Source organism: Ischnura elegans, chromosome X, assembly GCF_921293095.1.
Source record: "Ischnura elegans chromosome X, ioIscEleg1.1, whole genome shotgun sequence".
NCBI classification, from domain to species: domain Eukaryota; kingdom Metazoa; phylum Arthropoda; class Insecta; order Odonata; family Coenagrionidae; genus Ischnura; species Ischnura elegans.
The window spans coordinates 65,470,231-65,614,409 of NC_060259.1; the positions used below are offsets into that span (position 1 = coordinate 65,470,231).

At 38.7% G+C, this 144,179-nt stretch overlaps 1 protein-coding gene across 2 annotated transcripts; it reads left to right on the plus strand.

Moving 5' to 3' along the window:
* The first annotated feature begins 7,940 nt into the window (after positions 1 to 7,940).
* On the plus strand, positions 7,941 to 100,860 carry LOC124171648 (Krueppel-like factor 2). 2 transcript variants are annotated; one of them, XM_046550871.1, is made up of 3 exons: positions 8,489 to 8,570; positions 93,946 to 94,040; positions 97,615 to 100,860. In XM_046550871.1, the coding sequence occupies exon 3, from the start codon at positions 97,615 to 97,617 to the stop codon at positions 99,076 to 99,078; it is 1,464 nt and encodes a 487-aa protein (XP_046406827.1). In that variant the 5' UTR covers positions 8,489 to 8,570; positions 93,946 to 94,040; the 3' UTR covers positions 99,079 to 100,860. The 2 variants fall into 2 exon arrangements, with proteins under 2 accessions (XP_046406826.1, XP_046406827.1); XM_046550870.1 differs by lacking the exon at positions 93,946 to 94,040 and having other exon boundaries at positions 7,941 to 8,570.
* Positions 100,861 to 144,179: the final 43,319 nt, after the last annotated feature.

The following is a 144,179-nucleotide window of genomic DNA, read 5'->3' on the forward strand; positions in this document are numbered from 1 at the left end:
TGCTTGAATGTTGTGTGGGGGACATTTCAAGCGCAACACTCCGTCCGTCGGATGGGACGTAAAGCCGTAGTCCCCTTGGCGCCTTTCGTTAGGAGCAGGCTAATGCCGACGCCGAGTCTCTCTCCACCCTTCCTTACCTACCCTTCCCTCATGGCGCAGATAACCTAAGCTGTCGGTCGCCTCCTCCAAATACCATACCATTAGTGCGTTAATACTGCATGCATATGAAAACCATCGATAGAACCAGAGTATATTGAAGGGAACGGATTATTCCGGAAGCTTTTCTCTAAAAACACATAGTATGTGAATTTTTCCTCCAGCTTGAGCATCTTGGTTACCAGCCTACCTTGTGACTCCCAAAGTGTGGGGAAAGAGAATTACTTAATGTGACAAGTCTGCAGGTTCATTTTGGTGAAGTTTGAAATAATAACTTTGAGTATGCTATCGTAACCAATATAATTTAAAATGACATTGATTTCAACGAAGAGCTAAATAAGGGTTAAGTCAAAGTCCATCGGTAAAAACTGTACCATTTGAATGGTGGAGAAGAGATTATATTATTATTCAAAAATATATACACATGTACCATTGAAAGTGCCTCGTGAACATGAGGTATTAAAGCAATTTCATTTCCACGAGATCGTTTCGCGAGTCCTTACAGATTCTCAAGAGCGCCGACTTATAAAAAATATTGGGGGGCCTTGCCCCGGGAAATTTTCTAAGTTTAAAATGAAAAATAGTGAATTTTAATTTTTTTTTAACATTTCAGAAGAGTCATAGAGTCAGCATTTGAATCCTGAATACTCGACTCTCAATAACTCGACAAGCCTGACACATTTTTTGGCTTTAAAAAATAAACAAAATACAAACAAGCATGGTATTTTCCTAAAAAGCTAATTTTATGAGCGGTAAAAATTATGCTAATGGACTGTTACAGAGCAGAGAATTTGTAGCTCTGAAAAGATTGAAATTATATTTGACTAAATTCTCAACTATCATTAAAAGAATAAAATGCTATAGAAGATTCAAGTTATTTAGTTGTCTTTAATTATTAGGGTTCCGCCCCCAAATCGAGTTTTTGAGGGGTCTCGGGCCCCATCAGGCTCCATGGAGTCGGTGCCACAGCACATTCTATAGACTGTCTCTGGTAAACTTTGCAGCCTGAAATGATCACCTGCTGCTACCATTTCGAAATTATAATCAGTGATTTAATTTGCTGCGAGGAGAAAAAGAGATTAATAACTGTAATATACATAAGAAATAACTAGAAACCTCAAAGATCCTCCAATTAAAGGGAACTATAAAATCCTCCAAGATGGCGGAAGTATGAAATAATATATTGTAAATTGTGGCCATAACGCACCTATTGCTCTGAAAAATTTTAATGTGCAGAAATTTACCTCCCCTTCTGTCACCCCTTCGTGTCCTTTACAGCTATATCTTCTCTTTCTCCGATTTCATGTAAGTAGACATCTCATGAGCTGTTCCGTAAATGCACCCATCCTCATGATAATAAAAATCCGTCAGTAAGCAGTGAGGATATACCAAACTGCTTACTATTCATTTGCTGTGCTACGAGAATCACGGAGCGTAATAATTTGATTTCCCTCTTCATATCTGTGATTTGCCAAGCTCAAATCTGCTGATATGTAACAAGACCGAACTGTTCCCCCTGTCTACGAGGATGTCCCTGAAAATATTAGCGAGGCGTTGAAACACATCGATATAAAATGAGATTGTGAGCTGTGCAAAAGGTTTTTGTAATTATTTCATCAGTGCGCAACATAATATAAGCATCCTCCGATTGTAGATTCTACCGCAAGATATTCGTGAAAATATGTAAAATTGAGGAATTATACATCAATTCCAGATCGCTAACGACCAACTAGTCATGAATTCCAACGCAAATCGCTAAAAATCATTGTACATACGCAGAGTAAATTATTGTTCACCTGTCCAATCACATGTGAATAATGCCAAAATGTGCTCAAACATCTTCCTAAAATCAATAATAGTTTTCTTTAGTCGAGAAGCAATAAGGTTAGGAGATATTAGACCTAATATTGTCAAACCGAGCAATTATTTCAGTCGCCACGCTTTTGAAACGAAGTCGTTATTAATAAATGGCAGAATCTGTTAAGCGATTCTATATAAACCAATTTGATGAATCGATTGGTTTATAATCAATCAACTTCAGGAGATGAGTCTTTGCTTGAATAATGCTATATTATAAACGCAGATAATACTGGGGTAGTTTCCTTCACCAAAGAAAAAGATAGGCACTGATTGCGATTCGTTACCCACCATTAGTGTATTCATAATATACAAATTATCACTGATTGCAATTCGTTACCCACCATTAGTGTATTCATAATATACAAATTATTTTGTTTTAGATATTCCAGTTTACATGAATGTTAATGGTCAATTTTAACCTCATTTGAAAAAGGCCACATTGGCGCCCATGTGATGCCACTCCACGCGAGGTCACAGGGACCAGTTAAATCGACGTATTTTAAAAAATTGTAAAAATATTTTATGATTAACTGAATGTAAGAGTATTCTACTGAAAATTTAAAAAATATTGTTTCGTAACCGAGATTCGAGGAAATAAATTCCAGTAAAAAATCCATTAGAAGTTGATTAGTTAAGGTCCTATTGATCACTATAAAATTAAACAATTGGAAATCATTGAATACTCTTTAATCATTTATGTTGTGGAAGTTTCTTCGCCTTTGATGCTCTACAACTTTTATGCATCAGAATAAGAGTAAACCTAACATTACTAAAATAAATTCACTTCATGTTATGGAATATATAATAATTGTTAAAGTTTTTGCATATCAAATTATTTTTTACCGATGCAATGCTGAAATAAGTAATGTAACCGAAGTTGCTTGATAGTTAAGTGAGTTGTGTATACTGAAATAAAATACTAAGGTTTTCAAGTTTAAGGAAGCAAAATTATTTTATAAAAAGGTAGCAAAAAAAGTATTACACGTCGTTGCAAAGTTGAACTTCATCTTGATGCACAAAGGGATCGTTCAATCAGACCCAGAATCTTGATTTATTAAAATAATTTCTTAGATGTGTGAAAACGAGAAGTTATGACGAAAATATTCTTTTTCATTCAGCCATCTTCTCGTATCTTGAAAATATAGAAACACAAAAGTCGGTGCCCTCTTTCCATGAATTAAGGACGTCATTACAGCTCTGGTTCATTCAGTCGTTCATTTGACGGAAAAAATCGCTCATTTGAGTTTTTATGACATAGACCCAGGTGAGACGGTTGCACGAGGACAAGAAGGAGTGGAGAACCGACGAGCAGCTAGGCGAGAGTCTGTGACGTCATAAACTTTTTCTTCGGAAGGTTATGTTGATATTTCACCGCGAATAACTCGAGAAGTAGCTGACGGATCGAAAAAACGGAAAAATACAACTCTTTTTTTTCAAAGTCTATTATAATAGTTAATAATTTAAAAAAAGTGAACCAGCCAATTCTGAGAAAATCCCAACCGCCATGCAGTATTTGCAAGTTAAAAATGCACATGCTGGTGCAGTTCTTACTAAAAGCATTTTGATAAATTTTCCCGAAAAATAATGGTATTATCGAATCAAATAATTCAAATTTCTATCGATGGTTAAGGTGACTTTTTCCGTTTTCCAATCAAGTTATTCCATTCCTTCAGTTCGTTTACAGTATGCATGTAAAATGCAGACAGTTGGCAAATCAAAAATATTCGAGGATAACACTGGTTCATATCCAATAGCCTTAGCGAAAACTTGTAGATCTGATATCTGCTTCGAGTTTGCGATTCGCGGAGAAAGATGTGGCGTAAAGCGATGAAGATTCATTTTGATATGCGGTAACCATTGACTCTTCATGACTCTGCCAAAACACCAGGGGATAAGTTATGTGTTCTATATTCCTCTGCATCCACCACTGCCCCACCCAGGAGCGTGGCAAGGCCGTCTCTTCAGGAAATGCTCGTTCCATCGAGGCCTTTCGAAATTAGTTGTCAATGGAAAGGGGTGTTACTTATACTTTTCCGAAGTTCCTCTCTCCACACTGAGTAGATTTTTTTGTCTCTCGTAGTTGCAGATAGGGGAAAATAGACGAAATTACCATAAAAGTACCCCATCGATAGTGGCGTAGCGAGGGGGGGGGGGTTCGGACCCCCCGAAATATAAAAGCACACTTACTTGGGATCACAAAAGAAAACCAAAATGAATTTACAAAATATTTCAATAAAAAGTTTTTTATAATGAAAAGTGTTCAAATTAGTATAGAACCCTAAACTTATTACCCTGTTTTTCAAAAATTATCCCTCCTGGTTTTGGGCCACCCTCAACAAAATTCCTGGCTACGCCACTGTCCACCGTTAAAGGTGGGATTGCTTGCTTTCATTTCAGGTAAAATTCCTATTTTCTTCCTTTCTCTCCCTCGTTTACTCAACAGTCTTCTCTCTAACACTGCTTTCAACATCCCCTCCCCACTCAGCACTCGCTCCATCCATAAAATCTGTCTCCTCCATATCTCATCTAGAAGCTGCCTCTCCTCACCGACCACGTCCGGCACTTCGTCATTCTTCCACCTCTCCCTCCACTTTAACCTCCTCCATTGCATTTCATACCTGCATCTCGAACGCCTCCAGTCTTTTTTCATTCTCTTCCCTAAGTTTCCATGTTTCCGCACCGCAAAGCGCTACACTTCAGGCCAGACTCTTCAGTAATCTTTTCTTTGAACTCTTACATGGCGATCCATTCATACGCCCTTCCCTTTCCATGAATAACTCCTTTCCTAACTCATTTCACTTCCTGATATCCTTAATGTCGTACCAGTTTTCTTCTAATGCTCAGATAAAACAGTAAGGATACCAGGAAGAGAATTACGTTAGCAAAAGAGTTGTTCATGAACAGGAAGGAGCTTATGAGATGATAATTATGTCAGAGTTTAAACAAAAAGTTAGTGAAGAGTGTGATCTTCAATGTAACACTTTACGGTGCGTTGTTACCTTAAAATCGTAATTCGATCTCTACGATTCACCCTTGTATACATCCCTACCTCTCAAGGAAGATGGCACATGGCGCAGCATTCGCACGAAACCTAATTGCCACCTCCACCACTCACCCATCCTAGTTCGTGCCCCTAAAACCATACACACCCACAAATTATTTGGACAACACAGCTATATAATATGCCTTGCAGTTCTGGGCACCGCTGGTTTTAATCATGCTCAATACCGCCTGATGTCGATCAGTGGTGCAGCGAGGGGGGGGGGGGGTTTGGGGGATAACCCCCCCCCCCAGAGCTTGGAGAAATTTTTAAGTTTCATCCATTTCACTTAATTGGATTAATATTACTAATAGAATAGTGTAAATATTAATAAAATATCCCTCAAAAGGCCTTAAAACTCACCATTTTGAATCATTTATCTCAAGATTTTTCTAGTGGAGGACCCCCGCACCCACCCTGGCGGGTATTCCACACCCTCAGACACCCCAGTGTTTTGCGTCTGAAACCCCCCTAGCCTTAATACCTAGCTGCGCCTCTGATGTCGATAATAGGCATCGAAATGGTCCGCAATAGTGGGCTATGAACCCAGCCCTTATCGCTCATTTCAGTTGTAATAAGGGAAACATGTCAGAAGGAAACATTTTTTGCTGACGCTAATAATTTAACAGATTGAACTCAAGCTTCAGCCGTGGATGAAAAGTGGGTTTTGCCCAGACCTTAGCGTCTTGAATTGAGCCACATACCATTGGTAACACCCGATTCACACGCTAAGGTATCAACGTTAATTTGTGTTAAATAAAGCATTTTTATGGGCATGTGTCTGGTGTGGTAGTGGTAAACATCGAATTTTTTACCGGCTATTTAGAGATTATATAAGCTCAATGGATGATATCACTACCTTCCCCCTAATTTGTCTGGATCCGCTTCTGTTAGTGGCATTTACAGCATTATGTTAAAGTCCTTCGATATTGTAACAATTGGCAGCGAACCCATAATAAGTATTCCAATATTTCAAGAAGAATCACGATAAATTATTCAAATATTCCATATGCATCGGTGAGAAACTAATGCATGGGAAAATATACGTAAAACATGCCCCAATAGGGTGGTTTCCTATTATTTTTTTATTGCCGAAATCAAAAGATTATTACACCTGGAGTACGTATTTCACGCATTTAGATTTTTAAATGACGATATCTATTTTTCGCGATTAAATGAAAAGTGAGAAAGTATGAATGCCGGGAAATCTCTCCGTGAGACTTATTTCTGGTTCCCGCTGCCCCCCTGTGAGGTGACCTTGAGGCGAGGCTTAGCGCTGATACCACGCAGGCTGCTAGTGGGTAGCTGATTACCCTGCTGGCTGGTAGCGCTTGTCTTAAATAAGGATTATTAATACCTTATCAAATGAAGAAAACTTTCCGACCTTAGCCAGTTTTAATAAGTGATTATTAAGACATGTTTCCCTGAGCTCTACGCCTCATGCATGCATTGGTAACCTCAGACGATGTATAACTCCTATCTACTCGTATAGAAACTAGGTCCCTGTGACGTCACGTGGAGTGGCATCGCATGGGCGCCAATCTGGCCCTTTTCAAATGAGGATAAAAATGGACCATTGCCATTCGTCTAAACCGCTATTTCTAAAACGAAATAATTTGTATATTTTGAATACACTAATTGTGGGTAACGAATCACAATCAATGCTTTTCGTTGTCTTTGATGAAGGAAACTACCCTATTGAGGTTGTAAGTGACCTCAACACAAGAGAGTTTTTCCAAAACTTTAAGGATAATATTGGAAAAAAGAATGGAGTCAATGTATGAGCATTCTTAAGATATGAAGCAAAAAGTGTGACTGTCAAAAAGTTATTCAAATTTTTCTAAGCGCTGGGGTCATAAGGTCCCTAAGAGGAAGGTAGGATCAGAGGTGGTCTAGCCAAGTCGGTTGGTCGGCGATCGCTGAGGGCCCCCCACAGCGCTCCCGTGTGGAGCCATCGGGGACCGTATTAGAAAGGTGTAATAAAAAGGCTCCAACTTGTTGAACCAAAGTTTTTTGCAGTTATGCCATCTACATTTTCATTAGTTGCTTTATTTACAACACACTCAGTGTAAAAAGGACATGTAAAAAATAAATAAATTAAAGGCGTCAGAAGAATAATAAGAACCTGATGCTTTTATGAAAGATCTATTCGGAGAGGCTATTTTAGAATTTTTTTTTACATTTCAGTGCAGTTTCTAGGAACATATTAACTAAATAAATAATATTATGCAACCATAATGCATTATTAAATCCTATAAACTATGAAATGCTCACCTTTTACAGTATTTTTTCCTACGAAATTGCTATTTTCTTGCTGACTTTTAACTGGTTTTTAAGAGCCAGAATAGCGTCAAAATCCATTTCCGGACAACCTATTTCCTAATATTTTCCGGGGGGAGGACCCCCGAATCTTCCGGTAAGGAGGGCACCGTAATGAGCCCCAGCTTAGGGCCCCCAATCATCCCTGACCGACCCTGGGCAGGACTAAATTAATGCGCCGTAAATTATCGGCAAGTCATGGCCAAAAATCACCTTCAACTGTCAATAACCTCAGATTTTCTGTGTACTGATGCAAATTGATAGACAAACAGGTATCAGGACTTCATCAGGAATCGGTAAAACACCGACAAACAGTCAAGCAACGAAAGAATCGATACCTGCCATCCGTATCGTGGGTCGGAACAATCGGAAAAATCGAGACAAGAGGCATCGATAGCTCCGGCCGCGCGGGACGAAGTGTGGGCGGGGCCGCGAGGGGGAGGGGCGAGCGCAGCCATTGGCCGCCCGCCCCGCTCCCAGCGGCCTCTGCGAGTGGGAGGCGGCGCCCCGCTCCGCGCCCCCGACCGTCCCCGCGTCCGCGCACAACCGTGGCAGCGAGGGGGCCAGTGCGAGAACCGTGATCGGCCGCCGATCCTGCTGTTGCTGCCGGCGAGGGGACTAGCGGGGGGACGTCCGCGGCACACGCCGCTGTTGGCACGGGGATCGGCCGGAAGAGGCCCTTGGAGGTACCGTCAGGATTGTGCCGACGAAACCACGGACAGAGGCCGGTGGTGGCGGTAGGATTTAACGGGTGAAGGCCCCGGCAGCGGCCGGTGGTGGCAATAGGATAGTGGGGGCGTGGCTGTGGACAGAGGCCCATGGTAGCAACAGGATTTTCCGGTCGAGTCTCAAGACAGTGACCGTAGTTAGGGAGAGGATCCACGGGGTTGCTTCCTCGCCAGCGGCCGGTAGTGGCGAAAGGATTTTCCGGGTGATTGGTGAGAAGTGGCCGGTTGTGGAGAGTGGATTAGCCGCACGAGCTCCTCGCCTGACGCCGGAGGTGGCCGGAGGATTGGCCGGTCGAGGTCATCGGAAGAGGCCCGTGGTGGCGGAGGGATTTGCCGGTCGAGGCCGTGGGTAGAAGCCCGTCGTGGCGGGAGGATTTGCCGGTCGTGTGCGAGGGCGGATGCCGGTGGTGGCGGGTGGAAAGCCAAGGTGTCATCGGCCGCCGCTGCGCGAGAACATGACGGACGCGGTGAGTTTTACGGTGTGTTACTGCCACCGCAAGTACCATTGCGCGAACTTGAAAAATTTACAAGGTCTTCATAAATGATTGGCAAAGTAGCATGGTACGTTTTCTGAGAATTTTCTCAGTAAATGCTGGTACCTGTCTTGCTCCTTATTATCATTAAGTTGGAAGGCAGTACGAGTAAACATACTGGCATTTTTATTATCGTTTACCTATATCATGTAGATTCCCGCTAATTCTCCTAGCAATATTATTGATGCAAATATCACTTGTTTTCCTGTCTTGTCGATGAGCCATGTGTCCTACGCTATGAGTCTCACGCTATGCAGCGCTATATACTAATATAGCTGGGGTCGTAGTTTCTCTCACCCTATAGTGAATGTTTACCACTTTCTTCTCTTTATGCACCAACAGTTAAATCTCAACAATATTTGGACGCAATTGTAGTAGCTTAATATGCTCCTGAATTAAATTGAAGGCCACGTCGCTAAATTTTTATTAATTGCGCGAACTGCTAATGTTATAATAATACTCGACAAATAGAAGTCAGTGAAATGAGCATCCTTCTGTTTCACTAAAATATGAATGCTTTCTATAAATTTTTGGAAAATCCAAAATTTTCCGTGGTATATATGTAACTTAAGACTAAAGATGAATGTATGTTAATGAAGCAGACCGAGATTTTGTGTCTTTTTCGCCGTAAGGAGTTTCAGACCGCCATGTCTAATTGGATGTCACCACGAATTCATAAAAAGTTTTGAACTGGAATTCTTGTTAAAGTTTTTCATATTTCCTATCGAGAATTCCCTCATTGACACAAATATTCCGCCAAGAACACTTTCCGCACTACCAAATGTTTAAATACGGCTTTAGTTCAGTTAAGGGTTATCACAAATGTTTTACATCATCTGGATGAGATGAATGGTGTTCCAAATACATTTAATTACAGACTTTGTCATTAATTACCACCCATTGCATACTCCTTATACCTGCTCATGACTAAGGGCTGCCGGTTTATAAAAAATATTGGGCGGGCCCATACTAGTGTTTCGCCCCGGGAAATTTTATGAATAGCGAGTTTTAAAGTTTTTTAAGCATTTTAGAAGTCATAAGATCAACATTTAAAACTCGACTCTCGATAACTTAACACCCCGGGGAAAATCGGCAAGCCTGACACTTCTTTTCCTCCCCCACATAACGAATTTTGAGAGGGGGCTCGGGCCCCCTCAGGCCCCATGGAGTTGGCGTCACTGTCATGACTTGATAGGAAAGTTTCTATTAGTCATTTTTTGAATGGTTCTTTCACATTTTTAAGGACATATATTTGCTTATGCAAGGTGGCGTAACTAGGGATATGTTTTGGGGGGGATGGGATGGCCTTGGATAGCGACCCCCCTCCCAGGTAATGGGGGGTCCGGGAAAATTTTTTAAAAATGGCATGCCCGGAAATACAATTTAAGCAGATACAGTTATTAGATGTCAACACTAAGCAATAGTTTTAAATATATTTTTTTTAATTCTCCGATGCTTTGGGATACCTACCCCCTCATCCCCCCATAGTTACGCCACTGCTGATGCACATTGACAACTTATTTTGGCTCCTTCATTTTAGATCCAAACAATGCCATGGAGAAGTTTACTTCACGCAATATGTATTATAGTTGCAATCGTTTTAGTTTTTCTGCTTTGATACTGTCATATGTTTATCTTTCCTTCAATCTGTAAGTTTTATTGCCACCAAATCTACCTGAGAATAACTGCAGTAGAAATTGCATACATCCCACTTTCCTCACATTTTCATGCAATTAGATGCACTCCCTTTCCAAAAAAAAGAGTGACTCGAATTTTATTTTCGATAAGTTAAGTTAAAGGTAAAATCTACTATAAATTATGAATTGAAGCGTTGACATGGCAAAGGTAGAAAGTTACTAAATTTGATTTTTTCAGGAGACGAAAGAAAGAGGTTTGCCAACATTATGAAGCATATCTTAGTGTACAAACCGCTTCAATCGCAGCAACTGATATATTGTGCCAATTGACTTTTTACCTTGTCCAATGCCATTCGCATGTAAGTGTGCTACCTTCTCCATGAAAAGAATTTTTTTAATTTTGTTACTTATTACCTTTCCCATGTCAGCGCTTCAATTATTGCTCAGGATGAAAATTTATTGGTGTTGCCCGCTTAGTAAGGATATCGATATTGCGGAGAAAAATAAGGAACGTACTTGGTAATGGAAGGAGTCTCTGCATTTTGACAGTTACATGAACCCATGAAAAATGTCTATCAAAGTTTCAACGATGATTTGCAATTTTTCTACTCAGCGTCAGTACACATGTACTATTGACATTTCGGGTAATCAGATGAGCCTGGGGATAGCAATCAGATTCCTTTGGCTCATTCTTTATGGTACATGTTCTCTTTTGGCATAGAAAGAACTCATGCCATAGAAAAATGTTTTTAAACACGGGATAGGTTATCCAGAAAAATATAAACGTCAAAATCACACGACACATGCTACATAAAAATCAAAAATATTGGATATTTCTTTTGCATACGACACATACGTGAATCAATCTGTGTAAATAAATTTGCAATTACACATACGACTGTGTATTCAGTAAAATTGTTCCTCCCTATGAATCAAACGAAATATTGATGCAGGAATTTAGTGGTATAGTATTCTTCTCAGATGTGATAAAAGGTGATTGTTGTTCAATTTCATCCTGCACAGCTAACATTGGGCCTTCAATCTTTTGACATCGTTGGAGTAGGATGAAAAGAATTAATTTTACCATTGTAATTTTTGTTTTTAGATTTCCTATAGAGAAAAGAGCTGACGTTGATAAATACAATTCAAGAAAAATATGATAACAGAATAATTGAATGATATATTCATAATTAATAATAATTATTGCATAAAACAGAGATTTTCCGGATGGAAAAAATCTTATCTTGAAACATGTTTTTATATTCAAAATTGAGTGCATGGAAATAAGCTGAGAATCTCATTATTTTTTTAGGCGGTTACTTAATAGTGTGCATAATTCTCTACGTGAATTCATTACTTCCGCGCAAAATATTACATAACGTTATTCAAATTCCTTTTAAGTATAAGACACGGTCTCAGGTGTTACTTTGTGGAATTGCTTCATGTTAAATGAAATAAAATCACTATGTTTTATTCCACACTTTATTTTAAATCGTACGACCCGGGTTTCAACATCTAGTGTTATCATCAGGTGATAACACTAGATGTTGAAACCCGGGTCGTACGATTTAAAATAAAGTGTGGAATAAAACATAGTGATTTTATTTCATTTTATTTTATTTCATTTCCTTTTAAGTTTTTGAAATTTAAAAATTACCCTATCTTAACGTTGAGCTTCATTAATGTCTAACGCGTCAGTAAACTGAAGCCTAGTTCTTCTGAAATAGCACTTACTTTCCGCTTTCCCCGTAGAAATGAATGCTATGATAGAGCCAAATTGGAAAAAGAGCATAGGCGGATCTAGGGGGTGCAAGGGGACACGAGCCCCCTTCAGACCCGTAAAAAATTGTTAAATACAGTCCCATTGTCATTCCGTTCGTTTTGTATTACAATGTATCCTTCTATGAGAGGATCCTTGCGTAAGTACCTACTTCAAGAAAAGATTAACAAGAAGTAAGAAATGGAGCGTTACTACTTACGGTTCAGAAACCTGGACGTTGAAAAAAGAAGTTGAAAATTAGCAGAAGGAATGCAAGCTATTCAAAATTTTTTACTTACATCTTTTTTAAGGTGAATTCTAATTAGCTACTACGCATATGGACGTGTAGCGTAATTTTCAGGTCAACTAAATAATAATATCCACCTTAATATTGATAATATCTTGTTATCTAATTGACTTAACGATGGCACAATCCGTCGAACCGCGTTGTAGCCAGCTAATTTTCATCATTATGAAGTGGGCAGTACAAATAGTAGTTTTTACTCATCACGTTGTACCACCTTACCTTACCTAATACAGTTGGGTTTAGCAGACGTTGCAGGGACTGGAAGGTAGAAGTAGAAAAAAGGAGGTAATGTGGACGGAAAAAGGCAGCGAGAAAGATCCAAAACTGGTGAAAAATGAGAGAAAGCTGCTGGAGAGGATAGGGGAAAGACAAAGAGTGAGGATGAAGTTAGCTCTGAGGGTAACAGTGGCTGCTCAAGTCTGCAGTGATAGGAATGGTGTTCAGTTGGCGGGTATGGGAGGGTAATAGAATAGTGTTCATGGGTAAATTGAAGCGTTGTTTTTATTAGGAACTTTAGAATTTTATCGTTCTAGGAAGCTGCCTTTCATAATAATTGCAATGCAAAAGGAGAAATTAGGGTTTGATAAGTGAAATGTCCCATGAATAGCAAATTAATCGGCAGACTTTTTTCTTGCTGATTCCTTTCCTATCTGTATAAGCTAAATTATTATATTTCTCCGGTAAACTGCTTGGACTGCATAAAATAACTTAATTTAGATGTCTGTTAAAATTTGGAATGATACAAAAGTGTAAACGATCTAACAAATTGGGAAAGGTTTTACATACTTGAACTGAAAGTATAATATTTTTTATCACTCACATAAACACAATTGTATCCGTTAAACTTTGTGTATCAATGATAAAATAGCACAACTGGTAATTTCCACACTTTTATGCTATTTATCTCATTCATCTCTCTCTATTTTATGCATTTAACTCAACAACCGACCATGGTTTTACAACATTGTTTTATTTTTCATTTCACAATGTGTTGAATCGGTTGTTGAGTTTTGTATTGAAAGTGTGTAAATTACCATTTGTGTTCTTTTATCATGGATATGTCGAACTTCCACAAAATCGAGCCTGTAACGATTTTATACGTTTGTGTATCAAGACCTTGTGCTCATCATCTACTGTTATTTAACATTTTTCCTTCATAATATGACATTTTGCAGTAGACGATAATGGATGGATAGTTTCGTTCATTCGAAGGGTTTAGAGAAACATCATCCAAAATTCGTAGAAATTCGGCATATCCCACAACGGCTTTGATACAGCCTGCTTTCATTGAGATACTTAATCCAGTTTTGATGGTAAAGAAAGATTTCGGCTTCTGCTCATGCTGCCAAAATGGTGATGGATAAATCCCAGGTCACGTGATCCGAGACCTGCCCCTTATCGACCTTTCCGCGTCTGGGATGATGTGTTGATTCCAAAGGAGGCGTGTTTGCTTTTAGCGGTGACTTTGTTTACATAGGGATTTGAACAAATGCAGGCCGCATTTTTTTTGTTTAACCGCTCCGTAGTTGTATTTAACGCAACAGTTCCTCCATCATTCCAGCAGATATCTTCAGGGAACTTTGACCAGAGAAAACCTATAGGAATGTAGAAAAACTGTTCTCTTTTTGCCTACAACTACATACCCCGCAAACCGCCCCAATAGGACATCAGGCGGTCCCAGAAAAAAGAAATGCTCGTAAGTTTCGCCAAGCATTTATTAAAGTCCTTTATTTCTTTGGGAAAAAATGAATTCCTACACCGATTCGTTCGGCAAAATATCTTCATTAATTTATCGTTTCGGTCGGACATGTAAACATAGTGGAGCTCTAAGATAATATTCTACGAATCGCTCTGAAAGATATCGATTCTAAATCGTGCAAGCAGTTTAATCCTATCACACAGCATCCGAGCCTCCAGCGGCTACTGGGCTCGATCGTTTAGCATCCATGTATCCACATCACCATGGTTTATTTCCATTGAAACTTTCATTCACATTTTTACATTTAGCCTGAATATCAAGAAGGATAGGAGATATATGAATTGGAATAAATTCTACGTTTGGGTATGAATTCATTTTACCAACTTTTTCCTACTCTGTGGCAATAAAACTCAAGTTGGGTATTTCAATTTTAGCCTTACCATTGCCTCAAAATTGGTCTCAGCCTAGACTCTTTATAATTTTACTCTTTTGGTGGCATCAGGGAGGGTAATACCCTAACGGGCTGAGCGTTTGGACTCTGACCGATCGGTCCCGGTTTTGAATACCCATTGAAGCCCTCGAAAACCCCTAGTCAAAATCTTCCAAATGTAATGTGGCCCAGGGAAAGGAAACAGCCAACCCTACTCTGAATGTGTGAAATTTCCATGCCTCTCGATTCGTTCTGAATGAGCTCTACCCTCTCCTATTTCAAAAACCCGATTTTTTAATGTTAGAAATATGCTTATGTTGGTATCCAAATTTTTCCCTAGAAACACATCTATTATTTACATGATCCTAGCTTGTAACCAGACCGGGAGTGACTTAGTAGAAGTAACTCGGTTAGCGCAACGACTACAATTCAGGTAATTTTTACTGGTAATCGCTAAATTTGAAAAATGTAAATATTACTTTTAATATACTCATTGAATTTTGAAAATAATCGTTACTTTCCCATTATGACTGTACCGACTGGCGTATGATAAGAACTTTATGTGAACTGGCATATTCCTACGTGAACCACCATTCCATACCCTTCAGCCCAACCATTCTGATCATTTTTGCCATTAGGCATGATTTTCTGTTTGATTTTAGTTGACTTTTCAGTACTTGGCTAGTAAGTTTATGTCGTATATAGAACATTCAATGCCTGTTCCTCACCGACCCCACCCCTACCCTAGACTTTTCTTTCCCCCACTCCAACTGACATATAAATGTAAGCACACCGGTACTTTGCTGGTATTTGGCAGCTTGAAAATTATGGCCTCCCTTTGAAACCTAGATCGGTGTTTGAACAGCAAAAATCGTGAAGAAATGCTAAAAAAAAGGGTTTCTTCCATGGTCATGCAAATAAAAAGTTTAAAATCGAGTAAAAAAGCGAAGGATTGAACATTATATCGAGAGAGCAATAGGACACTCCAAAACGATCACCTACAGTGTATTTCCATTACCATTCACGAGTTTACAGTGGCAGTAGAAGAACTCACCCTCTTTTTTTACGGCTAAGACTGATTTCTCCAATTCCAGTCTCTTCTGCGCTCTCGGGGTTGAAGTAAGTTCAAGAAACGGATGGAGAGAGATAAATTTTCCTGAGGTGCAAGTTTAATTTCCGCCCTTGCACAATTCAGTAGTTTGCCTATTGTTTCCACCGTTTTCTATGCTCTCACATTCTATTTTCTATGTTTTCACATGCTACACGTTGACTTTTGCCCTCGCTGCAATTAATTACCCCATGACCTTTACTCAGGTATCTATCGATTGCCGTGATAGAAACAATGAATGCTTGGTGACGATTCCAATACATTTCATTTGAAGCCGTAGCTAAAACTTCTAAACTGCTACGTGTCACCCTTCACAGTAGGAAAGCCCTGACATTATCACGTATTCCGCAATTTCTAGCTTTAAACTTTCATACGTGCATTTATTTGACGTGGCCACAAACATTATCGCCTTAAAGCAAATAAAAACACCTACCTTGTCATAGAATTTCTCCGAAAAAAATGAAGGTTTGAATGCTTACATAAGATATGCATGTTTTTTCACAATTTCAGCGAGTTCGATGAGGCATGATTTGGTGTATTTCCCAGAGTTATCACAACGTTTAGGATTTACACTTATCTTTCAGTGTCATAATTTCAATCGCTGCTTTAAGAAGGTACAAAAATAAGAAGTGGGATTTGTCTCTTCACCAGTGGCGTAACTAGGAATATGCTTTGAGGGGGGGAGAGGGAGCCTGGAGTGTAACCCCTCTTCAGGCGATGGGGGTCACATCCTAGGCTCGGCAAAATTTTTGAAAAATGCCATGCCTGGAAATAAATTTTACATCATTTTAGTAACGAGGAAGTCCTAAGAAGGGTAGGAGAGAAGAGAAGCCTCATGAAAACCTTAATAAGAAGACGGAACAACCTTATAGGCCACATCTTGAGACATGATGGCCTGATGAAGACAATCGTCGAAGGACAAGTGGAAGGCAAGAATGGAAAAGGAAGACCTCGAACAAAATATATGGAACAAGTAAAGAGAGATGTGAAAGAGAAGAAATGCGTAGGTGTGAAAAGATTAGCTGATAGGAGAACTGAGTGGAGAGCTGCGTCAAACCAATCCTAGGATTGTTGACCAGTGATGATGATGATGATGATGATCATTTTGGCACTTCAAATGTAATTTTAAGCTGATGCAGTAATTATATGCCAAAACTAGACAATAGTTTCAAATATGTTTTTTAAACCTATGAGGCTTTGGGGGGGTATCTATCCCCTCATAGTTACGCCACTGCTCTTCACCATGCATTTATCCCTCACTCTTTCAATTGTTTTGCTATACAGTGTTTCCGGTCCACTGTACGAACTGTTTGAAGATTTCTAGTCTTCGTAATGGGCCATAAATCATGCATACTATTCAAAGTTAACTTATTTGCTCTAAAATACTCCCACCACTTGACACGCCGATTTTTGATTGAATAGGAACCTTTGGTTTCCAATAATATGTCACAGCGCCAAGTTCAGATCACTACTACCCTGTATATACACTCCGGGAGTATTTATACGTTCAGGGGTTATTATTCAATTTCACTTACTCAAAGTTGGACACGTATCTCACCAATATTTGAGTACTCTTCAGTCACTCAGGTATTCCCCCTGGCTGTGCTATCCAGTTACACCGATGAACTCTGAAATTCCGATGATTTTAATGTATACTATTCAAGGTTTTAATTTTTATCCCGAAAAATTACTGGCCTTTGTTTTATTTTTTTATTTCAATGGCTATATGTTGATGATTGTTTTCTATGGGCAGACTTAATCGATATGAGACTGGTAATTACGTAGTTACGAAAATTGATCCTCAAAATTCATTAAATTGAAGCTAATGGCAGTCATCATCGGTCTAGGTTTCTCACAAATATTCTAATTCGTTCGATTTAAAATGAGTATTTGACACCATGTCTGTGATTTGAGATATAGTTGAGAACGCTCGGAGGAGCTAAAGGCATGCTGAAACCTTTAATATATAGGAGATATTTTGTTCGCAATCAATTCCTGGCATGAGCGCATCAACTAGCTTACCTACGTTTACACTTTCATCTTCATCGTCATGGTATTCTACTACTGTTTTTGGTGTGCGGTATGTCCTAACCTGTGTAAAGCTATACATATTTTTCATTCTTTGGGGAAGGGACATTAGAAGGGATTATCTTTTACTCTGCTTTAACTTAGCAAGTATTTTTCACTATTATTCTTAGTAATCGTGCCTAGGTGTCTCCTAGACAAAGTCTATTGCTAACAGCCTATATAAAACATTTTATAAATATAAGGAATAGAAACGAGAAAATGAGCCTTCCCTACTATACACGCTATACAAGCGAATAGGATCTTAAAACTTGCTTATAGAAATGAAGGATGGTCTTATTAGTTCTTCATCCATCACGTACTTCCGAAATACTTTATATCTTGCCTGCTGCTTATCTTCAAGAATATTTCCCTGAAACATCGAAGAGCCAACTATCATCGCTTACTTTGAAGTCCAATAATCTATCTCATAGCTTTTATTAGGTGAGTAATAGTCAGAGATCGAATGGTAGTCCTTAAAAGATCTCTCCTGTGAAGAATTTCTGTCCCTCGAACTGTACTCTCAATACTTCAGTTTCTATTTTCTAGGAAATTAGTTTTTCTGACCCTCGGTATGCCGGTACTTTTAATACAGCTATTTTAATTTGCCCCTGTATCCCGATACCCTGAATTGATATCAGCTACGCCAACCATTATTGGATTGAAATAAAAGCCAGTTCCACTTTTCCACAATAATATAACGAGTACTTCGCGTTTCGGCTCACATAGCCATCATCTGGTACTAGACTTCTTGCACCAGGAGATGGCTCTCTGAGCCGAAACGCGCTCTAAGCATTAAAATATTATGGACTAGTGTAACTACCTTTCATATTATTATGTAAAAATTCTACTGTATCACGCCTGAATCAGTTGGACACATTATTACATTAGCAAAGAATAATTTCGTCAAAGGATTGTGTTTCACTCACATCATTTACCCACCAACATATCATTATTTAGAAGTGTGAGGTATTTTACTTAAGGTTTGCTGCACTTTCAATTAAGCCACCAACAGGCAGCTGCGCAGCTAAGAATTAAGGCAAGTGGGGTTTTAGGCGCAATTAATACTTCGGGGTGAGGGGGTATTGCATACCCTCCAGGGTAAGTGGGAGTTGGGGGGCCCTGCACCAGAAAAAATTTTAAGATTAATGATTCAAAATGGCGAGTTTTACGGCTATCTGAGGGATATTTGATTAATCCTAACACTATCCTTAAAGTAATACTAATCCATTCAGTAAAATGGATTAAACTTTAAAATTTCTCTGAGCTCTGGGGGAGGGGGTGGGTTTATCGCTGCGCCACTGCCAACAGGTGATCATAAAAAAGTGATTGCACGTCGAATTTTTCAGTGTTAGTCACAGGTGAAGCAATGTCGCTTACATTTCTCGCTTTTTCGTTGAATATCATTGACTGGTACAGTTTACCAAAATAGCCAACAATAATTATTATTTGCCACTGCTGATGACAGAATGAAAGTAAGAAAAGTGAATCAAACTTCCGAAAAAGCATTTTCCTGGAAGTTATAAGTGAAAAAGAAACAATGAGTATCGCCCGTGAGCATATCAAACTCTTCCTACATCGGAGAGAATCCGCAATTTGAGGAATTACGTGAAATAATATTATGTCAAGAGTCATCTATAAAACCGTGGGTAACTTTAATTTCTCTGAACCTTTTTACACACTCAGTGATTCAACTCGAAGATTTGTTTGGATAGGTAAGGGTAGAGCTCACCCCGAAATTTAAGCCACGGGTGTGTGAAATTAAGACATTAGGTGTAGGGTGGCCAGTTCCTTTCCTTGATCTACCTCGCATTTCATGGGTTCTTAGTACCCTGGACGAGGCGATAATCATGAACTACTGAACGTACTCAATTGAAAGAAGCCTATTATTCCTATCGCTGAAAACTATTCGTAATGATAATTAGCTAGAGATTTGGTGCGGATTCACGTGCTTCCGAGGAGTATATGAATTGCTAACTGCAGAAAGGCACCATGTCCAAGTTGGACGATTTTTTGACGGTTGGACGAAAATCTCCAGCCAACTCCCTTAAAAAACTTTACTTCCTTTGTTAGTATATACACAAGTTCCAAATTCCCAGTCATATAAAACAAAAACATTTAAAAAATATATACATGTGGTGCATATGGATTTTTTTTATTTTTCTCTCCTATTAAGTTTGCCAAATTGGACATGATGCTAGCGGTTATGACGAAGAAAAAGTGATTTGTAAGGTAAAACAATGTTTTTAAATTTTATCCCTATTAAAGGTAGAATAGTATATTCGTCGGAAAGTGTTTTGAAAACCCTGAAAATATTACGGCACAGCTTCACTGGCGATATCATAAGACCTGACGTCCTGAAGTCAATGATAATTGAAGAACAATTGGAAGGAAAGGGCGGCAAAGAAAGGCCTTTCATGAGACATACTGTTCAAGTGATTAGCGGTGTAAATGAAATGAAACATATATGCGTGAAAGCATAGCAGATAGTAAAGTTGAGTGGAGAGCTTTATCAGCCTAATCTCAAGATTACCAACCAATTCTGATGAGTCAGCATCCTTTTCTCAATGGTAAAACAAAACACAATTCAGACCTTTTCCAAACCCATATATTTCTTCAGTACTCCATTGCATATTTCTTTTCACAATATATTCCATTTCTTGCATGGAAAATCAACTTATTGAATGAGATTTTCGACAAAAAGTAAGACCCCACAATCGCTTCGGAAATTATTCCGCTCATAAGGTTTATATAGAGCTCTGAGTCTAATAGGGCGTTCGGTCCACTCGTAATCCGATATTATTTGGAAATTATTGGTTTAATAGATTATAATAAGCTTATATAAGGATTGATGAAATGGTTAAAGCCAAATTTTATCTCAAAGATACCGTTAATGTAAGTCATTGGGGTAACTTTTTCCGAGAAAACTATTTTCAGGATATTATGCTCAGAGATCAAAAAATAACCAAAACTGGTTCACCACAGGTTAAATTCAGGTACTGCTTTGGCACTATAATCGTTATTTATGAAATGATTCCTGCCAATCAGGTTACACCTGACCATGGATGAGGTGCATACATACGTGTCAAATATTGAGATACGGCATTCATAAGATCCCCTGAGGTTGAACAGCAAGTCGCTGCTCGAAACGCCGGGAGACATGGAGAGCATTAATCGGTGGAAAACCCGAGAAACTTATCTGCACCTGATGCGCCGGGAAAACATAAGGTCATAAATTACTGTCAATCTTTCCTTCGTGCTGGCTTCTATCCTCGCTCACTCGTCTATAACATTGCCTAAATTTAATCATCATCATAAGTTAATAATCCTAAAATAGGCTTGACGCAGTTCTCTATTCCCCTCTCCTACCCGCTAGCCTTTTCATAATGACGAATTTTTTCTTCTCTTTTACATCCTTAATAACCTGTCGTACATAAGTAATTTAGTATGACAATTGAGCGGGAAATACTCTTATATAGTTTTAGGTACATGGCAACAAAGTTTCTTTTAATGGTAACAGCGGGTCATTTTTTGTTATTGCCATTGAAGAGGTTTTTTCATTTCTACTTTATTTTTCTGTTTATTTCTCTGTTGCTGTCTAGGTCCAAGCTTCGCTCACATACAGAAACATGCTACACATGCAGTATCTGATGAATTGTTTCCTCATTTTTATACCTGTACCCTCAACTGTAAGAAGATTCTTCTTTGTGCAGAAAGCCCTCTTTGTCTGTGCTATTCCACTTAAGATTTCTTTCTTACTTTGTCCATCGCTGGTTAATCGGCTTCCTAGGCAGCAGACCTGCTTCACCTCATTATGCTTATGTTTTCCTTGTTTAATGTTAGTCCCAATCTTCTATCTTTTGCTGAAAAATTATATCTGAGTTATCTTTTTGCTGGCATTCAGCTGATACCTCGCCATCGGACTGAATACTTAAGTTATACGCAGGTAATACTACCACTGCATGTTTAATGCTATTACTTCTATGCTAGTATTCTCAGCTGTAACAAGATTCTTCTTTTTGTAGAAAGCCCTCTCCGCTTGCGCTACTCTACTATTTCTTTCTTGCTTCGTCGATCGTTAGCAATTTGGTTTCCTCGGTAACAAAACTCTTTCACCTCTTTAAGCTTTTTCTTTCCTAGGTTAATGTTTGTCCTAGCCTACTTAATTCTGCTGCATACCATACCATTGCTCATTCCCTATTTTACAAAGTAAATTATATGAGTAACATTTTAAATTACCAACGTGATTGAGGAAGAACGTGATATCCTACATCTTATGCAACGCGCTTAGCTGAGAGGTGGGACTTTCTAGATAGAGATTTCAATTAAGGAGTAGATACGCTCGCTGCGGAAGTCAATGGAGACTGTGTAGGGTGGATATGAACACAACCGTGTTCTGTAGACAAGCACTGATTTTCAATCTTATTCAAAGGAGATGTGTGCACACTCCAACATAGAGTAACAAGCAAAGATTACATGCCAGCCTGTGAACTACATTTTTTTATTTTGATTCCTGTCAGTAGTTTGTCAGCGAATGAAGCTTACGATCAGTGCAAATATTTTACAGCAATGAGTTTCGGTCCCCAAATAGTTCAAGACAAACATCCACAATTCATACTTAAAAGCCCAAACGGATACTTGAATATGTTGATCGGTGGTAAAAATATCTATTTTAAATCTAAATCCGTATAAATGCGTTCAGGCAACAGTAGAATTAAAGTGATATAAAACATGCATGGCATACCAATTTTAATTTGGCGGTGAAACGGTGGTAGTACTCGTGAAAAATGAATTAACCTGGTTTAGGTCCTAAAAAAAGCTGTGGGAGTAACTGTGAAGTTCTACAACATTACGGCATAGGAATTCCGTGAATAGGGTAAATAAAAGAAAATAATTATTCATTCATAGGATGACGGATATTTAAACTTCTTCACACGTTCTTTCCCAATGGAGTATCATATTCCTACGGTAAACTATGAATAGCTGTGTAATTCTTAAACATTAGGAAAATTTTCAGCTACTATTTGAGGGGAAAATTAGAGGGAGAGAGTCAAATTTTAATGTCTTGTAACAAAATAAGAAAGAATTTCAAAATTCACAAAAAAAATACACAAAATATTTTTTTAATCGTTAAAAAACATAAAAACTTACTAAGAGCAAAAAATATGGCAAAAATCAATGTGCAAAAAAGTTCTTCCATGGTGTTTTTTAATTACATATATTTTTTGTGCTCCCTCCGAAGGATGCTCTTTGGCGTTACTTCGTGACATAATTTTTACTTCTTCCTAAATTCAGTGCGTAATCCACGGGCTCATTTATATTATAAATTGTCGTATTCACTTACAATGGAAAGGTAACACTGCTCCTTCACACTTCTATCGCCATGTTTCTCTAGATTTCGCAAAGTCATTACCGCACAAGACGTCGAGTAATTCCCACCGTAGCAACGACAAGGTACGGATTGAAAAATATGACTATAGAAGTGACCAGTCAGTCATTCCGTCATTTTTTTCAAGGATTTGAAAACGATGACGGAATTCGAGGTCATTTGAAGCTTGGCTTCCTAAATTCTCACCCAGATGTCATTCTGTGACGACTTCATTTTGTCTTCTGGGTAAGCGCTGGAGCCGAATAACGCAATGAACCAATACTATCACATACAGTGAATTAAAATATTACACGAATGCTACAATTTTAGAGGAAGAGTGTTTTTTAATAATAACATAATAATTTATTATCCAATGAAGTAACATTTGTCCAAATGAAGTTGTAAGTCAGATGAGGAAACGTTTATTTTAACTATACCGGGACTAGCCAGGGTGAACTTTCGTTAAATGAAAACTTTTTTAAACATAAACTCTATTTAGTATTACAACTGAGCGGGAAATACTCTTACAGAGTTTTAGGTACATGGCAACAAAATTCTTTTAATGGCAACGGCGGGTCATTTTTTGTTACTGCCATGGAAGAGGTTTTTTTCATTTCTACTTTCCTTTGGGGCAGTGCCAAAGACGCCAGCTCTTCACTTATTTCACTACCAAAACATGAAGTTATGCTCGGCAGTGGAAGCCGGCTTCTTTGCCAAGGAATTATATCGGTGGAGAGTCTTGGTATTGATTTCAAGGTCTCTGACATAGACGTACTTCTGGTAGTTTTTTCAAGAAACCAAAATGTGTCTTGAATAAGGCTGCGGTTATGTCTTCTGCAGACATTCGCTATAAAAAATAGTGCTTTTTAGGCATCAATGTCAAGAAATATCTGCCTGGGTCAGTACATTACTTATGGCAGATTTTCATCTAAATTTACATACTACCCCGCAAGTAACCTAAATAGGCGGGTGGCAGGCAGTGTTAGGATGCCTGCAATAAAAAATAAAAAAGGAATTGCTCTAACGAAATTATGCCTAGCATGTATTAAAGTCAAATATTGTTCGGGGAAAAAACGAATTCCCTGATCGAATATCTATGTTTGGCAAAATATATGTCGTATATCGCTTTCGTCGGACCTGGAAATGAAGTGGGGTCCTAATATGATGTTCTCCGTGTCGCTCTTAAAGATATCTATTCTCAGGTGCTCCAGCAATGTAAGGCTAACTCGCAGTTTCCGAGTCTCTTGTGGCTCCCAGCCTAATTTGCTTAAAATTAGTGTAAAGCTTTTTGTACGCTCGAAATATTTAGCTTATATTTTAAGTTTTATCAAATGCAAAGGGTATGGTCAAGCTTAAGCTGGGAAACTAATCATTTTGACCGACTGTCGCTAAATACAATTGATAAATGAAAAAATTTTCCGGAGGCAAGCGATGCTAAAATAATCGTGATTTTCATATCCGAGGGGCGTTTCTTGAAGATACGGTAATTCGATTTTTGAGCTTTTGTTATTTCATCTTGTTGTTACCGCTTTATGCCATCTTGTTGACCAAATTTCTCCAACTTTGGACCCATACGTGTAATTAGATTATGACGCAAACATTTTTGTTTGCAATGCCAGCGATAAATTGGAAGTTTTACAGGCACAATTAGACACCAGTAAATTTTTTTACCTCGTTTTCTTTCCATTTACACACAAGAATAGGTAAAACAATTGCTAAAAGATGTTTAACCTGTTGATAATATTTTTTCGGATGTACTCCGTGCAATTATTGTTTTTTTCCCGGCGTTCACAGAAAAACTAACTATTCTTACACCCTCAGAAAAGTTGACCAGCAACGGTCGAGAAACGTCGGGCCAAAAACCAAGTATGTACGCGGAGTAAACTCGAAAAAAACATCATCAACCGCTGCAATGACTTTCAAAAGCTTTAACGAAGATATTTAACATTTTACAGGGTATTTATATTAGGTAGAAATGGTTAGTGGCATACTGGGTATTTATAATGGGTAAAAAATGGTATTGGTGACTTCTTTACTTTGTGGTACCACAAAAAGCTTTTTCTCCATTTCATTGTCTGCGAAGGGATTACCGCCGACTGAACCTGACATAAAAGGAAATAAGACGGTTTTTTCTTAGCTCAAGCTAGTCGCGGCATGAGTCACCTGAATGGATAGCACCCATAATCAACAAGAAGGAGAAACGCGGCGATAGCGACGGAAAGGGGAAGACAAACCTTTGGCACAATAAAGCTAAAGGCCCTATCTTATCGGCGCTCGCGTATTCTGAGGTACGACATGACATCATGTAGACGAGGATGATAAAATTTCTGCTCAATAAGCAACTCACACGACACTTTAAATGTGAAATTATATTCTTCGGGATTATCTTTGCAGTAATGACTAGAGATTACCTATAAAATAACTAAGCCTCATAAATGTGCGAAAAAAAAACTTTTTTATATCCTCTCCCAAGGAATGGGAAAAAAGTTTTTTTTTTCAATCACTTGAAAGATGAGTAATTTCATAGTATATCGTATTAATTTGTTTCATTTAGTACTCCGAATCAAATAACCATGTTTTTAATACTTTTTGCATGTAATTAGGTCTTTCCGTCAGTTTCTACTTTAATTTCTTAAAACGAGTCTACAAGATATGCATGTTAAATTCCACTGACCAAGAATGTTGGCATGTGACTTTACCAACTATCTCATTGATAGTACCTTCCGTAATATTGTCCAATATTATACTTCAATACTTCTTGGTAATAACTATTCCTTGGAAATGACAGTACATCAGTGCACATTTGTCAAAAATAATGCAAACGAGTGCTCAAAGGACATGCCTTCCCAGGTAAAAATTTAATAATACCTGAAGGTAAAAGTAGAAAAATACGTTTTATATTGAAAAAACGTTTTCTCTGGAACGGTTTAAAACATCAACCGAAAAATACTCTTTTTCCCCATCACTGGTAATAACGCTTCATGGTATTTTGGATTGCCTTGTCAAGATCCATGATTAAAGCGCAAATGGTAATATCCACACTATTTTATTTATCACTTAACCGACCATGTTTTCGACATTTGGTGTCATTTTCAAGGTAACAAGTGTCGAAACCATGGTCGGTTAATTGATAAATAAAATAGTGTGGATATTACAATTTGTGCTTAAATCATGGATATAGCATTATTCCACAAAATTAAGCCTGAAACTATTTTATGCCTTGTCAAGATTGTCCAGCCCTTGGCGACTCAGGGACAGTCAATTAATGCGCTGAAAGATTTAATCCATGAACTAAACAAAATACTAATGAAAGCGGCGCAACTCGTCAAAAACTGCTACGAAAGAAAAGAGCAGCTTTTATGGCAAGGTACGGAGCTTAATCACGAATGAGGCTAGAAGCCGCTGGAGGCTCGGAGGTAATGTGCTAATCTTACATTGCTTGAGCAATTAAGAACATACATATTTCAGGTTGTCGCGGAGAGCATCATCTTAGAACTGCTTTATATTTCGTAGTCCGACAAAAAATATTTAATAATAGAGATATTTTGCCAAACAAATAGCAAAGTTAAATATTTTTCCCGACCAATTAAGGACTTTTATATTAAGTAAATGCTAGGTCACATTCAGAGAGTCGTCTCTGCTACAACTTGCAGATGATATTTTTGCATCCTCGTATATGTAACGGCTGCTGTACTAGCACCTCACACCACATGCCTTGCAAGGTGGCCTGCGGGGTAGTATTAAGATGCACAATACTTCGCCGAAAAGGCGTGTGGTAGGAGGTGTTAAGCACCACCCATTAACCTTTAACAGATTCAAATAAAGAATGGTGCACCTAGTGCGTGATTTGACTACCTGAGGTCGACCTTGTATTCAGTGTTGTCATGCTGCCGTTCCGGCACTGGTTAACAAAAGACATGATATCAAATAACACTTTTATCAATATTGTTGCCTCAATATTTCTAATACATACATTCGTAACCAAGACAAAAAATGTTGCAGTGAAATTTAAATGATAACTTGCAATAAAAGAACACACAGAGTAATATTTCACTTCTAAAAAAAAGTTTAGGGAAGTGCGTTTCGGCACTGCTAATTTTGCCATGACGTCACTGCTTGTATTCATTAAAGAGAAGGAGCCGAAGAGGGAGACATTATTTCTGCTTAATGAAGTTACTGAAAAAATCCTTAATGTTTAATAACGTACTCTTAAGCATCACGTATGATCACGGTGTGCCGCTGTGTGGTAGACAGAGCTTAGATGGTTGAGCGCTTGAAAACCAAAGGACTGGCGTCTTAAACTCATGTAGAATAGAGCAATAAAACTTTCGTTCAATGAAATGGCTTGTATTATCTTTTATATGTGAATGCGTATTTGCAGGTATCGTCTAAAATGCAATAAGACTGTGCGACATATCGTTCCAAGGGGACCAGGCGCTTGAAAACGAGTAGACAGGCGTCATAATCGCAAATGTTCACTCAATAAAGAGACTAGTATTATTCTTTATAGGTGATTTGGCATCACCTATGGGCCAGGCACTTCATAACTTAAGAATACAGCGTCGCATACGCATGTATAATGGGATGATCACATTTTTGCCCAATGTCTTGCCTGGTATTTATTGTAATACGTTTGAACGTATTATTAGGCATCTCCTACGATTCAATCAAACTTTGTTCTACACCGTGCCAAGAAGGTAAGTCGCGAGGTAAGGCGATTGAAAACGAGAGGACGGGAGTAATAAGCGTACGTATCTTCGACGATAGTATTTTCGCTGAGTGAAATGAATGGGGTTATACTTTATACGTAACAAGGCATTTTAGGCACCCGTCTCTGGTGTAATGGTGGTGTGTGGTAGGCCGTGCCAAGGACGCCAGGTGCTTAACATCGTATAGACAGGCGTCACAAACTCATGGAGGATGGCACGATAAAATAGTTACTCAATGAAGGAGCTGGTATTATCTTTTATATGCTATAATGCATTCTTCATCTACATCTACACAATACCCCGCAAGCAAGGCGCTTGAAAACGAGAATACAGGCGTTATAATCGCAAGTAGAATGGAACGATAGCATGTTCACTCAATAAAGAGACTGGTATTATTCTTTATAGTCTTAGGAATCGTCTACGATGCATTTGAACTGTGTGCTAGACCGTGCCAAGAGGGTCAGGCGGTTAAAAACGAAATGTGATGTATTAAAACGCATGTTGATTAGAGCGTTAACATTTTGACTTAACAAAGTGGCCTGTATTATCTTGTGCATGTTATAACGTATTCTTAGGCATCATCTACGATACAATAGTAGGTTTGTGCTAGACCGTGGCAAGAAGGGCTAAAGGTAGCATTTTTGCTAAATGAAATGACACGATTATTCAATATGTGTAACATGGCATTCTTAGACATCTTCCATGATGTAATGTTGGTGTGCGTGTGGTAGGCCGTGCCAAGGGGGCCAGGCGCTTGGCGACGCCGTGGAGGCCCCAGGTGTTCCCGCTCGTCTCGGCCCAGCATCCACCACTCCTCCCGCCCACGCGCTCTGCCTCTCCTGCCGTGGAATCACAATGCCCGCCACTCCCACGCCACTGATGCGGCCGAAGGCCTTTTCCTTCATCCGTCCCACAGTGACTTCCATTCACGCGTGATCTTCGCTCCAAGAGAACAAACCCAGGGCTGAGGAAAAGCACGCATACTCCACGGTTGAATCGACGGTTGTATGTACCTACAACCAGTTTCAAAAGGCAGAAATACTCCTCCTCCCTCTGTCATTGACTTTGTAAAATTGTACATCGCATTTGTTCCACATGAGGCGGTGGTTTAAACTAAAATATTAAATGGCTTTAAAAGTATCTCAATTTCAATAAATATATAAGTTTTAAAATTAAGAATACGGGTATTGGTTTTAATAAGTAATAAAATTATGGGTAATTGTAAAATTCCTTTGAACCTTTTTCGTGTTTAAAATCGCAGGCATCCAAAATAGAATGTTTTCGATCCAGTTGCAATGGGGCCCGTGAATTACAAAACGATAATTTGACTGCTAAAAATTTTCTCAGACACACAATCGGTACTTCATCCAGGTATTATATTTGACGACTCCAAAAAAATGGATTGAATGATACCTATGCTGATTGAAAAATAGTTTAACCCCATTGGTGGACATTTTAATGCTTCTCGGGTGGCTGGATGCATTTAATCTGGAATCCAGTCGGGTGAATAAGTCCATCTTTTGCGACGAGTCGAAGTTAAAATGGATTTTGGGAGTAAAAACAATCAACCAACTCACCTAGTTGCAATCGTGACAGATTTGTATAAAATAATTTTTAGTGTTTTCAAAATATTAACTAAACAATGAATGGAATGGGAATGAGAAGCGTGCATAGGATAGAAAACTTTAGTTTTAATGGATGAGGGTCGTGAAGGTTTCAGCGTGGCAACTTGATTTCACGCGTTGGAGGTTGAATTTCAAAATGGAGGGTACGAAGAAGAGATCAAAGAGTCTGGTTGCGAGGTCATTGGATGCCAAATATTTGGAGAGACGATAAAAAAACGCTAGCATTTGGCTACTCTGAGTCACCTCTATGGTGTTAGTCCCACACTCTATAAGTATATTATGTAATTCAGCGTTCAAAGTGCAGTATATGACGAACGTTCGATCTCTGGTCACCATTAACTCGGCAAATATATTATGTAAAATACCACTCTATCCGTATTTATTTGACAAATGTACCCAACCCAATAATCCTTCACCTTTTTTTAGATTTAAAGGGCCATATTATTGGCAACCAATGGGAAAAATATAAACCAGATAGCCATGCTATCTTTCAAACAGAGGTTTGTGAAATTACCTTCGCATAAATTTTCCTCTTGAATACCCATAAGCCATGGATATTTTTATCGAAATTGGGTATCCATCGGAGCATCGACCACTCTTTTAAAAACGTTATCGTATTCAAGAAGTAGGGACTGTTATTTCGCTTTCTAACTTGAATTCATCATGAAGTTTTAATCCATAAATCAGTTTTCTACATCAGAAATAATTGTAGTCCCTATGTCCGCATTCGAAATCTTTGTCATTGCAGAAATCAACCTCTTTTAATAGACAGATTTTTGATTTGAAAATCTCTCTATTTTCTGTCAATACAATGAGAATCAAGTCATTTTCCATGCTTCCCTTTTTAACGTCTCTTTTGGACTGTCATAGCGCCGTGATAGATATGCACTTGCGGTTTTGTCTAGCTGTACTATATCAAGAACCATTCTTGCGTTTCGGTGTTCGAAAAAGGCTATAGGGGGAAGGGGTGACCCATGTAGTACAATTTATGGCCATCTACTTCCACTCGGCATGATGCCGGCGCCCTCATAGTCGCGAGAATTATGGACTCGATCTGAGGTATAGTCATCCGTCTCTTCCATAACAAGACTTTCATGCGAAGTATATTCCGCATTGAATTTCTATCATGAACTGTTGAAGCTGCTTCGATACAAGTAAAATTATGATATGATTCAGTGTTTTAAAATCATGACGTTTCGATGGCATAAAATTTTCTGAACAAAATAATATTTCTCGGCATGAATTATTGATCTCTTGTAAAATGCCTCCATTTTTCAACATGGTGTAGCATTCTTTATTTTTGAACTATGATGTAGTCGTTTACTCAGACGTAGAATCGCGGGTACAGACGCGAAAATGTGCTGAAGGTGATGTGAATGAGTTTGCTCCAAAAATATCACTATTACTTTCCGAGATTCTTGATCTACTAAAAGTGTGCCATATAGAGAGAAAAAATAATAATCACAAAAATAAAGACAGTATTATTTGCTTTGATTCAACGCAAATCATAAGAAATTCATAGGGTTATGAATAAGTGGCGTAGGCACTGTTTTGGTGGGGAAGACAAGAGACCAGAGACTAAAGTGATTGGCAGTTAATAGGGCAGGAAGGAAGGAATGAAATCAATCACCAAAATCTTTTGGAATGGACAAGGGCAGATAACTTAAAGAGGACGCATGAGTTCCACTATCCTCATCTTAATTTTTAAACTGGCTATTTTAAATCTTCAGCAATCACGTTTAAATAATAAAGGTGCTTAGAAAAATTCCACTAGACTCTTCAGAGTTTTTTAAACTTGCCTTTTTTAATATCTAGGTATTACCTTTAAATTATCATGGTGTTTAAAGTACGTAACATTTTCCTATGATTCAAACGTTATAATATGGTGGTTTCCTATTATTTTTTATTGCCTAAATCTAAAGGTTATTACTCCTGGAGTGCGTATTTCACGCTTTTAGATTGCTTATAGATTGACGATATCTATTTTTCGCGATGAAATGAAGAGTGAAAATTTTAATTTTTCTTAAGCTACAACGCGTAAATGATATTCTTCTAATTTTGTGTCAGGGAATATCACGATGCAGGTGTGGGCATGACAATACCTACCTTGTCAAGTACCGCGTAGAATTATTTCACATCCGGAAACTACCACAAATTTTAACAGCCATTTGATTTTAAAATAACAGAGTTACTAGAAATGGAAAAACCGTATTCTTTGAATTTCGCCCAAAGCCTAAAAAGGAAACTCGATCCCGCTGAGTTTCAGGCATTACAAACTTAGACCTTTTAGGAATTATTTTGCATGACTGCACGCTATGAAAGTATCACGGTGAATATTTTTCGGCTCATTTATTGCCGCAACATTATATCACAGCCCTGCGTTGTGGGATCTTGAGATTTTAAAAGTAAATAATCCTCAAAATTTTATTTATTCTAAGAGTAAATTTTTTTTATGTTCCGACACCGTAAGTAAACACATTTTCTTGCTACTTCCATCAATATTAGCATGTTATATTTTTGCATTTATCATTACAGATTGTCCTTATTTTTCTTTATATTACTGAATTTTTTGCACTTCAATTCACTGAAAATAATATAAATTTTGCATTCTTCACAAATTATGCTTTCTTTGAGCTTCTTTTTCTCCATTACTTCTTCTGATTGCTGTGGGAGACAATGTTTTCATCCTCAAAGTACAATTCTACATCTTTTATTTTTTTATTTTTACGCAGTAATTCTCGGTAATAGGCCAAGTCGGTGGTCACAGTGATGCCAATCACCGTTCGTCATTCAATCATAAGTGGTCAATCGTCGACCACCGTAGTGCTTGACACGACCGATGTTGATCATGGCCGATGTCAATTACTATCGACATTATTCGTGGCGCCTAATAACGCTGCATCTTGGAGCTTCTGAAGAATAACAAATATAAACTCAGGCCTTATATTATTTGAACATTTTACGTAACTATGTTTGCTGGAAAGCTTGTGAGTTGGAAAAACATCATCTGAGTTTTGAGCTTTGTATTTTTAACGAAATTTATTAGTGGTGGCAAATTTTAAAAAAATTAATGCAGAAATTATAATTAATTAATTTTTTTATATTAAATATGGTTATAAATACCATCAAATGATAGAAAATTATTTCCCATGAAAATATATAATTCAACATTCATGTAAACATAAATTATAAAATTTGAGCTAGTTCACTCGTCACAAGTAAAAAAAGTAAGGCTGTGAAAGCGCTCTCGAATCCGTCGATGGTTAATGTAGGGAACGGCGTATTAAACCGTTTATTGCTGATACGCTAACCACTTCCAACTCATACGATTTCTTATTTTCGACTGCCTCGGCGTACCTCGTAATCGCAGGTTGCCGTCCACTCAACCTCAGACGGATGTTGACGACGCTGTTTTCCACCCCCTGTCCACAGCTGAAGTTTCAAACTCACATGACAAACCTTTCGACAGATTCATGTAGCGATCACCTCAATCTCAGGGCCGAGTATGTTATTTGATAAGTAGAGAAAACGTATGGAGGCCTTATGGAGACATTATGGGTTGTTCCGCTAGCTGCAATTAAGCTTGAGAAAAAGTCTCTACTTGTATCCTTCCAGATGAAGCCCGAAACGGTCGAAAATTCGAAACCTTATTGCTCTTTTATTTGTGTTTAAGTTTTTTGTGGCCTCTCTTGGCATTTACTTTCATTATGAGAAGATAAAGATGTTCTTTGTTTTTCTTGTTCATAAATTGCAGTCGCAGCTAAATATTTACTCATATTTTTGACAGGTGTCAGTAGCCCTATTTGTCACCAAAAGGCTCTACTTGAATTTAAACAAAAAATTAGTTATTTCACACAGAATTGTGAATATGATACCTGAGGCTCTAATTTATGGCCTGAATTAATGTTGAAAGAACTTATAAAATGTCAACGTCTTCATAACCTTAATTAGTATGGCGTTATTTTCACGATTTGATGATTTTTATTGGAAATACACACTAAATTATCATCCGCAACCACAAAACTCGACATATTACGTTCCTTTTTTTTAATCGAAACAGAAGGAATGAACGAATTTCCATTTTTGTGTTTATGGCACCAAATTATGAACATAAGCAAATTATAAAGATATGAATATTATGTATGATATTAAAATAGATTGCAACTCAAATTAGACGGCTCCTATGTTATTGTCTGCGTAACACTCATTATCCAGTTACTGGATCCTATGATTGGATAAACCACAATTAATGAAAGCATTGCATTTTGCGGCAGAACTTCATTCGCGAGGGACCGTCTTTGATTGAGAAGAACTGGAAACCTTTCCTCGATCACGAACGATCGGCGACCGACTTGGGTGGCGAATGATGGACGAGAAAAATCGGTCGCGAACGGCAAAAAAGATTGGGTCGTTCGTCGGAATGTTACCGTTCATCAACCGATCACACTATAGATTTCAATGCACATGTCAGTCACTCGCTACGGATTCTTCACCATCCATCTCGGTCTTTCGGCTCCTCAATTTTTAGTGAATGAACTTAAACTTCTCAAGTCTACGGCCAGTCAACTCAGCTGTATTCCATGCAGGTTGTTACATTTTATCAAGTATGATAGCTTGCCAAAACATTTATCTGGAAGCAAAATTATTACACGCATCGAAAAAAACTCTCCTAGCTTTTACTCCTTTAAAAGTTTTTTATATTAAACTTTTTTGCTGCCCAATCACCCTCTCGGCGAACGGGCTCTGGGGAAGCAACTTCTAGTATAAATACGTACTGAATATTCATGAATCAAGCTAAGAGACTGTTAGTCAGTTCATTTTGCTGATACGAACAACTAACTGAAGGCAGATATGGTACAGCTTTCTTAGGACAATCTCAGGGTATCCGTATGTTTTAATGCTGCAAAAATAGCTTTTACATATCCTGCTTCGAGTGGGGATATATGATAGTTGTATATATACTCAAACTTAATTCTATTGAATTAAGTTACATTTGGCTATTCAAAGCATTTCTTCCTTCCGGCTTAAACATCCACCGCTAATCCCTTAATTACCTCAACCCACTTCTTTCCCCCCCTCTTTGGACCCTACCTCCCCTCTATTTCCCCTTCCCTCAGCTATCCTTTACCCTCTACCTACAGTCTTTTACCTAACTCCGAGGAAGGTGGTAATGCCACCGAAAATTTAGTGAGTGTGAGTTTATAATCTTTTTCGTGTGTGTTCTGATACTGATCTTAGGGTTTTTTATGTTTTTCTAATATTTCGATATTTATAATTCAGAAAAAAACATGCTTCTTTTCTTCAGGAGTAAAATTTTCCAAACAAAACTTAATGCGCGCTGTCATGCATCGTGCGGAAATGCACACTAACTCAAGCAAGCTTTTAGGTCCGAATTTAACGTATATTATTTTAATTCACCAATGTATAATTGACTCGTGGGACAGTTATCTGTGTTTATAAAGCTATAATTGCCATTCCATTAATTGAATTGAGCGCTAGATAGGCCATATGAGTCAAACTGATTACTATGAAAATACCTCCAAGTACTAGGGTTTTACCACTTTGAATATCATCGACAATAAGTTTCATATGACATGTCAATATTAGAATGCAAGAAAGTAAGCTTGTCGAAACTTGGTCTCTTAGCTTCTCTCCCGCTTTATTAGGTTGGCAATGACAGCTAAATGCACCTGGAGCAGTCCACGCGATAAAGTTTACTAAAAAAGTTTCTAATTATTTCGATAATTTACTTTAATTTTTATTCGTTAATACTTTAATTTAAATGATTCGATAGTAAATTTCGTAACTCAATTAAATTTGGCTACAAACTATCAAATTTATCTAAAACAGTCTCCCACAAGAGAAGGAAAAACAGCGTATCAAAAAGAGCTAATTTTTACCCAAAACAGGCCGTGCATATTAAGAGACCAAATAGTTTTCTAAGCACCTCGGCTTGAAGAAGGAAGCTAGAACGATTCCGGAACACATCATTATTGACCGAACGACGAACTAAAGAAATTTTTGGCCGTATAATATCGTTTCAGGCTTGATTTTGTGGAAGAGATTGTGGATTTCAGGCTATCTCCATGATAAAAACACACTATTTAATACAACACTCAACGACCAACCATGGTTTCAACACTTTATGTCATTTTTTAGTTTTAAGGTTTTCGCAGCGATTAGATGCACTATTATAATATTATTATTTATATTATTATTTATATTATTTTTTTTTATATTAGATGTTTTAAAGAAGTTGGCTTTTATTTTATTTTTATTTTTATTTACTTTTTTAAATACCTTAACAACAATGGACCAGTTTTTCCAACGGTATGATAGGTGTTTATATTTTCATTCTCCTGACGACGTTCCCAGTAAGTGGAACGAAACGTTGAGTTAAATATTAATAGCACGCAGACGTATTCCCGAAAATGAATTATAATAGTGCACTTTATGTCATTTTCAAGGTCGCTTTTATGTCATTTTTTATCAGGGATTTTTATTGCCACTAGCTATTCATATATGTAACCTACCCTATGTAATATATTCTAGGTCCCCTTCAGCCTTCTTCCGATTCACTTGCTCTATTAAGTTTGTCTTAATCAGGCCACCAAGGTCATTATGTGGTCGATTAAATATACCTAGGGTTATCAAGATGCTTCTCTCCTCTCACGACATTTTAGTTTACGCTGCCAGTGGATAGATTCTGATTTGACCACGCAATTGAAAAACCATTGTGTTATTCGACGTCAATACCGGATTCACGATTCAACGCGTTTTAAAGCAAAGAAACTTCACAATGGTTGGTGATGTAATCAGGTTTTACCGACGAGTACATTAACTCAGACAATTTATTGAAATTTAATGCCTACCGTTTTACTTACACCTTCAAAAAATAGCAGCATTTACGTTTAAAAAATACATTGCTAAAATGTATCGAAAGCCTTATATTAAAATTCATAATATTACTTCCAATAAAAAACATATATAAACGGCTTTGATGTAATGATAAAGAAGAAAATTTGGCGGTCGATAGATCATGTCGTATGAAATAGAAATTACGGGAGGAATATTATTTAGGCAAAAATTAAAGAATAAAAAGTTAAAGGTCTCCCGAATAAGACCCAGAGATAGAGACAGATAAAGGAGGACTTGGGAGAAGGCTTGGGACAGATGGAGAAGAACTGGAGGAAAAGTATCATGAGGGAACTGAAGGTACACACTTTTGGAGGAGAGAAATATAGGTCTGCGGTATACTTATCTTATAATTGAAGTACAAAGAACCTGGCCGGCAAAAAAGAGATTTGCGCATGAATCCCAGCGAAGCTATCTATATTTTTTTCTTTATGGCGATTCTCAGACTTCGTGTGAAATAACTTAACATCCGTATGGATGACTGCAAACAAAGTTACTAGTACCATGGAGTATTTTCTGCATTGTTTTGAGGTTGAATAAACAAGAAAATAGACCCCTTACCTCGGTGAATTCCTCGACAACGGCTTATTATACTTGCAACGATTAATGTCAGTTTTCTGTAATAAATTGCTTGCATTCCTCTGTTTTCTGATCCCAATCAGAAAGACATATTACTCCACTGAAGTGGTTTATTAGTCTCTAAGTTTGTAACGAAAGTTTTGGCCTAGCCTCTCTATTTATTCGTAATTTTCTTGTGTAGTACGGAGTACAGCTAAAATAAAATATGCATCCATCTCGTCCAAAGTTTATTATGAACTATTTGATAAGCAATTGAAATAAAAGTGCGGTAAAAACATTCTCCCATCGTCCATCAAGAAACTCTGGTCACACTGATCCAAAGAAACCATTTGCGTAAGGTAAAGAGCTATCGCATGCTAAAGCCTTTGTTACAAAAATATGTGCTCACAAATCAATTCCAAAGAGTAATTTCTCCCTCTCATTTCTAATCCGTGCACTGAACGTTAGCATTTTGATGAATGGAACATATCGATTTTTGATTGATTCCATTATGGATAACCTTTTTGGTTCAGATGGTGAGGACTGCCTGATGAAATATCGACCAATGATTAAAAATTTGCAATTTTCTTAGGAAGTAATCTGAACTGGCCCATTCATATTAGTTAGCGATTAATATAATGGACTCTAATAACGCCAGAAATATTTAAGCCTTTTTAATTTCAATCCTAGCTCTTATGCTCTGAGGCACCATGATATAAGTTGAAGCCTCTGGTATCGTAAAATACTGTCCTCAGTAAATACTATTGGTACCAATTGGTGCTCATTAATAGTCAATAGTTAAAGTGTAAATCATGTATAAAACCAAAAAGGTCGATACTTCAGACTCAAAATTCAGTCTTTGAACAAAATTCGAGCGTCACAACTTTCACATCATTTATCTCAAAGGTTTCAATGCAATTTTTATTCATGCCTCATCATTGCGTACGGCAATACTTCAATCGACCAATTTCTTTTCTTATAGCCCTCCTCCCGATAATTTATGTGGAACTCCATTTAATATTACTAACAATTCTGTAAAATCGGTTAAAAGTTATCCGTTTACCCAAGCGTAGGTCTCTAAGTTAGTCAAGGTCGACACTAGATCCAGGACTAAGTGCACATATTCGTATCCTCTGTGTGTGTAAATTCCCCAAAATCTCCGCGTTCCGTCTCAAATATGACCGCTGCCCAAATATTTAACCTCTCTCTCCATGGATCAAGAATTATCCATGGTTAATTCTCTCTTCATAAAGAGGAAAGCAGATACAGCAGTAAAGACATCGAAATAAAACAGCATTAGCTACGGAGGCATCAATAAGCTGGAAAGAGCTATAGCAGCTTCTAGATCAGATACGGAGGAGACAGAAAATATGGATGGAGGGAGTACTTAGCGGGAAGGGGATGTTGAAAATGGTATTAGAGGGTAGAATTTTAGGTAAACGAGGGAGGGGAAGGAAGAGAGGGGCCAATAGGTATGGAATGAGCGAGTAATGAGTGGGCAGAGAATGTTAAAAACAGCGTTGAGAGGGGAAACAGTTAGTTAAGCGAGGGAGAAAAGGTAAGAGAATAGCATCTATAGATATAATGAAAGGGAGGAGGCCTTATTGTGAATCTAAGAGTGAAGTCCAAGCTAAGAGGAGAGGCATGCCGGGTAACCTGCACAATGTTCCATGTAAACATACCTTAACCAATGTAATAAATTCTCTGAAATACTATACATCCCTCATCTATTTATATTACCTCTGAACAGTCGAATTCTTTTAGCTTCGGTTACGTTTGTAAGCAGCCGCTCGTACGTTATAAAATTTCTCCCTTAAAGTTTCATTTTCTGTCACACTACGAAATTTTAACGCGAACTGGTGGTGATATTTGAGTGCCTTCCCTTGTGAGATTAAAAAAAACAAAGTTTAAGAGTGGCAAAAGTTGAATGAAAAGACATTACTCGTGGTCGCGTTCCGCGGGAATGCAAATAAATGGCCACATCGGTGTCAGGGCAAATGATGTTAAAACTTTGATTCTTATAGTCAACTCTAAAAAATTCTTTAAAAGAGTGAATACCATTTTTTCGCGCATCAAACTTTATTTATTGGTGAAAAAGTAAAATGGAGACTAGAATGTTGAGCAAATTGTAACATCGTCGATCAATTAAATAGTGGGTTTTCTGAAAGGCTCAATGAACCATAATTGCAATGACGACCCTTACTAATGAAATGTGGGCGGCAACTTTAGCATATTTGCGTTTTTAAGCCCTCAAAGCCGTACCTTAATGAAGTAGGGAAAAAGTTAACAACATGCTGAGCTATAATCTAATACTTAATCTATATCGCTTTCGGAGTTATTGGGTCCAATTATTGCTATTATCATTCGCATTTCTGGGGATAAATCCTGATCCCAAAAATCATTAAAATGCACACGAGGGAATTTTTAAACCTAAAAAACCAAAACTGGCGCGTGGCCTCTAATACGGAAGAATTTCACATTTTTGTCCAATGGTATTTCTATGCAAAATTTTTCTTTGATTACTTTTAAAGATTGCTATTTAAGAAATTTGGCTAGTTTTGACTTAAAGGTAAAAGAATTTCGCAGGTAAAATAAAGAAATTGGTTTAATAGTTACAATTAATTACAAATGGATATGCTTTTGTGGTAAACAGTCTTTTTACCAAGCAAAATTCGATATCAATCTTCATGCTCCATTGCCACAATTCTATTTGGTATTTACTCCTCGAGTTTCAAGATTCATATTTAGCTTATGTAACTCCTTCCATATAATATAGTGAAAGTATTCTTAGTCAATATTATTAAAAACATATAATTGCACCATCGAAAAACTGTCTCATTCCAAACGCATACTCTCTACATGTAGGTAGATGCTTATCCGATAGATTTTGGGGTGCCCTCGACACACTTTGGGCAGGAACGCATATCCAGGTAACTGGAAGATAATCCGGTCAATACATATGAATAATAATAATGAATAAAAAGATTATATTCAATGTGAATAACTTTTTGACTAATTATGTCCAATTTTGTGCCATTATCATTCGCATTTCTGGAGATTGACGATGCCCGATGACTGTCCCATTCCATTAGTAATTTCTCTTTGATCAAAATCGGTTGTTCCCATCAATGCGAGAGAGTACATTTCCTCATGGGCTGGAGTAATAGCGTTCGGCGTCGGAAAATCCCATTCCCCTGCTCACCCTTGGCGGGCAATTGCCGCGCCTCGGGTGCAGGGCGAGACCGCGCCAACGCTCCGCATCGGCCCGCAAAGCACGCTCTCGCACGCACCCCCCCCCCACCTCCCTGCGAAAGATTCCTTTTGCCCGGTCAATGGTAGGCGGATCCAGGGGGGGGCACGTGCCCCCCCAGACCCTTAAAAAATATGCAAGATTTTTAATACGGTCTCATTATCATTTCGTTTGTTTTGTATTACGAGGTATCCTTGTGCCCCCCCAGAACAAAATTCCGGATACGGCCTTGCTTGTGCCCCCCCCCCCAGAAAGAAGTCCTAGATCCGTCCCTGGAGATCCCAGTCAGTAGAGCCGTCTGAGAACATGGAATACCAACAGAGTCACCCCCTATAATCCTTACCAGGGTGCATGGTAATGCGCTGGTTCACTTAGACCCAAAATCTCAATTTAGTGAAAGGATTCGGTAAACATAATGAAAAGATAAGTTACTACGAAAAAGACTTCCACATTCAGCCATTCTGTCATTATTTTAAATCAAGAAACGGGAGAGTTACCGCCCACATTTCATGAGTTGGTGAGGTCATTAGAGTTTCAGCTCAAAGAGGACCATTCAAGGATTCACTCAAAACAATGTTAGCAACAAGGAACCAAATGTGGCCCATACAAAAGGCTGAGGAGTGGCAGAAAAACGGCGAACTGCTGGGCATGAGCTGGTGATATCATCAACTTTTCCACGATAGGATTGGTACTTTCAATTTTTTCAGTAATGCCTCAAGAAGTAGGCAGAGGGGCGAGAGTGGTAAAAATGTTGCTCTATTTATTTTTCAAACTCTATAACAATCGACAGTAAAATGTAATACAAAATTCAATAATAATGGACAATTAAATTGGTAAACCACACCTTTGTATTACGAGTTTAGTATTTGACATCCCAAAAGACGCAATACTTGAACCGCTGAGTTCAGGTTACATTTGTCTGCTAAACAAAAATCAGAAAAAAACGCCGATAATTTCTCATGTATATTAATATTTAAGGTAATTTGCATCAATGTTAGAGCTATATTTTCCTGCTACGATGTCCTAAGTGTCTGGTATCGATTCATTTGAATATATTTAAGATGACATCGTGTGATCTAGCATTCTGTATGAATGTGCCAAATAGAATCATATACAGAAAATATTTATCATAGAAAATATTTATCATTAACACTCAATTTAGTATTGCATGTGATTTGCGCAAGGTGTTTTGGACATTTATGAAACTTAGTCAGATCATCATCAACAAGAGTCATCAATATTAAGATTGGTTTGAAGAAGCTCTTCACTTCATTCTCATATCAGATAATATTCTAACACTTACATAATTCTTCTGATAAACGCCTTTCATCACCTGTTCTATGCATTTCATCCTAGGCCTACCTCTACAGTCCTTCTCGCCCACCTAACGTTCAATTTTCATCAGACCATTACGTCACATGAGTACGATTAAATTATCTCGTCTTCCGCTCAAGGTTTTTAAAAGACTTGTCTTTTCCTCTACAGTCTAAATTTGATAAAATTAAGTTTCATGTATTTATACTGAAAATCCCTATCTTCGAAGTTCGAGGCGGGTTCGAGTTCAAGAAGCTTTTCTGAATCAAAATTTAACTTTCAGTCGTGAGGTTCGAAACGAAAGTAAAAGCAGAAGTAGCTGGACAAGAGTAAAAATAAAGAGCTGCTAACAAAGCTACGAGACCATGTTGTTTTTAGAATGGAATACATCAGAAACTTTCAGGCTATACCTGTCAGGTATGCAGCGTCTGGCAGCGGGTGCATTAGCTGGGGAGAAGTAGTGATTAGAAACATTTCATTAGAACTGAATCAATAAAAAAAATTTTCCGTCCACTTTTAACTGAAAAAAAATTGTTATTCACGACACATTTCGACGTATAGTGCCATCATCGGGTCAATTATTTAATAATAATTGGTGCAGTGGATACTTGCATTCAATTGTTTTTAAACGCTGCCTTTAGGTTAATCGCCATATCAGAATAAGAGGGGATGAAATAAAGGAAGGAAAAGGGACAGGGTCGGGAAAGAAATGATAGGAATAATCTGAGGTCGATGAGGGAATATATGTTTATGTTCGAGCTGGAAGGAAATGGGTGGGGTGGGTTGATTAGTCATGTAGAAACGTAAAAGTTGGGAGACAGGCGATTAAATGGACAAAGTTTTACGCATGAATCATTTCCTTCTTTCTTTAAGCTATTTTTCCAATCTCTCCAAGGCACCCATTCTGCGTCTTTTCGTCCACAACTATATAATCTTCGAACAGAAGTCGTATTTGCTTCCATGTTAGATGTTTTGTTATGAACGATTTGGAGTTATGGATTAAAAAGCACTTTTTTGCGTTTTGATTTCATCTTTTGTGGATATTTCTCCCAGTTTGCTCTAAATAATCTTCGCTTCTTGGGAAGGAACATTAGCTGAATTACAGAAGTAGAAACAAGTCAGAGGGTCGCCCTTCAGTCATACATGACTTTAGAAGAGGCAATTAATGATGGAATCGAATAAAAGATTTTTACGTGACATCATCATGAGAGTAACAATTGGGACACATATCATTTGTCGATTCACTTTGCGCTATAATAGATAAAAATGAAGCGCCCAAAGGTGTTTTTAAAAAATAATATCACCAAATCATTCAGAGCAAAGTATATAATCAGCAGCACCGGTGTGACAATCATTCGAGGCTTCTACGGTTAAAATACGTCATACGTTCAAAAATTCGTATTCTTTCTGTTTCATAGATTTATATTACGAACTCTGTTCTTAGAATTTATTTTGAAACCATTGACGTCTCTCATAAAAGAGATGTTGTTTACGTCATGAACTTAAAAGTTATTCCTAGTTCTTTGAATCCATAAATCTGTGCTGTTTGAATCGATTGAGAGAGAAGGATGCAAATAATACATTTGAAGATGAAATGCTTTATTAAGCTGCCGATTACTCTGTTATTAGCCTTTCAGTGAGTCCAGATGAATCCTTGATTCTTTCAGGGATTTCCACAAGGTAAAGTCTTTATTCAGAGCCGACGTATCAATGGCTAACTCTGGCAGAGTTATCCATTGAAGCCTCGTCCAACGTGCACAACTCTGAGGATGATGGCAGAGATAGTCACTGAAACGTCGGCTCTGACTGAACAGCTCACCTTGTGGGGAACCCGAGGAGAATTCATCCACGTTGTGTGACAGAAAAGCACCAAGTCTAACGTATTTCAGTGAGTCATTTTTATATGCGACTGTAAATATATATCTATAAGTCTCTCCATTCAGGAAAGCCATTATTTTAAAGTCATATTTTAGCGCAGACAATGGGCTCATTCACCATTCTTAAAATGTTAACTGTGGCGATAAAGTTTGAAATATAAAAACACTCGTATTTTTCCGTTTTTTTATCCGTTGCTTATTTCTCGAGCTATTTTCGGCGAAATATCGACGACCTAACTCCTTTCACTGGAAAATTCATGACGTAGCTGACTTCGGTCGAGCGGCACACCGCTACTCAGCTACTTCCGACCTCTCGCATGTCACACGTGAATTATTTGCCAATAGGTACCACTCAAATGCGCGACTTTTACCGTCAAAGATTGGATCTTGCTGAACGACTTTATGAACCAGAGCTTTCATGACGTCACTAACTCGTGAAAAGTGGGTGGAAACTTATAAAATTATTCATTTTTAACCCTTAAACATCTAGTATGGGTCTCACAGACCTTGACAATACTGTGTTTTCTTATTATTTTTTTATTGCCTAAATCGAAAGATTATTACTCCTGGAGTACAATTTCACGCTTTTAGATTTTTGAATGACGATATCTATTTTTCGCGATTAAATGAAAAGTGAAAATTTTCAAGCGCGCGAAAACGCGATAGGCTAAGTACCAATGCTGGGAAAACCCCATGTGACGTCATTCTAGTTCCCGCTGTCGGCGTGTGAGGTGACCTTGGGGCGAGGCTTTGAGCGCTTATACGACGCAGGATGCTAGCAGGTAGCCGAGTACCCTGCTAGCAGGTAGCACTTGGTTTAAATAAGGATTATTAATACCTTAGTACCCCAAACGAAGGAAACTTTCTGACCTTAGGCAGTTTTAGTAGGTGATTATTCAGACATGTTTCACTGAGCTCTGTGCCTCATGCATGCATTGGTAATCTCAGACGATGTAAAACTCCTATAAACCAGCCTATTCTTCACGGGATTTCCACCAGGTGAGGTATTTATTCAGAGCCGACGTTTATATGGCCAACTCTGGCAGAGTTATCCATTGAAGCCTCGTCCAACGTGCACAGCTCTGAGGATGATGGCAGAGATAGTCACTGAAACGTCGGCTCTGACTGAACAGCTCACCTTATGGGGAACCCGAGGAGAATTCATCCACGTTGTGCGTCAGAAAAGCACCAGGTCTTACATATTTCAGTGAGTCATTTTTATATGCGACTGTAAATATATATCTATAAGTCTCTCCATTCAGGAAAGCCATTATTTTAAAGTCATATTTTAGCGCAGACAATGGGCTCATTCACCATTCTTAAAATGTTAACTGTGGCGATAAAGTTTGAAATATAAAAACACTCGTATTTTTCCGTTTTTTTTTATTCGTTGCTTATTTCTCGAGCTATTTTCGGCGAAATATCGACGACCTAACTCCTTTCACTGGAAAGTACATGACGTAGCTGACTTCGGTCGAGCGGCACACCGCTACTCAGCTACTTCCGACCTCTCGCATGTCACACGTGAATTATTTGCCAATATTTTCCAATAATAAATATTTGCCAGACCCATGATACGTGGTTGCGTGACAAAATTATATATGCTCGGTGGTCAATGGTTAATATAGGTTTAACCCTGGCTCTACCTGATCCTCAGTTCTTTTGCCCATTACCTTAATTTCTCATTGCCCATCCTCTTTCCCACTCGCCTCCGCAGTCTGCAGTAAAAAATGCTCCACGTGGAAATGGATGTAAACGCCGCATTGTCTTCGCTGAATGCGGCCACGACCATTTTCATTTCAGTCTCCTTGAGTTTGTGCACCCATTACATTTAATGAGTGCTCTTTACGGCCGTCGTTCACGGAATCGTATCGAAGCGAACCTTGGCAGCTTCCTTTTCTCGCCGCGCCCGGAATGTGGCGCGCGTGTAGCTCAAGCGTTTGAATGGAGCATCGGAGCGGCAGCTGGTTGCCGCAGGCCAGACCATCTCAAAGATCTCTCCCAACCACTGAACTCCATAATATGCAAAGACGATAACCCATTCCCGAACGAAGCCAAGAATGTACGCATTTGGCTGTCTCTGGGAGCACCCGCGAGAATCGGGCCTCATAAGATACCTTCGGAAACGCACGAACATTCGGTCATATTTTTAAGAACACTTGCATAAGAAGAAGACCAAAACATATGGTTTTGTCAAGTATCACCAATCAAGGAATGTGATTGGATATATTATTATAAAATAAACTTTGTTTCATTCCACACAGAACAGTTTTGTTACCTCTAGATAATGGTAAAACAGTTCTGCTACCTCTTGATAGTGACAGGACTGTTATATTACCAATGTATAATGACCTGGAAAGGTCGGAATTGGTAGCTCTTTTTAAAAATACATCTACATAATACCCCGCAAGCCGCCTAAAAGAAGTGTGGCAGGGGGTGTTAGGACACCAGCCGTTTACAGCTAAAAAAATGAAGTGCTCTAACGAGGTTGGGACGTTTATTAAAGTCCTTTATGGTTCGGAGGAAAAACGAATTCCCATATCTATCCGTTCGACAAAACATCTCTCTTAATTTATCGCTTCTTTCGGACCTGGAGACATAGTTTGGCTCTAATATTATGTTCTCGGTGTCGCTCTTAAAGATATCCATTCTTCATTGTTCAAGCAATCTAAGCCTAGCGCGCAGCCTCGGAGTCTCCAGCGGCTCCCAGCCTAATTCGCTTAACATCTGGGTAACACTGTCTGTACGCCCGTAGCAGTTTTTGACGAAACGCGCAGCCTTAACGCGCGCCTAAATACGGTGTGGAATAAAAGTAAGTTCACTTTTTAAATCTATTCTTTCACATTCCTTGCTGGCGATGCTTTACACAACCATATGTTGTGGTTCAGTTTCACAACAGAACAGTTCAGTTACCTCTTAATAATGACCTGAAAAGGTCGAAACTGGTGAAGTTTTTAATAAATAATGAATGACATAAAACAAAGATAATTTTTTAATCTATCAAGCCACAATTCCACGAAGTGAGCTCGCGGACCATTTATTTGAACGGAATGTGAAGTGTAACATAAAATTAGGAGGGAAAAAAATTAGAGCAGATTGAGAGTTCAACTTTTTTGACAGCTTACTGGAGGAAAACGGACGCAACATTATGGATATCAGATGGTGAAATACGTTTGCAAAAGAGTCGTTTGTGAGTTGGAAAGAACAAATGCAAGGATCGCTGTGTTAAAAAGGATTTCGAAGAGTCTGTGACCTGCAGTTCAGCGCTTAACGGTCGGGTAAGTTGGACGCTGAGGGAAGAGGATGCGAAAACACTGGAGGATCCTCTATTGTAATAATCATGTCCGCATTTCAGACGGGGGATGAAAGGAAATGAAAAGGTTAGGACCCCAACGACGACGCCTCCGTAGTACGGAGAAGGGCATAGAGAAAAAATAGAAGAGTTCCGTGCCATCATTGGGGTGACGCGAGCTAGCAATAACGAAATCAGGAATACTATTTATAGAGAAAAGGAAGATCATTCTGTGAAAATAAATATGATTGAGAGATTTTCTCTAGATAATCGTCTCGTGAAAATTACCCCTTACTTCTATATTTGTAAAATGATTATTATGCATCATGAAATCCCCAGTCTTTCAAGAGGAGTAAAGTCATGAAGTGGCCTTGCATGTTTTGGTCTACTTCTACTTTGGATTCACATTATCCCCAAATGATTTATGACAGTAGATTTGAACTGTTAACTGCATTTGACATTAGCGACACTATTTATTTTACGTCCCGGCTCTACCATTCACATATGGTAAGTCTATAAATCTTCAAATTTACGATTCAATCTTTTGAATTAAAGTAGTGACATAAAGATAAATATAAAGTACTCAATTATATGAATAGAAAACCGAGTTATTCTTGCTATTTTATTTTCAAAATTACCACTAGGAGGTGTGGAAATATGCAAAAAAGAAGACTCTGCTAATCTTAGGGAGGTTGCTTTTGAATTACTGGGAGAGATAGATCAAAGCTGTAATTTTTAAACACGAATAGAATGGTTAATTCAATAAAATTGTCTAAAATTGTACTCGTATTGTTGTATCATATGTTTCGTTTATGTATAAGTAATTTGTTATCAATAACTTATGTTGTCGAAGCTGCATATTCACACAACGGGGTGAAAAATAAAACTCACTACGCATATAATTGGAAGAAAAATGGTACAAAAACTACACAAGTACAACCAAAATATGAAGACACTATATATAAGAAGTTGATTAGTTTGAATAGTATAGAAAGATGAGCATGAAACTGTTTTTGAGTTACCGGATATCTACACCAAAAAACTAGAGGATTGAAGGATACTTTTAATAAAAGCAGCTAGGGTTATATTCAAACGAGGAAGAGGACTCAACGTAGTTAGGCACGAGAGGATTTCAACTAAGAGGTTCATACTTTGAGCTAGTTAGACTCTCTCATGATCAAGAATTGATTATCCAGTTGGCAAAATAATTTTAGATATCATAGATGAGTATTGCGTGCTATAAATCATCAATATTTATGGCTAAGAGACTAAAACCATGATTATTTTTCATAGTCATAAAGCAAGGAATGTGAGACTTGGCTTAGCAGCAGAGGGCAAGCAAATATAGCATTTTGTTGTTGAGCAATATAACTTCTTGGGTGGTCCAATACAAAAATCAGCGAGAATAGTTAAGGCAACGGGAAGAGATTATCCTTGTGAAATGAGGAGTTTATGGACAAAATAGAAAGGATAGATAGTAGATGGAATGAAGAAAAATATAGGGTAGTCAATCAAAGAAATAGGTAATAATCAAAGAAAACGTTGGATATTGATTGCGATTCGTTACCCACCAATACTGTATTCATAATATACAAATTTAATAATAATCACCTATTAAAATTGCCTATGGTCGGAAAGTTTCCTTCGTTTGAAAGGATATTAATAATCCTCATTAAAGCCAAGCGCTACCTGCTAGCAGGGTACTATGATACGTGCTAGCAGCCTGCATCGTAGCGGCGCACATAGCCTGGCACCAAGGTGGCCTCACACGGCGGCAGCCGGAACCAGAGCGACTTCACACGGGCTTTTCCCAGAATTTATACTTAGCCGTCGCGTTTTCGCGCACTTGAAATTTTTCACTTTTTATTTAATCGAAAAAACTAGACTTCGCCATTTAAAAATCTAAAAGGGTGAGATACTGTAGGCTGCATTTTCCGGGTTTCACCGCGTCGTGGTTGCGTGGTCGCGGTGAAACCCGGAAAATGCAGCCTACAGTATCAGCGCACCGCGGAAGCCTTCGCACCAAGGGTGAAATACGTGCCCCAGGAATAATTTTTCGATTCAGGCAGTAAAAAATTAATAGGAAACCACCTTATTATGTATTTATTATGTTCTGGGAACTTGGCTAGGCAACAAGAGTAATGCACAATATGTGAATAAAAACGGAAACATGGATATAACAGCTATAAAAAAGGAGGAAACCAAAAAACGATTTTTAAGGCCACATGACATTCACCATTTCAAAGCTGTAATTTTTTGTGCCAACTAAGTTTTATAATGATCTGCTCTCAGTTTAATCATATCAATACGTTTTGAATTTATCCGTTATCATCATCATTAGTCAGCAGTCCTAAGATTGGTTTCACGCAGCTCTCCTCTCCACTATCCTATCCACAGAACCTTTTCATAGCGGCGTATTTATTCTCTTTTAAATCCTTTGTAACCTGTCCTATATAACTCATTCGGGGCTTTCCTTTGCATATTACATTGCTGAAACTTTTCTTCATCGAAGTTCAGTGAAATCCGAAGATAATTTTCGCTTCCAGTTATGATAGGGATAGGATCAGCGAAGGGCATAACTTTGATTTCATTTTGATTCACCTTAATTCCTTTGGATCATTGTTGTCGTTTTTTTTTGTTGCTTCATAGGTGTGCATCATCATCATTAGTAAACAATCCGTATATTAGTTTCACGCTGCTCTCCTTTCCACTCCTCTATCCACCAACCTTTTCACAGCGACGTATTTCTTCTCTTTTACATCCTTTATAACCTGTCCTATGTAACTCATTCGGGGCTTTCCTTTGCCCTTCCTCCCTTCCACTTGTCCTTCAACGATTGTCTTCATCAGGCCATCTTGCCTCAAAATGTGGCCGACTAAGTTGTCCCATCTTCTTCATTTTAGGAGGCTTCTCTTTTTTTACCACTCTTCCAAGCACTTCCTCCTGACTAACACGATTAATCCATTTTATCTCTTACGTCTTCGGTAGTACCACATTTCGAATATTTCCACTCTTGACTACTCTGCTGATGTCAACGTCCAAGCCTCGCTTCCATGGAGAAACATACTCTGTATGTAGCATCTGATGAATTGTTTCTACCTTAAAATTGTTTACAGCTAACTATTAATATTCAAAACCAACTGATTTGGGCGTTACTTGGTGGAACGATGAAATGTTCATGGTGAAACAAAACACAGTACTATTCCACAAATTTTTATTTTAACAGTCTAATAGTTTCGACGTTTACACCGCTATTGTTTGCTTGTTATCTTGTTAGCTAACTCAGTTAGTCTTGACAATGACGGTGTAAACGTCGAAACTATTAGACTGTTAAAATAAAATTTTGTGGAAACTGTGTTTTGTTTCACCATGAATATTAATATTCATATCACTATTATTATGGTTTTAAGATTCTGTCACTGCCCTACTTCTTCCTCGGGAATCCTAGAAGTCGCAGTCAGTGTTAAGGTTTTCTAGGGAACGGGCCGGCAGAGTTTTATAAACATCTATTTCCAGAGTGATGAAAACTCAACCAGGCAGGCATCGAAATCTCCAGCCCAGGGTTAGGAGGCGTTTGCTGCTTTCGCAGTGAGCCGAATGACTTAACCCAACCTGCCAATTTACAAAATGAAATTTTAAATATTCTCAGCTTATGATTGTGCTTTAATGCTTTGCTGGTGGTATCAAGAAAGGAAATTAAAAACACGTACAAAAATGAGAGATTACTGGATTGATTAACAGTAGAATAAAATGAATGAACGCTTTAATAAGTAAAAATTGGAATGGCATTCATTGATTTTTCATTAATTAATTTTTTTAAATTAATTTTTAGTATATTTTATTTTTTGTAAAGGTTTTAAATAACCTCCACAGAGCAATTTCATTTTTTATTCCCATTTGATTTATACATTTTACAATCATCAAACCCTTTGAAAACTCCTCATATTCGCCTCATATCGCACATGAACAACATCCCAGCACGCTCAATTTACCCCGACTGCACTGGGCCGAAAAGTAATAATGCCCTTCTGTTTTAAGTTTATGGTGTTTTAAATCTGTACTGGAGGAGAAGATGAGGGGATCGTTATATTAGAGTAGTAGGAAAATTCTAACATGTTGTCAGTCTGATATGGAGCTTAGTGCTTAGCGGAATGAACTCGTGGGGGATGTTAGGCGTTTTTTTTGCTTTAAAAAGAAAACTTAAAACATACACAAAAGTATGAGTTCACTGGTGTGATTTTCAGTAGAATGAAATGAATGAACTCTCTAATAAGTGAAAAATTCGAATGGCATCAATGTTTTTTGTCAATTAAATTTTTTTACATTAATTTTTAATACATTTTCAATTTGCCCCGAAGGCCATCATGCCTCATCATGAGGCCTCATTTGTTTACTTTGAAAGCTAATACGAACCATGATAGACGAAGTATTACAAATGGAGAAGGTTTGACTGGATTGTAAAAGGCAAGAATCCATATAGCCGATGATTTGAACGAAAGTAAAGTGGTGGGGTTGTTCATTGGTCGCTTAAGAGGGAAAAATATAATATGATTTAAGTTATTTAAAAAAATTAGTGATCATTGATTTGTGAGAGGAGAAAAGGCAATGCATAAGAGAGGGACGAGGAAGTGCTTAACATGGGGGGGAGACTCTTTGGAATGAATGGGAGTCAAGAGGGTGTGAATGATGGGTTTTCCACCGGTTGATGTTTTCCATGTCTCCCGATGTTTTCGAATCATTCGTAAGATCCCCTAAGGATAAACAGCAAGCCGCTGCTCGAAACGTCGGGAGACATGGAAAACATCAGCCGGAAGAAAACCCTAGAAAGCTTTCTGCAATCCGAAGATTACTCACCTCTCCGCTCTCTTATCCGCTAACCTCTTGAATCTTACGATTTCTTTCTTTACTTTCACATCCTTAATAAGCTGCGCCAATTTAACTCAGTCTGGACCTCTGTTTTCCTTTTTTCCAGTGCACTTGTTCTTCGGCGATTGTCGTCATCATGCCTCATTATAAGACAGATATAGTTCTCCCCTCTTCTGTTCAGAGTTTTACAAGACTCATCTTATCTCCAATCAGAGAAGCCATTGAAATATATAAAGAAGAAAAAACAATTTCAACAGGGGCACCGGCATTAAAATTAGCCGTACTTGGCAACCCGTAGTGAGAAAAAAACTATCAACAACCCACTCCTCCAACCTCCCGCTCCCCTTCCCCCACGACCTGTCACAGATACCTATGTGTAAGAATTAAAATTCTAAAGGGATCGGGTTGGTGTGGTTACTATAGTGTTGGCTTCCCACCCGGTGAGCCCGGGTTCAAATCCCGGCAGCGGCAGAGAATTTTCAGAGACTGCCTGATCCCTGCTCGAATGTTGTGCGGAGGACATTTCAAGTGCAACACTCCGTCTGTCGGATGGGACGTTAAGCCGTGGTCCCCTGGGTGCCTTTCGTTAAGAGCAGGCTAATGCCGACGCCGGGTTTCTCTCCACCCTTCCTTACCTACCCTTCCCTCATCGCGCATATGACCTCTGCTGTCGGTCGCCTCCTCCAAATACCATACCTTAAATCCCCAACTCTTCAGAATCCCTTGTATGTTCTATCTTGTAAGTAATATCGGTGAGAGGTACTTCAATGGGGATTACCGATTATCAGTCCCTCTAATAATAAGATGGCGAATCCAGGATAGTGGAAATGGGGGGTAGGTGGCAGGCGCGGGGGGTTACCTCTATCAGCAGAAGTGGGGGCCCGGAAGGTTACGAAAACTTTTAGAATTTTGAAGCTTGTAAGAATTCTTTAAGGTTGTCAATAAGGTTGACATCTTCAGCATTTATCCGAAAATTGAATAAAATTACCATTTTATCTAGTGTATATAGAATACACCAGGGGGTCTTCCTCAAGCCCCTCTCCGGATCCACCACTGGGTATTAATATATATTTCATGTTTCTCTTATGTTTTTCTCCATGGCCATTCTTCTCATATGTTTCTTCGAAATAACTTTATAATTTTGTATTCACTAAAAATTGTACCTCTTATCTTATGTTGAAATGGATCAAATAAATTACTATTTATTCTTCGTTAAAACTTTCGCGGCTACTCGTCATGTGGAATTAAAACATTTTGGGCTTTGTCGCCGCGTCAATTCTTGGGTGGCCCCAACGTTTCCCGACCAATGCTGGTCGCTTTGTCAAGGGATTCTGAAGAGTTGGGGATTTAAGGTATGGTATTTGGAGGAGGCGACCGACAGCAGAGGTCATATGCGCGATGAGGGAAGGGTAGGTAAGGAAGGGTGGAGAGAAACCCGGCGTCGGCATTAGCCTGCTCTTAACGAAAGGCACCCAGGGGACAACGGCTTAACGTCCCATCCGACAGACGGAGTGTTGCACTTGAAATGTCCTCCGCACAACATTCGAGCAGGGATCAGGCAGTCTCTGAAAATTCTCTGCCGCTGCCGGGATTTGAACCCGGGCTCACCGGGTGGGAAGCCAACACTCTAGCAACCACACCAACCCGATCCCTTTAGAATTTTAATTCTTACACATAGGTATCTGTGACAGGTCGTGGGGGAAGGGGAGCGGGAGGTTGGAGGAGTGGGTTGTTGATAGTTTTTTCCTCACTACGGGTTGCCAAGTACGGCTAATTTTAATGCCGGTGCCCCTGTTGAAATTGTTTTTTCTTCTTTATATATTTCAATGGCTTCTCTGACGAGTCTCTGTTTAAAACTTTTTACTTTGGCAAAAATTTTGGCTTCCTTAAGGTCGATTGTGTGGCCAAGCGCTGCGTGTTCGGCTACCGCGGACTTGATTGCCCCAGTCGAATCGCTCTCTCGTGCTCCTCTAGGCGTGTTTTGACTGATCTGCCTGTTTCGCCGATGTACTCCTTCCCACAGGTCTGGCAAGGAATTCGGTAGACCTCGGTAAATTATTATTAAAATGTTATTTTTATTATCATTATTATGGTAATTATCATTATCATCATCGTCATCATCCTTGTTTTATTATATTTTCTTTTCTTTTATTTTATTCTCAAACCACCGCATACAGCTAATATTGGCCAGATTATATCGGGGTATACAACAAATTTAACAAGCTAACGTTCAGGACTGCCCTGGACATGGGAAACCTACCCAGGCGAGACTCGAACCCGCGACCTAGGGAGAGGCAGACGAGGACGTTACCCCGCCGCCACCGAGGCCGGAAAATTATTGCCATTATTACATTGACAATACCTCGCGATGCGTTCAATGTGGCCGAGAACAGCCCCGCGAGGCGACCAATCCACTGGGATGCTACCCGCACTGTCCAGTAGGCCCCACTCCGTCTCGCGGACAGTCTGCTGTGTTGACGGCACTCTTCCGAGCACCTGGGGACGCAGAATTTGAGCAGAGATGAATTTCCCTTCGCTTCCGTGCAGAGGGGATGCAGGGGAGAGAGTGGCGTGACAGGGAAGGGCGCGCCGTGGTTCGTGGAAGAGGAGAGGAGGGTTGGTTGTCGCGGAGGGAATATGTAAGGCGGTTGCTCATTTGTGTGCCACGTGTGCGCTGGTGTCCGCGTCGCTCGTCGATCACCGCGCGGGGCGGAAGTTTGAGGAGTTCACCCCACGCGGAGATGAGCGGAATAATGAAGAATGCGATGAAGGGGAATGCGGAATGAAGCATGGAAATGAAGATGAGACATTTCCAACGCCGCGCATAATTGTTGGCATCGTTGGGGAATTTTGCTCAGGCGCATGGTAAGGCGAATATGAAGAATTTTCAACGGCTTAAGTTAGCTGCACATTCGTTTATCAAATGGTAAACAATAAATTTAAATCGCTCCATTTTGGGTCATTATAAAACGAATTGGATGGATGAGGAAGATACTTTTTGGAGATCCATTATGAGATATGAAGTGAAACACTTTGCACTTTCCACATACAAATTTATTAAACTACGGTCGACATGTTTCGCGAGTCTTGATAATGCTGCAGTGCAGCGAAACATGTCGACTGTAGTTTTATAAATTTTTATGTGGAAAGTGCAAAGTGTTTCACTTCATATCTCGCGAGTCTTGATAATGCTGCAGTGCAGCGAAACATGTCGACTGTAGTTTCATAAATTTCTATGTGGAAAGTGTAAAGTGTTTCACTTCATACCTCATTATAAAACCGTAAAAAATAGAAATCTCTCAAAAAAATGTAATTAAAAATTTTAAAAACTATGAAAACCTTTAGATGAGCGGAATAATGAAGAATACGATGTTGCGGAATGGAGCATGGAATTGAAGATGGGACATTTCCAACGCCACGCATAATTGTTGGCATCGTTGGGGAATTTTGCTCAGGCGTATGGTAAGGCGAATGTAAGGAATTTTCAACGGCTTAAGTCAGTCGAAAAATTTGTTTGTCGAGTGGCAAACAATGAGTTTAAATTGCTCCATTTTGGATCGTTATAAAACAGTAAAAAATAGAAATCTCTCCAAAAAATGTGAAGTAAAAATTTAAAAGCAATGAGAATCTTTGAATGAGCGGAATAATGAAGAAATGTATGAAGTATGACGCGGAACGAAGCATGAAAATGAGCATAAGCCATTTCCAACGTCACGCATAATTGTAGGTATCGCTGAGGAATTTAGCTCAGGCGCAATTTATGAGGACTTTTCAAAGGGTTTAGTAACTGAAGAAACTTTTTTTCAGATGGCAGGCAATGATAGCAAATCGCTCCAATATAACTGATTAGGAAATTCTACAAAAATAAAATATTTCAAAGAATATATAGCAAGAAAAAATTACGAAAACGGTAGAAGAGCAGAATAATGAAGATTGGAATGTAGCGGAATGACGCATGGAAATGAAGATTCGCAACGCCACGCACAATTGGTGGGATTCCTGCGGAGCTTTTCTCAGGCGGAATCGATGAGGAATTTTCAAAGAAGTTGGTATTTGCAAAAACAGTTTTTCAAATGATATTAAATCACAGCAAATTGCTATATCATAGGTTATAAGGAACTCGAGCAACGAATGAAATATTAAAAAATATTGCAATTAAAAATTTCAAAAATAATATAAACGTTTGGTAAAGCAAAATAATAACCGCCATCGGAATTTCTGCATATTAGAGATAAATTTTATTATAATGTTTATCAATCCATTAAATCCATACCTTTGTGTGAGTGTTAATTTTCCGATCCCATTCTCACGAACACAACGCAAGCATTTGCGCAAAATATTTAAACTTTATTTTTGTAAATTGACTGGTTGGGATGGACTATACGGCTCTCCGCAATAACAACAAACGCGCCTGTGAGCTAGCGGTTACCTCGCGTTCTCCATTTGATTCTAAATTTGAAGACAATTAAAATATTCCTTGACCCTGGGTATTCTATACACAGAATTACCATTGACTGGATCGATGACATTCAAATGTTTCCTAACCTTTCCACTGGGCGTAAAATTTCTCTTCTGTAGAACTCGGGCTTCATACTATTTTCCAGCTTTAATATGGCAAGTTCTATCTAGTTTGCAATTTTGTGACCATCAGTGGCAAATAAAAGCCTAACTCATTGTTCATCATCCATTCACACAACTCCATGAGCGTAAAATGCATAATTGTAAAATCACATTAAGAGAACAATTGATATATACAACAGGTAATGCATGAGGACAGCCGTGTTGTGGCACGTGGTTAATGATGCGGCCTGACTGCGACTCGAAGAGAGAATCTTCCCATTGTCAATCGCATGCTCCACCAGTTACGCAACCAATATAGCTGGTAACTGCTTAGATATTTACTTAGACAGCTACTGTATTCAGGGGCGCAGCTAGCAATTAAGGCTGGGGGAGGGGGTTTAGGTGCAACTAATACCGGGGTGTGTGGGGCCATGGAATACCCACCAGGATAAGCGGTAGATGCGAGATTAATAAAATTGCCGTATTTTAAGATGAATGGTTCAAAATGGTGAGTTTTACGGCTTTCTCTGAGATATTTTATTAATCCTTACATTGTTTCATTAGTTATACCAATGCAATTAAGTGAAATGGACCAAACTTAAAAATTTCTCTGCGCTCTGGGGAGGGGGGTTTATCCTCCAAAGCTCCCCCCTCGCTGCGCCTTTGACAGTATTAGTTAGGTAGTTACTACTACGATTTCGGCGAGGGTTTCCAAAGCACCCATTTCTCTAGACCAACAGAACAACAAAAATCGTGCTTCAAGAAAATGTATCGCTTACAACTTCTACTCACCGGCCGAGAGATTTACGAACTTCATTCAGTATCGAAATTATTATGGGAGTTATGCTGTGGGGTGCACATACAGTGGATAGGTTTCCGGGATTTTCACCATTTTTTCCCTTTTCAATTTCGCCGACACTATGATGTCCATGGAAATTGACAAACGCGCTGGAAATCCCGGAAACTACTCGGCTAAATTCCTAATACTGACAACCATTTTACGGTTCGCGATCCACTCATTAGCTTCCCGTGTTCACAAGTTCCAGGTATCGAAACCATTTCCCAGTGTTTCATCATATGAGATGCTCATCCTTTTCCTTTCCAACCCTGACCGAGAAAATGGCATATTTTGCGAGAGAAATCTATTTCCTAGATTTTCCCAGATTGTTAAGATAGATAGATATTTTTAAGATAGATAGATAGATTTTTTACTAGATATTCCTAGATTTCTAAGTTTCCTATTCTCAAAACCTAAACACTGCACAGAAGACTCAAATATATGCGCAAAATAGTTTAAATTTCCTTCTCTAAATTGAATTGCTCCAACCTGAAATCGCGATTCAATAAATGTGGAAGAAAAGCTGAGTCACGACGAAAAAATATTCTTCCCAAATAAGTCATTCTTACATAATAAGTTGGTGACGTCATTAGAGACATGGTTCATTTAGTTGCAAGGGGAGATCCTTCCATTGATGGCAAGAATCACTCATTAGATAGTACGCAGCAACAAAATAAACGAGCCATACACACTAGGCCGATAAAAGGCGGGGGAGCTACTACCCGCTCGGGATGAATTCTTGATGCCATTGGACGCATTTCAATAATAAATTGGCTCTGTGCGACTCATCATCATCACTGGTCAGCTAACCTTAGATTGGTTTGACTCAATTTTCCTATCAGCTAATCTTTTCACACCAACGTATTTCTTCTCTTTCACATTCTTCTTCGCCACTTCCATACACTTTATTCTAGGTCTTTCTGTTCCTTTCCTGCCATCTACTTATCCCTCGAAAATTTTCTTCCTCGTGCCATCATGTCTCAAGATATGACCGATAAGATCCGTCTTCTTATCAAGACTTTCATGACTTTCTTCTTATCAACACTTCTCTCCTATTCTTCATTGGACGTCCTCATTACTTACTCGGTCGATCCATTTGATCCTCATTATTCTTCTCTAGCATCGCACTTTGAAAGCATCTACTCTTGATTTTTACTCTTCTATCATTGCCCAGGCCTCACCTCCGTAGAGACTTCTTGACTTCTTCTATTGGGCTGCATATTAATATCATCATTTAATTGGGGCTTATTTTCAGCTGATATCAACACATTACCCCACCTATATTAACCGGAATTTTGTTCAACTCCCGTATTTGCTGCGAAAGTTGTGTCATCGGCACATCGTAGCATGCTAATTTTTTTATTTATGGTCGTTTACTCCAATGGACTTTTCTTTGATTTCATTAATGGCTTTCTCTATGTATGCTCCTCCCTATGTAACGTTGAAATTAACATGCGACAAAGCACAGCTTAGTTTCTCTCCTTTACTAATTTTTTCTTCTTTATAGCTAGGTCCAAATATTATCACTGCTTCTTGGTTTTTATATTAAATGTGGACGATTCTCCTGCTACCGTAAAGAACTCCAATTTTTTCAGGATTCCAAGCATTGTGTTCCAATCCACTTAGTGAAACTCCTTCTCTTAGTCCACAAACGTAACGACGATGACAGCTTTTTTCTTCCATTATCTTCTCTATGAGCAGCTTAAGAGCCAATATTGCTTGCCTTGTGCCTTTGTTTCTTTCAATTCGAATTGATCCTCATTCAGGTACTCTTCTGCATTTAGTTCTATTCTTCTAAAGCTATCTTCGACGCATGTGTTTCCGGGTTTATGGTCCTTCGCTCTTTTCCACATGGGAATTAGGATTATAATGTTCCTCTTAAAGTCTTTTGTTGTCTCACCTATTGAATACATACCATCTATGATTTTGCATAGCTGGTCCAACGTCTTTTTTCCTGAATTTTATATTTAGCTCTGCTGGAATATCGTCAATTTCGGATGCTTTTTTCGTCCGTAGGTTACTGCAACAAATAATCCTGATCTTAAAATTGGGGTTCCCTTGTCATCTCAATCCGCTTTCCTCTCGTTTTCAATTGCAGTCATTCTTAAGCTTTTTTCTTTGCATAACTCTTCCAGATATTCTTTTCATCTCTTCACATAGTTTTCGTTGTCAATAATTAGTTCTCCGTTTTTGTCCCTTAAGGTATAACATCGTATGTCTCTTTAATTGAAGTGTTTCCTCACTATTCTATTGGTGACCTCTTCTTTCCCATGTACAAGATTGTTCAGTACGTCTTCACAGACCATTTTTATTCACTCTTCTCTAGCTTTCCCCGCTTTCCGACACATCTCGTTTCTTATTCTCTTGTAACTATTCTGTCCTTCCTCTGTTTTAGCGGCCTTGTATTTTCTTCTTTCTTCAATGAGATCTAATACTTCCTGCGTTATCCATGGTGTTTTCATGACGGCTTTTTTTCCCCCAAGAACATCTTCAGCCACTGCCTATAGTCTGCTTCTATTGTTTTTCCAGCTCTCTTCCTCTGATTTTTGGCCACATTCTCTCCTATTTTCCAACGGCTTTTTTTAATACCAGTTGATGCTGAGCCTCCTTCAATTTTTCCACCAGCCGAGTGTTATTCGCCAACTTCTTCAATTTTTTTAAATTTTAGGAGACATTTTATAGTAAATAAGTTATGGTCACTGTTGATATCTGCCCTGGGGTATCTTTTGCAGTCTTTCACCTGGTTCCTGAACCTTTATTTCACTAGATCGTGGTCGATTTGTAATCCTATAAGGTCTCCTGGCATTTTTCACGTGTATCTTCCTCGCATGGGATTTTTGAATAAAGTGTTGGCAACCATTAGCCTGTGTTCACTACTGAATTCAGGAAGCATTTTCCCTCTTTCATTTCGGTTTTAAAATACATATTTTTTCGGTTATTATTCTGTCTTGACCTTCGCCGACGACGGCATTCCATTTGCCTAAAATAATAATATTTCATTCCCTTCTTAGTTGTATGATAACTTCGGTTGTACCTTGGTAGACGTCTTCTACTTCCTCATCTTCATAATCTGATGCATGTAATAATCGCATGTAAACCTACACCACTACAGTAGCTTCAGGTTTGGTTTCTATCTTTACAATTGTCATCCTTTCATTAAACTACAGGTAGCTCTCAAACGCATCCCGGCGCTTTTTCTAAGAGCCTGTAGACTTAAAAAATAATAAACTTTCAAACGCTTCAATTTTAGCAGCGATTATTTAATGAATAAAATAGAGCAAAGAACATCCTAGTGAATAAATTAACGTATGATCTGATGTATTTCCGTCTTAGAGCCTGCTTTAGTGTTTTCGTGGGAGACTTTTTCATTAAGGAAAGAAGCCATTCACGCCATAGCGTATGCAAGAGTACTTCCTAAGGCCTGTTTCCTAAATTTTGTACTCGAAATATAAATTGAATGAGAAATGACCATTTTCCAATTTGGTGACCACTTATTATTAGCTTCACTTCTATGCCTTCGAAATTTCTTAAGAGGAAATATTTGTTTACCCGAAAAAATATATTTCTCTCCACAAAATAATGACACACTACAGATATTCGCATTCTTAGATTAGAAAGAGTACCCAGAGATTTATGAAGGGGCTCTGTAACTTGATATAGGGGTGAGAGAGACGAAATTATCAAGCGTCATTACAACATGCATTTAGCTAATCCATTGGCTACTCATCAACATGCATAATGGCACAATTGTATTGACTTAATACTTTCTCATAATCTAATTTCACTCTTGCTGCCCTTTGAATTAGTTTTCTTTTCTTTGAGTGCGATTGCATATGGCATTAATATTACTGCAAAGTTTTGTCCTTATGCCTATGCCAATCAGAAACAGCTCGTCATTCTTATCGATCGCCACAAAGCACCTCTTTGATTATCCTTTTCATTAAATGGATACAATTATATCACCGTAATGGAAGTGAAAAAGCACTTCAAATGTGTTATAGTGTTATAGTGAAACACAGAGCGAGAGACACAATGACTGCATAAAAAACTGTGGAAATCAACCCCCCTCACTATGTGATTCAGGTAATGCGCAATTTATGATATCATTACAATAATGTGTCTACGTGTCAACAACATAGTTCCCATGCAGTGAAAATAAATGATAATAGAAGCATTTCATCTTTATATGTGACACATACGGTCATATTTAGCCCTCAGGTGTTCTGTAGAGTTGATGTTTAAAACCTAGCGCTACCCGAATTTTTTCCCCAAAATAATTCGCTTATGACGTAAGTAGAATGCGTTAAAGGAAGCACTCAAACGACTACAAAAGGAAGGTAAGGAAGCCCATATGAATCTTCATTTAGGTCAAAAACCCGGTCTGGCGTTCTATAGCTAAATTTTGGTCCATTTGAAGTATTAATCTGAATTCACCACTCTGATGATATAGATTATTAACAAGGCATCTAGTAAGGTGATAGAAAAGTGCAATTCGTAAAAATTGTTAAAAATTTTCCAATTGCTCTCAATTTAGATTATTAAGCTGGCGATTTTACTTCATAGATTTCCGTTTTTTTAATCATTGTGATAATATTTTTTCAAATCATTTCTGATGCAATACAACTAACAAAAATACACCAATTATATCTAAGACTTCAATCATATTTTTTTCTTATTTTATCAGAAAAAATTAAATATGCATAAAAATTTTAACTCGTTGAGATTATAAGTGGCGGAGGAACTGGTTCTTCTTCTTTAATAGACCCGCGGATGCGAAAACCACACATCGTTCCATCGGATGAAACAGCGGAAATGATTAAGAAATATTCACCCGTCGAACGTAGGAGCAAGCGGCTTAATGCTGCTCATGCGAGCAGCATCCACATGGAGGCCAGCCACGAAAAGAGACAGCGCTGGTGAATTATTTACTGCCATCGAAAAGGTTACTTTCCGTGGGAACTGGAGACGCTTGAATGTGAATGGCGCCCTATGACCCCATGTACGATTTTCTCTTTTCGTGTGGGCTATCAAGGATCTCTTGCTGAATTGCCTATGACAATTTGCAGCCTTTTCCGCGGGACAAGCCGAGGTCGCAGGTGTCCCGGTCCATGGGGGAATAATGTTTGCAACGCGTGATTAGCATTCTTGTTTGAACCTCCGTGTGCAGTGGATATAAATCCAGCGTGCGTGGAGCATTTCAGTCCTCGAGTCGGTGAGACTAAGCTCCTCCATTTCCTGTGCCACATCTATTTATATTAAGTTTGTAGCGTGTCAGTCTGTCGGCATTTTGCGCAGTCATACTTAAGTTTCTACCACAGTCGTACCAAGTGCTACAGGAATGGGTTTTGATGCGTTCGACGCAGAATCTCTGTATGCACATTTTACACTTGGTCCCAGCGCTGTAGGTTGACATGTCGTAAAGTTGCGGGCAATAAACGTGCAAAAAATGGACCAAAAATGGCTTGCCCACAAAACGGGAGACAAAGAGTGAACACTATGACAGGCAACAGCACCAAAACGATAGGCGACAAGACAATGACCGGTAGCGCAGTAGAGTCAGCCTAGCTGTAGAACGGGAAGGTTGGAACTGCTGGTCTATTTTTATTCCATCATATTTTGGCCTTGTTATGCTGTTAGTCATACGGGTAGTCTCATATTTTCCTCGTATTAACCTAAAATGTACTCGCTCCTTTACTCGTACTAACCAAAATTTAATGCACAATAGAATTTGCGACGGATTTCCTCTTTTTTTCTTAACCATTTTTTGGTTTATTATTCATCAAAATATTATAAAATGATAAAATGTTGTTAAGTGTCAAATTTTTTTATTTTTTATTTTGTTAAAAATACCTTATAATATGACACATTTACATTTTCATGTTTCGATTAAATTCAACTTGATAAACCGAAACTGAATTATCTACTGTAATATGCTATTTATTGATGTTTATATGTAATTCACTTATAATTAATATGTTATCATCTGTATTATGCATTTACTTTGCTCACCACTAATGTACAATTTGTGCTCTTAGGAGTATTGTACCCAGAGCAAATAAATATTATTATTATATTAAAATAGCCTTCTACCCTAACACTACGATTTCCATACACATTATTGCGGTTGATGCAATTTTTAACTATCTATACTTTTATATATAGTAGCAAGTGAGCCGCCACGAAGACATTTGGCAAAATATTAACTCGTATCTTAAATGTGCTTACTGTAATCTCCATGGTTAAAACAAAAAAACTTACACCATTATTCGTAGGTTAAGAAATATGGGGGAAGTTCGTGCTTTCACTCTGCGTGTTATGCTTCATTTTGGCACTAAAGATGGAGGAGCGATTAAAATTAAAAATTCAAGTAAAACACCTCCAGAATATAAATAAATGAAGCTAATTTAGATGTGCAATGTCAGTACTAAACTAAAGAAAAATAGGGACAAATTTAGAAGAAAAAAACTGGAATTTTAAATGTGATTGAAGAAAAAACAAATCTTCAGTCGTTCTAGCGATAGCAGAGAGCTTTCACTTTACCCTGTATGCCACATTTCACCCAAGTAAAGATTATAAGATCAACTAGACTCTTACAGCGATCACCCTCGAAATGTCCCATTTTTATCAATGAACTTCATTTGAAATGCAGTGACTTTAATCAGCTAGTATTGGAGGGCTAGAAGGATGGCAGAGAAGATACATTTTTTTACATATAATTGGAGAGCAAATAACTAGGGATTGAAGTAATTATCAACGGACAGGAAGGCTGAGGAGGAAAATATCATTTCTTAGTTTCAGCGGATATTTTTCTTTGAATTCAGCGACTGGTGCCTTATGTCAATTATCTGCTTCGGAAATAACGCATATTTGAAACAAAATTTACCCTGGTTCCATTAGGAAAATTGTATGCGCTTAAATGGATATTTACACATTTTTAATCGGAAAAATGAAAGAAGTTGCTATATACCAACGTAAAAACAACTAAAAATCGTTTTTTTTTACAAATAAATTTACCTTACAGTCCTCCGCTGTCATTGATCTCCTTCGAAACATCACTTATTTTAGATTTAATTGTTTCCTTTATTCCGTGTCCAGTCACTTCTCGGATTCCCCTATTGTAATTTTTCCGATTTTCATAAGAGTCTCCTTTGATCATCCAATAATTTGAGTGGCCAGGGTATTTGAGAGAGGAATGATGAAAATCAAATGGATCGACCGAGTTAGTAACGAGGAAGTCCTAAGAAGGGTAGGAGAGAAGAGAAGCCTCATGAAAACCTTAATAAGAAGACGGAACATCCTTATAGGCCACATCTTGAGACATGATGGCCTGATGAAGACAATCGTCGAAGGACAGGTGGAAGGCAAGAATGGAAAAGGAAGACCCCGAACAAAATATATGGAACAAGTAAAGAGAGATGTCAAAGAGAAGAAATACGTAGGTGTGAAAAGATTAGCTGATAGGAGAACTGAGTGGAGAGCTGCGTCAAACCAATCCTAGGATTGTTGACCAGTGATGATGATGAGGGTATTTGAGATTGTTCCTCTCCATATCATCTATTTTATACTTTCCAGTTTCCATAATTTATATCTTTTTAAATAACCAGGTGTTCATATCCAACGAAACCTTCTAAGATAATCCTAGTCGGTCTTTAATAACATATTTTAATTCTTGCCATCATGACTCAAAATTTGGTTCCATTCGTGATCACGGATTTTGATATTCTTTTGCGCATTCTTATTGCTGTTTTCTTGGTTATACCCATCGACTTCCACTGAATAGAGTTTAAGACGATTCCAGCAAATAATTCAATACAATACCGTTCTGTTTGGTAAATTTATCTATCCATCCATATCATGGATTGGTTAGAAAAGGAGCCAGATAGAAGGCCTTATATGGTTTGTTTCAGGGGACTCTTTTTTTTCTATTCAGGGAGCGGCATAGATTCGGTACTAAATGGCGTAGGTATCGAAAAGCACGAAAGCATTTAACCTTCCATTCCATTTTTTGTCAACTCTTTTCACTTTATTGTCGAATTGGGCAGTTTAAAGGCTAAAATGGTCCCGGAATATTCTAGAATTATTTAGTGTGATGATGCAGTCGACGCCGACGTGAAGACTTTCTCCACATTTTATTCCAAACTCTGGGTAATCACGTTTTGCGAAGCAGTAAAGGAAGTTTAAAAAACAGGAAGTTTTATTTCTAGTACACGGTACGAGGCTTGTCGTAAAATAAAAAAAAACGTTCAAGGTGGGCGCAGGGGACGAATTTTACGAGGAATTGTTTACTTTGACGCCAACTGTCAATTTCATCCTCGAATCATGAAGATATACGCCCCAAAATTACTCGAGTCTTCCCCCATTCCGAGGCGGGCAGCCGGAAGTGAGCTTCGCCCACATGGGATTACGTCATCGGCCCGGAGATGTTCCCGGGCGCACCTCCGGCGCCCCCCCCCCTTCCACACCTCCCGCGCCCCCCGGCCCACGCCTCGCTCAATGAAAAGGGCACCTGGGCCCATTCACACCGTCCGCTCTCCAGCCAAATAGGACGAAATTTTCACTTCGCGGGCGATACCAAACCTAGAGCAGGTCAGCGAATGGCGCGAAGACTTGGTTTCATTCACTGATTTCCCAGGTACTTCTTCATTCATTCTTCAGCAATAGAGGCCGTAATGTTCACTTTGACCCTTAACCAGTAACGTGCTATTGTTGTTACACTACCAGTGACGTGCGGGAGACCGCAATAAAACAAAAATTCATTAAACGATGCAAAGTCATTTTTATTGCTTATTTTAATGTTTCTTTGACTGCTTGACTATTCTAAAACTTATATTTAATATTATTCATTCCCAATATGAGCCAATTTTTTAATAAAAATTGCTATTTGAAACAGGATGAAAAAAATTGGTATAAAAAACAATTGCGTTATTTTTATCGTACTTTTTTAAATTAAATACTTAATTATCCACATTATTATTATAGTATTCTACCGATTAAGGTAGGTTTCCATGGGGTACTAAAGAGGTGATCTGGGAGCCTCCCTTTCCTTCCAGCACTGCCTTCTTTAATTCACTGTAAGGCCTACTCTCTTTCAATCTATCTAAAAATCCTATTCTTTTCCTTCCCCTCCCTCGTTTCCCCAACATTCTACCCTTCAACACCATTTTCAACATCCCCTCACCGCTAAGCACTAACTCCATCCAAACCTTCTGTCTCCTGCGTATCTCATCTAAAAGCTGCCCCTCCTCGCCAACCATATCCAGCACTTCGTCGTTCCTTTTCCTCTCCGTCCATTTCACCCTCTCCATTCTTCTCCATACCCACATCTCGAATGCCTCCAATCTTCTCTCGTCTTCTTTCCTCAGTGTCCACGTTTCCGCACCGTAGAGAGCTACACTCCAAATCAAACTCTTCATGCAACTAAAAAGGATTTCTTACAAATCACTACATATTATTATTCTCGATAAATCACTAAGAATTGTTTTTAACAACTTTTTGAATCATTTCCACCAGCACTACGTTTATTGGTTTTTTTTCAATTTAGTGCCGTGAGGTCTCACAGACCGCTAAACAAATTCAGTTGCAAATTTTCAGTAATAAACAATAATAACGTTGAATTTTAAGAATGCTTTGTCCTTATCATACAAAATTATGACGCCCACGAGCATCATAGATATTTTGAAATAGCAATTTTGAAAATATTCATCATTTTAGAAACGCAGCAGTCTCTCAGACCGCACGTCGCCGATTATGGGTTAGAGCAGGGATGGCAATCGAAACTAAAGGAAAGTTATCGTAATGCAGCGATAAATTAATTTTCTTATCACTATTTACAGTTTTATTCACTTTTTTTATTCTTCCTCTTAATCTTTTGACGTACAAAAATTATGAAAACTTCCGTGTTCTCTCTCTTCCGTCAAAATCAACAACAACCCATTATTGTTTTTTTCCATGACAACTTTTACATTTGAAGTTATTGAGGGTTTTCTATTCCATTTATAACATACTTACATACGTCAAAGTCAAAGCCAGTAAAATTTCAATACTTTCGTTCCCGGGTGCGAAATGTAGAAACTAAACGAAATGGATTTAAACCCGGTGAGCTAAACTCAGGGTCGAAACGAAATCAGACTCAAAACTACTTCGGCTCAAAACTGAATTAAAACTCTGGGACGAAACGAAACACAGATAATGTTTCGCACCGGAGGAACCACGTGCTTCACCTTCGAACAGTTTAGTTTCGACCCACGCACCGAGTACGTAGAGTCTGCAAGTAGGCTTCCGCGGACATTATGATGATATTTAGTGATTTTTCCGGGTATTCTTCCGCGTTTATCCATTTTGTAGGACAATATTTCGCCAACGTTCCAGTTGGCTTTCTCAGGTCCACTGAAGTGTCGATGCAGAAAGTTGTTGGAGGCAATTGAAATCGCCAAAACAACAAAGAACTTCAACCGTGAAGACGGCTACAATCTCGCCAGCGCGTGGAAAAGGGTCTTCAAAGATCCTTACCAATCAGGGCACACCTCCACAAAAAAAAGGGGCAAAGGGGGTGTATATAAGATGAACAACTTTCGTACCAGTGAAAATCCCCAGTAATGCTGAAGAGGCGCAAGCCTACACCAGCTCCACGAGCTATTGTTACTGTTATAGTTGTTTTGTTAAATTTCTATGTATCTGCTCGTGGAATAAACAATTTTTGAATTGAATTGAATTGCATCTCCACTTCAGTGGACCTGAGGAAGCCAACTGGAGCGTTGGCGAAATATTGTCTTACAAAATGGATAAGCGCGGAAGAATACCCGGAAAAATCACAAAATATCGAGTCCGAAGAGTGGTTGAAAGAAGTAGAGGTTCGGCTTACCGCCAATGAGATGCTTACTACTTTCACATTTTTACCACAAACAGAAGAACGGTGAACGCACACTGGCTATTCGATTTTTCAGTTAAATGTTTTAAACTCTAAATTCTGTCATGAAATGGGTCGAAACCATTCCCTCATATCCCGCTGAATATCTTGGATCCAGATTTAACTAGCGTAATTTCAATTAATTTAGTTTCGCTCCTGAGAGTAATTTGTCCTGGGTTGAAATTAAATTTCTTGGTGATTTTAATTTCGTGCGGGAACGAAATTAAACCTAAGCGTCGTATTTTCGTCTACCTCCGGGCTTAAACGAAACATTTTCGTTTAGTTTCACTTGCCATCCTTTCTTTGAAGGGCTGGTTACACGGTGTATTAACACGTATGAGTAAATGCGTGTACCTACGCATGAACAGTTTTGGTGCACTGGAATGGAATATGTACAAATGCATTAACCTAATTAGAATAAATCCATGATATTTTCTGTTCTTACGTTCGCACACGTAGGGTGGTTACATGGGGCATTCATGATAACAGAACACAAATGGGAATTTATACTCTTTCATTCAAAACTCAACAATCGACCATATTATTACTTTACCACAATATTACATAATATGGTGACACCATGGTCGGTTGTTGAGTTTTGAATTTAAGTGCGAGAATCACCATTTGTGTTCTGTTTTCATGGATACATCGAACTTCCACTAAATCAAGCCAGAAACTATTTTATACACGGCGCATTTTTGTGTTCATTCATGCTTTCATACATTTAGACGTTAACCTGTGCGCTTAAATGTACCAAGTAATAAGGCCCTTAGGTCTGGTATCATAATATATGGTTAACGTTAGCGATAGCATGATACCTCCGCAACCTTATTTTGACAATTCTTGATAGTTATCGATTAGTAGTTCAGAATAACGAAAAGCTTAACTGGTGACCTTAGAACGTTGTCTGCCGTGATATTTAAATGTAGAGGAACGATTTAAATGGGTAGAGTTGTTGATATTGGAAATATGTGCCAATGTGAGTGAACTGCTTTTCTTTAAACATGTTTAAAAAGCTAATGTTTAAAATACAACTTACTCAAATCAAACATTACTATACGTCCATTCATAATAAGCAATCAACAGCAACTGTAAACGTACTACCTAATGCCTATAGTACAGTGGGGTAGCCAGAAATTTCGTTCGGGAGGTCCAAAACCAGGGTGGAAATTTTTTTTTAACAGGGTACGAAGTAGAGGGTTTTAAACTTATTTTAACACTATTAATAATCTAAAAAACTTCACTCGTCGAAGAAATATTCTGTAAATTCATGATTTTTCAATGTTTTGTTGTCTTATATGAGGGAGTGTAATTGTGTTTTCATAATTCGGGGAGAGTCAGGACCCTCCGAACCTGCCCCTTGCTATACCACTGCTATAGTATGCTTTAAAATTGTTCAAACTGACGCACCTAAATGACGAAAATCTAAGCCATCCTTTCAGAACACTCGAGAAAAAATTACAGGAATTCTCAACATCCGTGAGAAACGTGTTAAGTTGATGAATTAATCAATTTCGGTTTTCATACACCGAAAATTTTTAACTAACTTTATAATACCAGTCCTTAGATTATACTGACCCGCGCATATGTGCGCAGCGTCCTGGGATCATCCAACGAGTCCCAAGCTCCATCCTTCACCCATAGAGGGTAAAATGTTTCTATTTTAAGGCCGATTTCACTATCCGTGGTTAGCGTTAACGGGAAGATGCTACAGCCGCATCCACGCTTGGAAAATGCTTAAGAGTTTGAGTAAAACAAAGTAGTTCTGGATAACAATGAGATAAACTGATAACCTATAATGGAAGAACACGTCAACTTTCATGCTGGGCAAAATTTTAACCAGACATCATAAACTGGCCATCGGAGTTAACCATCCATTGGTACGTAAATCTGGTATCATTTAAACTACAGCCTCGGCTCAGTGCATTCATTAACATTCATTCATTAGTCAGATAGGCCGAACTCTTCACTTCTCGGGTGAAGCCAGCCCCAGTCTCGGGCCACCCCCAGTGAAGGTCAGCCAATGGTACAGAGACTTGGTATCATTCACTAAGTTGCGGCTAAATTCACTCTTTATCAGAAGTGGCCGAATTGTACACTTTTGGGATTATACCAGCACCAGTATAGTACAGCCAGTGACACGATCTGGTCGAAGCCGCACTAGCTATGATTTCCATGGATTAACGATCTAGAAACAGGACAGCCAATCGGGTTCTCAGCTTTAATCTATCTCAAATATGTTGCTTTAAATTAAATGAAAACAAAATATTTCATCATGTTGCATGATTATCTCTTTTATCTGTGTCAAATTTGAAATGTTTCGATGGGATCCAAAATAAATTGCAAGGCCATGGCCAGTATTTACACTCTTGGTATAAGGTTACTGAAAATTTGAAACAAGAGAAATAGCTAGAAGAGAATTTATGTCAAATCACCAGACGAAATTAATCAGTTAATTCAATAATTACGGTAATATAATTATAATGATTACATCTTCAAATTTTTTAGGCAAATGTGTCAATGATTTCTACAACTGCGATAAATGATCTTGCATGCTTCTCCAACGTAATCTTTCTCATTATTGCATGTAAAATATTCCCGTAATGCGAAGCACCGAATACAATCTAAAGCAGCGTGAATTGCATGATTGATCCATCAATTTATGCAATTCAACCTGTCACAGGTTGTTTTCGTTCTCTTAGAAATTTAAAGAGGTTACTTCATGTATTGGTGACTCCATGATGACTCTGAAGTAGGTACGTGGTTGCTTTGCTAAGATCTGAATTTGAGTCTTTGTATACATTGTACCCTGCAAACCACTTCTATGCTGCCTGGAAAGAGTGGATTTTTCTTACCCAGCAAGAAACATGTTTCATAGCTCTAGGTACCACCACAATGTCGCATGCGCTAATTTATCAATCTTTAGCTATCATCAAGCGTCCAATATTAGTAATACCCATAAAAAATACATCGAGACATCAATGAAAGACGCATAAAACTACTACATACAATCAATCCATTAACACAGCTGGGTGCTCGGAAATAATTGAGTTAGGAATCGGTCATGGATGCGTGTGCAATATCTGAATGAAGACCAGCTTTTAATTGCTGTGGAATTCTATTACTGTATTTCGCTCGTGGAAAAAACGGAGTGGTCACATAACTTAAAGGGACCTCTAAGAGGCACCATGACACATGCGAGATTGTGAAAGGGCTATGATAAAGCGTGAATCATTCATTAAGTCATAGAAATAGTTAAATCCAAGCAAAAACGGATGTGAATGTACAATAGTCTCATTCAAATGAAGTGAATGAAATAAGTTTCAATACGTCAAGAGTGGATTCTACCGTCGGCAACTAAATGCATTGTCACACAGCGGGAATTAGAATGAGTTTACAAAAGTCGACACTTGCGTCGCTGACAGGCGCAGCGAATCGGATTTCACAGTGGAATGAGCTATATTAGGTCGTTAAACGAAATGTATTTTCATGATGACGTGATCCAAGGAGACTGCATAGAGGAGGCCCAACTCCATCCCATGAAAGGTTTGTTTCTGTTCCCACTTCGGTCGCATTTTAATCGGTTTTCAAAAATGCCCACGACGCAGTGATGAGAGCAATGCGATCCACTATTTTCAAACATTTCGCTGTGAAATATTCGTCATTGCCAGGGAATGCATTGAAGAGTCATGAATTTGATAAATCATATCATCATACGTCTGTAGCGGATACAGAAAAAACTCAAGGGGGTGGTGGCGCAAAAGATACCTTGAGTTACCTTTACTTTTATCGTAATAAAAATAACCAAGTCACATTCAAAGTTTAACAAGGTTTTAATTAAATTCTTTATGTAAAAATACAAGACAATGCCATCTCGTGATAAAAAAGTTAAAATTGTGGTTCTGCAATGTTAGGCAATATAGGCGGCCCCACAAGGGGGGGCCCCCATCTGTATCCACCAATGTCATACGCATAGATTTAGATTAATTCCCCTAATTATACCATACTTCCCCCTGAGAAATTCGGATCAATTTGTCCGTCAGTGACACGAGTGGCGACTATTTCAAACCATTTGAATGCACGGTGGGTGAAAAAACATTAAGAGGTCGATTTGAGGATCCTCTTTGTAATATTCGTGATGTGATCGATAAAATTCATGATTCATTAATGTTGCTGGCCTAGGTGGAGGCAGGGTAGAGTCCTCGCCACTGAAACTGAAAATCGCTGGTTCGAGTCCTGCCGGAGGAGGTTATCCCTCTCCACGGCATGAATGCTTGTGATCATCTTAAGTCATTATTTGTTAGATTCTCCCGCTGATGATGCCTTACATGCGCTGCTTGTGGCTTGATGTAGATATGTACATTTTTCAATTAGCTCTCACGATTAAGTAAATATTGAGAGCATTAGTATCGCCCTCCGCTCACCGTCAGCGGACATTTTTGTACACCTCTCCCGGCGAATAGAATGAATAAATTTTTCTTGGGTTTCCGCGCGGATAAGAAAATCTAAGGCAGCCGACGTTTGGGGTTTCTTCTCTTTTCCTGTTTCCAATGCTACCATTCATTTTCGAAACCTATTAAAATACGAAATAAAAATCAAACTTCAACAAGACGGATTCGTGCATGCATACCTCTTGAAAAATGCAAATTTTGATTTTAAAAAATTAACAAATTTGATAAATATTCAACAAATTCGATATAAAATTGAACGAATTTGATAAAAAATTGAACGAATTTGATTAAAAAATTGAACAATTTTGACAAAAAATGAACAAATTTGATTAATAATTGAACAATTGTGATTAAAAATGGAAAAAATTTGACTTATGTTTCGAAAATATTTTCATTGGTCTATGCATTCCTTTTGAAAATAAGTCTTGGTATCGCCAATATGGATCGCATGCCCCAACCCCCACCACGTGTCATATTCCAAAAGTGGACGTCAACCGATCGAGGCGTGAATGAGCAACCACGTCGCCCGGACAAGCGATACGAGCAGGGATAATAATCCGCGAGCCTCGAGTCCTTGTCAATCCGTCACCCAGGCCGTGTCTGCCGTCACCCAATGTGTCCGCTCCGTACTTAGCCGTGGGCGCGGCTCCACTTCCGCTCCTCATTGCGCATGCACGGCGCGGCGACGCGCGCATGCCGGGTGCATCCCAAAGCGGGGTGCGGATGCAAGAGCTGCTGCATCCCATGGCCCCCGTGATGCGACGTGCGGCCGTGGCTGCGCGCGAGCGATTGGGCCGTGCAAGCATTCGTGCGCGATGTGACATGCGTTTGTCCTCGCGAAGTGACGCTGGCTCGTCTCTTTCACAATACGCGTGATAAGAGTTGTACCTGTGAAAGAAATGGCCGATTATCATTTAATGGGCTATGCATTGTTCACCGATGGAGATGAACAGGCTGATTACATTCGGAAACAAAGAATGTGTCACCTAAGATCCTAATTACGGCAACGATTTGCTGAAAGTGTGGTAGCTTTTATGAAATTTACGGCGAAAAAATTATGAATTGTTTGAAATATTTTTTAAAAAGTGCTGTTTGTTGAACTTTGATCATAATTTCAAATTTAAAATAAAATTTGTTCAATTTTTAATCAAATATGTTCGATTTTTGATCAAATTTATACAATTTAAAATCAAATTTTTGATCAAATTTGTTCCTGTGAGCCAAGCCGAGTATTCGTGGAACAAACAGTGGGTATTAGAACACAATCTGAGAAAATTCACGGACGTACATATCTTGTGCAGGTCGTCCAGCTATAATCCATGAGTATGGTGTTAAAATAAAGGCGGCAGATGAATTCAAATATTTGGGAGTTGCGAAAACCTCATAATATCGTGGGTAACACATATAATAAATATATATGGCAGAGCCCCGAAGAGTCAAGGATTCATTAAGTGTGTCGTGGGAAGGTTTTCGCGTGAAAAAGTGAAAGAAAGGTGCTATTTCGCACTCGTGAGGCCACACCTTTGAATGCGCAGCAAGCATATGAGATCCGGCGCAGGAATTCTTAATCCATGAACTTAATGAAATGCTATGGAAAGCGGCTCCATTCATCAAAAACTGCTACAAGCAAACTGAAAGCTTCACATAAATTTTACACCACCTTTTTACTCTTTTCTTTTTAGACTAGGATTCTCTAGAGTCTGAGAGGATACGTTTTAGGCTAATTTACTTGAGCAGTCAAGATAGATATCTATCAATACGGCACTTCGCGTGGAATATTCTCTTAGAACTTCACTATATTTCTAGGTCCGACAGAAACGACAAATTACGAGATAGATTTTGTAGAACGGATATTTATAGGAATTCGATGTACACCTATATATTTTTACCCCTTCTTTTTCTTTAATTGACGACTGTAACACTAACTGCACGGAAATTGAGGGATAGCGTGAAGATGTAGATGCAGAATTTGTTTCAGGGGTGATTGGGATGGTGTGGTGGCTTCAGTGTTGGTTTCCCACCCGGCGGGCCCGGGATCAAATCCCGACATCGGCAGAGAATTTTCAGACCCTGCGCGATCCCTGATTAAATGTTGTATGGAGGGCATTTCAAGGGAAACACTCCGTCCGTCGAACGGGACGTTAAGACGTGGTCCCCTTGGCACCTTTCGTTAAGAGCAGGCTAATGCCGACGCCGGGTTTCTCTCCACCCTTCGGTACCTACCCTTCCCTCATGGCGCAAATGACCTCAGCTGTCGGTAGCCTCCTCTGAATACCATACCAAACCATACCTGTTTCAGTCACGTTCAACGCTTAAGAAATATGTCAACAAATCTCAATCCCTTCACCACGAATATTACAAAAGAGGATCCTCAAGTCGGCTTCTAAACGTGTTGTCACGCTCCGCGCATATAAACGGGTTTACAAAAGTCGCCACTCGCGTCGCTGACGGACAAATTGATTCGAGTTACGCGGGGAAATAAGATATAATTAGTGGTGTTAACTGAAATGTATGTAGATGATGATGTGATCAATCAAATTCATAACTTTTCAATTCTTTTCCTCGGAATCACAAACATTATACGGCAAAACATTGGAAAACATGCACTCATCGCCGCGCCGCGGACATTTTTTAAAAGCGAGTAAAATGCGACGGAAGTGGCAAAAGAAAATAGCCTTCTGTGGGATGGAATTGGGCCTTCTCTATGCAGCTATGCAGTCCCCTTGCTCTTCACTATGGAAATGTGCTGGTGATCTCAAAATGATGTTTCTTGCGTAGTAGATAAGGAGTATGGGCATCTTGTTCTCACAGTTTACAGTATACCACTAAGAACGGATAACTTTCCAGTCAAGATTATTTATAATGCTAACTTAAAGTATACTAATAAACTTTTTTCTTCGAACGAAATAAGGTACCGGTGAAAAACCTCTACCAGTAATATTTTCGTTGTACCCGTCTCTGGTTATTTTGATAGCCTCGTCAGAGAGTATGCTGGATAAAAGCAATTCCACGTGAAAATCAACAAGAAGCTAGCTGATGCAAATATCATCCTGATCATCCTTCAAATATGTTGTTTCTCACGCTGGCTTCTTACACTTTCGGCGACATTATCCCCGCTAAAAGTTTCCGAAGGTTGTCTACTACTCCATCGAAGGCGATAGCAATAGGCCTCAGAGATCTCAGGTATGTCTGCTTAATGGATCTTGGGAAAGCCGTGTATGCTCGCAGCCTTTGGATCTTTCGGTGTCCATTTCTTCTTTACTTCTGCCTCTCTTGTCCATTCCTTGATGACATCGGTCGGTTAATTTCTTTTTGTAATGGTAGGCCGTATCTTTCTCAATCAGACGCTCTTTTCAACGCACCACAACATCGTCCATCTCACCCACTCTTTTATATTCGTAAACGTCCTGGGTAATCGCGGTTATTTTCCTGATATCCCTACCACTGATCTTTCCTAAACCTTATCAGTTGCATGACCATAGTGAAAGGGATGGATCAGCAAGAATTGATTACCAATTATTAATTCATTGGTGCACCCCAAATCACGATAACCAAGTCGGGATGGTAGCTTGCAGTCCCGCGCTTCTGGTAGAGCCCTGTGCTTTGAACAAGAATCACATCTAACGGCTCCGATCACAGCGATGTCCGGCTTCGAGTCTAGCCGCTCCTTCTCATCCGCCAAAAATCCCTTAACGCGATTCCAACATAACGATCGTACCCATTTATGAACATCGCGTTTTAAACTGATATGGACGGATGATGAGGACATTTGGATTTCATTCTATTAGATCATTTTGAGTCGTCTAACTATTAAATACATCGGATTAGAAATGAAGTATAAAATACTACATTTTATTGCCTTATATTGGTTTGTTTTCTCAGTTTTCAGAATGGAATACTTAAATTCTATCTCTTTTTACAATGCGATAGCTCATTCGTCACATTTTAGTCCACGCCACTATCATAGCATTTCCCTATTCGGGTATACCGACAAAATATTAATTCTGCAGCCTAGTCAAGTATGCTGCGATTATGAGCACTCAACAATTGACCAAATATATTTTATTGCTTTATCACAAAAAAATCTATTTCAATTCTATCCTTCCTGCATGTTCTTTCGCTTTTGTGAAATACTTTGTAATTATCAGTTCATGGAAAGGAAAACCTTGATCCATTTAACTGAAAATCGCTTATACAAGATAAAAATGTAGTAATTCCTCTAAGAATCACTACTGTCAACTGTCCGATATTACCTCTAGAAACACGGGAATTCGATACAAAGCTAAAACCGCGGGTAATAAAAAATATCCCATTGACTTAACTAGGTTTTTCTTACATTATTCTACATGTTCAGAGCTAATAAATAAATTTTATTTGCAAGAATAAGATCTTTAAAATGGCTTGGAGAAAGTTTTAATTAATTTTGATACATTTATTTATAATTTCAATACAGAATGTTTCCATAAAAACGTTGAGAAAATAATTTACCTCCAGCACAATGCGCGTTTATCCATTTTTGATATATTTTGGTCAATGCTTATGCACTGGTAGGTTTTTGGTGGTAAGAATTGATTTTAAACATAATAATCTAGGCTGAGCGATTGTGATGGAAGAGAAACTGTTGCAGCTTTTTCAGACACGGCGATGTTAAGGATAGGAGAGAGTGGAATAATTATAGGTTCATAGGGTAGAAAATCGTTTCAGACTTGACTTGGTGGAAGTTCAATATATCCAGGATAAAAACACAAATAGCAATATTCTCCCTGTAATTCAAAACTTAACATACGACCATGATTTCAACATATTATTCATAATGACAACCATGAATATGACGTAATATGTTGAAACCATGGTCTGATGTTGAGTTTTGGATTTAAGAGTGGAAATTACCATTTGTGTTTTCAGCATGGATATAGGTAGTTGTCATAAGCCTTACATTTGCAACAGCTAACTCAGTAACTAATATTCGAGACAAAATATCATATCCTTTTTAGGTCCTTCAATTCAATGACGCAACTAGCATCAAAATAATTGGATGGTTACGCGAAAAATACTACTCGAAACTACAAGCTCCAAAATCTCGTGAACTCAAGTTTCGATACCATCTCTATATGCTCATATCGAAAAAAAAAACTGAAAAAGCTCCCTTACTTTTAAATAAATGGTTTGAAAAATTATAAGCATGTTCAAGGATGTGTATCTAACACATACTTATCTATGACCACGATCACACGACTGATATCCAAGGTATCTACATCTAGGTATGAGTTTTTGAACTTGGTGTTCAAACGTTCTCAAACAATTGCACCTTCCTCATTACAATTTTTTGTAAAAAAAATATTTAAATGCTTCACTTTTAAGTAGAGCTACCGTCATATGACGGAGAATAAGCAAGAAAATTGCGCTGTAATTAGTTTGTCTACATCCTTCCATACTACAATCTTGGATGTATTTGGACGACGATGCGTACGTTGCGAAACGTGCCTATAAGCATTGTCCTGTACCACGTGCAGCTTCCCTAGTGGGGTGTGGCGTCCGATGACCACGTAGGCGAAAGGAACGTGATTGCCGGCAGGATGCAGGACCGGCAGAGACGCATCTTCGCGACCATGGATATTAGAAATTAAATTATCGAAGACTCCGCACTTCACCGCAACAATTTTGCTGAAACCGGCCGCGGCGCGGCGCCACCGGTACCTCCGAGGCTGTTACTTGCAAATAGACGGATCCCATGTAAAGTCATGGAGTTTCGTGGTATTTTAACTTCCAACTGAAGATGAATTCGGCAAGTTAAGACGTAAATAATGGCTTTGTTAGATGTACATTAATGTTTATCGCATGTGGTATATGGAAGAGATCCTAACAGAAAACCTAACGATCGTTTAGTGGATTCATCTATGTCTTACGGTAGGGGAAGTGTAGTGACGATAGAGTAGTGAGCTGTCTGACCCACCATTTGCCATCTCCCTCATCGAAAATTAAATATTAATAGCTAAATAAATGACTGTAATGAAGGCAGAGAGTTTATACTAACTAGCGAATTGCTATCCATAAGAAACGGAATCCGCCACCTGGACTAGAGCTGCTAGGGGATCCAGCACTTCAAGGGCAATTTAATGGGTTCCTTTGGCAACTTTTAGTTGTATTTTAAAGACAACTATTGCTTGTGACGAACGAGTAAGGGCCGCTTTTACTTAATGAATCGCCTAAAGAAAAATGTCGAGGGCAAACAAGACTATAATTGCTAGCCTAACGCCGAAACAGCGTTGTTTTAAGGTACGTGGGTCGGCGGAAATGGCTTAATGTAGGGGTTTCCAATTTACTAGGCCACGAGGGCCACATTCCAAGTTCCGAATCGCCCCGCGGGCCGGATAGCAAATTTGCCGATGACTGAAGTATTCGGTACCAACGTCTATTCAAGTATCCGGTGGCGTATTTATTATTTACGAACACTTGAAGGCGATTTTGACGTGTAGCACAGCGCTGCAATGCTCCTAGCGGCGTCTCTCAGAGTTAAACGAGCGAGAATCGCGCGCTCCTTGAAACGAGTGCGCGGGCCGGATCCGGCCCAGGGGCCGTATTTTGGAGACCCCTGGCTTCAGGAATGTATGGGCTGTGTCATAAAATGTGTCATTTTTGAACTCTAATTTTAGGTACGTACAATTAATGTTGTGCGATTTTGATGAATTTTGGTTCATCGGTGGCTTTTGACCACCACACGATCTCTAGTGGCGTCTCACAGAGTTAAACGAGCGAGAATCGCGCGCGGTTAAATGGTTGCCGATCGTGATCTGAGGACATCGCCATTGACCTTTACATCCTTCCGAAACTTGGGTTTCACACCATATGTGGCCGGATGCTACTCCTCATGAATCAGTGTCTTTTGATCTTTGTAAAACCGTGATAAGGCCAATTGGTTGACATAAGGAATCTAAGGACCTCTTCAATTACTTGGTCAACCTTAAAAAACATATGGTTAGATATGCTGGTTTTCAAGATAGCACGGAAAGAAATCTAAGTGTCATTTGACCCACGGATGACCCGTGGAAGTCAACAAGTTGACAATACGGGTACTTGGACTATACCATTGAATTGAGCACTCTCGAAAACCTAAGATTTCACACCTCGGTAGCCAGGCTTCTGATTTGTCACCTCTTCGACCTCGGTGGTGACCACCTTTGCGACCTAACCAGGGTCAAGATTGGGCTATTTGATTGCATTTTCTTTGCCCAAAAATGTGAATAGTGACAATTACCGTTCTTTTTTCCATCTTGAAATTTTTACCATTGAAACTCTATAAGACGAAATAAAATTTTGCGTTTGGACCCACACAATATGGTCAAAAATTCAAATAAGTACAATTTAAGTTACTCTAAAGAAATCATGCAACCTTTTCTGATGTGTTCCCCAAATTTTATTAAAATCGCATCTCTTAAAGTGCCTGAAATTGAATTTAAAAAATTACACACGACCAACGGGACAATCTGCATTCATTCGATTTCGTCTCGAAACTGGTGGCGGGAAAAATTAAAAGAAAGAACCCACCATTCCGGGGGTCGATCGTTACTCAAACCGGTATGCATCGAAGAGCATAGCGTAAGAGTCACAGCTTTCGGGAATTCCTCCGCGTTCTTATATGGACGGCCAAATTTATGCATCGCTACTTCTGATCTGAAGACACCAGCAGGATAGCTGCAGAAACTGTCGTCGTCTATGGACAACACAACGCGGAGGAACGCCCGAAAGCCGTGACTCATATGGAGAAACGCCACGGAAACCTTAGATCCAGCATAGCGTAAGACCGTGACGAAGTAGAATAACGCGGAAACCCTCACCACCCTCCTCCAATGACGTCATGAATTTATGAGATGATCATGATTATATAAGTATGTACACTGTATGCCCTGGGGGGATTGCATTACGACGGACGATATCTCCTAAACGCTTAGAGATAGGTCAAAACAAACGAAAAATCGTATCTTAAGGGCTTTACTTTTACGTTTTTCATAGGTATAGCGCTTTTTTGACCCCAAAAAACTCAATTGAGGGTCCTTAGTACTTAGGGCCCTTGGGGCACGGGTTGCCGATATTTTAAAGTAACGAAATTTTAACACGTGAATATAAACCTCATTTGGATCATTTTGAGACCAGGAAAACATTACTTTTCGCAATTCTGAAAAATAAGGGCCGGCCTAATGTACAGCATACTATGAAATGGTGAATATTAGATATCGAAAATGAAAAGGAGACTTCGTTGATTTCCACTGATTTATTTCGTCCGTACGACATGTTTCGAACGATAGAGGTCATTATCAAGTATCTTATCAATTAACCACTCTCTCAAAGACCTCCATGGTTCGAAACATGTCGTACGGACGAAATAAATCAGTGGAAATCAACGAAGTCTCCTTTTCATTTTCGAGTATTAACTTCCACATAACTGAGCCTAATACCATTGAACGGATTAGATATCGATAATAATACCACTAAATTCATCGTTATAAATTGGATATTAAATTCGATTTAAGTATCGAGGAATCAACGCGAGATTGAATACGAAAATTGCCGTGCAAACACTTGTAGGAACACATAAATGGATTAGAAGGGAACGGGACCAGCTTCAATGTGGCTCATAAATTCGTACAAGATGCATGCGCACGTACGCTGACGACTCCCCTGGTTGATGGAAATAACTGTCAGTATTAGTGCGGCATATGGGTTAAAATAAACTTAATAGGATTACGCTGTAGACATTTTTTAAGAAAACTGCAGAAGATTACTCATGCTAACTTTTACTTAGGAGGTAATCATTAAGTACATACAAAATATGACAAAAAACTACGAATCACTAAAAACGTGAAAGGCTATAAATTATTTATTTTAACAAAAAGCTATGTCTTAAAACTATAAGAAACCAATTTATATATTGAATTAAATTTCATATGAACTAAAATGTAGTTTAAGCTCGTCAAATGCATTATTGCATTATTTGTTTAGCATCTGACTTTTTTTCTGAGAGTTAAGATAAAAATCTCCGAGTTATTTATCCCCAAATATCACGCTCGCGAGACCAAAACCTTACCTCTTCTCTGAATTTACGGCCATACATAAAAACAACGGATGGAGCGAGTCGGGTAAAAGGACCCATCCAAGTACCTATGTGTAAAGTGCCCATCACTGCCAAGTTGAATGATCAGTGTTTGCTTGGGATTCACTGAATGTTAAGAGGTTATAATAAATGGAAGGGAAGATTCAAAGAGAAAGATAGGAGTGAACTCATTTGCTTTAAGGGGACGCATCACTCCATCCAACCTGCTGTATTTTCGGTTTCTTTCCTGGCTTATTTACAACTTATTTTGTTTTTGCACTATCACATTCAATTTTCGGGTGTACGTCTGCGTGTTTAATATTTAACTCGACGTTTCGTTCCTCTTGCTGGGAACGTGACGTGAACGTGAAATCTCCTGATGACGTTCCCAGTAGGAGGAACGAAACGTCGAGTTAAATATTAAGCACGCAGATGTACAGCCGAAAATTGAATGTAATATTGCAAAAACAAAATAAGTCGTAAATACACCAGGAAATAAGCCTAAAATACAACACCTTGGATGGAGTGATGCGTCCCCTTAAGGCAATTGAGTTTATCCCTATCTTTCTCTTTGAATCTTCCCTTCCATTCATTATAACCTCTTAACATCCAGTGAATCCCAAGCAAACCCTGATCATTCAACTTTTCAAGCAAGAGCAACATCCGAAAATGGAATGCAATAGTGCATTAAAGCGAGGCGGAAACCTTGAAACCAAAATTTATTTTGTTTTTATCTATCATAAGATATTGGAAATATGAAACCCCCTCTTGCATTTAACCTGTTTGACCAAGGGGACTGCAAAACAGAGCCCCAATTCCAACCCATTGAAGGTTGATTTTTGTTGCCACTTCGGTCCCATTTTAATCGCTTTTCAAAAATGTCCGCGGCACGGTGATGAGAGGAATGTGATCAACTTTTTTCCAATATTTTGCAGCATAATGTTTGTAATTTAGAGATATAGCATTGAAAAGTAATGAATTCGATAGTTCACGTCAATCAAAATGTGTACAGATTTCGATTAATACCCCTAATTATACCATATATTCCCGTAAAATTCGGATCAATTTTATTGAAATAAGACATTGCAATATTTCCACTGAGTTTTATTATTACACAACGCGTTTCGTCGTTACAAACGGCATTATCAAGTGTTGTCAGTTGTTTGTAACGACGAAACGCGTTGTGTAATAATAAAACTCAGTGGAAATATTGCAATGTCTTATTTTTAATAATAATAAGAACTTCCACCATATCGTGCCCAACATCATACAAGATATTCGGATCAATTTGTCCGTCACCGACACGAGTGGCGACTTCTGTAAACCCATTTTTATGTGCGGTGGGTGGAAACACATTTAGAGGCTGACTTGAGGATTCTCTTTGCAAAATTCGTGCGTTTGACAACATACATCCAATACCTGACTGGAAAAATCTCGCAACCCCCGAGTTCCGAGGCTAGCACTTCATCCCCTGCCACAGATGCTGGCAATTTAAGAGGCGCATGCTGAAATTTTCAGCTTACACCTATCAGATTACTGTCAGCAGTATCTCAAATACGAAAATTATACACCTTAGAAAATTCTGTTGTTTCGGGGGGAAGGAACTTTTCTTATCATATTGAAATACGTAGTAAGAATACCTGTGTTTCTCCTCATATTTATTACAAAACTTCACCGCGACCAAGGTTTCCAAGAGAAACTTCATCAGTAGGCACATTGGTGGAAGACGCCGAGTTTGAGAGTCCTCATATTTGATATGTTTGAAACTGAGGAGTAAGGAAGTTAATAATAAACATTGTGGAAAAATAAAACTTTTCTTGTCAGTTAATAAAACTTTTGGAATAAACTTTGGGTTTGTGTCTTGTGGCTTAAAAGTTAGCGTTTCTTCCCCTCTGTTGGGAATCTCTTCAGGACTAACGTGACATATTTAAGAGATCCCCGGCAGAGGGGATAAAACGTGGAATTTTAAGCCACAAGACGTGGATTAACCCAAAAGTTTTATTAATTGACAAGAAAAGTTTTGTTTTTCCACGTGTTTTATCATTAACTTCTCTCCTCCTCAGTTTCGAACATATCAAATGTAAGGACATATGGACCGCGAAAGTTTTAACAACTTCATAAAGCTTTTTTTATTATTTCGAAATCCGAGGTGATTTTGAGGTAAAATTAAGAATTTTCTATGCAATCAAATATTGGCAAGGATCTATTCTGTATGCACTGGACATTTCCATGTCATAGCATAAGTTTGTTATGAGCAGTAAGTCACGAGAAAAGATCGGTCCAACGGAAGTGATTCCTTAGTATAAATAAGGAGTCGGCAGCCCGTTAGCAACAAGATATTAGCAAAAATTAGTGATTTAATCAGTGCAGATAATTTTTATTAATAGCTCGAATCATGCAGTGGTGGTATTACGTGCGTATGACTGAATTATTCAGTCCGATGGCCAGGTATCAGCTGAATATCAACAGAAATAAAACTAAGATATAAGTTTTCAGTAAAAGAGAGAAGAATGGGACTAACATCAAACTAGGAAAGCATGAGCTCCATGAGTTGAAGCAGTTCTGCTTCCTAGGAAGCCGATTAACCAGCGACGGACAAAGTAAGAAAGAAATCTTAAGTGGAATAGCACAGGCGATGATGGCTTTCCACTTAAAGAACAATCTACTTAAAGCTGAAAATTCAAGCATAGAAGTAAGGAAACAATCAGATACTACACATGGAGCATATTTCTTCATGAGTGTGAGTTTTGGACCTTGACAACAGAAGAGAACTCTAGAGTGGACGCACTCGAAATGTGTTACAGCCGAAGAATGATGAAGATAAAATGGACCGACCACGTGAATAATGAAGAAGAGCAAAGAAGAATCATTGAGGGAATGGTGGACGGGAGAAAGGGTTAAAGGAAGGAAAAGAAATGCGTCGCTATGAAAAGAGGATAGGAAATCAGAATGGAGATCTGCGTCAGACAAATATCGCGATTGTTGACTTATGATGATGATGAAAGAAACTGCAAAGAGACCTTAAGAGGACGCATCACTCTATCTGGGCCGATCTTTTTGAGTGATGTATCACTCGTTTAATAGTTATGCCACCATCTTAAAATTTTCAGGAAAAATATAGTAAAGCCTTGCTAGCGTTAGCTTGTATCTCGTCCTTGAAAATTAGACTCCATTATTGTCAGAAATATGTATTTTTTACATTTGGATGAAGACAAATGTCGACAATGGCCTGCCAGGACTCTTACCCCAACGGCACTTGTTACTCCCAATACGGCATAACTCAACCACTTGGTGATCTGAGAACCGGCTAATCGCACGAATTTTGGAGGAATTAATGCATATAAAGGAACGCCACACAAACATAATTTAAATTAACGCTCAAGGCGCACGTAAAAATAATTACGACCTCCTACAATCCATGAAGAATTTGGTGCTTTCCCGGCGAATATTGTTGATTAGGTCTTCTCGGGGAATCAGTCTGGTCAGGATGGACATTGCTGCCAACGTTTCAATGGCCTTTCTGCCATCGTCTTAAGGGCGAATGACGAAGAGTGAAGCCTTCGCACTGAAGAAGACGGCAGAGAAGGCCATTGAAACGTTAGCAGTAATGCCCATCCTGACCCGGCTGATTTCCCGAGAAGACTTCATCCTACAACTCAGATAAAAATTGCGAAAAAATAAAAAAAATCAAACCTCACGTTCTGACGCCCCTCTTCTCCCACTGAACATACCCATATGCTACAGTTGGTCACGTGAAAGAAACTGATGACCACATAGTGACATCATCTTGGCATCTCGATCTTGCCCCATGCGGACTCTTGCCCCTCACGACCCTGACAGGAATAATTCTGTATGATAGCTGAAAATTTAAGCAAGTAGGTAATACAGCACGTAAATTACACGAAATACGATCATTTGAGAGGCATTAAATCGCCATCTGCACCTTAGCTGACGTCAGGGAGCAATGTGTGACAATGAGTGATGGTGACAAGAAGCCATGAGGCGTTCATGGAGGCTCTAAGGTGAGACGATGGGTTAGATACGTTTCGAAAGAAACTTGTGTAATTTCATCGCTTCAAAATTTAATATTTTATGCTGCGTCCTTTGAGTGGAATGGAAAATGTTCCTTTGGATCGGGAATCAAACCACGAGTACTGGGCTTTCCGGGTCACTGCGCAGACCGCAACGCTATCCAAGTTCCTTTACTCCCATATGACTTGAAATGGGAATTAGGCAATCTGGATAGCGTAGTGGTCTATGCAGTGACATGCAAAGCCATAATTAAGTGGTTCAATGCCTGTCTCATACGAACATTTCCCCATAGCAAATAATATAAATTTCATCATCATTCACACTGTAGAATTGAAATTGATCACATCTGGAATTATTCCGCAACTTACTCCCCTCTCCACGCTATGAATTCTACCATTCTTTGTTTTTTATTTGATAATATTGTTTTTTTCGTTGTGTTTTACGCTATGTTTAATGTTTTTTAATTATTTTTTACCATTAAAAGTCCTGGGTTATTGGTCATATGCTGTTTTTGACTGCAATAAATAAATATTATATTCATCTGATCGGTTCGAACTCAAGCTTAGCATCGTCAAGGAGTTCATTTAATTATCTCGGGAAGGACGCTCAAATTCAGATTAATCCTCTAGTTTAGCATCAACGCAGACCCCTCGGGTATAGAGGTGTCAAGGGTTGTGAGTGATAACGGTGTCTAATATAACATAATCACGAGAGTATTATTTATGAAGTATCCACACTACCTATCTTAAGGATATAGTACGATTCTTCCACATGAGCACTCATTTTCTGCATGTTAAAGGTGCGAAAAAATGAGAATGTTTTCGTCACTGATACCTTACCAATTATCTGTTCCTGATGCGATATTGGCATCCATCGTTGCTCCTGCATTTAGAGAGAGAAATTTATATTGGGAGTAAACAACTTATTATGGAATATATGCTTTGGTTGCTGTGTTAGGTAACGCTGGTAATTCGGTTATGTATTTTTTACGTCGTGTTAAGTTACTCATTCAAGAGTTACTTTCTAAATTTGTATCGAGATCCTTAGAGTTGCCTCATCCAGGATCCTTATGATTCACCCTCGACGCTGGGCTCATAACCCTGCGATGTTTACTCCACGCACAAGTCGATGACTTCATGAAAAAGTGATTTTGTACTCAAGGGTGCAAATGTACACCAAAGGGGAAATCTACCATGAAAACATAATTGGCTCCCCTGGGATTCATTCCTGAATCTCTTGATTGATGGTTAGGCATTCTGTACAATATCAACAGGTCTAAATAGGCGAAGAGCGCAAATTACGAAAAGAAATATTTAATTCAAGCAGGAAATCTATAGTCTAAGGGCTCGGTGGTGTAACTAAATGGAATATATAACAGGAAATCGGGAGATTTGCGTTCGAATCCTGGCTAATCCAAAGCATTAAGCTTAAGCTTTTTACACCACGCATAAGTCAGGGTCATTTACACGCTGACTCTAAAGGCCTGGTTACCCGATACATTAACACGTACGGGTTAATGTCTAAATGTATGAACGCGAGAATGAACGGCAAAATGCGCCGTGTAACCACCCAACTTGTTCAAATGCATGCACAGAAAATAGAACCTGTTCTAATTTGGTTCATGCATTCGTACATGTTCCGTTTCAGTCCACCAAAATCATTCACGCAAACGTACATTAACTTGTACGTATTAATGTACCGTGTAACAAGGCCTTAAGAGAAGTTACAGGAAGGGAAGACAGAAAAGGACGGAGGCGGTGCCGCCATTAATGAGCCCGGCGTCGCGATGCCTCGCGAAGAATTTCCCGCCGTCATTTGGCCGACGCGAGCTACCACTCGTGAAACCAGATATAGGGGAACCCGGGCCAGAATGGGGTATCGAGTTCAAAACGCTAAAAAAACAAGTACACAAAGGTTTAATAAAATTGCCTCACATTTTTAATAGACCTTTTGAAATGTGTTGGAATCAAAAATACAATACTATGGCGATTTTCCATAAAAATACAATTATATTGGGATCCTAACTATATATTTTTTTCCCAAAAGCAAAACATTATGTCTTTTGCCCCGTTCTGCCCCAGGTATGGGGTAGTGTGAAAATTACATAAATACGTTAAATATGAAAAACAAAAAAACTCAACTTGATTATCCTTTCGTTTTACTTTGAATGAATAATTAGGTGCCATACACTTTTACTTAGTCTATTTTGAAGCCTAATCACCACATTAACCCACGAGTACTGAATTATATGCCTCGCTATCCACTCCTTCACACGAGTTGTGCATAAATTTCTTACAAATGGAACAAGTTTCCCAGCCTTCAGCTGATTTTGAATGAAAATCGCCGCAGTATAAACATAGAGTTGTTCCTATATCCCATCATACTTTTTTCCATTTTTTTATTATTTCCCCGTTTCGCCCCACCCGTTTTGCCCCAAGAACACGTTTACCCTTACCTAGGAACTGACGCCTGAAAATGACCTTTATTCAGACGTTCAATTATACGAAATTAAATATAATTGGAAGTACTTCAATCACATACCTAGGATTACCATAATTTAAGCACTAAAATATGACCTACCATTGCTACAAAATCTTCCGAAGTTAGAAAACAACAGCTAAAATTTACACAACTCACAGTTCACATGGTAACACTCTATAAAATAAACCAACATGGCTGCATAAGATGAACAATTACAGGTTAATCTATTCCCAATGCTCTCTGATAGCTGACAGCACCTCATAGACGAAGGTAAACTCGAACTCCATTCTGCCCCATACCCCGTTCTACCCCGTATCCCTCTACTTTTCCTAGAGAAAAGGAAGGTAATGCCCACTTACTCAGCAATTCAACGTGAAGGTTGATTTGGATATGTGGGGTAGAGCTCACCCAGAGCTTTTAATTTTTTAGTAAGTTTCATATTTTGTATATTTTTTCACAAATTTCTGTTTTTAATATGCTCTCTTTGCGTGGCCGGGCTTGATAGTGTTTGAAAGCATGCCTGACCATCAATCGGGAGATTCAGGAATGAATGCCAGTTAAGCCATTTATTTTTTTCATCATAAATTTCACCTTGAGTACAGTTTTGCACCCTTGCACGTGACTGCGAATAAAATCATTTTTTCATGAAGTATTTGATGCAGGGCCATGTATGACAACTCCTTCTCACACGTCTGTCTCTGCACCTAGGTAGATGACTGTTGAAGCTATTCCTTTACTATATTATATTTAAATTTTATTTAACAACTATTACTATTTTTAACGCCATCACATTTTGTTCCCTTCAATTTTAGTTGGGGAGACTTAATGGGAATCTTTCTAATTAATAAAAGTGAAATCGCATTATTCGCGAAAGGTGATTTTTAACTTTAAATGTGGATAAGTTTTAATAAGTAGGGGTGCCAATTCCTTTCCCTGGACCACCTAGTACATCAAGGGATTTGTTTAGAGGTGCCCGAAAGCTTCACTCAGGATTTGAACCTGAAACCCCTATATCAGCATTCAATCACTCTACCCACTAGGCTCAGGGCCGGATTTACCCAAAGTTACGCTATAGGCATCTCTCCATTGAGCGCTCCTTCTCACTTGAGCCCCCCCCACTCCCCGATTTTTATGATAAGGCATAGCTACTCTCATGCGGCAAGGTTCGTAAAAAGGAATAAACAGATATATGGCTGACAGCATAAGTTAGTGCTTGAATTTTTACGCAGGGAAAACATAGAAAATTCAAATTAGCTTGGTCGATCCATTTGATCCTCATCATCCTCTGTAGCACCACATTTCGAAGGACTCTATCCTTGCTCCTTGCTTTCTCCGCTGCTGCCATTATCCATGCCTCACTTCCGTATAGTAGCATACTCCAAGCGTAGGTTCATATAAATTGTTTCCTTACTTCCATATTTAATTTTTTACTACATTTACAAGCGTGAAATAATTAAGTTTTGATAAAGAGAGTAAGTCAAATGACAACGGATCGTGAACTGCGAGGAAAATAATGTTCACCTGATGAACCAAATCACTGAAATAGACAAGGTTAGGAATAAAAAAGCTATCGTTTACCCTTATACAGAACTGAACGTGAAACGAGTTGGGGTGGAGGGGATACCATAATTGGAGGGAAAGTTCACATTCATTCTCGCACATCTGCCTCTGCACCTGGAGGAAGGAATACTAAAGTGGTTCCATTATGATAATACTTTCCTGTTGAACATAAGTACCATTTGCATCGCTTATTATTGTTTTACTCTCATCAAATCATTTTTCTCATAATATGGCCACGAAGGGACTTGTTTCTAAGCTTCCCTATCAGTATAAACAAAATTAAAAGAATCGTAGTCTTCACTTATGATGAATTAAGAGGGCCGTTTTCTTTCAAGTTCCGATGGCTCATGAGCGGAAGACGAAGGGATGGACTGAAAATAATTCCATGGCTAAATATTGAGCACACTAATGGTGTACTTTCGATATAATTGCCTCGGCGATTGAGGAATTTGTCGTGCCTTTGGACAAGCTTTAATATATCTTCTTCATAGGATGGTGCCGCCAATGACCTCCATTGAATTTTGGCTTCGTCCTGAAGCTCATTGCCCGTTTGAAAATGCTTCCCTCCCGGCCAAATCTTCATTTCAGCTTACAGATGGAAGTCACACGGCACTAACAATTAGTCGACACTGCACGGCGGATGATCGAAAATTTCCCATTGAAATTGCCTAAGAAACATTTGGGCTGCATCAGAGCTGAGATGACGGGCGTTGTCATGGATCGGAACACTTCCAGAAGTCAGCATATCTCTTCTTTTGTTTTGAATGAGAATGGGCGTAATTTTTCACACTGAGCAGCTGCATTAACGCAAAAATTCTCTTTTATCGGCACCAAGGGGAAGACAATTATATGCTGAAGCCATTCGGCGAGTTTTCTGGCTGTCGCTCCGCAGTGCTCAATTGGCAGGAGAATTAATTGAGGCAATGTAGTAAATGAGATTGCCACTGACCTTAAACTAACAACTTACGGTCAGAAATTACTTGAACGCGTGCTGCAGAGGATGCGCAGTCGCCCCATCCTCGCAGTACCCGCCTGTCGCTTGTATGGCGTTTATGCCGAGCGATCGGATGTTGCAAAAAGAAACCGCCCTCCTACTTGTTTCGAGTTTTTTTATGAGCTTGCTATTATTGGGTTAACATCCTTTGTATTTTCATAGCATTAGATTTAGAAATCGTTTTTTTTTGCTGGTTTTTGTCGCCCGCAAAACTCTTATCAGAATAAGATACGGAGACTTTGATTGGAAATAGTTGGCTGAAATTTCCTATCGCATTTGAAACGTGTCATTTCAGCTTTGTAATTCTATCTTTATCAAATTGTTGCCGAACCTTATCATTACGATTAGAAAAAGTTTAAAAAATATGAGCCTCCTTCCTCCAACAGTTTTGTCGGTAATCATTCATTTACAAATATTTGTTGCGATGAATACCACGCATGGTAGCGTTATCCTTATGCAGTGATGTATATATGCTTTCGTAGTTGTTTGATTAATGTGAACAGAGTAAACATTCAGCAAGCCTGTCGCTTCCATGAAAATTGTGTGGAAAGTAAAAGTAACGACGTAATTTCTATTAAAACGTAGCAATGATGGCATGTATTACAGAATTCGTCGCAGCATTTATGGTCTATTGATTTCATTAATACGAAGGTATGTTCATATAATTTGTTATTCGATCGAATAAAGTGTGGCATTAATGGATGGCCACAACTTCTAAACTATTCTGATTATGAAAGGAATCAGTTTTTACAAATGCGTTACATCCTGGCGCGTTTTAAGGATTCCGTTCACTATTTAAGTTCAATTCAATTGTATTTGATCTGAAATCGAGCCAAGTTATTACAACATCCATAAAATTGGCACGACTTTTTTCAGTATTTATTGGAAGTTGATTGTGGCTCCATTACGCGAATTTATTTTCCACATTCTCGACTCAATAGATCCTTGAGTTATTACCTTCTTTTATGGATTTCTGGGAAGAACTTGAATCACGCTGGCCTCATCATTTGCCCTCTGCATTGTCTTCATCGAGAGCGCAGTAGCCTCGCGTGAAAGGAAATGATTACCTACTCCGGGCAAATATTTCCGGCCGCTCGTAACTCTCAGATCGTTGCGATGCAATTGCCCCATTACAATTTCCCTCCGAACGCATCATACTTTACCGGATTAACAAGGAATACCTCCAACCGACTTCTTGTGGCATAATGGCTAGATACAACAAACGAAAACAGCGCCAACCAACCTTCGCGGAACCAAACGCTCTGAATAACGAGATGGGTAAATGTTTGACGAGATTAGGGAAAGATCCACCAAGGGTGAAATACACCATGAAAAATATTTGGCTTAGTCGGGATTCAAACCCGAATCTCCTAATTGCCTATTATGTATTCCATTCCCTCACACTACCAAGCCCTTGGACTGCTAATTTCCTGCTAAAAATGGATATTTCTTTTCACGACGACGACGATGATCTCCAATTTTAATTCATTTCAATAAAGGTTTATTTCCATACTATATTTTACATGTACATATTTACATAGTGAGGTTGTATCTTGGTTTTTACAGTACGGTCTTTCTTATAGGAAAACATTTCCTATTCTATGTCACAAATCGTTATCGTTCATACACTATTTGCGAGGTTGTAGCAGATATGGTAAAAATCAAAAAGACTGGAGCTCTTTTTCTCCGATATGGCTATTGGTTTGACATTCGTCCGAGATGTGAGGGAAACAGACAAAAACCCACGTAGACCGCCGAGTATTTCAATTTTCTTCCCGGTAATACCGGGCACACGGCCAGCTGCCGGTGTGTAGGTATACCTCCTCTTCAGCGTGATTAATCGTGGGTATGTAACGCACTAAGGGGACAAATGGCACAACAAGTGTAATGGACCGGTGCTACCTTACCAGTGCCATTGAAGGAGATAAAAGATAGGTTACCAGTGAGCACATGCAATGCACAGTTAATCTAAAAGAACTAAAGCTAAACCGACAGGTGACATTGGGAATTATCCGATAGGACAAAAACAATGAGATTATTCAATTTCATATTTTTCTATAAATTTCTGTTTTTTATACATCTTTTGTTGATTGTTAAGGTATTTTTTCATTTTTCGCTTATTTTCATCATATTTATACTTTTTTGGATACCCATTTTTTATACGCTATCTTCGCCCATTCTCATACATCTGTCTCCGCGCCTGAGTGGATGACTGTTGAAGAGATTCATTTATGATATTACGCTGAAACTAAGTCTCTGCAACATCGATTTATCGATATAACAAACGCCATCATATGTTTCTCTCATAATTTTAGAAAATATACCTAATCAATCGAAGCTAAGTTACTTCCAATTATATCCCTAGAATATCTGATTCCCAGGACTAATTTTCACTCGACATTTGAAAACTCCAACATGTTTCCAGGTGGTACATCATTCACATTTGAACTCTGCGCAGTCATAAGTATTTATGAGCTAATGTACCTTAATCAGGTGAAATTCATTAAAAGCATCCTTTCAGCTGATAATTGGATTCCAAGTAGCAGGATATGTCATTCCTTTTCTAGGTGTGCTACCTCGCCGAAAATTTATTCCTCGCGTTTCTATGAATTCATAGTTTACAAAATTTTCTGAATAACTACAATTTTCAAAGTTTAAGACAAGCAATTTCCATGAGAGGTGTAATTCGTACTAATAGAAATTAATATCAAACTGCATAAGTGAGTCAAAAGACAATAAAAGCGAAAAATCACCATCCTCCTTGAAATTGTTGACCGAAGTGAAGGACGACAAACTGTTAAAGCTTAAGAAAACCTTACCCCAACTGCATTTGAAATCGGCATATCGGATATCGGATTGATAAGAAATGATCGAAATGAGTATTTTGAGGGCAGTAGCTGTAAAAATAGGTATTTCTGCATCTAATTATTCCCTAGTCACTTGAAATTGATGATCTATACCAGGGGTCTCCAAATTACGGCCCGCGGGCCGGATCCTGCCCGCGGAGAGCTTTCATCCGGCCCGCGCACTCGTTTCAAGTAGCGCGCGATTCTCGCTCGTTTAACTCTGTGAGACGCCGCTAGGAGCATTGCAGCGCTGTACTGCACGTCAAAGTCGCATTCAAGTGTTCGTTAAAAAGAAATACGCCATCGGATACTTCAGTAGACGTTGGTATCGAATACTTCAGTCATCGGCAAATTTGCTATCCGGCCCGCGGGGCGATTCGGAACTTGGAATGTAGCCCTCATGGTCTAGTAAATTGGAGACCCCTGATCTATACGATTCCCTATTTTCCGGTTTGTGATTTCTTGCTTCTCAATGCCACATCATTAACATCGTACTCCCTTTTCCACCCCCATTGTTAACCAAAATTATCCCACCCGAGTTTTTTATATAAAAATTGCTGTTCGAGCTAGATCTAAATTATATTGCGCTAGAGCTGCGTACACTTTTTTCTTTATTTATGGACTAATGAACAAAATTTAATGCAGATTATTGAAGGGATTATTCTGATATCTAACGTATGTAAATGTGATTGAAATAGAATTATTCATCAATGTTTTGCAATGATTTTACCATCTGCCATGTTATTATTAATTCTTTCTCATGCCTGCATTACAGAATAAAACGTAACAGCTGACACATCGACAACAATTTCATTTATTATCCCGGCGATATCAGAAGGAAAAATTTGGGAATAGGAGAAACAGAGAATTGTAAGTAAATAATGTTCACTTAAATACTATGATATGGTTTGCAGGTTTCATGCTGGGGTATCTCATTTAGTTTAAAAAAATTTTTTAACTTTTCTAATATCATTGTCTGCTAGACTTATGCGGCGGGCTTTTCAATCATTTTTCTTCATTTTTAATCACCCCTTTCAATTGGAATCGAGCAATATTCGGACGTCATTTCCAGAAGTGCTTAACGCGGTTTAACAAACTTTTGGTTGTGGGATATGGATCAGGTTTTGTGAAAGAGGTTGACTTAATGACGATTAGGAGAGGTGTATGGATAAAATCCTGTTTACCCTAACGCAGAAAGCTTCAATTATACCTGTATGTAATTTGACAATATTAATAATATGGTGCATGGGATTCCGATGTCTAAAAAACCTTAACTACCTACTGACATGGTATTTTGCGTACTGCCGGTTACTTACTAACCCTTTTAGAAAAAAATTTTTAGCCAAAATGAAATGGAGCTTATTACATAATTTCTTAGCATGAGATGCCCATAACGGCAACTGCATGGAATCTTATACTTAAGCCTTTCATCACTAAATTTAAGGAGCTTAATTTCCAATACATCATACAGTTTTTTTACTTGTATTTATTTTATCCAAAATTATTATCTACTCGTATTTGCATGGGGCCTCATAATTATTTCCTCAGGAACTACTACTTACTATCCTCTCACATATAATATATATTGACTGTTGTGCTTATCTATTTTAAAAGAAGCTGAAGAAAAGTCTTACTGCACTCTCATTGTCATGATTTGCCTGCCTTGATTCTCATACAGGATTCTTCAGGTACATTTTTCAGCTTTTTTTTACCAATTTATAGCCAATTTGTCTGATCGTCCTCAATTCCATTCTTGTATAAACAAATATTTAAATGTAGCGAAGCAGATTGTTCTTTCCTTGACTAACATTTTAGGAGTTGCAAACATATGTTACTAATTGCTCGCACGTAGGTGTTTGTAACGTAATAAGTGTGTATCATTCAAACATTTATCTTAACGATTCATTTCTGCAATGCAAAAGTTTTCGTTTCTACTCCAACATTGAGGTGTATATCTACTTTCCGAATACAAATGTGTATAATACTGATGTTGCTAGTTATGTTTTTCCATACTAATCACGCATACACTAATGGAAACAAATATCGGAAGTGCAAAAAATATGCGATGTATATGATCAATGAATACACGGCCGTTTGTACAACAATAACTGCATCTCAAACATACAAATGCTTCGGTATTACTCATAAATCTATCCTTTCCCAATGGTATTGCATAATTTTTGTGCACAGCAATCAAAAAATATGTCTGCGATGCGATATCACATCGAATTATCCATTATGAAGTAAAAATCTCAATGCATTTTGCTGAATCAATTTCTTTTGTTTGATAGTTTTACGAATTCTCCGCGCCACGGAGGAGTCAGATGCAGTGTTGTCAAGCGTAGCCTAGTGGGTTGAACCCTAATCGCTACCGAGTATCGGCTGCCGAGCTGGCTAGTAGCATACTACGTTAGTAGCTCTTAGTAGCTCACTTAATAGAATCCATGAATACCATATCTTAGTAGGCGACTAAAAGGTCTTAGTAGCCGACTAAGTTAGCCGCCCTACTAGCGTGTTTTCGCGGAAATCTATGAATACGGCCGATTATATTCAAATCCGAGGAGCCTATGAGGACATGGTCGTTGTTTATGGTTGCTCATTTGCTGCAAGACCCGAATAAAACGATGCTAAGGTGAATTATTTTCTGTTTTTACGCTAGGTCAATGTCTCGCTGGCCCTATGTGATATTTAGGTATAATGCCCTCCGCTTTCTCCTCAGAGGCCACGACGGAGACGGAGTATAAAACTCGTGAATACATTACTCACCCTTTCTGCCGGAATATCCCGAAATCTTTCATTGATACGAAGGTATTTGATGTCAAGCAAACACGAAGTAAGTGATGCTAATGACCCAGGCAAAGATTTTTATGAGAAATTTCCGATTTTGCGATCAATATTTTGTTTTAGCAACGCATATTCTTCTGCGTGATCTAAATTTTCACCCATCCCTCACAGGAATACTCGCTCCTTAGTGCCAACATTTCTAATCCCAGTCTTCAGGTACATTTATCCTGTACTGGATATTGACATTCGTGTGATTTCAACGCGCTAATGTGGTATGGAGGCAGTGGTACACGCTTAGTTTAAGATTTTATGGTATTTAGCTCTGTCACAAGTGATAGAGGGACGATCTCAACGTAATGCTTTCTAATAAGGGATGTTAAGAGATGTGCTTGTGGTATGGTACGTAGAGCGCATCTCTTGAAGGGTGATGGCATAAAAAGACCCGATGCCGTAGCTATTTCATAATTCCCCATTAACATAAAATGAGGATTCGAAATCTCTATTATTAACTATCCTCATTCCATTGGAACATTTCAAGGATGGCTATTAGCACTTTCCAGCAGAAAGAACATGTCAGAAGAAAGCATTTTCTTCTGATCAGTGGCATTCAAGAAGCCAAGTTTTTCAGCGTCATCCATTCAGTAATCAACTCTAGAATAGATACTTCACGAAGCGGATTTCTGAATATATTTGTTGTTTATTAGGTTTGAAGGCTCATGCTTGATTGAACTCTGATTCTGGAGTGGGGTTGAAATATCACAGCACAGCTCAGTAGTAGGTGTATCTCAGATAATACTCAGGTGGAGGGTAAGCTCTTATCTCCTTTGTTAGTAATATTGGGTTGATATTCGCGCATGTGTGGTGGAGAGTGAATGTGTATAGCAATACTAAGTGATAGGAAGAGCCATGAATAGTGTGTGTATACAGAGGATACCTTTTATGGACACCCTAATCCCCGCAGCTTGGATTTTTTCTGTCCTCACGAAAAAAAAATAATTATGAACAGGATCAGGAAGAAATAAAAGTAGGTTTCAGTGCTTAACCCCTCCCCTAATCTCATTCATATCTTAACCACATGACTTGGTTCACCTATATATTCCACTATTCCCTAACCTGCTTCCCCTTACCGTTCTTCCAGTTTTTCCAACGTCACTGAAATCAGTTAAGAATTATAACTTTTCTAAGATAATATTCCGGCCTTTTATTATATTTATTCTGTCAATCGATAAAAATGGAGCGCAATGAATTTACATTGGTTGTTATCGGATGTTGCAAGTAAGTCATTCAAGATCATAAATTGTTTTAATTGAAAACATATAAGAAAATATTAAGGAATACTGGCTGTAGAAACTTTATATGTGGCGGTTCTCTCCCCAAAAACCCTGTTCAAGAGAGGGCTCAAATTCAATTGATACGAAATGGTTATGCGTTTTAACTGGAAGATGGGACCATTAAAAGGTCTTGCTAAAGGCAAAGTTACTCTCCATGTTCAAGATCCATCACAGCCTTTCATTTTCTGTTGCAGATTACCATCTATAGCTGGAACAAATCTGATAGCGATTCATTTAGATCCTTGGTTGAAGTTGGTCTGTACTGAGACGCATCAAATGCTAATCCATTCATTCTGTTGCCCTCGTCCCTTTGTTCTTCTCCACTACAGATGTGGCAGGACATCGAGAGCGTCCTGCTGGAGGAGGGTGAGTTCCGCCCATCGGCAGCACCTCAGCAACCCCCGTACCTCTTGCCACCGCCTTCGGGAGCCAATAACCCGTACCCTGGGCCCAACCACGGTCGGGCAGAGGCGATGGGCGTCGACGGAGTCCCTCGATATGTGCCCGAGTACATCGACTACAGCTATCACCACTTCCCCAGTCACCCAAGCGTCCACCATCTACAACATCACCATGGGCAGCACGGACCTTCCGCCGGTGAGCGTTATCAAGCACCAGAGGATACTCACGAGGTCATGCAGCCTCACCAACCACCCCACCAGCCGCCCCCAGTGCTCCCTGTACCCAGTCAACCCCAGCCCCCACGGCCACCACCCCCGCGACCTCCGGCCATCCACCAACCTCCTCACATGCCTCCCGGGGAAGTGAAAACGGAGTCAACCTCGTTGCCCCTCCCCAGTGATGGAATCACGACTCGATCCTCGGAAGTAATGTCTGGTCCTCCTTTGTACGGTGGGTATGGCAGTCCGTACTTGGGTCTTACGAACATGAAGCTCGAGGGAAGTGGGGGAGATATGAGTGGTCGAAGGAGTGCCAGTAGTTCCGGACTGTGTTCATCCTCTATGCCCTCATTCAAGCAGGATCACCAAAGCTATCACGGGTTAGACAGTCATACTTATGGGGTAGCAAGGGACCACAGTGCAGTGTACCCTCCACAGTGCCAGAACCAGATCGGTGACGGACACGAGCGAAGCCCGGCTTACAACGGCACTATGACTATAGTGCAGACTCAGGTTCCCTTCAGTCACGTCTCCCCTCCCTCCAGCCCAGACAACCTCCACCAGCACCCGCCGCGCCACTCAGCCCACCACCAACACCACCGCCCGCACCCAGCGCCGCATCCCGTCATGAGGCCCCCGTTCTCGCCCCCCGGAATGCCCCCTGACATGGTGGCCATGTATTCTGCAGGGCAGCCGACGCCTGCGCCTGGATCCCGGCTCGTTCACTACTCCAGCATGCGGGTCATGACCCCGCCCGCGTCTCCACACGTGGTAAATCTCTTGAACCACCGCCACCACGGTGGCCACCTACTCTCCACCATGCCGCCTCCTCCAGCTCCGCCGCCTGCACCGGAGCCCGCACCAAAGGCTAAGCGTGGTCGTCGCCGTTGGGGTCGGAAGAAGGTCACGACGCATACTTGTACCTATGTCGGCTGCGCCAAGACGTATACCAAGTCGTCGCACCTCAAGGCTCACCTCCGCACCCACACAGGAGAGAAGCCCTATCAGTGCAGCTGGAAGGGGTGCGGCTGGAAGTTCGCCCGCTCCGATGAGCTGACCCGCCACTATCGCAAGCACACTGGGGATCGACCGTTCCAGTGCCGGCTTTGCGAGCGGGCCTTCTCCCGCTCCGACCACTTGGCCTTGCATATGAAGAGACATATATCGGTGTGAAGGAAGGTCTCTCAAACTTCTTACTTGAAAACCCATGGAAGCACTGGAATTTTCGGAGCTTCCTCACGTTCCATCCAGCCTTCTAGTGGATCGTTACATGCCGCCTGAAGGGAGGCTCTATTTCCTTGAATTCCGAAAACGCGCTCAGATTAGTTCAGCAATTTTCATTTGATGAACTAAAATACGGACAATGAACTAAGTCTCTAAACTATGTAAAACATTTCCGTTTAATCCAGATTCCAAGTACGGAATTACATATTGTTGATCTGAACAGACGCGATATCGTTGTTAAAAATATTATGTTGTTCCTCTTTATATGAGATGTTTTCTAAATTTCTGAGTCTAAAGATTCACCCGCATTATTATAGAGTAGCTTGACATAGGCCAGCTCAAATTTTTATCACCAATGGCTTCTTACTCTTACGCATCGGAGACTTCAATGCACGTTGTTTTCGTGTGTCCAGACACATGAATAAAAAAACTCTTCCATGTAGCATCAACAAAAGACGGCCGTTATCAGCTATAAAACCCGAGAAGTACTGCCAAAGGCAAGAAATTATCAAAGCTACCAGCTAGCTCATCCTCTTCTCTGTCTATTGCCTTATAATGTGTCCGGATACTGAGAAGCCTATAGGTATGTTCGGCCTGTGCTTCATGACGAGGTTACTATGATTGATATAAATGTAGAAGCATTTTCATGAAAGCATGCCCCGAGAATACTATGGTGTTCCTAAATATGAAGCTGCATACGATGAAAGACCCAGAGCCTTTCGATGTGTGAGTTCAGGTATGAATGAACCATTATTCTGCCAAATTAGGAGTTCCGTGTGGTGACCGTTGTGATAAACTCATCTCAACCATTGCTGTGATAATTTTAACTATAATTTTATATCAGAAATGGACAGAAACGTATTATCTGAAGATGTGAAATGTAAAATAATCTAAAGTGATTTGCATTGCAATAACTTCCGCCTATATCGTCACTGATAGCCCAAGAAATTTTGAATATGCTCAATTATCTGGATTCCCTGATCTCTTCCTCCAGCAAAAACTTATTTTTCTATTCGTCACTGTACTTTTTATGTGGCTCACCACATTTCTGTGCAAATTTTTATCCCATTACATGATTAAGGTAGTTGATGGAATGGGTCAAGAATTTTCAAAATATTTTAATCCATGGTAACTGGTATTAAATGTATACATTATAAAAAAGATCAGAAGAAAATGGGGAGTTACTTGAATTGGCTTTAAACTCATGAAGGATTTTGTCTCATTTGTGCTACATTCCTCCTTGTATTCTCTCGTGTATCATAATTTTGGCCCTATCTTCTTCTGTTACTATGGCCTAAGTGAGATGAAAGGCATGTGAAGTGTATATATTGTTCCCAGTGTTTTCCATGACATCAGTTCAGCATTGAGTTCAATGAACCTATAAAATTGAAAATTAATAATAATATGTTGAATATTAATGTAACACATACGTGAAATACTTGAGCTCTTGGATATTTTTCATCGTTTCATTCATGAATATTAATATGCGACGTAACGTAACTTATTATTGTAAATCTGGAAAATACATGAAAAGTATTATTATGCCTAGGTTCTTCAAGCTAAATTTCTTTTATGAACTAGAGGTAAAAAAAAGTGGCATCGCACTCCTTCTCTGTAATAATATACGCTCTCTGAGCTAGTGCTATATTTGTGATATATATATTGTCTGGTAACAAACAACAACTACTCTGTACCAATAAATTTTCTATTTTATGGATTCATGAATATCGAAAAAAATTGAAATGGTTTGCATTATTTCTTTTGCCTCTACTACGTGCGTTTCTCCATTAATGAAAAAAATCATGTAAGTGTTATTTAAAATGATGATTTCTCATTGTTTAATTGAATAAAATATTCAATTTAATGCTAATTAGCAATACAATAAATCTGAAACAACTAGTGAAGGAATGGAATGGGTGATCGATGGTGAGAATTGATTGAATTTTAACTATTTTTGTCCCCAGGTTCAACTTTTGGCCAACCAAGCAAAGGTGCTAATAAAAACAATTCAAATCTCCCCCTGCGGCTAAAAGAACCGCCTCATTCGCCATTCAATTTTAGATCATTGATGGTATAAGAAAGAAATGGTTACATAACGTTTCGTCCACTTTTTGCTTACTCCTCGCTTAAATGGTAAAATTTTTTTCAGGCTCACATTCGGAAACTAAGATTAAAATCGGTTTAATTCTCATACCTTCCTTTTTAGCTATGTAAGGTCTTTTTCCTTCTTGAACTAATATTTGCTATGAGCATGGCTTTCTAGAAAGTTTTCCATATTTTCGTCGTTTTTAATCACTTATTTCTCCATCCGTTTCCGTAACTGGCCATAAATATACCAATTTCTTATGAACCTACAGTTTTTCTGTTGCAAAAACGGACGCCTGAAATCAGTTTTGCTCTCGAGAAAACTATTTGGGCCGTTGAACCTAATGCTTATATTTATCCTGGTTTAATTAGCGAGTTTGCGAAAAACAAATTCGGCATTTATATCATTTCACTTTGTCATAGTCACAAGAAACGTTTTTCGAGCCCTTTCTTTCACTTTTTAATAGCAACAAATGTTATATCGCACTGCCATTTCGTATTGAAGCACCTATTGTCACATATGGCTTTAATCATTGCCCTGAGAAGGTCTCCAGCAACAGAAAAGAAACTGTTGGCCAGTAATCCGCACTGTGACGCGGTCTCACCTAATCACCGCGCCGAAGGCGCGAATATTGGGCTGTACCGGTGAGTTAAAAACTCACTCCACCCAGGCATTTGACATATGCAATTAAATAAATGGCGCATGTGTATCATTGGCAGTATCATATGTTGTTTCTGTGAAATAAGAAACTTAAATCCGATAAATTTCAGGCAAAAACAACGATAATTTGTTAACACAATGCCATTGAATTTCAATTAAAAGTAATATTTATTCCTTTGCTTTTTTATTTCTTTTTCTTTTCCCAACCTATGTGGTTGCATTTACTTTTATCTTTGAACAGTACATATTTATGCACTGCAGTGAATTTTAAAGCAAACAGAAAAGAGTGAATAAACTTTCAAAAAAGGACAACTTAACTTAAAGTAATAACCTATGATTAGAAGGAGGAGGCATACGAAAGACTCATAGAAGACGCGTGAATCATAGAAGGCAGTGTGAATTGTTTGCTAAGTGTCTGGTATAATTGTGTTAAAAAGTGCCATCAGCCTGGGCGATAGGACAGATGTAAGGAGTTAGAGGAAGAAGTTGTTGATGTAAATGGAAAGATTTTTTTTCTCGTTAATGCTGTGCAGTGAAGAAAGATGGGAAGAAATGTTTGAGAACCAAGAGAGTAGTTCTCGATTCTCATCCGCAATGTGACGCGGGTACACCCAGAATCTGTAATTCGCGTAGAGATAATACTTCTGGACATAATGTACCGCGAAATTTTTAAACTATTGGCGAAAAAATGGGCACTGTTATCATTTGGAAATTGGTGGCGGCGGGGTAAAGTCCTCGCCTGCCAAACAAGAGATCTCGGGTTCGAGTCCCGCCTGTGTAGGTTACTCCTACCCGTGGCATGGTCATTCGTGCACGCGTAAATGTTATCTTGCTAAAAAAAAACGATATGAAAAGCCAATGTGAGCTGTTTTTGGTGTTATTGGAAAAATGAAATACATTTTTTAATTTAGAAAAATGCTTCTCTTCTTGCTTGGAGACCTTTGCAAAGCATGAGAGGTGCACATGGATGCGTGGAAAATGTTTATAGAAACGATTTCTGTGACTTTTAACTGCATACATTCGGGAAGGGAGAGAAGAGTCACCTATTCAGGTGCGGCTTGAAGGAGAATGGGTCACATGATACGGCCATGGAGGGCACAAGGCCACGTGTCGGTACTCGGCAAGATCAATGGAACTGGGCATTTACCAAGGTATTTAACTGGAAACAAGACCAATAAATGGTTAGCATAATGTCTCGAATTAAGAGGGAATTTATTCTCGGCCTCGTGGTGACTGCGACTTTTTTTCGCTATCGTTGCTCAGTATGATGGTCCTTCACCAAGTGGGTGGTCGGGAGGTGATTGGAGCACAATTGCGGCACATTGTCTGGCTAATTGCAAAAACGCAAGCTGCGGAGGCTTAGCTACACGTAATTATAGACGCAGCATGCCGTTAAGTGAGTAACCAATGAGGTCCCCGCAGTTACGCGAGGGTTGATCCATCTCATTCCAGGGAAAAGTCCGAGTAATCATTTTAGACCAGTAAAAGGTTTTATGAGGAAACACGAAAGATGAGCTATTCATGAAACTTTATGAGAAAAGGCATGTTAAAATCATGTTGTAAAGTGGAGACAAAGGTAATTGTTGATTGCAATACCTAAGACGGCTTTTCCAAAGCCCTAATGTCCATATCCAAAATGTGGCCTAATATAAAGTCAAACAATTAACAATACGCATGCGGAAATACTGATTGAAGACTGAACTCAAAAATAATTACGAACAAATCATTTTTTTCCTTCCCAGATATTCATTATCATAAGTTATCGGTTCACTTAACAGTTCGATACGAAAGTTTTCACTAATTTTTAATTTCCTTTTCGGTTTATTGTTTTGCATCCTCTTCAATGAACCGTTATTCAGCTATAAACGATACTTATTGCCAGAGTAAAGAGTGTAATGTAGTAACTTCAAATTGATGAAAGGTGGTGGCTCATCAGTCATTTGGTTGTGCAAGTCGGCTTAGTAGTATTTTATTTCTAGAGATGACAGCATCTACCGTTATTACATTAGGGATTGCTTTTCTCTGGAGCTGGAAACGTGTTTAAATCTTTCCTGCTTATCTTCCGTACATCATCCGCAGTAATTCGTCTTTAATTAACATGTCCGATAACACTGTGATGCCCTCAGTAATCGGAGATAAGAGTGCGTTTGCAAACGTAAATGTATATCACTAATCTATATTTCAAACACTTTGTTCCAATAAATTTTTAAGTAAAATTTTGTTATCAAAAGTTTCATTTTGGCTGATGCAATTCACTTAAATAATGGCTATCATCTCCAAATTTTTCGTTCAGCCTCCCAAACGTGTACTGTCACGATCGCGTGTTATGCGTGTGTTTTCACAATCAAGATCATTTTAGGGTTGTTGTAGGTAGTTGAAACGTCATTTAGTACATAGCTCTGCACAGATAACCTATCTGTAGAATACATTCTTCGAATGAAATTGAGATTAAATTCTTTACTAATTGGATTCCCTGTCATCTCAGGGCCAGGGCCTCATCTCCATGCCTCCTCTTGCTACCCCCTCCAAGCATCTAGCGATACGAATTACATCGTCCCGCAAGTCTTCTGTAATCAGGGGTTGATTAAGGTCGTCCTTTCGAAAAGGGAGGAGTTCACTACTTTCCGCCGTAAGGTAATATGCGATAGTAATGAATAAATCAATGCCTTTCAAGGATAATGCGCTTGCTTGGAAACATGGCTTCTAAATGTTCTCCAGTTATCTTAGAAATATTTTGTCAAGCTGTTGAAATAAACACTTGGATTGGATAGCCACCTCAATGATATCCATCTTTCCTATTTCTCTGGGAATTACGGTTAGGGCGAACGCCACCCCCCCACCAACCGTAATCACCCGCTGCCTTTAAAAAATTGCAGTTTCTTTTTCATCATAGCATAAAAATTTAACGTATTGAAAATTTGATTCGAATCTCTTTTTCCCGCTCCCTACATTCCTTCTCGACAACATAAAAGCAAAAAAAGAACACGAGGACCGGCAACAAAGACTTTGAACCGGAGGCTAAAATTATGGCGTTATATTCCCATGGGGATATGTCTATAGCCATTGATTGGTATCTTATATCCGTTTGCCGACAAAAACCAACATCTCCGCTCCATTTCCTCGGTTGGAATTTGGCTCATGAGTAAACTATTGAAATATAACATTTAATGGGAGGACTTTCAAAATTACGGCGAGTGCCTGACACCTGAAGTTAGGCAACTATATAAAATGGCTATAGGAAGCATAAAAATTTAGCGTAATAAAAAACTTTGCTACGCGTAATTTTCAGTCAGGTATTTCCTTTATGTTAGTTTCATCGGCCTAATACATCAAATGATACAAAAGATATGCTCCCTTAAAAATTAAGATAAATCATTGATATGGGATTTATTTTATCTAACAAGAAAGATTAAATAAAGAATACGTTTTAAATTGATGAATTTCAAAGAAAACGGTCAGTTTAATTATTTTATATTTCATTAGTATGATAGAATCGTGCACCTCCAGTAACTGCGAACGCTAGAACTTTCACTTAGTGGAACGGGAACTCTTGACTCAAATAAAACTTCATTCGAATCTCTTTTCCCGCTCCCTGCATTCCTTCTCGACAGCATAAGAGCAAAAAAATAACAAGAGGACCACCATATGACCTTTAATAGCTGCAAGTCACTTGGGAATATTTTGCGCCCGCTTCGTAGTGAGCATGATGTAGAACTGAGTGCTGATATATTTCCAACATATTTTTGCTGCTTTCATGACAAATACAGACAGATGGAATGTAATCCCAGACTGGGGTTAAGTATGGTACAAATTTGTCACCTAATATGTTAACAAGCAGAACACCAATTAGAAACCATATTTACACACTCAATCATTGTGAGTGATTTAACTCGAAGGTTGGTTAGGAAAGGAAAGGGTAAAGCTCACCTCTAACTTAGCCATAGACGTATGGATATCACACATTCAGGGTATGGGCTCCTTTTCTTGAGTAACCTCGCTCTTCGAGAACTTTTTTGGGCATTCCGGAAAGCTTGAACCGGGATATGAACCTGGGTCCCTGAAATAAGCGGGCAAGCGCCCACTAGGCTAACACTCTCCCTTAATCACCAATTTAACAAACAGAAATAAATTCCATGAACACAAGATCAAGACCCCAAATACATTTTAATTGATAAAAAATAACACGTTATGGACTTAACATAATTCTTAGACTTATGTTTAGTCCATAACTCTAGACCTGTCATTAAGTCCATAACTCAATGAAAATTTTCAGGCTCTCCCTTTAGAGAGCTTGGGTACATTCTTTCCGGCATTTACTCCGAATTAGTGACTGCATGGTGGCCGATATTTCGCTGGAATACTTTCCCAATATCATCACGGCTGAGATTAGAGCAATGCCCGATCAGTACTGGATAAAGTACAGTAGGGGAATGAGGGGCATGAGTACGCATCTAACAAACAATTATGAACATTATGCATTCAGGTTCAAGCTATTATTTTTATTTTTTCACAATTTGTCCCCTGTTTCATGTACTACAATACTTATCTTCCCTTGCAGCAGAAGAAATTAATAACTGGAGTTATTCGGCAAAATGTAAGAGAAAAACAAATAGGAAACTTGCCCCTCACGTGGAGCAAGTGCCCTCCTTTTTTGGGGCGATAGTCCTAATCACAGTTTTCACATGTGAACTTTCTCTTTCCATAAAATGAGCTGCAACGTTCTTTCCTCCATGTTTTACATTCATAACACATTATCCAATAAACAATTGGCGAATCTGAGTACAATTTTCCACAACCTACATAGTCATAATCACTTTTTCCTGTGAAGTGAATGCCCTGTTTGCCGTTCAGAAACCGCCGCTTAGTACTACAACTCTTTACTTTCTTTTTAGATATCTTCACAATCTGGGTGTTGGGGGAACTGGTAAGAATTTCAGATCAATTAGAATTTTTACGCCGATTTTACGCTTGCAATGCTTTTGGATATGGTCTAATGCTCTCATGAGAGACATGTGCCTCCCGATTTCTGCTAGGCAATGTATTATTGTAAGTTGTAAGCAGTAAATAGTAAGTAGAGTAAAGTACTCAAGGTGGAAGGTTGTATGGACATGAATTTGGAAAGGGAGTATGAGGAAGGAATATTTGAGGGTAAAAAAGCTTCTTCGCCTTCCATGACAAAACTAGATCATCAGTAGCGAGTTTTGGATCTCCCTTAAAATGTTTCAGCCAGTCATTATAAATGTCTAAATTAATGAATACCGAATCTGTCGTTAGCAAAAGAGTTCCTGGAGGTGCTCCAACTGCAAGCTTATTTTCAAACACTATCTGAGAAAAATAAGAACTGGGGGAATGTACACTCATGCCTGTCCAAAGGTAGGTCGGACAACAACAGGCAGTATGATGCATATCAACGAATAAAACGCATATAAAATTCTAGAAATAGGTAATATTTTTATAATTCCCAATCATTGCATGCTTTAAGTACTTTTCCACATACCGTCTTAAGACGTTAACGCAGAGGCAATCTCCAAAATTTGTTATCCTCATGCTTCCCAATATGTTTTTCTCTTACATTTTCCGCATTTCATTTCGATACAAGTATTAAAAAAGTAAATATAATATTTATGGCAGAAACAATGAAGTCATAGAAAAAGCAATCCTATTGAGTGGGACAGGAGTCAGCGCCCGTGGGGCAAGAGTCGGTATGCGGACACTTGCCCCAGGACTCTTGCCCCTAATAGCACTTGCTACACCTAATACGCCATAACACAACCACATAGTGGGCTACAAACCTGCTGACTGCATGAATTTTTGAGGCAAAGAATACATATAAAGGAATACTAGAGAAACGTAGTAATTAAATAAATACCAAAAGCACATAAAAATTACGCGGCCCTACATATTAGATAAACGTTGCGTAATGATATCTGGTGATTTTTCCGGGTATTCTTCCGCGCTTATCCATATCCAAAATGGATAAACGCGGAAGAATACCCGGAAAAATCACCAGATATCATCATAATCTCCGCGGAAGCCTACTTGGAAACGTTGCGTAAAACTGAAAAATAAGAAAAACTCACATTCTGTCGTTCGTTGTCTTCCACTGAACGCACCCCTGTGTTACATTCGGCCACGTCAATGAAATTGATTGACTACAAGTGGCATCATCCAGGTATTAAGAGAAATATTCCGGAAAAGGAATCTTGCCCCATGCGGACTCTTGCCCCTCACTCCCCTACTGGTCAGTAGATGAGAGCAAGATGATAACTAGGAAAAGCATTTTGATATTTTGTTCTGGAATTTTGGTTCACAACCTTATAAACGTATTTCAATTCAAGGTAACTACACGTATTGGTTTACAAAACTTAACTTCAACCCCATTAATTTTATGCGAAAGGCCAGAAAACGTTTGTCTGTGAATGCTTGAACTACCCAAATGATTAAACTGCGCTAAGGTTTGTTATTTTACAATTCGTCGACGGTCTTTTCTACATACGAACACAACTGCCATCTGTAGGCTCTCGTTTCCTACAACACCTCCAAAGCACACCTGAGCTACGACATAGTATCCACTTAGAGGAAACATTTGTTTTTATGGAACATAGGAGAAATCTTAGATATGCCTAGCTTTCTAATGCAATCTAGATAGGTATATCGATAAAGATAAAAGAACCGCGAAAACATTTGATTTGCTGAAGAAGACCGATGGTTAAAGTCAGAGCAAAAACAGGGCACAAGTCTCGTTGGTTGGTGATTTAATTTATTAATATTTCTAACGGTTCTCAAATAATTTTGAATGAAAAACTATTTCACTAGAAGTACCTTCCATCTCTAATCACTGAAATTAATCCAGCTGGGAGGGATTTGTATCAGATAAAGACGTTTTAAGAAGTTAGAGATTTCAAATGAAGAAGAGGTGAAAAATACGTTTGAAAGACCAGCTTAATACGATATGACATAGTCTTGATAGCAGATTTTTTGACGAATTGCCTTTTATTAACATGATGGTCCTTCTTCCAAAATTACTCTAAACTACATACTTAATCAAATTGGCCCTGGAACTTACATTGTTTCTCCCACGTATATTGTATCGTGATCATCATCATGCACATAAAAATGTAAAAAAAAACATTTTTTTATGGCTAATCTCTGAATTTGGTTGTCTGAAAATGGAGCAAAGTGAAAGATTGGTCCTTCAATAATTCCAAAGCTACAGACAGTACAAAATAGAGTAGTTTCCTTCATCAAAGAAAACAAAAAGCATTGATTGCGACTCGTTACCCAACATTAGTTCCAGCCCAAAGTTCCCATTTGGGAACCGATTAATAAAAATTCATGAAAATTATATTTCTGTGATTACTTATATAGCTTTAATGTCGTCACTTATGTTGACGTCAGTGGCTTTGTTTTTATGAACCTGCATGCCAATTGAGCCTTACTTCATGAATATTTTATCATTGCTCTTCCTAAGAAATCACTTGTCTGATGATTAGGCCCATGATTGAACTTTGATTTTAATGTCCTCACTGTTGTTGACTTCAATGGCCTCGTATTTATGAACTTGCATGCCAACTGAGTCTTATTTCATAAACATTTTATCATTGCTCTTCTTAAGAAACCACTTGTTTGAAGATTAGGCCCATGATTGAACTGTGACTTTAATGTCGTCACTTATGTTGACTTCAATAGCCTTGTATTTATGAACCTGCATGCTCGAGACTTATTAAGAGGTTATTACAGTTAATTCCTGAGACAAATAATGGAAAAGACTGCAAGCAAAATTCGAATACGTGAGAGGCTGAGCTGTGAGAAAAGAAAATTCAGTTACGTTACAGTTAAGAGTTATATAAAATATACAGTTTTGGGTATCACAGAAATGCGAGACAATTAGCGAAAGATCTATTAAAGAGGGATGATTGTCAGGCAAGAAGCCAATAGACGTCAGGGATTACTATAAGGAACAACGCAGCCTATATTCGGCATATGAGTTACAAGTAAACAGTTCACTCTATCACCATCGCGCTGCTTACATTTTTCGCCGGTAGTTGGCGTCTTCCGGGCTGGAATCGCGAATAGGGATTTGCGAGTAGGAATTTTGACCTCGAGTCGAGTATCGAGTCGAGTTGAAAACTACACACGAGTCGAGTCGAGTATGGTAACTCGTGAACTAGGCTATACAGTAAAGCATGTTCCAACGTATTCTCATTTTTTCAATCGCCTTGCGAATTTTCTATTTTGAATGCTTAGCTTGATATAAAATAGAAAAGATAACGAGGACCGTTGATGGTAATTGAATCACAATTAGGAGATGAATGAAAATTAATGTGCCTTAAACAGTTCTATAAGCACAATTGAAATGAATTAACTTCTAGAAATATGCCGTCAATGTACGAATTCAAACTGCGCAGAGGAACCCTGAATAAAGATATTTGTACAATTGCAGCTAAGATTGTGTTCGTAAATATATCATGTAATATTTGATCCGTTCCAATTCTCATGCAGAAAAACCAATTATTCTACATGCTCAGGCAGCAGGTTTTGACGTCTCCACGTTACAGTTTTGCTGCCTACCGAAAAATGTCTTCCGCAACACATTTGTGTAGCTAGACGAGTACATTCTTTCCAAAGTTGCAAGGTTTGGGAACCTTGAGAAATTTTATTAAGAGTTATATCAACGATTTATGTGGAGCTTGAATATTAATGACATTTTAGTGGACGAAGCGAACGAACTCTATAACTAAGCTTAAACTTTATAGATAAAAAAAAGAAGTGTTCTTTATTTCTCACTTCGTTTAATCAACCATATGCTCTATTTTCTGTTAGTTCAACGCTACAAAGGAAAAAAACAAAATTAACATTGGACGTAGGTAGTGCTCAAAAAGGCTAATAGATGGCACCACTTGTGACGTAATACATAGGGAAAAACACTGGCATTGCCAGCTGAAACGTAAAAGTTACATTTTACATAGGAATCCTAACAATTTTTACGTATTCCCTCGGCATTTGAGTGAAGAAAGTATGTTAGGGTATAAAATCATCGCATAAGAAAGTATGAGCGATGCTGTGGTCCACTCCATTTGCTCCGGATACGCCGCGGGGGTGGAATACGAAAAGGTATTCGGCACCCACGGCGACTACTATAGTTGTCGACTGCTACGAATACAAAGCTTAAATGGCATTAGAACGACTTTATAAACGACATTACTCACTAGTTTCATGATAGCGCTGTCTGTCGGCAGATTTCTGAACTTACTGGCCCTGACAGCCCTGTAACCGAAACGACTCGACTCGACATTCGTAAAACTACTCGAATCACTCGAGTCGTGTACCAACTACTCGACTCCACTCGAATGTTCGAGTACTCGCACATCCCCACTTTTTCATGCAAATAAAGTGAAGAAGTATTTCTTAAAGTGAATCGCATGACTTGTGCATACATTGGTCATTAATTATACCTTTTCAAAATTGGTTATTTTCACCATCTCCGCAGTGAGTATGCGGTTTATTCGATATATTCCCTACACTCGCTCTTCAGTGACAAATGCTCATTTATTCCAAAGATCAATATACACTAAGTTGTTAAACTTAGCTTTTATGTCAATTCTAAATTTATTTTTCAAACAGTAACAAAATTTTGCGACGAGTGCGGGAACGTGATTAAAATCGCATTAAAATTTTTCTCGGGTTTTCGTTCATAATAAATCTTAATTGGTTGTAAAATATATAGGATATGCCAAAAATAATAAAAATCAGTTTGTACGTTACTCCGGCAAAAAATAATAAAAATCATTTTGTAAGTTACTCCGGTCTTTAAAGGGTTAAAATGGCCTCCGCCAGGAAATGGTACTTAGAAATTTATGACGATGGCAGTTTTTCGTTCTTCACGCATAATAGTTTGTGCGATGCAATTATTTATCATATTTTAAACTAAACAGCGACCAATTTAATATACTGTGCCACTAAAATGGATTATCTTTTTACGCACGTAATTAATTTTAAAATTTGGTTCTTGGTTTTCATTCGACTTAAAATTACAAAACTTTATTCAAGGAATTAAATAAACCTGAGTAGAAAAGTATTAATGCCTTATATGAAAACGGCCAAAGGCATTTCAAGCTCATTCTGAGATCGATGCGATGAGTTGGTGACGAAGTTAGAAATTCAGAGAAACAATGGTAAAATTTATTTCTGTAATAGTGCGAGATTAAATTTGAGTGCCCTTTTTATAAATTCATTTAAAATTCAAGTAAATATCTGCTGGTTTCAACCGCTGATCTCTTAAGAACTGCCTAGTTCTTCGAATTAAACAGTCCTGCATTAATTAGGTCTCACGTAAAATAATAGGCGACTAATTTTCTTCTTAAAAAAGAATGGAATGTAATTACTTTCGCCTTCTATTTAAATTGCGACACGCAACTACTAATTCCTATTGACGCTGCTAATTAGTAAATGCTCCAATAATAACCTTGATTACACCCTTAGAGGTGTTAATAATCAAAGGAAGAAGTTATCCAGAGATTCACAATGCAGTATGAGCAGGTGAATTGGATATGATGATTGACCATTGATACATGGAATGTTTATTTATTCACATGGGGATATTGCGAATGAATGTCGTTCTAAGTATAAGAGATAATAACATCCTTTTACCAACAATTCTTCTATTGCCTCGAAGATGCTGAGCTTGATTCGATATGCAACTGAGATATGAGAAGGAAAATGAATTCAGACTTCCCTCGTTGCCACGCACTCGGTTGCGGTTGTGCTTGGCTGTGTTGAGAAGTAAGACTCAAGAACATAGGCGTACCCCAGCGAGGGGCAGGGGGGGCAGCTGCCCCCCTGGGAGCAAAAATCGCAAAAGACTTCAAGTAAAATCAGTACTGAGTTGAAACAAATGCATTCAACATATTTTCTTTAAACCCATGAAAGATGATATGTACTAGTATAAGATATGTAACTAAAATATAACTATTTTTTCAAGGAAATAATCTCATAAACTACTGTCACAACTTGGCTTGCCCCTACGCTAGACCATGGATTGCCCCCCACCCTAGTACGCCCTTGCACAAGAATATCTCTTGGACATAATGATTCCAGAAAATTATTCCCCCAAGCTTCCCCACCGAAAGTTTCACATCTCATTCATCAAGGGGATCGTTTGACGAAATTTAGCTGAGGTGGCAGCAGAAAAAGAACAAGCAGAGCAACCTATTGTCACTGTTAACTAGTAAATATTCCAATGATATCCTTGATTACATCCTTAGAGTTGTCAGCAATCAAAGGAAGGAGTCATCCAGTGATTCACAATGCAGTAAGAGCAGGCGATTGATCAGCGATACATGACATGTTTATTTATTCACATGGGGATATTGCAAATGGATGTCGTGCTATGAGAGCTATTTACATCCTCCTTATACCAACCATTCTTCTATTGCCTCGGAGATGCCGAGCTTGATTCGATATGCAACTGAGATATGAGAATGAAAATGAATTCAGAGTTCAGTCTTGGTAACGCACTTGGTTGGAGTTTTGCACGAGGATGATCAAGAAGATCTCTTAGGCATTGCGATTCCAGAGAATAATTCCCTTTAAGCTTCCCCACCGTTACATCTCATTCATCAAGGGGACCGTTTGACGAAATTTGGCTGAGGTAGCAGCAAGAAAAAAGAACGAGCAAGAACACGATCGTGAAATTACGGACACGTGATCCATGCCCTTAAAAATAGAGTCCCGGGAAAGGCGAAGCGGAGCCAAGGAGTGGCGTGCGGAGCAGCATTGGGAACTTGTTCGGCTGCAACTGCGTTGTGGGACGACCCCATCCACCACCCACCATTGTCTTGCTCGCGCGCCGAAGATGCGGCCTCACCCCGGGGCTTGGCCCATTGTTCCCGGACCCCATGCATCAATTCCAAGCCCCACCCACGCGCCTCTCCTCCGCCCGCCTCCGCCATTCACTCGCGAGAGCCACGAGGAACGTCTTGGCGCGAAAACCTTTGCCTAAGCGGTGCTCGAACCCGCGGTCTACGCGTCATCCGCCATGTTCCTCGTCCCGTACCCTTTTAGACCTCTGGGACGAGCTCGTGTACTTTCTTTTCGAGGAGAGAAATCCATTTACGGACAGCATCAGGCTACCGTTTCTGGAGTGCGGACTAAAATAGTCGTTGGGGATTAGTTTCCGGTCTGCTACCATGTAATTCAATGTAGCTCAATCATAAGGGTTTGTAAAAATTATTAATTCACATCCCTATAAATGTAATATAATGGAGTAGGTTTTAACCCTTTTAGTTCCAGACAGTTATACCATTCTATTGTATTATATTATTCATAAATTTGTAGGTTTGCTCTTAAAAATTTATATAAAGCCCACTATGCATTTACAAAGCTATTTTTTATCTGCTTCCAATACTTACGTGTATGTTACTACCTAATGTTTCTGGAGTACGGAATTAAATGATCGTTGGACATTAGTTTCCGATCAGCTGCCAGATAATTCAATCTAGCAAAATCATTATGGTTCGCAAAAATTATTAATATATAACCCTAAAAATGTAATATAATGGAGAAGGTTCAGCCCTTTTAGGGCTAACCTATCATAATATATTAATCATTAATTTGTAGATTTGCACTTAAAATTTTATATAAAGCCTCAAATGAGTTTTCTAATGTTATTTTCATGTCCTCCTAATTATTACGGGTACATTGAAGAATGACAAATCCTAAAATACAGTCGCAAATACTTCTCGAAGCAAAAAATAAAAGGCGTGATTGTAAAAAAACCGGCCGATAGATCGACCCGCTGCCGTTACAAGAGTTATGTTATAAGGAGTGTTAAATCTCAAAATGCTATCCGTCGAAATCATTTTTACTTAATTTTGTTCGGCCCTTCGGGGCCACCCGCATAGCCTAACATTGCAAAACCACAATTGTAACTTTTTTGTCTTATAAGATGGCATGTTGTTTTATATACGTATTATCAATTTAAATAAAACTTTCTTAAACTTTGCATGCGACATAATTACTTTTATTGCGATAAAAGTAAAGGTAGCTCAAGATTAGATTTGCGCCCCCCCTTGAATTTTTTCTGTATCCGCTACTGGGCGATAATAAGGATAAATACTAGCAATATTCTGCATGCTGGATCCTAAACGTGATGTTAAGCAGGTGCTAACTGCAGAGCACTTTCAGGCAGCCAGGAAGCTACCATCTCGAAATAGGCGTTTTTATGAGAGGCGTGTACCCACATCTATTCGCCGTGGTGCAATATTGGCTGGATCATTGCCATCATAGACCTTCTCTTGTTCGATCTTCGGCCGCTAAAATTTATTACCGGTATCTCAATTATTTCACTTCATACAACCTCTTTCTAATTTCCTGTTTTCCTTTAAAATTTCTAAAAATTGAACTTAGTATCGTTTGACAATCCTAAAATTTTGATATGAATTTTGTTTCAGCCATTTCTTTCCGGATGGATACGGAAATGAAGGATTAATTAAGTTTTAGGCTAAAAATTGAGGATTAATTTTATCCTTAAGCAAGACTTTGATTTTGCACATAGTTCAAAATAATGTATGTTTATTCACCCAGATTTTTATGTAGATTAACGTCAACATCACAGATTTCACGTGCTGCAGCTAAGCCTCGCCTAAGTAGATAGAAAAGCTGGTCCCATGTAGGCATATATTATAGCAGTGACTTTTACAATTCGCCATGGTCAAAGAAAAACTGTGCACAATCCGAATTTGAATGCTGGACCAACATCATCTGGAGGGTCATTTAAATATAACACCTGCTGATGATGCTCCAGCAATTAAATCCGGATTTTTCAAGGTTTTTCTCTGGTCATGGTGAATTGTAAAAGTTGCTGTTATATTAAATGAAATTCCACTATTACCATTTCGTTCATGTAGGCATATCTTACATCGATCGGTGGCCATAAGGTTTTTTTTTCTTTTCCAACTTCATTCGACGCCCACTTTTTTGATAGAGCAGAGGTCGGTGTGATAAATAGTTTGTTAGTACATGCACGAAGTAAATTTGAAATTTACCAAGGGCATTGGATAATATTATTCACCTGGCAAGGGTGAATACGCTCCTTACATCAAGAATGACGATAAGCACCATCCAGCGAGACTGGCATGGGGATTGCATTTTTCATTTTTCTATGCGTCTCAGAATTTCTCACATCCATGAAGGTACATATCAGTATTTCTTACTGTATTCAAAATAAACTTTGTACAAATTCCCACAGATATTTTCCTCCAAAAGGACAGGTTTCATCCGAAATCGGGCATCATTAGGCCTGAAAATATGTATGGAGTTTATGCTTAACACATTAATAGATGCTCACAAGTTTTCGGCCGAAAATATTCAATTTATCAACATTTTTGCATCGTTTCTTTTATTAACACAGTTTCTTCGGCACTACTGCCAAAACCTCGTCAAAAGTGGAGTTTGATACAAAAAGGGATTGTATTAATATGTAAGCAATCAGAATAAACTAGACGGAAAAATGACCGCTACTACCGCAACTGTGACGTTTTAATGCAGACCTATTTTGCATCAAACTCAACTTCATACCCGAAGATTTTGGCAGGATTGCCGTCAAAACTGTTGTCGTCATACGTTAAAACCTGACTCACACGATCATTTTTTCTGTCCCTCAGAATGATCACTCCAGCGTTAGGTTTTCAGGTATAAAAGAGTGATCGCTCGATCCATCATTTCCTGAATCACACGGTCATTCCCACCGTCCCTTTTTACATCGCTTTTTTCGTCCCTTTCCGTGTTTACCACTGGCATTTAATTTAAAGCCAAGCGTGGCGTTACAATCGTCGTTAGAGGGCGTGCGTTATGGTTGGCCGATGGACGGCGTCAGCGACGTAAAAAGGTACGTATCGAGTGATGGAAAAAGGATAGGATTTCCATCCCTCGAGCCATCGCGGAAAATGATCGAATGTAACGGTCATTTTTTCCGCTATCAGCGGAGCGTTCCCTTGGAATGGATGGATGTATGGTATTAGGAGGCGGCGATCGAGAGCTGAGGTCATTTGCCTCATGAGGGAAGTGTATGGAAGGAAGGGTGAAGAGAAACCCGGCATCGACATTAGCCTGCTCTTAACGAAAGGCTCGATGGGGACCACGGCTTAACGCCCCATCCGACGGACGGAGTGTTGCGCTCGAAATTTCCTCCAAACAACATTCAAGCAGGGATAGTGCAATCTCTGGAAATTCTCTGCCATCGCCGGGATTTGAACCCTACTCCACGGGGTAGGAAGTCAACACTCTAGCCACTACACCCAGTGGCGCAGCGAGGGGGGTTTTGGGGGATAAACCCACCCCCCAAAGCACAGAGAAAATTTTAAGTTTAATCAATTTTACTTAATTGGATTGATATTAATAATAGAATAGTGTAAGGATTAATAAAATATCCCACAGAAAGCCGTAAGACTCACCATTTTGAACCATTTATCTTAAAATCCCGCAATTTATTAAACTCTCACCTACCGCTTATCCTGGTGGGTAATCCATACTCCCACAAACCCCGGTATTAATTGTACCTAAATCCCCCTCCCCCAGCCTTAATTCCTAGCTGCGCCCCTGACTACACCAACCCGATCATCCAGAAGGGATTAAAAAATATGATCGTGTGATTTGGGCTTTATTTGAGTGAAACCGCATTCCGAGCAACGAAAAAAACAGATCGAAATTGGGTAACCACGATGCCTTGAAGGCTTGACTGTAACTCGCCGGATGAACCAGAAATGATCCGAACACAGAATATTTGCAGAAACCAAGTATTTTATCGGCCTGCGTGCCACCCTTGTGATATTTTTGCCGGCCTCGGGGGCGGCAGGGTTTAGTCTTCACCTGCCAAACTGAAAGTCGCGGGATCGAGTCCCGCCTGGGTAGGTTGCCCCTACCCAGGGAATGGTTGTATGTGATAGCCGTTGTTATATGTTATTTCCCCCGATGCAAATGGCCTTAAATGAGCTGTTTTCGGGGAGATGAAAATAAATAAATATGCCATAGTATGCCTAAACTCTGTATTTAGATCTCTGGGTTGTGGAAGGATGGGGCCATCTGGCCTCATCCAACCCTGGAAAAATACACTTAAGTCAATTCATTCCCACCGTCCCTTTTTACATCCCTTTTTCCGTCACTTTCCGTATTTACAACTGTCATTTAATTGAAAGCCAAGCGTTGCTTTACAATTTTGCTGTTAGCGGCTGTGCGTTCCGATTGCCTGAAGGACACTGTCAGCGATGGTTTCAGCGACGGAAAAAGAGACGTTCCGAATGATGGAGAAAGGGATGGGATTACCATCCTTGGAGCCATCGCTGAAAATTATCGAATGAAAATGTGCGAAAAATCCACAGAGAAAAAAATCATTCGCCTCTACCGGGATTCTAACCCGGATCCCTCGATTTCAGGCCGAGTGCTTCAGCCAGATAAGCCACCGAGGCGTCATTCAAATTTCCACATGGAAGAATGGCGCCTTGGTGGGTTAACTGGTAGAAGCACTCGGCCGAAAATTGAGGGGTCCGAATTCAAATCCTGGCAAAGGCGAATGAATCTTTTTCTCTGTGGATTTTACGCACACTTTGCGCATTGCGGGTGGCTCCGTAAAGTTATCACCGTGGCTAGTCCTGGTATTCTTAAAATAAAATAGTGAAACGGTCACTTTTTCGCCATCATTGGAGCAATCGCTGGAGCTGTCCCTCGAAAGGATGGAAAAATGCTCTTGTGATTCAACCTTACACAATTTTGTGGCATCCCGGAAAAAAAAATTCGATCGAAAACTCACTGCATTGTCATTCACAAGAATTAAAATTAATGGAAATCAATTTCTACACAAAGTAAGAATTAAAGTTTTGCATAAAATCTATATCTAAGCATTAAATTTGCAAGTTTTTTTTCAGTTTCCAAAAAGTTACGGCAAATTTGGAGGTCTCAGTGCTGGCCTCAGGTTTTGGTTACTGCGAAACCACCTCGAGTTCTCTTGTTTATATTTACTTATTCTGAGTGGGCAACCGTTGGGGACTCTGTTCCTGTTCGACATCTCCTTCATCGGCTCACCCCCCCTTCTCACCCACCCCCTGATATTTTCCACTTCATTGAGCACCTCGGTTTCACTTGAGCGCGTTCAAGCTGCGTTTGGCGGTGAACTGACTTCCAAGACGCCGACGAAAATTACTACTCGCCCAATATTCCCCGAATGTTTCGTTGCGGAAGACGAAGCACATGATTAATTTCAGCAATGTGGGGAATTTTTTGGCATTTTAAGAGGAATTTATGCACATCTCTATCAGATACCAGGTTTGCATGTTCATTTAGCAAGCATTTCATTTGCTGTAAATAATATCGGATTTGAATCTGTTTCCTTAATATTTGAATCTATTTCCGAATAAATCCGGCTCGATTTGCTGGAGTTTTTCATAACTTATTATTCTTTATAAAGATATAATATATTATCGTCTAAATTCGTTCACTCTGTGACTAATGAGGCTGACATTTTTACTCAAAGGATCTTAATACCATTCAACTTTAATTTTTATTCTTATTAACTTTTTAGTCGGCATTTATCGAAAGGTTTTAAGTCCATGAAAGCTGCATCAATTTGGGCGTTGTCTTAACTTCCAACCAAGAGATGGTGTGAAAAAGGTTCTGATTAAATGCCGGGATGTTATTAGCATATCTCGACATTCGAAATGCATCATAAATGGTTCCAAATGTATGTGTTCTCGATTTTGGAGAGAGTGAGCCAAATATAATGGCTTTTCAAACATTATCTCAACCACCTCTTTTGCTTGATCTCTGAATAAACTCGGAGGATTTTTGTCAGAACTTAGGAAGTATTTTTTTGATTTTTAATTGCAATTACTTTGCTAATGTAAGAATGACAATTTCTACTGTCGTTATTTAAAAATCTTTCTTAGTCTTGATTGCATGACCGAGAAAGTGCTTTATGCAAACCATGTCCCCATGAGATTTTTATTGACAGGCTTATGTCAACCGCCTATGGAAATAATTCTTTCATTAATTTGAAGCGAAGTCACCCATGGACCGTCATCACGTTCATCCAGAGGAGGAATGAGTTTCCTTTCATTTAACCACCAATAGTTTGTTTTCAAGCATCCTGAATTACCAAGTACGTTTGAGGCACCTAAGAGATTTTTAGCGACCATATGAATATTTCTGATGCATAAAACCTTTTGAATTTTATTTTTTAGTTTTTATTAGGGTTAACTATTTGCTACATAAATGATTTTCTCATTTTAGCCTTGGACCGTTTCCGGTACAGATATCTCTCTCACATATTTGACGGAAAATATTTTTATTGTTATAAAACTCCGTAAAAAATATTTGTCAAACAACTGTGTGATGTTCAAAGGAGTAGATCCCGGTACCAGTGGTACCCAGTTTTTAAGTACCCAGCATTCTTAAGTTATGTACGAAGGGATATCAATAAGTACTGCAACTACATTTTTCTGATACAGGGGTTGTTTTATGCAGCATTCAAATACACCACAAGTATTATTTCCCATACTTTTAGCTAAACAACACTATTTTTCAACGTAATCTTCACACATTCAGTGCAGAGCAGGTGAAGTGACGTGGTCCCTACCAAGCCTATATACAAAGCACGTCAATTGACGTGCCCTGCCCGTCAGGCCGGGAGCTCTTTCTCCGCCTCCGTACGTGACTAATATCCTCTTTCGAGTTTTCCGATCTTGTGTATGGCCTTCAGCAAGCTTCCCTCTTTCGAACCGTGTGCGCCGTTTGTAAAAATCAGTATTTGAACGGAAGTTATGGCGCGGAATCCTCCCTCTATTTTTCTTTCTCATTTTAACAGCCGATTTTGACGACTTTCATGAAAATCGTGCCCGTATTGAATGCCACCTTGAAGGGAGGTTCTGCATGCCTACGCGGTACCATTCTAATGGTCAATGACGGAAACAACGTCGTACTGCATCAATAACTTCTTACCCCGTAGCCGCAATGATGAAACACGCGTTGTCCAAAGACTCACCGTGCTTTCGTCCACTGCTAGATCACTATAGACGTACTGCAATATCCTATGAATATTTGAGATAGCCCAGATTTTTGCCGAAAGACACATAGTCACTGCCCGTTGTTCGGGATGCATCTCGGTTAAGGACGTCATTTTAACAGCCCCGTATAGCGTGGTCACCTATCGGTAGTTAATGCAACTATACGAGACAAAGCGGGAATGTTTTAAAATATTGCCATTTTTTACCAGTTATCCATGATGAAGGAACACAAATAGTAATTTCCACACTTTTTAATTCCAAAACTCCAATGACGAAGTGTGTTGAAACCTGGGTCGGTTGTTGGGTTTTGGAATTAAAAAGTGTGGATTACCATTCGTGTTTTTTCATCATGGATATATCGAACCTCCACCAAATCAAGCCAGAAACGATTTCATTGATAACGACTTGGACTGCTATTCACATAATATGCTCAGCAGCCCATTCCACCTTGTGCTAAAGCGCTGGGCTGGAAATCGAGGGATCCGGGTTCGAATCCCGGTCAAGGCGAATGATTTTTCCTCTCTGGATTTTTTGCACAATGTGTTCCATTACTTAATGAACTACCCTCGTGTTATCATTATTAAATCGCACAAATTTTATTCAAGTTTCGTCATGGAAAGAATCATATAATGCTTCATCTTCGACGCCTGATTTTTAAAATGAGGTTCACGAGGCTGTCATGCAGTATGTGGGTCACGCGGCTAAACGTTTCTTGATTTGGATCATCGGTAAGAATACCATATTGTCTCAAGGCTTGTAAGACCTTTGAATAAAAGTACGCCGGGTTTGTGGCTGTAAATAAATACAAATTCGTCAGTGCAAAATCATTCATCAAGCCAGATACACTAATATGGAAGTAAGAATTATATATTTTTTCAAATTCTTTGGAATAGTTCGGTTTAAACTTATAGCCCATCTTTTTATCGTCCGCCTCCGATCTTGAAGCTGTGATCCACTGGGTAGTAAACTAGAACAATTCAACTGCTTTATGTTCCATTTAGTACCCTCTGAAGTTCGCAGAACACATGATTACAATTGATTAATGGAAGTTTTTTAATTTGGAAAAAAATTGTGACTTATTGCCCATCATATCTACGAATTCACTCGACGATTTGAATTTCAAATTTGTCAAATGAGCAATTTTGTATACTTCTGATGGCTATTATATGTAGAATCTTATTCCGAACGCTAGAGGCATTACTTGATCAACTGTAATGAATCCATCTGATTACCCTTTTTTGTCCGCCTCCAGCTATTTTTAAAAATATGTTAATATAATTCACATACAAAGCGAATATGTTATAGTAGCAATGAAAATTTTTATTTCCTTCTGTGGATAAAATTCTAGCATATTCCCGTTATTATGTTATTTATCCTAATATTTTACTTCGTCGTCGTTCTATATCATTCGCCTAAGTCCGCATCAATGCCGAAAATGTGAGCACAACGGAAAAATATGGGAACCTTACCAACAGCACACCGCTAGTCTGCAGCAATACCAATTACGAATAGGAGATGCATATATTTCAGTTATGATTGCAAAATCCAAAGAAGTATCTTTGCATCAAATGTATACAACTGACTTACGTACACTACAGTGTTATACTGATTTAATGTAATACAAAGAACGTACTCTTTGCTCACGGGTATTCATTTATTTAATCGTACTTAAATTTTATATTTAGACTGGACCTTTCCTTTAGACATACATATCCTAGAGAGACTCAAAACTAAACTTTTTTAAATGCTACACAGCATTTATTGAAAACTTTACCTGTTTCAACATTTTCGGGAAATTTTTAAGAGATAAGATAACAGTTCTATTCTTGTTTTGAATCCATCATGTCACGAAGTGAACTCGGGAATCATTGATTTGATGCATATCCTAGATAAGATATTTGAGCTCAAATAGGTAAAGATCCAGATGAAGCAGCTGTGTTACCTTGTGTACATTCGCAAAGCTCACGGCAGTACTGTCAATAAGCCATTAAATAATAGAAACAAAACGTGACATGGGTAACAGTAAATCAGAACTCCTTTACTAGAACGAAGGTTTCCGTGATAATGGTTTGATCTCACCATTTTATTCGGGTTTTCTTCCGCATTAGTTGGCTTGTAGACACCAGTTTCGCTGGCTTCTATTGTCCACAAGCCAATTAGAAGTAAACTTAACACACTGATCAAGTTGCTTAACACATTGAACAAGTTGTGAAGTTTAGAGCCCTAATCAACCAAAGGAATTCTGATATCTTCATCTTCTCGGGTTTTCTTCCGCGTCAGTTGGGTTGCGGACAACAGTTTCGCTGACTTCTGTTGCCTAAAATCCAACTAATGCGGAAGAAACCCCGAGAAAAATGCAGAGATCAGAATCCCTTAGGTTCATTGGAGCTGAAAAATTCAAAACCTGTTCAATGTTTCAAGCAACTTGATCAATGTGCTAAGTTTTCATTTAATATTAAGATGTAACTCTCCCCCCACACGAAAAGTAACTCCGCAAATAAAAAAATCGCGAAAACTGGTGAATAGAGTGGTATTCTGAGGGAAAGCAACAAAAATAAAAGACACTCGAGGTCCCCCGGGTATGTTCAATAGTCCTTTGACAACTATGTTCCCATTGCACACATATTCATGGAATGCGAGGTTGATCAGTCTCCATTGTTTTCAAGGGACGGAGATCCGAAGAATTCACCTCTCCGGTTCATTCAAGAGGTGGCCGAGTGGGGAAGAGACGGGGGGGGGGAGGTTGGGCGAGTAAACAATTACCCGGCTGTCGAGGGTGGGAATTCTTTGTCGGTTGGCCGCAGCGTCATCTTGATACGGCGGCTCGCCTTTGATCTGCCGCCACGGCCTAACCCCCAGTCACCAATGCACCCGCTGCGTCTCAATCAAATCAATCGCCTTTGTATGGGCCGATTCTGCGCCCGTCGACTCTCCACAGAGAAATAAGCCCTTCCCACAAATTCCAGGAAAGTGGCCAAATATTTAGCGCCATTTTTTTTTAAACATAATGTTCACTATATAACTGATGATTTCAGGCTTAACTTTGTGAAACTTTTCCATAATGGAAAATCAAGGAATAAACTTTTTAAGTTTGAAAATATATTTGAAATAGCACGGTCATGATTCCATAATATAGTTACCTGACGAGGTAACTATGTTAGGAAACTTAGGTACCTACATTATGAACCTGATGAGGTAACTATTTTATGGAACCAAGGTTGTGCTTTTACAAATTCCAGGAAAGTGGCCAAACATCCAGTCCCATTTTTCTAAACATAATTTTCACTATATAACTGATGATTTCAGGCTTAACTTTGTGAAACCTTTCCATTGTGAAAAATGAAAGAATAAACTTTTTTATGCTCGAAAATATATTTGAAATAGCACGGTCATAATTCCATAATAGAGTTACCTGAAGAAGTAACTATGTTAGGAAACGTAGGTAACTACATTATAAACCTGATGAGATAACTATTTTATGAAACCTTGGATGAGATAACTATTTTATGAAACCAAGGTTGTGCTTTTACAAATTCCAGGAAAGTGGCCAAACATTCAGTGCCATTTTTTTTAAACATAATTTTCACTATATAACTGATGATTTCAGGCTCAACTTTGTGAAACCTTTCCAGTGTGAAAAATGAAAGAATAAACTTTTTTAAGTTCGAAAATATATTTGAAATAGCACGGTCATAATTCAATAATACAGTTACCTGACGAGGTAACTATGCTAGGAAACCCAGGTAACTACGTTATGAACCTGATGAGGTAACTATGTTATGAAACCAAGGTTGTGCTTTTTCAAATTCCAGGAAAGTGGCCAAACATTAAGTGCCATTTTTTAAATATTGTTTTCACAATATAACCGATAATTTCAGGCTTCACTTTGTGAAACATTTTCATAATGGAAAATGAAAGAATTAACTTCGTTAGGATTAATAATACATTTAAAACACCACGATCCGGATTTCATTACATAGTTTCCTCGTCGGGTAACTATGTTCTGAAACCTGGGCGTGCTTCTTCTAATATATTAGTGAACCTAAAGAAGTTTGTCATTCCATTTTTAATTATTTTCACATTACCATTACAACTCACGGAATAATCGGTTACCGCTCGAAAGGACCTAGTCCGTTTTTGTGGGGAGCATTCATAATTTCTGCGCTATCGACGTTACTATATTCATATTATGGATAAAAAATAATTATTCTGAGATGAGAATGATGCAAATTTTATTACTTCTTCTCATAAAGGGCTAAGACCTGCAAAATGACCGGCACAGAGTTTTTTAAAGCATTGGCCGATTCAGCGCTTTCCCGATCTCAGCCGAGAAATAAGGCCTTCCCAGAAATTCCAGGAAAGTGCATGACGAGGTAACTATGTTATGAAAACCGGGTGGTGATTTTTCAAATATATATATTTGAGAACCTAATGACCTGGGTTTGATAACATAGTTACCTGACAAGGTAATTGTGTCATGAAACTTGTGTCGTGCTTTATTAAACATTTTAGTGAACCTACAAAAGTTTATTTTTCATTATTTTCACAGTTCCACTTCAGCTAGTGGAATAATCGGTTTGTGCTAGAAAGGACCGAGTTCGTCATTTTGAGGAGCAGCCGCGATTTTGCACTATTACCGTTATTGTATTCAAATTATGGATAAAAATTTATCAATCCGAGATGAGAAGGATACATATTTTAGCACGTCTTGCCTTAAAGGGCCAAGATCTACCAAAATGACCGCCACAGAGTTCTTTATAGTATTGGCCAATTCAATTCCTGGCTACTCTCAGCGGAGACACAATAAGCCTTTGTGAAACATATCAAATATGTAAAATGAAAGACTAAATTGTGTTACGTCCACATATATATTTGAAAAAGCATGATTCGGTTTTGGCAATATGTTTAGCTGACGAGGTAACTGTTTTATGAAACCTGGGTCGTTATTTTTCGAATATATTAGTGATCCTAACGACCCGGGTTTGTCTAAAATAGTTACCTATAGTTTGTTTTGTACAACATAGATATCTAACGAGGTCACTAAATTATGTAACCTGAATCGTACTATTTCAAATATATTACTCAACTTGACAAAGTTCATTCTTTCATTTTCATCATTTTCACAATTCCATTTCAATTCATGAAGTAATCAGCTAGTGATCCAGCCCGTTATTTGAGATGCAGCAACAGTATCTCGCACTATTGGCGATCCTACATTCATACAATGGATATAAAACAATCTGAGGTGAGAATGATGCAAATTTTAGCACGTCTTACCTTGAAGGGCCAAGACCTTAGAAAATGTCCAGCACATAATGCATCGGCCCATTCAGCGCTTGCCCACTCTCAGACGAGAAATAAGCTCCTCCCAGAAATTCCAGGAAAGAGCCCAAACATTTCGAGCCATTTTTTGAAACAATATTTTCACGGTTTCATTTAAACTCATTGAATAATCCGTTAGTGCTAGCAAGGATCGTAATAGTAAGTATATAAGTTAGTGCAGACACAATTGACGCACTATTCGCGTTACTGTATTCATATTATGGATATAAAACAATTAATCTGGGATAATAATTATGAAAATTATGCATATTTTCAAATTATGCTATTAGCCATTATGCAAAACCGGCACAGTGTCCTAGATTGCTTTATCCGATTCAGTATCTGTCGACTCTATACCGAGAAATAAGCCCTCCTCAGAAATTCCAGGAAAGTGCCCAAATATATAGGTCTATTTTTAAATATTATTTGCACCGCTCCATTTAAACTCATGAAGTAATCGGTTAGTGCTATAAATAGTAAGATACAAAGAGCTGTAGTAAATATCCACACTATTTTATTCGCCCAACCGATTTCAACGTTTAACGTCATTATCAAGAGAAGTCTGAATATTATGCAGCTAGCCTGTTACTGTGGCATAGTCCGGATCCTGCGATGAATGAATATTTTAGAATGGAATTAAAGTAGCTTCGTACTCTATCTTTATAAAGTAATATCTACAAAACTCAAGATTTCGACGAATGCGTACTATCTGGTACGTACCGCTACCGGTACGCTGGTAACATTATTTGGCAATCATTTATCAGGATATCAAATGAGTAGGTAAATTGGCCGACGGGGCGTTAAACCAACAGGCACTGCCTGATTGCCTTTTAAATTATTTAAATAAACTTAAAATTAAGTTACATGGAATTCACAATCATAAAACCCTCAAAATACTCCGAGAAACCATGGCAGGTACGGTAGTTTCAATGGTTGTCACAAACTTGGGGAAATAATTTCAAGAATGGAAAGGTTCAAAAATCCGTTTTCGGTCTATCATAAAAATATTGCATAAAAACAGCACGTATGCTGATGTTGAGAACGCAATATGATGATTATACTGAAATTTAAAATCGAATGCATGAATTTCCTTTGCATTTTGTAGACGTTCAATAACCAGGAAACAGTTTAAAATTTCTCGGGTGGTACGCTGTAAAATGTTTTGGATAATCTGTTGGAATGCAAACAGAGTTAATATTTTTCTTTCGGAAAAATATCCAAGCCTAAAAGATTAATTTAAATATTTGTTTACAACTGAGCTGAATCATCAATGTTTTTTTTCATCATTATAGTTCCAGTAGGGTTAATAGGACGCAATACTCCGCCCAAACCTCCTATGATATCAGCTTGCCTTTCCTTGTTCACGGGTGCTTTCTCTCTAACATCGTTGGTAATTTCTTTTATGATTAATTTCATTTCTTTCCTTTGCCGTATTTTGCCTTCGACGATTGCCTATATCAAACCTTAATATCTCATATATTGCCAATTATATCGACCCATCCTTCTATTATGGTGTTAATTAAACTACCTATTTCCTTTCTCTTCGCAGTATCTGCTCAATAATGAGAAGAGTGGTAGAAAAAGGAAGTCTTCAGAGCAGCCCTAGAAAGAGGAGATATAAGAATGCACTGAACTTGGTTATTTTATAGTATACCGTAATCAGCGCCAAAAATAACTTTTCTCGTCGATACTTACATTTTTTATTTATTTTCGCATCGTTTCCTTCCCTTTCCGTCCTAATATTGCTTTTACATTATCTCTTTGATGAGTAAGTATTCAAAGATCCACCTTTTTCCCAATTTTTATTATTTTCCGAGGTAAAAATTATCTCAATTTTTAGCACCAAGGCCAGTGTACATCCTTCCACCTGCCCCTTCCAATTGTGAATATAACGGTAAGCCTTAGTAAACATTGTAATGTACCATAATTAGTACCTAAAACTACATTTTCCCATAGATACTTGCATTGCCTTTTTCTGCACTTCGTTTCCTAGCTTTACTGGTCTAAAATTACCATAACATAAGAATGCACTAAACGTGGTTACTTTAAAGTATACCGTAATCAGCGCCAAAAATAACTTTTCTCGTCGATACTTGCATTTTTTTTTTTATTTTCACATCGTTTCCTTGCCTTTCCGTCCTAATATTGCTTTTACATTATCTCTTTGATGAGTAAGTATTCAAAGATCCACCTTTTTCCCAATTTTTATTATTTTCCGAGGTAAATATTATCTCAATTTTTAGCACCAAGGCCAGTGTACATCCTTCCACCTGCCCCTTCCAATTGTGAATATAACGGTAAGCCTTAGTAAACATTGTAATGTACCATAATTAGTACCTAAAACTACATTTTCCCATAGACACTTGCATTGCCTTTTTCTGCACGTCGTTTCCTAGCTTTACTGGTCTAAAATTACCATAACATAAAAATGCACTAAACTTGGTTACTTTAAAGTATACCGTAATCAGCGCCAAAAATAACTTTTCTCGTCGATACTTACATTTTTTATTTATTTTCGCATCGTTTCCTTGCCTTTCCGTCCTAATATTGCTTTTACATTATCTCTTTGATGAGTAAGCATTCAAAGATCCACATTTTCCTCAATTTTTATTACTTTTCGAGGCAAAAATTATCTCAATTTTTAGCAGCGAGGGTCATGCTACATCCTTCTATTTGGCCCTCCCAATTGTGAATATAACGGGAAGCCTCAGTCTATTGACCTCAATTTCCATTTGTCTCCTCGAATGAAATATTTTTTCAACTCCCTTAGAAGCCGGTCGCCTAGAGCAAGCCAACTGAGATGGTGCTGTAAATCTAACCACGTGAAATACGCACCCTGACAGGCGCTATTAAATTCACAGATAATTCGGTGATAAATCTCCAACATCCCCGTTGGCAATTAGCGGGTGACGAAGAAAATGAATTTACATTCTCAGCCAGTTCGCCACTTCCAGCTGTAGGCGATATCCTCGTCGGGGTCAGTTGAGCAAAGCCAGCCATACGGGAAGTAAATACCACAGGCATCTCATATAGGTGCGATCATTTTTAACTTTTCAACAGACGGCACAGTTAACAATTCCAGCTATTTAAGACAGAAGAGGAAATGGGGTGCCAAAAGGTATGGCCTTCGCTAAGGAGTCTTGCTTCGGTTTAGGGCCGTGACAGCTGCGGAAAGGAACACTCGTAAATTTCTGCATCCACTCTGGGTATCCACAGCAACAAATTCATCCATCTTCCAGTTCGGGTAACGCGCGATTGGTTTTGACTGCAAGCTGATGGAAAATGAGCACGGCCTTCACCCCAGGTTTGGACCTCATGTAACGTGGCGCAAGAAGTGAATCAAGTTTCGTGTTTATGCACAACTATAAATGTAAATATATTTGGAAAGTGCTGCTAGAATTAAAATCATTGACATGCAGGACGATTGTACAATGTGGTTTCATCATCATCACTGGTCAAAAATCCTAGGATTGGTTTGACGCAACTCTCCACTCAGTTCTCCTATCAGCTAATCTTTTCACACCTACGTATTTCTTCTCTTTCACTTCCTTCTTTACTTATTCCATATATTTTGTGGTTTATGCGGTTTAAATTAGAAAAATCCATCTGTTATACCCATCACTTCGCTTTAACTCAATATTCAACCAACTATTATCCCCATAAATAAGGTGATTATACTTATTCACACTCTTACACCTAATTGTTTCAATTTATATTTCATCGCAACTAAGCAATTTTTAAAAAACTTTCAAAAATGAATTGAAATATTCAATCTTCCAACAATAACTTTTCCTACATAGTGTTTTTTAATTATATTTTCTATTATATTTTATATAGTATATTCTCCTATGGTTGTCGGTGGTTCATACAAAAATTATTTCAAAATAAACAGAAGATTCATGCAAAATAGAATGACATTTTGAAGTAATATTGCCCGAAATTCTTCGATTGTCTTTAGATTTTATAATGTAGTGATGAGAATCAGATCCGGTGTCTGAAAATCACTTTAAGCGAAGTAAAAATATTAAAACTTGCCGTCACCATTTGATTGAGGAATTCATTCGTAGGCCATTATCAAACTCATAGTCAGTAAAAATTATGGAATTAAGTTCTACACATTATATTTTCGAAATGACTATCCAGCCATAAGAGGTACCGTGAAGTATTAAAAAATACAGCCATAGCACTAAATAGGAAAAGTTATATTGGAAGATTGCATATTTCAATTCAATTTTGAAAAGTTTTCGGAAATTTCTCAGTTGCGATGAAATATAAATTGAAATAATTTGGTATAAGTGTGAATAGGTATAATCGCCTCATTTATGGGGATAATAGTTGGTTGAATATTGAGTTAAAGCGAAATTATGGGTACCTATAACTGATGATTTTTTTCTAATTTAAACTGCATAAAAAAACATTGTACAATCGTCCTGGTTGTTAATTATTTCAATCCAACCAATTCTAGCCCTAGCAATGATACTGCAGTAGTATGTTATGAGTATTTTCATTTCATTTTTCCCAACTTTGAAAATCACAAATTTCTTAGCATTTTCAGAATACCAGTTCCTACTTATAAATGATAAAGAATAAATCAAAAGGCACCACAATTATTCTACCTTTACTTCCCTATAAACATTTAATAAAGTCTGAACATTTCGCTTAAAATATATCCCCCAACATTTTCTCTTCCTTAGAATGTCACCTTAAACACCTTTATTAGCAATGCCTGAGTTAATGACTTTTATATATCGGCTAGCTCATTTAACCAGTCGAGCAGCTTCAGAGAAATTAAATCGCTTGCTGCGTTCTGATCCGATGGAGGGGCTGCCAGAGTTTTATGGACAGTGATCATCTTCACTAAAAACGTACCCCATTAGCAGAGGCAGTTTTATGGACAGTAAAAGCCTATCATTAGCCATGACGAGGTCTCTATTAGCGGAGTGATAAAACGTTTTCTTTTGTAAGTTTAGCGCGGGTCACCATAAAGCACTGCTCATCATGAATATGCAGTTGAATATGAACCACGTAGTTATAAAAAAATAGGACGCTATACTTACACTTAAGAGAACAAGTGAATGGGGCTTTTGGCTTTGGCTTTTGGCTCAGCTATGAATTGCTTGCTGCATTTCCACTATTCCCTCTTCAGATCGAAGGCACACACCTCTAAGGCCACCAACATGTTTTTATTTTTATGATCCTTCAAGCGTGAATTATTGTCGTTTAATCCCTCTTGTACTTCTTTGTACCTTGTAGTACACGATTCTGCCACGATATGCCGTATGTGTTTTGTTTTCCATTCGTTATGCCTCGTTCACATTACGATTGTCCGAGCGATCGTCCTAACGATAGTTGGCCGAACTAGCCGTGTGAATGCATAAAATAGTTGACGTAGTTCCGAACATTGCCACTTTACGATGGTTAGGCGCTGGGAGACCGGAAAAGGAAGCGACAAGAGACAGACGAAAAACTCGTGAAGCTCTATTTTTTCGTGGATTTGTCCTAGGAAGGACGAATATGGGTGGAAGAAAAATTATTCGGTAAGTACACGTTGAAAACAGTAAAATCTACTTCCTGATTACCTCAACAGCTTTGCTAACCGTCAATTTCCCGTTCACTTTAGATGTCAGCTCTAGAGGGCAGCACAGGTTTTAACCATCGTCGTGTGAATGGACGATAGTTCGGACAATCGCGGGAACAATCGTAATGTGAATGAGGCAAAAAACAAGATGGATGACACAACGGCAGTGGCGTAGCCAGGAATTTCGTTCGGGGGGTCCAAAATCAGGGGTGGAAATTAAAAAAACACGGTACCAAGTATAGTGTTTTAAAATAATTGTAATACTTTTCGTAATCGAAAAAACTTCATTTTAGAAAGAAATATTTTGATTCATGATACTTCAATATTTTGTTTTCCTTTATGAAGCAAAGTAATTGTGTTCAAATATTTCGGGAGGGGGGGTTCAGACCCTCCGGAACTCCCCCCTCGCTGCAACGGCAATCAAGATAGGTGAGTATCGAAACTAGATTTCCGGTGAGTTTAATATTTCTATCATTTTCCCACCTATTTTCAGGTGTTATGTATCAAAAGCGAAAGATATAACGAACCACAAAATCCAATAACTTTCGCTCCTTGTCGTAGTGCATTAAAATACCGACGTAAAATACCAAGGTGAATATATCTGTATCATACTGGATAGTACTTATTTATTTCCCATTCCCCCGTAAACAGCACATTGCGGCCTTTACAACGGGTTTTTCAACATCAACAACTCATAAAACAAACATCCATGCCCTGGTTAGGGATCACCCACCCAGGCGGGATTCAAACCAGCGACCTACAGATTGGCAAGCGAGGACTTTACCCCACCGCCACCGAGGCCGGCCGGTTATTTAATAGTAACTGTTTGTTTCAAATTTCACTGTGATGTTATTTTTTCCATTATGAAAGGAGCCTGATGCATAAATAAAACAGCTCAGAATGACCCATGGGTCTGAAGAGGTTAAGAATTATGTTTTACCCTTTTTGGCTTCCTTTCTTCCTGATGATGAACATTTCTAATTCTTGTGTATGATGATTTATTTTATAGTTTTCAATCATGTACATGTTCTCGGTACTGATGTGTTTTTGGATCAAATAGGCGCTTCACATCTCCAGTTTTAACGTAAACTACAGGTAAACTGATTCTACTGGGGGTAAACTCTTCTCGGGATTCCCACCTGGTTAATTTATCCATAACGGCTAGCGCTTTCTGCTCCAACTCTGGGCTCATCCAGGATTCACTTGTCCAGAATAAGCTCCCAGTCGGAGCTTGAAACGCTGGCCTTTCTAGATAAATTAACCCGGTGGGAATCCTGATAAGAGTTTACCCACATTATTCCCGGGAAAGCATCAAATCATGATTCTACCGACTTACCTGTAATTTTGAACACCAAACGTAGAATATCTTTCCAATGAGATGCTCAAATATTTCTTTAGTGCCATCAAGCATATTGTCCCTATTTCGTATTTTTATTTTATTTATTTATTTCACACACCACCGAAAACAGCACTGTTTGGCCTTGACGTCGGGGTTGATAAAATTTAACAATCACAAACATCCATGCCCTGGATAAGGGTAATTTACCCAGGCGGGACTCGAACTCGCGACCTTCGGGTTGGCAGGCAGGCAAGTCCTAGATGATTTCTCCTAAAGAGTCTAATAAAAAAGCAATTGAAATAATTACAAAGGTAATTAAAAGGAGAAAAAGATGCATAAAATTACGAAATGTAAATAAATATAAAAGCTTATAAATAATATAGAGTAAATAAAAAGCTCCTCATTTATTTCATATCATTTTATATATTTCATGCAAACATTTACTTAAGTCTGAACATCTCGCAGGTATTTCGAAGGGTGCGCTATTCAGAAATCAAATATTATTTCACAGTTCATATTGTCTATATTTTTCCAGTAGTCACCGAACGATTAACTTGGCCGTGTTCCGGCGCCATTTTGTCGTTATTTTTAGTAATTCCTAATAATTTAGTGAGCATTGTACGCGCTCACCAGTCTGTCCTCTATTACTCTTCTACGCACATTGGAAAGGTTTTCACAGGTCCCTTCAAACTTGCCGTGCCTCTTCGTGTTCCATACACAATCGTCCTCGCTGAAAAGATCACCGAGACAGCGACTTAAGATTTCGGCCCTAACGTCCTGATCAAGGTCAAGTGCATTTGATGCCTCAGAGGACAGCGCCGTTCAGAACGAAACACCTTTTAGTGTATAAGTAAAGACAATTCTGACCTTATAACAAATGTAAGTTTAAAAATTTTACTTGTTTTACCAGAGTCAGGTATACGATCTTATACATTGTGACTGAGCTGATCGGTGTTCGATTTGGTTGAAGAACAACTTGAAATGTTGGTATCACAAGCAGAAAAATGCGTATGCATGATTATTAATTTATATAAATGGTGAAAAATGCGGTAAAAGTACTCCAATTAATAGTCATTGTAAAGAAATAGCGCTTCGATTGGGATAGGGCTCATCTATTACATTCCTCACAGAAAACTTCCCCTTAATTTTCCCATCATTGCATTTCCAGTAACTTCAAGACGACTTTTTGGCAAAGTTTTATTGGGTCTAACCGATTCAACCTTGATTCTACTGTCGTTTTTAGGTTCTCTTAGCCGCCTTTTTTGTAACTATATGGATGTGTGTGCATTTTAAAACCGAAAACGTCAACAGTTTTTTAGATCAATGTCAAAGCACTATCGAAGTTTTGTTCTATGTGACCTTTATTTAGTTTTATCAGCTATGAATCATTAATGCTACCTTTCATGCAGGAAATCTTTGCCTGTTCATTTATTCTCGATGAAAAGTGATTCATTGTTAAAATTAGCTCCTAGTTATTTTCAAAGCAATATCTTTTCCTCTATCATCATTTTCGAAGCAAGTAACCATTTTATTGGTATAAATTAGGTGATTTATTTCAGGCCACATATTTTCGGCGATAAAAGTGCAACCTTTATCCTAAAGTAATTCTCTCGGATATTTTATGATTCATTTCCCTAAATATATATTCTCATTTACCTCGATTTACTTGTAAAATACGGAAGTGAAAATATTGGACACTGGCCATAACCAATTCTTTTATGACTAATATGGGAGATAAGGAGGACAAAAGGTCATCATAGACTAAAATTAAATATTACGCTATCAGTTATATAAAACTATTTAAGATATAAATCTCTAACAATATCTTACAGACATTACGGACTGCATAAAATGTATTTTCTATCAGGGGCGGATCCAGGAATTTTTTCTGGGGGCACAAGGGTCTCAAAGATCTTTATGTATTTGAGATTTCAAATAAAATATAACAAATACTGTACATATTCTCTTTATTTTGATATGAAGTAATTAACACTTCTTGGTCCGATGCCCTTTGCATTTGACTTGCCCCGGAGGCCGGCCATTTTTACCCAGAAGCTACAAGTATACCATTAAACTCACACAACTCGAGAACTTAGGCATTTTTTGGCATACACGCGTTTTTGTAATGAACACAAATTTTTATGCATATATTTTTATTCATTTTTGCAAGAACAATAACTTGGTCAAACAGTGCAAAATAATTCCTAATGCAAAATAATTCCATAATAATTCCTGACAAATCATAATACAAAACACGTAAAAATACGTGATCGGACCTCTACCGCTGGATGAGGAAACACGTAATTTTACGTGAACGGACCAAAATGTGTTAATATTAAATCATATGATTGAGGCTCCGTAATACACAAAATAAAACTAACGTAATGATAACCGTATATAAAATCTTGTCTATTCCTTAAGCGCCTGGGGGGGCACGGGCCCCACTGCCCCCCCCCCCTAAATCCGCCCATGTTTTCTATTATTTTGTGGAACTAGGGTTATTTTTCGTCGGTCCATATGAATCAGTAACATCAATGCCTTAATTTCTTAGTTTCCTTTAAATGCTCAACTCCACACTTAAAATTGCATATACGTTCAACAAACTCTACCGAGCTATTTTTTAAGTTTTTTAAAGTATTTGAATTCGCATTTTTCGTCCAGGACTAAAATTTCAGAGGCATACTCATCCATTCCTCAAAATTTTCACTCCTAAAATGAATTTAAGTTGTTGAGTTCCTACTACGCCAGTAACATTGGAAATTTAGTAATAAAAATTTGATACAAAAGTATTTCATTTCAATGCTGATAACTTTTTAGAGATTTGGTCACCTTAATCCCCTCACTCAAAGCTTAAATCAAAAACAATTACTTTTTCCATTGGTCTTCATCGAAAAACACCGCACATAAAAAATGGTTTCGCACGCTGCCATGCGCACTAGTGAAAATTTACCCCATGGGCGTAAATTTACACCAACTAAGAGATCCGTGTTCGAAACCAGGCAAAGCCTAATGATTTTTCATGGTGAACTTCACAGTCCGAGTAAATTAAACGAGAAAATCACTGCATTGAATGGCAGTAGGGAAAAACAATAAAACAGGCAATTTTCTTATAAAATAAAAATAAAGTTTAGATTTCTTTCGACTAATATAAATCTACAAACGATCAAGAATTAAAGGAATTAGTATTAGATCGAACACTACTGAACTATGGCAGGTTATAACGTCAAACTAATCGAGACAAACCTGGCAGGTTGTTTCACGATTACACCAAAATCTCGCCGACGCTGTTTGGCTCCGCCAGGATTGCAGAGGTCAGAGGGCGAAGGGGTAGTCCGCCCCCGCGACCAGATATGCGAGGGCCTCTCCCGTGGGCTGCGTGGGTGCTCTCCTCCGGCAAACGCCCTCCACCCAGCTGACCCGGGATTTCCATTCCTCCCCCCCCCCCCCCCGGCTTAAGGCAGGAGCACAACAGTGGCGGCCGAAAGGAGGTTTGGGGGGTGATCTTCCCCCTCCCACGTTATTCCTGAAAATTTTCTGGAGAAATAAGACGGATGGTAATCATTAAGATGGCTCTTGTGTGCAAGTTTTTCTTTCACCAGTTCAACAAGCAATGTTTCCGAATAATTGGGTATATCTAAAAGCTTATTATTAAAATACATTTGTTACCTTATTGGTCACAACATGAAACCGGGGTATTAAATATGTTTCATGAACTAGCGCAAGTGCAAATTTTACGAAATACCAATGGAATTGTAAGAATAGATGAAACAAAGACTTGGCCATTTCCACATATTAATTTATTGTGATCGACCATGGTTTCGATACAGCGTAACATTTTCGTTTTTTTAACTCCGTAACGTGGTCACCTTGATAATGTTACGCTTTATCGAAACCATGGTCGATCACAATAAATTACCATGTGGAAATAGCTAAGTTTTTATTTCTTCTATTCCTAAGATAAAGGATTTCCGCAAAGTTACTCCCGCTCCCATTCATTATACCAATGAAATGGTGCGTATTTTAATAACTGAAGGATCGTTTTGTTTTAAATTCAATCGTGAATGCAATTTTTTTATGTCAATGAATGACAAAATTTCAAGCATACATATTATTAGTTATTAAAGCCAAAAAAGCAAACAAAAGTGGTTTATTGTTCATCACTTCCGGTTGAAAATCATCGGGTCCCTTACGCTTGTATATTATACTAGCAAAAGATTCCGCTGATCTCATCTAGGTTGAAAGAGCAAGATAAAGTATCGATATTTTTAAAACTCAAGCTTAGACCTACCTTCAATTCGCATTTAAGTATCTTAAGCATACCGTAGGCAAGACAAAAATGACTATTTATTTTAGGTAATACAGCATGAATCATAGAAAAATAATTTTCAATTTCTAAATCCTTATGTATTACTGTATTTCTTATTACTATCGGCCATACATTCTAGATCGAATGCTCTTGGTCTTTCAGAGTGAAAAGGACACCACCATCCATCAACTGCACCACATTTTCAGGTCCTACGGGAATCATAAAATAAAAGGGATACTTAGCCGACAGGATTTCGCTTTTCCGTACAAAAAATTCACCTTGTCATTACAATTCAAATCTTAGATCGTTATACTTCAGCCCACCATTTATGAGTTTTCCAAGCAGGTCCCTTCAGCTCTTAGATGTTTCTATTCTTAGCGTGCTTCCTTATCTGCCAAAAGTTCTTATCCCTTGGTCTCCGTGAGGGGACTTCTCCTTCAATTTTTCATTTCATTATACTCCTCCCGCAATTTCTTATCTTATGTTGTGGCCTATTCACCATGTCCTTCAATGACGTATGTATTTTTTGGACTATAAGAAACTTCATGTCTGTAGTGATTCTTTCATCTCCCGACGTAAGCAAATGATTCCACTTGCTCCAATATCTCTCCTTTTAGGCAGATGTTGGCCACTGATATCCCTCTTCTGCACTCGAGTTCCTTGGTTTCCTCCTTGTTGATTCACCTGCATGTTACATTCCTGAAATTTTTCTTCATCGAAGTTCAGTGAAATCCGAAGATATTTTTCGCTTCTAGTTATGATGGGGATAGGATCAGCGAAGGGCATAACTCTGATTTCATTTTGATTCACCTTAATTCCTTTGATTCAATGTTGTCGTATTTTTTTATTGCTTCATATCATCATCATTAGTCAATAATTCTAAGATTGGTTTGACGCAGCTCACCATTCCTCTCTCCTATCCGCTAGCCTTTTCATAGACATATTTTTTCTCTTTTACATTCTTTATAACTTGTCCCATGTAACTCATCCGGGGCCGTCCCTTCTTCCCTTCCTAAGGTATCGCCTTCTTCCCTTCCACCTGTCCTTCTACGATTGTCTTCGTCAGGCCATCATGCCTCAGAATGTGACCAATTAAGTTGTCTTCTGCTAAAGGTTTTTAGAAGACTTCCATTTTCGCCCACCCTTCTTAGTACTTCCTCGTGTCTTACGCGGTCAACCCATTTTATCTTCACCATTCTTCGGTAGCACCACATTTCGAATTCTTCTACTCTTGACTTCTCTGCTGCTGTCAACGTCCAAGCCTCACTTCCTAGGAGAAACATACTCCATATGTAGCATCTGATGGAATTGGACGCATATTACCGTGATGATTCTCCTGACGGAGTGAGATGAACCGGGCCATGAACGCAACAAGCAGAGTTTTAGTGGAAAGCCAGAAGGTACATTGGGTTACGAACCCAACCACCTAAGCCAGGTAATATTTTTTCTGAAACATAGTGGACCTTAGAATAACATACAATTAATAGCAAATAACTTGTGGCAAATAGTTTTATTCATATTAAGTGAATTCTATCATCTACTCAGCCCACCATTTCTGCCTAAGGTATCCCCTTCGGTTTCCTCCCTATTTTTAGTGTGCTTCATTATTTGCCATAAGTACTTATCCCTTTGTCATCTTCGGGGGACTTTTCCCTCGATTTTTCCATCCATTATACGCCTCACCAAATTTCTGTCTCTCAACTTTGTTGCCACACGGCCAACAAGAGGAAATTTTGATGCATCCATGCTGCTATAATCTGGAAACGCCAACATAGTAAAGCGAGTGTGGTTCCGATGACCGTATTCGTCGAAGCACCCATAATGCCTTTGACCACAACGACTACTTGTTGGACTCTTTTGAGAATATTTAAGTGCCGAAAAATGAAGAGCTTTTATAGTTGCTTGGTCGAACTTATGCCATCTAATCTCTCACAGCGCGCACCGAATTTTTCCTGTACAGTGAAATCTCTGTCATCCGACGTATTCCTCCGTGATATAGCCAGATTATCTAAATCGCCGGATTATTGGAAACGTACTGGAATCAATGTTCAATCAACTGTTCAATCAGAGCCGACGTTTCAATGGCAAACTCTGCCATCATCCTCGGGGCGTTTAGTGCTGGGTCAAGGTTTATCTGGGTTTATATATCTTCCGGACCTGCATAGGGTTGTTTCTGATTGGCTGTCGGCTATTATTGAACAGCTCACCTGGTGGGAATCCCGCGAAGAATTCATCCGCATCGTGTGCCAGGAAAGCTCAAAGTCTTGTATTACAACGAGTTGGCCCCTTTGGGAATATTGATGTGCCAAAAAATGAAGGGCTATTAAAGCAGGGATGGCAAGTGAAACGAAACGAAAATGTTTCGTTTCGACACGGAGCGAAACGAAAACTCGAGGCCTGGGTTTAGTTTCGTTCCCGCACGAAATTAAAATCACCAAGGAGTTGAGTTTCGACCCGGGACGAAACTTTACTCCCGGAAACGAAACTAAATTAATTGAAACTCCGCTGCTCGTGGTTAGGTTTCTATCCAAGAAATCGAGTGGAGGGGGATAAGAGAGAATAGTTTCGACCCATTACGTTGGACATACGTGTAGACAGGTAAAAACATTGAGCTTAAAATCGAATGGCCTGTTTACGTTCACCGTTATCCTGTTAGTGGTAAAAAGTGGTAATTATACGAGTGCCCCATTGCATCTAATGCCGGTAGTCCGAACCTCCACTTTATTCAAGCATGCTTCATACTCGGTCTGGGTCGAAACTAAACCGTTCGAAGGTATAGCACGTGGTCCCTCCGGTGCGAAACATTACCTGCGTTTCGTTTCGTCCCAGATTCTACCTTAGTTTTGATCAAAATAACTTTTGAGTCCGATTTCGTTTCGACCCTGAGTTTAGCTCCCTGGGTTTGAATCCATTTTCTTCGGTTTCTACATTTCGCTCGCTGGAACGAAACTAGTGAAATTTTACTGGTTTTGGCTTTTGTTTAGTTTCTTTGGCCATCCCTGTTTTAAAGTTGCTAAGTCCAACTTATGCGATCAAATCTCTCACAGCGCGCACCTAATTTTTCTAATATTGTCGAATAGGCTAACGGCTGTTGTCCTAATACTCCCAGCCCCACGCCTTCAGAGGTAACCTATGAGGTACTATGCAGATGAATGCATTCGCGTCTTACCTCTTCACGTAATGTCGTCGTGTCTTCGGGACCCTGGCTCGTGAGTGGACGCTGGGAAATTATCCCGTCCCACGGTCCGTTCTAATTACACCGCGGGACACTCGAGTGTGCCCAGGAAAGCGGGCACAGCCGACTGGAAATAATCACACGCCCATCATTGTTGTTTTCCTTCGCCATCCAATCAAGTCTTCCCCAACCCACCACTCATTCCGTATGCGGCAAAATGCTTCCAAAGGTTCGTGTCGGTGGTCGGCCAACTAGGGGACAATTTTATGCATCTATAAATGCGAGGGGGGGTCGTGAACTATTCACGTTCCGCAAACCGATTTGTCCCCTGCCCCCGTCCAAACATGAGAAGAGGGAAAACAGGAGTAATAGGGTCGGTCGCGCCGGTGAGCAAACGACGCGGTCATAAATACCGACCAAAGGGCCGGAAATGAAGTCTTTGGGAAGGAGTCAGGGTGGCTTTGTTTGTCTAGTTCGAGCACTAGCAGGTATATACACTAAAAATGTGCTACGTGGAGGCAGCGAGTAATTACATACACAATTCGATTACCATAGTAACACAACAAGGTTGTCATCCAACATTTAGAAATTATTTTTATCGGTCACTGGTAGCACCCCTGACCTGTGGTAGCATTTCTTCAATTTCTTGCATAAATGAGGCTACGTGGAGGTAGCGAGTGATAACATACACGATTCAATCACCAAGGGTGAAATTCAACGTTTATAAATTATTTTTACCGGATACTGGTAGCACCCCTTACCTCTGGTAGCATTTCTTCAATTTCTTGCATAATATGTGACTACGTGGAGGTAGCGAGTAATAACTTACAAGATTCAATCACTATAGTAACAACACCAAGCGTGAAATTCAACATTTATAAATTATTTGCACAAGTTAATGGTAGAACTCCTAACCTCTGGTAGCTCATCTACGATTGTTTGCGAGCTAATTTTGTGAAACTTCCTCATGGTTCAATAAATATCATTTTAAATTTGTCTCTTCCACCCAGCTACCTCGAGAATTTTAAAATAATGACACATGGCAAGCTGAATTATCATATTATTTTTTACCTTAAATAAACCAACAATGTATACTACGACAAAGTTTAAATTTTTCTCGAAATAATTTACTATTCAGGTTTCATTATGGAATTTAATTCCCTCTAAAGAATGAATGAGATATTCACGAAGGAATAATATTTGATATTTGAATAATACGATATTCACCGCAACTTCGGCTTCCAATAGGCAAAAGAAACAGCAATTATTAAGTCAACAATTTTTGACAAGCATCTGTTGAATGACCTGATACCATTGTATCATTGTCCTCCATTCCATATCCCCATCCCTCCACCCAGAAAATATTGGTCATGCCCGGAGCTGATAAACAGTGTACATTCTCCCATAAATGCTGGAAATCTTTGACTATTCAAGTATTTTTGGCGGCAAGTGGTTCTTAGTCCTTTTCAAAGTAATACCGTTCTCTTTTCCAAATATTTAAAGCAAGTAATCATTTCATTGCTTTAAAATTAGTAATTTATTTCAGTACAAAATATAATCTGCGACAGCAGTGCTACCTTAATGCTATGGTGATTCACCCAGATACTTGGTGAGCTTGTGAGTTGATTATTTGTGTAATTGGGTTCTCATACTCATACCCAACCTCGATTTACTTGAAACATACAGAAATGAAAATATTTGACACTTGCCACAGACAATTCTTTAATGACGAATCTACGAGTTTTATGTTTCATAAGGAGGAAAAAGGTCATGATACGTTAAAATAAATAAATTTTATATTAAACATTACACCATCAGTTATATCAAACTCTTTAAGATGTAATTGTCTTAGAAACTATCTCAGATAATACGGACTGCATAAATTCCAAACCCATAGACTCACCAATGACTTCGTCGCCTTAGCCATTCTCTTTCTCTAAATCCTCTTCCCTCTTACCTCCACTTTCTCCCGCCCTTCCAACATTATTATTAACGATGCGCCAGGAGAGATAGAGTCCTATTTCCTCTTTATAAGCGTACGGGATTATTGACACCGGTCCAGTTTGCGACACTGAGAACATAATATTAGATCTACACTACATTACCATGTCCGATAGAAGCGATAAATTAAGAGAGATGTTTTGCCGAACGGATACATATGGGAATTCGTGTTTCCGCCGAACCATGAAGGACATTAACCCTAATACGGGCAACATATTTTTCTGACTTAATCGGGCAAGGTGAGTCTAATAGACTGATATAACTTATTATTTTATTCAAACAATTTATCTAAACTGGTCATATGAACAAGTTATTGTTTATTATGATGTTCTAAACATAACAATCAAGTATAATAAAATATTCACCACGATTTGGCGAAATTGTTGTAAAACAATGGTTCCTCAAATGTAGGTCTCTCAGAAGAGGTGAAGGAAATATAAGCGCAGAAGAAAGTAACAAGCATCGTGAGTTTGACGCAATTCGGAAAAAAATATTTCTAAGTTACTTTAGTACTGAAAGTAGTTTGAATGGCTGTATTTTATAGGAAAAACATAATAAAGAGAAGTCACAAATTTACGCCTCGTTGACATGTCAATTACAAAATATATTTTTTTAATTGATGCGATGCGACTAGCGTTTATTAACCCTAATACGAGCAAGATGAGTCCAAGAGACTCACCGTGCCCGTATTAGGGTTAATAAACGCTAGTCGCAACTTCCTTAGAGCACTTCATTTTTTATGAGTATGCGGCTGGTGTCCTAACACCCCCTGCCACACGCCTTTTAGGCGGCTTGCGGGGTATTATGTAGATGTTTATAGCGCATGAATGTGCAAAATACATACGTCTGCGTCTTATTTTCGAGTTATCTTTACCCAGAGCTATCAAAAACAACCTTCGAGTTCAATCCCCTAGCCAATGAGCAACATAAAGCATTGACGGGGTTTTCTGAAGTATTTTTCATATTTTATCTCATCGTAAAATTTTGATTCTACAATATTGCAGGTTGAAATACACGATTTTTGAGGCGCCAACATGTTATATACACCAACCAGAAACACTCGTATCACTTTGGATTAATTAGAAGCATTGACTTATCCATTGTATATTTCGTTTATTTAAACAAATTAGGGTCCGGCATTTAATTTCATGTCTTGTGTCAAAACCTTTGTCATCCTAAAATAATTTATTCTGGAACATAAAAGAAAATATTCATTGTAAATTATGGATTGCTGCCAACAGATCACGCAGAATACGTTTTCCCTCGTGAAATCGCCAACTAGCTCTTTAATATCTTTTTTTTCATTTTTATCCCTTTGATAACATCACCACTAGGCATAATTGATCTCTTATGTTGCGGCATCTCTTGACTAACTTTCCTATATACACAGCATTAATTGCTAAGCTATGTATATATGTTTTTTTAACTGTGCACCATAAAAGTTGATAATGCATTTAGCATATTCTCTTGCTCATATCCCATTGACCGTTAAGTTATAATAGCCAAAGACTTTAAGAACTAAAATTTGATG

Bases quoted from the DNA above. Each gene is read 5' to 3' on its own strand.
- LOC124171648 (XM_046550870.1), top strand. From the start codon at position 8,502: ATGCCGGTGGTGGCGGGTGGAAAGCCAAGGTGTCATCGGCCGCCGCTG. The intron at 8,571-97,614 runs GTGAGTTTTACG...TCTCCACTACAG, and splicing joins GCGAGAACATGACGGACGCG to ATGTGGCAGGACATCGAGAG.